Source organism: Podarcis raffonei, chromosome 10 (genome assembly GCF_027172205.1).
Source record: "Podarcis raffonei isolate rPodRaf1 chromosome 10, rPodRaf1.pri, whole genome shotgun sequence".
NCBI lineage: Eukaryota > Metazoa > Chordata > Lepidosauria > Squamata > Lacertidae > Podarcis > Podarcis raffonei.
Window position 1 is genome coordinate 48,066,087 of NC_070611.1, and position 143,194 is coordinate 48,209,280.

Here is a 143,194-nt window from a genome sequence, read left to right on the forward strand (position 1 = left end):
ACCATATTGGAAGATTAACCTCGTTACCAGCCCATTGTTACCAGCTAGGTGGATGTTAAACACAACCAGGGTAAGGTTGGGAAACCCAATAGTAACAGCCCCACCCAATGAAAGATCAATTTCCTTGCCCATTCCAAGAATGTAGAAAATACTGGCATCAAAATATACACACACCCTGTAGTTAAGAAGACCTATGGAGGGCCAAAGATTCCTCACACCTTCATTAAAGACATTATATGACAGGGTTACTATATAAGTCTATAGTGACACTAAGCGCTTCAAACTGTGGCTGGCTTGTTCCCACGGAACATCTCAGTCTCCAGACTGCCAGCTTTTCCATTTGTAGTACACGACAGAATAAATGTACTACAGACAGGCAGCAACATATACCCCAACAGGTGCGATTAAGAACAAATTGAGTAGAAGCCAACAACCCGTACCACAACTTCCAATATCCGAAGGAAGGATATCATTGCACTTATTCCCTACTGCAAGAACAAAGGGTTATTGCTGAAAATTCCAACCTTTGCTTGGTTTGTGCTCACATTGTCCAGTGAGTATGTTCACACGCTGTTCTTGTGCTGGATATGTGCCGCCAAACAGAGGGACAGTCTTCTCAAATGTTACAGCAAGGAACATTGGCTTGTGCATGTGGGTTTCAAATCGAGGCATCTTCCTCACCTCTTCCACGCTAGCAGCCAGTCAGTGCTTGATAGCATTGAGTTGACTCTTGGTTTGGTGATTCCTTCTTTGCAGAGATACAGGAGAATGCATGTTGCATGCAAGGATCTCTGGTTCAGCTCCCCACCGAGAAGATAAGTCTTGCAACTTTTCAGCAGCTATGATAGGAGAGCCTGCTGGATGGATGTGGGGGGGGGGGCAAGTGTTGTTTGTAATCATTCTAATAAGTACAGTTGAAATGCATGTAACAAGAAACAAAGATTAGTCTTACTTTTCTGCTAAAGCACCCAGCACAGAATGGAATCCAGCGTGCTGGCTGGGACTGATGGGAGTTGTAGTCCAGAACATCTGAGGACATCAGGTTGGCAAAGCTTGGTGCATCTCGGCCAATCCCTGTTGTTAATCCGCACCCGCACTCAAGCACCTGAGAAAGCCACCAGGTGGGGATGACTCATGCATGGCTGCTAAAAGGGGAAGAGGGTGAAGCTTGCCGGCTTGGGGTCTCAGGGTTTGTTTGGCTGGTGACCAAACCTCCCATCCATCCTTGGCTGGGTGTGTCTTGAGGCAGCCCTAATGCTTCTTTCAAAAAGAAGCAAGCAAGCAAACGGCTTGGTGCAAAAGGCCCTTCCAGAAAATTCCGCATCTTTTGAAATCTACCCACATTTGGTAGACCAGACCAATTGTGACTCATTCTGAACGGAAAATGTTTTTTTTTTTTTTTTTTTGGAAGGGGGGACGAAATAACTTCTCTGCAAGAGCAGCATCTGTATAATTAAATCTGTAGAGCAGCGCAAAACCAGGCTGCAGGCCAAACGTCTGCTTTTGTGGTTTGTGTGGCTTTGCTCGCCTTGTATTCTTCCACCCCCTCCCCTCATCACAAGATAGGCTGAAGCTCTTCCAAGAGAGTCAGAACAAATCTTTCTTTCTTCCTCTACTAGGTTCGTTTCTCTATGCTTATGGCAACAGCATTAATGGTTCACATATCGTTTTAGCCCTCTAGCATAAATTCCAGAGTTTAATAACAGTTTGATGGTGTGTAGTACAAAAGACAGGAGGCACTGCAGAACTTTGGTGGGTGGTGGTAGCACAGGACAGGAAAAAAGGAAATATTGTGGGGAGGGATAATTCTCAACTCTTGTTCAGCAGCAGAGCGACTTCCCTACTACCTTTGCACTAGCCCCAACGTAGCATTTGCAGATTGATAACTGTATGCCAGTAACAAGGCCTCTGAATTATAGCCATCTTTGTCAACAATTCCATCCAAGTCAACAGAATCATGAAATTGACTATGGCAGCCGACAAGCTGTTTCTGGCCTGGTGTCAATTTCGTGCCCACCCAAAAATGTTTTGGAGATGGGGAAGAGGGGTGGGGAAAGAAAAAAAGTGCTTTTGAATGACAGATCACTGCTGAGAGTGAGAAACGGCTTTGCACTGCTGCTTCTCCCTTTTGAAAATGCCTGTGTGGAAAATCAGGCACACAGAGTTCAAGTGGGGTGGGGTGGGTGGGAGGTGTATGGGTGTGTGTATCCCGTTTTCCCAACCAGAAACGTTGGAAGGCTTGCAATGAACATCACTGGGATAATCAGGGAAGTAACTACAGAGAGGACAGTCAAGGAAGCCTCTTTACAGACGAGCAAGTCTAATGCTATTCTCTCACCTGGACCAAAGCTTCTGGTTCTCACCTGCTGGTCTCAGCTACTAGCTCTGTTCTTGCTGGCTATAAACTGTCTCCACCCTCAGCTTCACAGAAGCTGAGTTAGACATGCGGGAAGTCTGCAGACCAGAAGAGAGATATTATCTATAAATTTGGGGAAGAGGAAGGAAACAGATAGAATTAAATAGATCAAAAGTCACTCCTTGCAACTCTCCCCCCCAACAGAAGCAATTCTATTATATTCCTCTTTTAGCATTGAGTTCCCCATCAGTCTCCAACCTTCCCTTGCCAACAGCAGATCTTGCATCAGAAACATGTACTGAAACCCAGTGCTTGCTAGCTAGGCTGCCACACCTTTGTGTGAGTCATTCCTAAGACATTGGCCCCCAAAGCACCTGGCAACATCTGCCCGGCACCTGAGAGAGATTTTAATTATGATGAACGGTGGCAAGACCAGAAAGAGTGTTAACAAGTATATTAAGTCAATGGAATGCTTTCTATGCAACAAGGACTGAGAAGGCCCATTCACACATCAAAACATCCCTGGATGTTGCAGTAATCGAAGAATGGATATACAGGCGTGAACTAGGCTTGGTACAGGCACCCTGTGGTGACTGGTGGTCTTTGGTGCTGACAGGAGGAGCCATTGTAAAGACTATCACACACTGCCCTGGCTTCCTCAAGCCAATCCAAGATGGAAGCTCCTGCTCTGGAGCAGGTTGGCAGGAATAAGGAACATTATTTCAAGCTGAGGGGTTCCATGGCAGTGGTGGGAAGGGCTGGAGCCAAATGTGGGTGGGGCCAGAGCCACATTCCCTTTTCCTTATACGCATACAGATTCTAAGCATTAGAAATAATAGTAAAATACAATAGTGGCCTATGTACTGGGGAGCTGCCCTGATACTGGGGTTGATTCTACACAGTGGTTGCTCCCCATCTCCATGACACTGAGATCAGTAATAAGGTCAAGTCTACACCATACATGGCCCCACCCCCCGCCAAAGAATCCTCAGAACTGTCACTTGTTAAGAGTGATGGGAATCATAGCTCTGTAAGGATTAACTACAGTACCCAGAATTCTTTTGGGGAAGCCATGCATTTTAAATATATAGTGTGGGTGTGAAGTAGAACTGCCTTAGGGGAGTAACCACATAATCTAATTCTCCCTTGTCATGACCAGAAAGAAGTGGCAGCAGAACATCACAGGGTTTTTAAAAAAGCAGCCCAAATTTCAAAGTTACAATCATGAATACTCCCTTTTTTATGCAGATTGATTGTTAACAGTCCAGGCTAATCCACTGAAATTTCATCAGTGGGAACTCACCATTAAGACTTCTTTTTGGGGGGTGGAATCCCTAATATGGAATGGGAATCTTTCTTATGGGCCAACATGGGCTTTTCCTGTGACTTGGAAAATGCCAAATTTAGCCATTCAACAAGGGAGGATAATAAACTGGAGGAAGAGGGTTGTATGCCACCAGAAAATGGGACTCCATTCTCTGAGGGAACAGTTCCCTCTGACAGCTGGGTGAAGCTACCCAATTTGTCATCTATTGACTTATTGTCTAGCACGCCACCAAAAATTAATCTCCACCTTTGCTGGTAGAAACACTGCCTGGTTTCTTTGGATTCCTGTTCTCTGCTTATCAAGGAGCTTATGCATTTTGCCTACGGATGGAGACAGACCTGGACAGAAGCCAGTTCTTGTGTCTGATGGGGAAATAAAACTATTGTTCTGCTTCTTCTTCCCAGCAGGCCTTGCTGCAACTACCTGAAACCTGTCTAGCACCTTAAAGAGCTTCATCTGAATGTCTGCCACCTTCTTGCCCCATTCTGCCTTAAGGCCAAGACCAGATGCAGACTCCATGGCTTCTGTGTTAGCCCAATCCATTTCCCCCCCTCCCTTCCCCAATTTATTTCCTTACCATCTTGTCTGGTGAAGCGATCCACACCATGCATTTGAAAATTCTAAAGCACATCAAGTGCACATTTAAACCCCATGGCTTCCTGAAAAGAACCATGAGAACAGTAGTTTCTTAAAGAGTGCTGGGAATTGATGTTTGTGGGGATGGGAAGACAACAGTTGGAAGTCTTGTGGTTAAACGTGCATTGAATGTGCTTTAAATGTATAGTGTGGAAGGTAAAGGTAAAGGATGCGGGTGGTGCTGTGGTCTAAACCACTGAGCCTCTTGGGCTTGCCAATCAGAAGGTCAGCGGTTCAAATCCCCGCGACGGGGTGAGCTCCTGTTGCTCTGTCCCAGCTCCTGCCAACCTAGCAGTTCGAAAGCACGCCAGTGCAAGTAGATAAATAGGTACTGCTGTGGTGGAAAGGTAAACAGCATTTCTGTGTGCTCTAGTTTCCGTCACGGTGTTCCGTTGCGCCAGAAGCGGTTTAGTCATGCTGGCCACATGACTCAGAAAGTTATCTGTGGACAAACGCCAGCTCCCTTGGCCTGAAAGCGAGATGAGCGCCATACCCCATAGTCACCTTTGACTGGACGTAACTGTCCAAGGGTCCTTCACCTTTTTTATATAGTGTGGACCTAGCTCGAAAGCAGGCACAATATTTTGTGCTGTTTTGATTGGCCTGATAAATGGATTTTTGAACTATTCTTAGGAACCAACATGGCCACTTTTACTTTAATATAGCAAATATCTATTAATATATGCTGTAAGTCACCTCCAAACATCCAAATACAACTAAGCCTGGTAGTTCTGCACTTAGGGTTTCTGACCACTCTGGGAAGTCAGGTTCAATGTTAGTGCAATGTAGTGGATCACAGTGCAACTATCTGTTTGTGTCATATTTTATGACGCTTTAATTCATTGCAGTTCAAGGATACATTGCAGTGTATTGTTCACAATTTTAAGGTGCAATTGAGGTGCCTTGAGGAGGCTTTTGAGTCAAGTTGGTGGAATACAAGATCGTGCATTGCTTATAAAACACCTACAATTTACTAAGCACTGTACAGAGTCTCAAAGATAAGACAGTCGCTGCTCGCAGGCTTACAACTTAATAGACCCAATACAGAATATAAATCCAATGAATGAAAGAATGACAGTCACTAGGCAAGAAGACCAAAGCTTCAGGCCTGAAGGTGTGGCCTTCTCAAATGAAAATCCCCAATCTATGGGCCACACAAAAAAAGAACAATAGAGCAGACATCCCCTATAGCAGGGCTGTCCAACTTCCAAGAGACTGCGATCTACTCCCACTATAAAAAACTAGCAGTGATCCACCCATTGGATTGACCAAAGTTATTGAGCTTTTTTAGGGAGCCAGAGTTGCTGAGCTTCCACCTCTTTAGAACTGGATGGTTCTCTGTGTGTATTTGTGGCCAAGATAAACTTCCATTGCTGTGTAATTACCGGGGAGATGGTGCTCTCACTGCAAAGCTACGTGGGTAGTCCACACCTTCTCCCTGATTTTCGTGGCCACAGTGATGTTGCCTGCAGCTTTGCAAGCCCACACAAACGCTTAATTCTCAGGCTTCCAGGCTGAGCTCAGAGCTTGCAAAATGGGACTAACCTGTTGGGTCTGATATCTTGCCGCCTGTTTTGTGTATGGGACAAGTCGTAACTATGTAAACGTCCCACACATGCTGTCTTGGACTTTTCTTGGGAAAAAGAAATGAATGATTCTGAAACAGCTTAAAATAAATATTGTTTAACACAAAGTGGAAAAGTTCCTCTTTAGCATTTATTTATTTATTTATTGCTAATGTGTCTTTTGCTTTATCTTTCTCTGTGTTTCCTCTCTTTATTTCTATTGCCCTTTTCTTGTCTTCTGTTTTCCTCCTTTGTTCTGTATTTTCTGCACCTGCAATTTTACTGTATTGTGTGAAAATCTCAATAAAAAAAATCAATAACTGAGGACCATCCATTCTGATGGGCAGCAACTATCCAAGATCTCAGATAGAGGTATTTCCCACCTGCTGGTCAATAACCATTTCACGTGGAGACGCCAATGATCTTCGGCATACAAGCTGTTATGAACTGAAGTTCTCAACCTGGGCCAACAAGGGGATACTGTAGATAGTTATGCAAATGAAGAATCAAAAGTGACGTTCAGTGATTGGATAGTTTTAGAAAATGGCAACAGTTACATTGTTCTGGAGCTCTATATAAGCAGGCTGACTGAGCTCCTCAGCTCAGTTCTGTTCCAGCTTACAAATAAAGAGCTGCTTTGGAAGAATCGCTGTGTCGTCTGATATGTTCGCCCACAACTTAACACAAGCCACCTGCTCATTATTTGAACATCACCTGCTTATCTCTAGCTAAGAACATAAGAGCAATTTTGCTGGATCCACCTAAAGGCCTATCTAGCTCAACATCCTTCTTCCCATTATGGTCAACGAGATTCCTGTTTGACACCCACAAGCAGGTCACGAGGGCCAAGAGCACTCACTCCCTGATCATGTTTTCCAGAGATTGGTATTCAGATGTTGATGCCTCTAATTCTGAAGTTAGCACATCAATAGGGACCACTGGTAGGAGTCAGTGTAGCTGGGATCCTGAGCATGCCGCTTATCTCCTGGGCTTACTGCAATGCAAGCCTCATGCAGAACACAGACTACTTGTCCTAATGATACATTAGATTTTAAAAGCAGGAGTCAAATAAACCAAGCAGCAGGCAATCTAATTCAAAACCAAAAGCCCACCAGAATAGAAAAATCTTTGCTTTTATTTTCAGAGCTGTAGGAATGTTTGCTGCAGGAAAGGCTATATGCTGCCTTCATACACACCTAAATATTGCACCCAACATTCTGCTGTGGTTCTCTGTTGATGGTCAATCTCCATATAACATAGTGCTATGCGTTTGTGGGTGCTAGACCACTGTAATCTCTGAATCAAGCAAATGTTAGAATTTAATCAATGCTTGGAGTGTTAAGACATGGGTGCCAGACTCATATGCATTAATCCAGACCCATGTGTATTAAGCTGTGTGGAAGACAATGCCAATCCCCCAGAATCAACAAGTCTTAAATACAGTCATACCTCATGTTATGTTTCCTTCAGGTTGAGCGTTTTCAGGTCGCATCCCGTGGTGACCTGGCAGTACCGGAAAGGGTTACTTCCGGGTTTCGCTGCTTGCGCATGCTCAGACGTGCAAAATGACGTCACACGCATGCGCAGAAGTGGCAAATCGTGACCCGCGCAAGCACAGATGCGGATTGCATTCTGCTCATGTTGCGAACGGGCCTCCAGAACGGATCCCATTCGCAACCAGAGGTACCACTGTACTAATTAAGCAAGGGTAACTTCCTCTTCAGGTGATAGCCTGGGGGATGAGCCATTAGGACTACGAAGGACCAAAGGAACTCAAGTGTGAGATGGAAAATGGTTGGGGCCTCTCCCTCAACTCAGAGTTAGTAGAAGATCAAGCTTAGAGAGGTTGGAGGGAGGAGTGATGTCACCGGGAAGAAAGGCGGCAAGGTGAGGAGGCAGAAGCAGAGCACTATGCTTGATACCTGTGCCCATGGAGGAAGAAGGGCCCTCTTGGGGTGCTGATGCTGTGAGCTCCTCCATCATAGGCTCAGGTGGTATATATGTGTAAATAAACCATACACCATAAAGTCACCCCAGTCTCTGCTGTGCCACATGATATTTCAGCTTTCCATATCATGTGGAAGGATTTCTGTGGTAACCCCATGAGTCATTATGAGTCATTCAGCAACTGAGGCTCAACAGTTTTGATAAAGCTAGGGTGGGATCCATAGAGCTGTGCAACAGACAGATGCTTTATAGGCCGCACAGCAGCCACTTCTGAAATGGAGGGGGACTTCCCATACTAGCGTGTGATATGGCCTGGGAGTCTGCTGACCAAAGAAGTGGAGAAGAAAAAGAAGGAGGCAGCAAAAGTTCAGCCTGCTAACCACATCTGGGTCCTTGAGTTTGCCTAATGCAGCTCTTTGGCTCTTTGCCTATATTGCTTAATTTCGGAGCATGTGAAATCCTTCCAGAAAAATGAGCTCGAGGGTTAAACCCTGGCAAACTCTGGTTTACATTATGCTAATGCACAGAACACTTTGGCCCATGCATGTTGCCAATGTGGTTCTTAATAGGTGCTTCCTAATGTCGCTCTAGGGACGCGGGTGGGTAAAAGCCTCAGCGCCTAGGGCTTGCCGAGCGAAAGGTCGGCGGTTCGAATCCCCGTGGCGGGGTGCGCTCCCGTTGCTCGGTCCCAGCGCCTGCCAACCTAGCAGTTCGAAAGCACTCCCGGGTGCAAGTAGATAAATAGGGACTGCTTACTGGCGGGAAGGTAAACGGCGTTTCCGTGTGCTGCGCTGGCTCGCCAGATGCAGCTTTGTCACGCTGGCCACGGGACCCGGAAGTGTCTCCGGACAGCGCTGGCCCCTGGCCTCTTAAGTGAGATGGGCGCACAACCCCAGAGTCTGTCAAGACTGGCCCGTATGGGCAGGGGTACCTTTACCTTTTAATGTCGCTCTACTCAGCCATTGCCATGGAATCAGGGCACGCAATTCCTGGAAGTAAGATGGGTCATTCTCCCCCGTCACTGCATTTAATCAAGAAGCACGACTGGTGTCTGTTGGGTCTTATCAGCCATAATCTATTACTTCTCCCTAAATATGTCTTTTTTTATAGAAAAGGGCTCTGGCAAGATGTTGGCTGTGGAGCGTGGGAAACTTTTACTGTCACACCCTTTTTATTGTCACACACCAGCATCTTAATTTGGGTGGAGAGAGCAATAAATTAAAAAAAGGATCCATATGGGTCTAGATAAGATTGCTTGCCAGCAATCTAGCGGAGCGGAGGGGAGAAACTCTTTGTGGTTTGAATGAATGGAGCAAGACTAGTATAAATCGACGCCCACGTTTTCTTGAGAAAAATTGCATCGCTGCACCTGCACCTCTTCAGAAATTAGTATACCTTGTGTGTCCAACTATGGTTTCTGGAACCTTTTTGAATCCAATACGCAGGAGCACATGCTGTCCTTCTCTTGCAGGGCAGCCTTGGGATCAGGTCTGCCTGGCCACCTTCTTCACACGGGTAACGCTTTCCCCAAAAGCTTGTGGCATTGCCACCAAGTGCAAACAGGAATCACAAGTGGCACAGCCAATAGAAGTTTCTTGTGCACCTGAGCTGGAGGGCCCCAATGCCCCCAGTGCCTGTCTATGGTACAGTTTGGCTTGTGGTGCCCACTCCCTGCCAGGGTGGACTAGAAACAAAACTAGCTCAATGCTTTATGAGTGCTGCACACAATACATCAGCGCACCAGATGCTCATATTTAGGACTTGGCCTGTGGCATTTTCCTTTCTCCCCCTCCCCCAATCAATTTGCCTTAAAGGACATCTTTGGGGGAAGAAAAGGCCAAGGGGTAAACTCTACACAAATCCAGAGCGGAGTCCCTAAGATGGTTGGATGGCACCTTGTGCAGCTCCTTCCAGCAATTCCTGCAGCCAAGCTGGAGCCCGACATATTGCTTTCCTTTGGACCAGCTACACCTAGTCAATGGAAAAGATAAGGCCGAGCAAGGCAGACCAATGACATCACTGCTTACTCCTAATTCCAACTCCATGACAAGCTGCTTACCATTGTTCCCAATACAGATCCTTGGAGGACCCCACTGCTTACTTCCCTCCCCTGGAAAAGCTGTCTGTTTATTTATATACTCTGCTTCTGCTTTTTAAACTGGTTACCAGTTCATATGACAACACTCACGTTTTTCTGCTGACTGCTGATGTTACACGGCTGCTATGGGGAGGTGGAGATTGGAATTAGGAAATCCATCTATGGATCATCAGTTCTTTCTAGATTATTGTGGATTCTCTCACATGATTCTACTTTGAAATCTTTAAGATAATATTTTAGTTTCCGGTAAATTAAGATGTTTTTAATGTATACTTTGACTTTCTTTTGTAATGTTTTATTCTGGCTTATTTTGTGGTTTAATGTGTTGTAAGATGCTTTGAGATTCCCCCCCCCCATTTAAAAATATAAAGCAGTATAGAAATGAAATTAATAACAATACAGTTGAGATATTTTTGTGTGAGAGAATGAGCAAAAAAGTTCTCACATCCTGGACTTCCGGGTTGGTGCATCCGGCAATGGCGGAGTTCCTCTGATCGGGAGGAACTTGCCCTGTGGGAATTTGGGTCTGTACCGCCACGGCGAAGGCGGAGACCCGCAAAAATCACAGGCGGGAGAAGCCTGTGAACGTGGGATTCGGCGGGCACCTTCTGCGCCTCCCCTACTCGCGGGGGAACCCGATTTCGGGGATCTGGAGCGACGTGGGGTGAGTGGCGCGGTGCTTCGAATCGTCTGCTTCTTCCACGGAGCGAAGCCGCATAGCTATTGCCGGAGAGCACTGACTTTTTCCTGTGGACAATTTGACTCCAAAGTAATTACCCGTGGGTAGAGCTGATACGGGAGAATCGGACTTTAAACATTTAATTTGGCATCGAAACGGGGAGGTTCAAAACAGGAAGTCCGCCTTCCCTATTTGTAAATAGACTGAGGCAAGGAGTTGGTAAGCTGAAGTCTTGGAAAGCCTTTTGTAAAAGATTAAAGTTTCATCGGTAAAGAGTATAAAATCCCCCTTGGAGGCAGGAGAAGAGGGGGGGGGGGAGAGCTGTGGACTGAGTATGCCTGCAGGAGAGAGTAAAGAGAGTTGATACTGCTGCTCTGACCCTGGAAATGGGCTGCTAGTGGATGGACGTTTTGGAATGTCCATTGACAGCACTTGGAACGTTCCTTGACAGCAAATAGAATAAGAGAGATATATTGTTTCTACTGTTTTCGGCTGCCTCTAAAAAGGAGTAATAAAGTAACTGAAAACTGAAACTAACTTTGGATAGTACGAGTTGCGCTTAAAGGTGACATTTTTGACTATTATAGATAGAAACTGTTTCCCCCTAGTGGAAGTTTCTGAAATTGGTTACTTTATAAGAGCTGGGCTAGGGGAGTTTCCAGCTGCAAGATAAAAACTGTGTGACTCTGGGATTGACCTTGAATACCTTAAGTGTTATGGCGAATGGAAAGGAAAGAAGAGATGAAATGTCAACAGAAGAGGCCTTAGTGGCCGCATTATTGAAAATAAATGACTCGCTGGAACAGCTTCACAAGAAAATAGAAGTGATGAATGTGAAAACAGAAGTGATGAATGTGAAAGCGGACGCTGCAAATAATAAAATTGATTTAATTGTAGAAAGGTTAAATAATCTGGGACAAAAGGTGAACACCAACACAGAAACCTTCCAGAAATTGACACAGGAATCTACTTTAATACGGCAAATTGCGGATGAGGTCAGGGAGAAAACCTTTGCTGCTGAATGTAAAACAACACAATTGGAGTGTGAGAGAGCCCCATACATTCAAAAGCAACTTGACGAATATAAGCTGACATTTGCTATGATGGAGCTTAAAGAAAAACAGATGAATTTGAGGATCAGAACCCCACCAGAACTGGAAAGTTTGACAGAGCTTCAGGAGGAGACAGGATCAACATCGGATGAGAAAGAGAGATTTTTGGGGGTCAGCAGGACCGCCAAAAATGTGAATTTACCTAAGGGTAACTATGAAGGACGTTGGATTGAAGAGAAGGGGGATTGGGAAATATGGACAAATCTTAAGTTGTTATGGTTGGGCCGAGATCTTGTGGTGGGGATGAGGGTTGCTGTGTTGCCGGGGATGTTGCTTTTGTGTCAAAAAGTGCAAGTTTTGGATGGGAGGGATTGTTTCAGGAGGTGGCAGAGGGATGTTCCTGGATTGGTTTGGCAGGGCAGGAAGCCTCGAGTAAAACTTAAGATATTGACGGATGCTAAAGAAGGAGGTGGACCTGCCCTGCCAGACATTTAAACTTTGTGGTGAATCATCTGCTCTTTGCTGGCTGAGAGAATAGCTGTCTTTTAAAAGCACTGAAGTGTTGGATAATGGCAGATGAAGTTGATGGATTAGACGGAATTGACGGAAAAGACTGGCAAGATCCGAGACCAGGGAGAAGAGTTGGTGGAAGAAGACTGGGAAAAGTTTAAAGACTATTTATAGAAATATTGTAAAATTAATGAATGTTAGAAGAATGTTGGAATGAAATTATATGGCTTCAGTAGAAATGTTATAAGGAATTAAGTATAAATAGATTAATAGAGTATTAAAGGAAAATAAGGTTAAAAGGTGTTAAGATAATTATAGGATAGAAAACAGGGGAAGATGGTAAGGAATTGCTGAAATTATTAATAGAAGTGGAATACAAAAAGGGAGGTGTGAGGAGGCCGTGGAAATATGGAAAAGAAAGATAAGATATTGGAAGTTTTTTCTTTTTTCTTTTTTTTCTTCTTCTTTTTTTGATGTGTTTTTAAAGTGTTTTTGTTTTGTTTTGTTAATTTTTATGTAGTGTTTTTGTATTACAATGTATTGTTTTTTCCTCTGTTTTTTCTTTTGTAAGTGTTTAAATTGTGGTAAAAGTAATAAATATTATTTTTTTTTAAAAAAAAGTTCTCACATCCTAGGCACGGAGACCATACAAATCAACAGTGAGGTACAGCAGAGAAGACCTCAAGACTGCTGGATTACAGTGAAAAATACTACCAATGTCTCCATGCTTCACAAAGAAACAGGATCAAGCCCTCCTTTTAAAAGGTTGCAAAGTTGGGAAGTATAGACTTCTTGAGGTTTTGCATCAAAGACTCCAGGTGTTCTAGGCACCCTGGTGTCTTTAGGATGGAGGTGGTCACAGTATTAACACCCCAAAAGAACTTGCTTCTCCATTCATTGCAGTTTTCAATCCAGAACAGAGTAAGCCGGTCTCTGTGTCTCCAGATTCCAGCCTGCTTCCAGCTCTCACACACAACTCTGGCTACTCTTCTCATACCTAGCAGCTAGGTGTGGGAAAGTCCACCAATTTGTTCAATGGCACAGAGCAACTTCTTTGGTTATGCTAATGGTGGTACTTAGCTAGCCACCCAAAGCAATTTACCTAGTCCTAGACGAAGGGACTGGTTGGGCAAGCTTGCTCTCATACATTCTACCCCTACAGATACAGGATCCCAAGAATGGGAAAGGACTCAGGGCACCAACCAGAAACTCATAACAATACTCTTTCTAAACTAGCAAGGGCAGAAATAGAATCCCAGTTTGATCAAACATATAATAATTTGTGCTTGAAGGCCATACACCGATCCTGGAGAAGACAGCTGAATCACTCCATGGAAAGAATGAATGGGAGTAAGTTATGCTAACTAGCAGCCAAAGAGTTAGTAAAAGCTATGTTATTTGAGTATGTGAATCAGAACTTAGGACTCTCACTTCTTCCTTCTGCTTTCTTGTGGTTCAAGCTGAGCCCCAAGCTTTCCTATGGTTAGCTTTTCTGTTTCTCCCTTTAATTGGTACCTTAGGAGTTCTTTGTAAATGTTTAAATAGGCTTAGACCTGCTCATCCGTTTGCATTTTGGTGGCCAGTACATGTTTTGATTATTTTAGGACTCTCACTTGGCAAGTAGACCACTTAGTGGGGAACAGGAGGAGGGGCAGCCCAGCGCTTGCTGCCTTGGGTGTATGTGTGTCCAGGGCAGGGTGGGGCAGATTATGGGATGAGAGAAGAGGCCATGTCATTGTCCTCTAATCCTGTGAAATTCAGAAGGCTGAGAAAGGGAAGAGTTTAATTCATGCCCCACGGAAGGCAACTGGTTGTTAACTTTTATTGTAGGAATATAGAATCTATTGAATAAATATACTTGCTTCATATGCAAGGAATCAGCACATCTTACAACAAACTATTCTGGCACCTTAAGCCGAATGCTCCTTGCATCAGCTGCTGCACTCGGGAGCCCTCTGCTGGATGAAACGTTGATTTGAAAGGTTTGGTACTTGCGGCGACTGTCAGGACTGGGCAAGCTTGACAGTTTTAAAGTGTAACAAATGTTGTGGGGAATCAAACTGTCTCCCTTCAAGTGCTTCCATTTCAAGAAAATGGAGATATCCCAAAACCTAACAGGGGAAATGCATTTTCCCTATAGCTAGCAGGATTCTCCCCTGCCCATGTATAAGCTAGAATGCACCACCATTCATCAGGTATTAAGAAAGGGACTGGTTTTCAGCAGTAACCCTCTCAGAACAAAACTACCCTCCAATCCATTACAGTACTTTACTTTCACATTTACCAGGCTTTCATTTCTGAAGCGGATCAGCTCCCGCAATGCAACATGCAGGGATGGATGCTTTAAACTGATTGTGTGAATAAGCCTGCAATGCCTTATTATCCATAGTTGAGTTTAATTTCTCTCTTATTACCTCATTGTTACTTGGGCTTCTTTATTTCACAACCTTGGATAGTAAGTCAAATATTCCACTGAAGATCACTCTACATCCACCCACAGAAGCCAGATAATGACAGCTTCTCGCTTATTCATCACCCTATGTTTATAACTACAATTAGAGAAGCATTTAAAAAAATGCAGCACATTACAGCACAACTATAGTTTTGCACAGCAAACACACAGGATAATGCATACCATTTTGTTACCAAGGGAATTTCTTTTGGACCAGGAACGTCCATCCACTTGACTCTTGTAGGGCCTGGGATGAAGAACCCATGAAAGACTACAGTTCCCATCATCCTAGTCCGGTTATGCTGGCTTGAGGGGCAAGGGAGCCACAGCTGTGTTGCCAGGCTCATCATGTTATATGTACAGTGAAGTCCAAGGAAAATGAATAATCACCTGTAACATACCATGCCCTCTTTGTTTTCTGTACACCACTTCTCACTTTTCAAGGCTGTTTTGGTGAAACAATGTGTGCTATATCTCTAAAGCATGACCAGAATAGCCAGGCAAGAGCAGCAGCAGCTAACTTACTCATTGCCCTTGGGACTGGCTTAAATGCAGCATCTCCCAGCTCTGACAAAATTAGCTGCAGGCTCTGTAGTACCTCAAAAGAGCTGAACTAAAAGGTCAAGTCTGCATCCTGTTTCCCCATCGTGAAAGGACATATGAAAGATGAATTTAATAAGAGCAAACAAGCTTGCTCTGGTGATATTTAGACTCGAGTTGAAAAAGGTATCCCATAGGTGGGTTTTGTTTTGCAAATAAAAGCAAAGCAGGAATGGGGCACCTGTGACCCTCCAGATGTTGCTGGACTCCAAGTCCCATCAGCCCCAGCAAGCCTGGCCAATGGGCAGGGATCGTGGGAGTCAGAATCCAGCAACATCGGGGTAAAAGGATGGTAGAGAAGGGATGCAAAAAGAGGCTGTAAACACCCACAACAGCAGTGTACAGAAAGATGTATTGAATCACCTGTTCTCTGAACCTGCCCAAGCCCTAAGATCAGACGGGGAGACCTCTCTTTCTCCCCATCAGTAAAGGGCTTTTTCAGAACTGAAGCATCTAACACAGTGGAACAGCACACCTCAATGATCTCAGTGATTGGGATAATAGATCTATAACTGTTGTGACGCAAGCCTGAATTTCAGAGCTTAGGCTTGAACTGAATGGCTTTCAGATGAACTGAAAGATTGCCAAGCGATCTTTCAGTTCATCTGACACAACTTCTCTGCTCACCTTCCTCTTTGGCACTTTCTTCTACGTATGAACTCAGTGGCTGCTCAAGAGTTATATAGTTCTTGGATCAGACTCAAAACAGAGTATTTTTATGACCTAGTTTGGTCTGGCTTTTAATGAGTCTCAGAAGTATCAAGTAATGGATTTTTGTGTATTACAAGGTACCCTTTGGCTTCATGATTAAGCTTTTAAAAAATGTGTATCCTCTCGTGAAATATATCAGCTTTGCTCCATTGATTAGGGATAAACCTCTGTAGAATTACTGTCTCTCCTAAAGCTTTCAAAGCTGAAGAGTTCAATTCTTCTTCCATTTTTTTTCTGGTAAACACCCAAGCAGGACACTTTCAAGCAACTGAACAGGACTGAATTCACTCGCCTGAGTTGCACTATGTCACCAAGTTCACTTGGCCCAGACTTAATTTCTTAACATTTGGATATTGTCTGGAAGGAATTTTAATTAGAAATCAGGAAGAGCGGTAAGTTAACACACAAGAATCTTAGCAAAGTCACAGCAAGTCTTGGAAGGGCTCCAGTACCAAAAAACAAACAAACCATCTTCCAGTTCACACTGACTCTAAAACTTGCATGATGTTTTGTATTTGCCTCAATTCAGCTTCTCAGCTATTATGTCAGGCAGATTATTTGCATTTCTAAAATGAAACAGAGCTCATCAGCAAGTATACCCTTGCTTGGTAAAAAGTTGTGTCCAATTTCAGCACCTTCCATTTAGGCTTCTTTTGCCGCCCCCCCATTTGAAAAGATAATGTGTGTTAAGATAATCAACTAATTTATTCAGTCATTATACACAGCTATCTCTGATTTGATATATTTCCAGCATGCCACTGAGTAGATTAATGGGGAAAAAAGCCAGATTCCATCTTGTGCCTGCATTTTATTATGTGCAGAATGACAGCGAATGTCAGAGAACCACAACAACATGGAGGTACAGGTAAGTGAGTGGGCCCAGAGGCTACATACCCACTTTGGCACAACTCATCAGCATAATTTATACAAACACTTTAATAAATACATAATAAACCATAAAAAGACAAGCAAGGACTTATTTTGGGATGCTGTGGCACATTGACAGCACTGGAAATGCCAACGTTATCCCACAAATCAAAGAACACCACAGCAGGTCAGAGGGCGGATCAAGGTTCACCCCCCCACCTAGGAAAGTGGTGAATCCTATCAGGCACAGACAGGAGTCAATTAATTTACTGACATGTTTCATTGGTCCACCCAGTCAGAGAGAAGGGGGTGGAGGAAAACACATTGTGTTCCTACCTCAATACAGGCAGGAATATCTGGAGGCTGTTATTACTGAAGGATTACCAAGACGAAGTGACAGCCAATTCAGAACTTCATGGGCACAAAAAATTGTTCTATGCATTTCATTCCTTACAGCAGCAATCCCAAAATTAAACTGGAGTGATAAAAATTCTGTCACCTGAGAAAACTCTCAAGACAGAAAAAAACCACTTTCATATTTAATTCACAGTTAAAAGAGTTTTACATATTCCAGATTTACCACACTTATATGCTTCCTGATTGAGCTATTTGGCAATTTCTCCCCACCTGCACAACACAGCACTTTGGGAGTAATTCCTGTGGATGAAAATGCCAGACAAAGTTTGAATGCATCAAATATGTAATGTGCATCAGAAACCTACCCTCAGCCCTTATCACTTCAGAGCAAGTTGTAGTGTTATGATAAGCTTGTATATACACCCACAGGAATTATTTTCCCCGAAGAGCCGTTCTGTAGAAGAACTGTGTTACTTCTGAACTGGATTTTGAATGCTCCCCATTTCACAGCAAGAGTTCTGGGATAAACCCCGCTACCCCAACACTGGCATGGAATGACAGTGGCTATAGAAGAGAGATAAATAGTACCGGTACAAACGTTGCTTCATTCAAGCTTGGGAACAGCAAACATCACAGCAAGCACATTGCTGTGCTTCAAAGGAAAAAAAAAGCCGAGGACAACAGTAAGAAGGCCACTAGTGGCAACAGTAAAACCAAGATAATTTAAATAAATAACTACTTCATGCCAAGAGGAGGGGGAAATAAATAAATAAATAATGGTTCGGCCTATAAATAACCCACTTTCACATAAGATTCTCTGTTCCCTTATAGCTGGCTAGAGTAAAACAAAAGGACCTCAAATAATGAACTAACACCCCTCTCTTCATTCTTGAAGAAACACTGGAATGTGATGAGCCCAGAATCAAGGAGAGAGGGAGCAGAAGTAGGAAAGGGCGGCAATCAGGAATGGGACTAGGAACTCTGCCCACCCACATCTCCCCTTACTCATCCAGGCCGGGTATTAAGTCTGCAATACTGTCCACATAATAATGAGGCACCAGGTCCTTTGCAGCAGGGCTGTCGCTGGCCATGTATGCCTGTGCCTCCTCTAGGTTTGAGACTCCCGTCAGGGTCAAGACCGTTTCAAGGCCACAGTTCTTGCCAAACAGGATATCTGTCTCCAGCCGGTCACCCACCATGAGCATGCGGGACGGATCCACACCAAAGCGCTCCACAATGCACTCAAACATATACGTGTTGGGCTTCCCAATTACCATTGCCTTGCGCCCAGATGCTGTTTCAACTGCAGCAGTGAGACTCCCTGTTCCTGAGAGAGAAAAGACAACAAGACACCCTCATGTGAAAAGATTGGTCTCCAATTCATTAAGCAACTTAAGCATAGCCTACATATTTATGCAATCAAGCTAGATTGGGTTGACAAAGGATGTGCAAAAGAGCAACTTTTTAAGCCTCCAAATGGTGAAACTGAACAGGCCTAGTTGTCTCAATGAGGTGGTAACTCTGCAACACAGGGACATGCAGCACTGAATGCTCCTCCAATTGCATGGAGGCGAATTCAACCATGCAGTCCCCACCTGCAGCCAACCTGTGCAGCCCAACACACTATGACCTCAGCCTCAGTGTTGGAGATAAGCACTTGCTTGGTAGCCAAATGCAACAAGGAATTGAATGCATGTGATCTAGCAGAAAGGCGAAGAAGAGGCATAGCACTCCATCCCTCCTATGTGCCAGGCATAGAAACCAAGCAGACTGCAAGACAAGGGAAGGTCCCACCTCCATCCCCAGGACAGAAATGCAGTGAGCTGGTGGAGGAAGGACAGAGCTCTTTATCTCTCCTTTGAGTCTCCAGCAGGCTAGTAACTTTTGTGGGCTTATTACAAGGCTGCTACACATCTTAAACCCTAGTCCGAGAACTTAAATCCTAATCCAAGGATAAAAGCACAAACTCTATCCAGGATGAGAGAGCTGGCTCCAAGGCCTTGATGAAAAGAAATTCTACTCCACCCCCTGCTGGTGTGTTAGTTCATGGAAACTAACACACCAGCATTAGGTTAGATATTTGAATTTCCTTTCACTGTGTCATGTAACTTACACATTGTCCTGTATGACTACCAGTAAGCTTCTCCTTTGATTGATTAGCACTGGCATAAAGTGGGATGTAAACTGGTCACATTTGGGATACTGTTGAGGTTAACAGTGAATATTTCCAAATAAAGAATGAACAGACATGTCAGCTGCCTCACAAGTGTGGCACTAGGAAGTCTGGGAAATAAAATCAGGAACCTGAAGCCAGCTAATGGAATTGTAGCACTTTTTTTTAGTTCTCTTACAATACTTAATAGATTCTAGGTTTGGGATTCCCCAAGGTACAAAAAAGACCTGAGAAAAGACGGCCTGCACTGTCACACAGAGCCTGATGCACAGATGAAGGAAAGTGGATGGCTACTCATGATGGTTTGAGGAACTGTATGGCTAACTCACAATACTGATCAATGTAAGGCACCATAATACTGCAGATCTAGCTAACAACCCAAACAGCCTACCAAGAATATTGGGTACCTGGGATGTACCATGTATCACATAGCTTTACAGGACCCCATACTTGGCAGACATAGTATTTTAGCATCCGATGAGCAGGATACAGGAATGGGCTCCCAAACTAATAGTGCTTGACCACTGACGACGTAATACATGGCCAGGAGTTCCTCCCAGACCCAGAGGGGAATACCATCCTTAGTCCAGGATGCTCCTAAGAGGCTCCACAGATGCCAGCAATGGGACACAAGGGTAGTGTTCCTTTAACTGGTATTTTAGGAAAAAGGACACCTGATCCTTTTGGAGAACCATCCTTAACCCTTGACCCAAGAAGGGTGGTCTATGGACTTAGATTCAAACCCTAGCTCAACTCATGAGGTGTCTAAGTAAGCCATAAGAGTTCGGCCTCAGCTTGCGCATCTATGGTAAAAATACTACAAGCGAGACGGAGTACTGTTCCGTTTGAAACACAGCAACATGGGAACAAGCCCCATAAGGCTTAAGAAACACTACCTCAATTCTAAGATTTTCGAGGTATCTGTTACCAGTCACGAGTGCTTACCATCTGAACCCAGGGCACACCCTAAAGTTCGCCAGCTGAGGTTCCAGACCTTACTTTAAAAACCCTGGGCTCCTTGTCCTGTCGGTTTGGAAATCCCTCTCCAAAGCTAAGGAAAGCGAGGGCGGAGGGGAGGGAACAGGGCAAAGTACAGTCCCTCGGCCATGACGGGAAAGGGAGCTCTGCTCATGCTCAGGAACCCATCCCTCCTGCTACCACCAGGCGCCGCAGAGGCTCCGTGTTGGAGCCCCGCTCCCCGTCACTCACCCGGGGTGCGCTGCCCGCTGCTCAGCGGGTGCCAAGGGTCCGGGTCGGTGGCCACCAGCAGGCACTGCGGGTCTCGCAGGTAGGCGCAGGCCTCGGTCAGCTTGGCGAACGTGAACTGGTCGTCGTAGCCGACGACGACGGCGCGCACCGGGAGCCTCTCGTGGCCGGCCGGGTCCTCCTCGTCGTCGTCCCCGCCGCCTCCTTCGCCGGCCAGGCGCAGCCCGGCGTCCCGCAGCTCCCCGCGCAACCCTTCCCCGCCCAGCACGAAGACGCAGCCGGCCGGGGGTGAGTCTCCGGAGCCGCTCTCGCCGCCCAGCAGGCGCTGCCGGAGGTAGAGCGCGGAGCAGAGCGCGGAGCTGAAGACCTGCTCGGCGCGGACGCCGCGGAAGCCCAGGCGGGAGAAGCGGCGCTCCAGCTCGGGCACCGAGCGGCGGCTGTTGTTGGAGACGAAGAGGGCGGCCTTGCCGTTGCGGCTGAGGCGCTCCAGCAGCTCCGGGGCGCCGGGCACCGCCCGCTCGCCCGTCCACAGGACACCGTCGCAGTCGAAGAGGATGCCCTGCGCCTCGCCCAGCACCTCGCGCAGGCACGAGCCGCTCAGCCGCTTGCAGTCCGCCATGCTGCGACCGGCCGCTCTCACCGCCGCCGCCACCCCCGCACCGCCTCTTCCTCCTCCTCCTCCGCTCCCGCCCGGGCCAATCAGGAGCGCGGCGCCGCCATGACGGACGGAGGGGAGGCGGCGGCGCAGGAGCACCAATCGAGGGGCTCGGCGACAAGGCGCGTCGGGCGAAACAGAAGAGGACCCCGGCTCAGCGGCCAACCGCGTTGCAGGAAGACCCGTGACTGGCAGGTTCGAGGGACGAGGCGGATGTTACCAGCCATGGTGATAGGGGCGGGGCGGGGAGGACGGGGACTGTGTTGCCATGGCAACCCGTTACAGTGATTGGGAAGGGAAGAGGATCCAGATGTGAGCGCGCTGGATGGGCTTTTGGAGCGGGCGGGGGGGGAAAGGATGGAACCGAGGCCTTGAAAAGCCCGCCCCCTCCCGCCGTAGCCTATGGGAAGAAAGCGGTATGGAGGCCCGGAGCAAAGTGACAGCCGCTGTAAGCCTATCAGGTAGAAGAATAGAGGTTAGTAGCCTATAAAATACGGCGAACGAAAACAACAGCGTTAGCGAAAAGTGGGCGTCACAGCCTTATCTACCTATCGTAATTAAAGAGTGGAGGCGGGACTAAAAAATAATAATAAGGAAGTAGACTATTAAAAAATATATATATCAGATGGTAAACAAAACAGAGCGGGCGGGGAAAGAATGAGAGGCGGTTGTTGAGGCCAATTGGCGGTATCAGAATGAAAAAAGAAGGCGGAGCAAAAAAAAAGGCCAGCCAATGACTGTATTGGAAAGGCCTTGTGGACCCTTTTTTACACACGGTTCTTTTACAGCAACTGTCACCAAATAACCCCGGGAACTGTAGTTTACCCTTCACAGAGTGCCAATTCCCAGTAGATTTAATGAACTACAGTTCTCAGGATTATAGGGAAATGGAACTGTTATGTATTCTGTGGTCTGTGTTTGCCTGAACTTGAGTCTGGACTAAGGAATCTGAGCTCCTGTGTTCTGATTCGATACATGATGTCCAATCACAGAACACTTAAGGATTTGGGCTTCTGCCATTGGTCCTTGAATTCTGAGTCGTGATTCGCAGCTTGGAAGTTTAGACAGCCAATCATGTTGGGAGTGGGAGTGGCCCAGACTTTCAGGAATGTATATAAGCAGCTGTCCCCAAGTTATGTAGTTCAATAAAGGTTCTTGCTGTCATCACTGCGTCTTGCCTTGTGGGAGCCCACCTACACTTCAGGAATGTGCCTGAGATGTGTGGCATGGGCTCAAGTTGAAGGGTGGCTGCAAGGTCCTTCAGAACTTACCCTTCGTCCTCCTCCTGGCAGAACTGAAGTCCTGTGGATGCCTACCTGGCTTTCACCCTCTATAAGCAAAGGACAAATAAATGGCTTTTCACTAGCAGCTGGGTGGAAGAAAAGGAATTGACCCATCTACTCACCCTGCCTATGGCTGACTTGTGGTCCCACCACAAATTGAGATATCGGGAAATGCAGCCTCCACCATAAAACAGATTCACCGCTCCTATTAAGAGGGCATCTGAATTTTATCCAGCTGCAATTGAATAAGCATGACTATATCTAAAGTAGCAACATTAAGGATAAATCAAACATGATCCTGGCCAACCACTCGTGGGTCTGTAATTCATGGAGATTTAATGAAAACCGAGCACAATAGATCTTGTCTGTTCGGAGCACTAAAGAGAAGTTAGCAACACTGAGAATACAGTCATATTCATGTCTGAAGTACTTAACTTCTTGAATTAAATGAGACTTACTACTAGGTAAGAGAGTATAGCTGGGGTGGTGAACTTTTTTTCAGCCAGAGGGCTGCAGTCCCTCAGGAGAACCATATGCCATGGGTTCTAGCCACACAAAAGCCAACAGTTCCTATCTACACACACACACACACACACACACACACACACACACACACCTTTCATACAGACAGAAAAGATGCATTATTCACATTTCAACTATACATTCCAGCTAGGCAAAAGCACTAAAGAGGGTTGGTGGGGGTGTCTTTTGGGGAGTGTCCCCAAGGATCACAGTCAGCCTTGGCCCTGGAGGTTTCCTATCCTTGCTGTATAAGATTGCAGCTTGATTTACAAATTCTATTATTAACCACTGGTTTCATCTGGACTCTCAAAAAATCCAAATCTTATCTGATCTTCCCTGCATATCTAAACAACATAGCACCAAGTTAAATCTTGAATGCATGCAGTGTGGGAACTGCTTCCTTGTCCCTGTCCCTCCCCCTGCACCCCTGAGATCCATTCAGATTGATCATGTGGACAATTATTTTGTGTAGAATGCCCTTCAGCCTGTTTGCCTTTATCGTGTGACAGAATGCAAAGCGATTTTCTGGAAAAGCGTGCACATGACTGCAGCTTGGTGAGTGAGCTGACTGGATTATTTATACACAGAAACAGCTGTGTGCTTGCTCGTGGTTTGCTGGGTTCTGCAACTAGCAACACCTGCAGTGGTGTGCGTCCTTTTTGTCCTATCAATTTATAAATAAATTGATTTTAACGGAGTCATCATTGTAAGACTCTGGTGCTCTCTTCTCTGCAGAAAGGTGACACATCTCTGCTCAGTGATGTGGGGGGAATACCTCTCCCACAAGTGCCAATATGATTTGCATTGTATAAGAGTCAATGTTTTTAAATTTCAGAGAAATAATGGGGAATTACACCATCAAAGAAGGCAAATACTCCTGGTTTTTTGCACAACAGAAGTAATGCTATCGTGGGAATTTGCAGAGGGTTAGTACCTCTGTCAGCTTGCTGTAGGAAAAGCTATGAAGAGACTTGTGGTCACCTTGAAGGCTAAAAAGTATGGCAATCATCCCCAATGCTGAAGTCTACTCCATGAGAAGCATCTTATGAAGTTGACTTTATCCCACAAAAGCTTATGCCGTATACATTTAAAGCAACACAAGACAATAGTAAGAGACTCTACAGTATTTGATGATACAGACAAAACTCTTATGTGTGAAGGTAAGAGAAAGAGCTGCAAATCTCTAAAGACAAAAAGCAATAAAAATACTATATTTAATAAATTGCATCTGGTGAATAGGATTCTGGACGATGAAAATGCATGCTGCAATATATTTATTAAAACCTTAAGATGCCACAGAGCACTCTTGTCATTTTACAGGATTTTCTCAAGAACTATCCAGGAGTTCAGTTTGTCTCTGACACAAGCAAAGCAGACACATTCTTTAAAAAATAAAGGAACGTGCTCCTTCTCTCAGCCATAAATATGACCGTACAGTTAAAAAATAATTTACCAGCTATGTATAAAAATAAGTGGTCACCTTTCCAATCCTAAGGAAACCCATGTGAAGAGTTTATTAGGTCATGTCTGCATTGCAAATGTAAATGAGCTTAATTGTCCTCTCCCCAAAGACCCTGAGAATTGTAGTTCCTTAAATGGGGTACCACACATCTCTTTCAAAGTCTTATTACAAAACTACTACTATACACTTTCTTGGAGAAGCCAAGGTTAAAGGTTGCAGGGCAGATGTGCCTGCAGCAAAAAGCTCATCTAGAATATAAGGTGGGAAGTCCACTATCCTTCACTCATCCATCTTCAAACTTAGGAGTGGTTCAAATGCACATTTGCACCTGAGCACTTGCATGTGCGATTGTGGTGTTGTGTGGCAAAGTCCAGACAAATTTTCAGATCAGCTCAAACAAAATGGGCATTAGTTAAGGTGCTCACACATTTATCTGCCAATAATTGCATAGAGAAACAAAGCGATGTGTGTGCATATGTGAACAAGCCCTGTATCTAGGCTCTCCACAGTGAGAATACATACACTGACTGTAACTAGGATCAAGCCTCTACCTTTAAAGAGTGGCCAAAAGGGGGAGTCTATTGGTGACAGCTTCTAGCGTTACTACAGTTCTATGATGGGAAAAGCTGCACGTAAAATTAGTTCCATTAGTTCTTCAAGGTCCAAGATCCTTTTTGGGGTCCACAGCTGACAATTGTGTTTTGGCCTGCACTTTTGATTTTTATTGTGCTGCACCTGCTGCCCTTATAAAAAATAACTAGAAATACCGCACATAACCCGGATATACATAGGGTTGATTTTCAAATGGCCCACCCTCTCTACCAATCACATCCCTACCAATCACTGTAAAAGGACAGAATAATCCCTGAGACTGAGCTAAGGTGGGTTGTAGGGCAACTGGAATCAAGTGGACACACCCTGTTAGGATTTGTTGAGGTTCTGAATTCTCTTCAAGGGGGGGGGGGAAGCAAAGACATTAGAAGCACAAAAAAGCAGATCTGCACATTATACAGAATGGAGCATTAAACGGAAAGGAAGAATTCTGGACGGTACCACATCACACAGCAGTGGGGGGAAGTGAATCCTATGTTTGAATGCTCTCAGCTTGGAATTAACTATTGCATCAAGAACAAGGTTATACAGTGCAACTTAACTACATGCTGGAAGGATTTTTTTTTTTAAACGTCTCTGGCTCTGCATCTGAATGCTGCTTGGGAAAGGTCAGAGGAGTACCAGGAGGAGAGTTCAAAATAATACAAAGTAGGAAAAGAGCCATTCATGAATAGTGGAAAAGGCAGCAAGAAGCACAGGCACATGGAAGAAGAGAGATTGCTTTTGAGGTTGCAGACGCGAGTGCTGCTTTCCAAGCCACAATAATGACAGATGTCAATATGGCACCTCTATGTCCCCACAAGAGCTGCTAGCCTTGTGTGATGTGCCCAGGGTCACACCTGATCGTGCACCTTTTCCTTCCTTATGCTGCAGCTCCTTCTTCCTTATTCTCCAGAGCATCAGCCTGCAGATCCGGTGCAGATGGAGAGCTGCTTCTTTCTACAGGTGGGGGTTCACTGGGTTCTGTTGTCACAGGGAGGGATTCCTTGGATGTTTCTATGCTGCTGTCTCCAGGAAGAGAAAGAGGTGTTTCATCTGCCTCATTGGTCCTGCTTTCTGAAGGAGGCTTCGGGGATGGGGACGCATTGCGACTCTGACGCCTGACTGGCTGGGGTGGAAGTGGTGGAGGGACAGAGGGAGCTCGCATGCTTCCTCCGACGGTTCTTCGAGGCATTGCTTTAGGGATAGAAGGAGAGTCTGGGGCAGGAGGCTGGGTCTGAAGCTGCACAGGAGGTGGGGTTCGAGGCTGGGCTATGGGTGGAGGCACCGTGGGTCGGGGTGGAGCAACTCGCTTTGCTGCAAAGCAAAACAATGAAACAAAATCCAGGTTCTGAGACTTTTCGCCTTGCGGATGTCACCTGTTATCTGTATGGTCTCTCTGCACAGCAGCTCTGCACCTCACACCCCTCCAAATTTCTACTCTTACCAGTGCTTGTCCTCAAGTGTATTTTTGCAAGTTTGGAATTAAGATTCCCTTCTAAGGATTCTCTCCCATTCCTCTGAAAAGCTATGATTTCCTTACAAGCAGGCTGTAGATCAAGTCCCAAGCCCCCAAAAGCACTTGTGCAGGCAACAAAAATCCAGAGGCATAGCCTGCTTCCACACTACGGCCTTGCAACATTGCACAAATAATGCTTTTCTCTGGTCACCTGAAAGTGGAAACTGTGGATCCACACGGTGAGTTATTTCCTCCACTAACAGCACCCCCATACACACTACAAATGCATAATTTGGCAATGGGAGAAGCTGTGGCTCTCCATCGCCCATTGTCCCTGGCCATTGGTGAGGCTGCCTGTGGCTGATGGGAGTCCAATACCTTCCCCATCCCTGGCATAAACAAAAACACAACACAGGTGGCTGGATCTCAACTCTGGTACATTGCTGCAGGAACAAGCCAGGCACAAGAGTTCCACTGCACAATGTAGCTCTTCACAATTAATGGTGATGATTATGAAAAAGAAGTAGATTAAAATGGTGCAAAGCATAACTAAAACCTGAGAAGTTTATTGAAACCTGGATTATGTCCAGCTGTCCCCAACTGCACTACAAATTTGTGATGTATGCAGCCATTGTTTCCAGCCATGTTGATAAAAAGAGCTACAACAATTAATCACTGTTGCAAAACTTTGTCATTTAGAATCACAAGTTTCCTGACAGTAGGGAAAAGGCTTTGTAAGCTGTGCCGATTTTCAATCATTCTTTAACACATTCATAATAAAACATTATGATTTATATGTTTTGAAGAGCTATTGCTCTTCTGTGCCAAAGGAAAAAAAGTGGGAAAATGTTAAAAGGGACCGTGTTGCAGGAAAGCAAATGACAGATATGCTAACAAGCAATGCAATGTGTTACGGTGTGGAAAAAGAGTGTGGAAAAAGTAAGGTGTGGAAAAAGAGACTGGGTGCTTCCAGTGGGGGTGGTCAGTATTGCAAATGGGTCATTCAGAGATCACAAATCACAGATTTTTCCTGGGAAAGGGCAATTTGGATTTAATGGGGGAAAATATGGATTGGCATTTTTGATTCCTACAACTGTTGTGTGGACTATGTTAAAAAAAATCAGATTGCTGCCAGATGTGGGTTTATTAGGGGATGGAGTCTCTTCATGCATGCAAGTTTTTTTTGCAGTGGGTCCACATGACACCATTAGCACCACTGGGAATCAAATTTACCCTTTCCAGGGAAAACCCAATAAGTAAAAAAGCTTGTTGCCAATGGTGTGCTTGCAAATTAAGCCCCTGTCTGGAAGCACCCTAGAATGCATGAGCAGTGCCCATCCCTAAACCACCACCCACCTGGAAGCACCCAGTCCCCAGGCAATGATACTACTTGTTTCACAGAATATTCTCCTTCAAAAAGGAGCTCAACTCGTGTAAGGATAGTGCTGCAATCACATTTGATGCCAAGTGTGTGTGTGGGCCTGGCAGGGGGAGAGCACACAAATACAGTTTGAGAGCAATGTCATCTGGATTCCCCAGAAGAGCTGCACAAGCTGACAGAGCCTATTCTGGAGCAAACAGTTCCTACAGAAGCACCCATAAGAACAAGACTTACACTTCCTCGAAGCATCCTCAGCAGGAACAGGAGTAGGCAAAGAGACTGCAGCTTCAGTAGAAGGTTGGGTCACCTTTGAGAGAACTGTTCCAGGGGTCACCTCAAAATTTTTCCTGCCAGTTGGTAAAAAGCTTGTAAGCTGTTTGTAGTCTGATCTCTTGGCTCAAAAAGATGTGTGTGTGTGTGTGTGTGTGTGTGTGTGTGTAGGCTGGATTTCTCAAATGGATTTGAGCAGCTGAGCAAACTCTTCCACTAAAGGCTTCTCTTTATGTTGAGTCCTCTAGTTTGGTGGTGCTCTTACTGGGTGCCATGTCAGTCCATTAATAAGACGATCCTCATCCACAGCTTGATCATGGATGAAGGAGTTGGCCTGTATTATCAAGACTTGGTTGGGTGAGCTGAATGGCCCCAACCGAACTCAGCTGTGTCCATCTGGGTACTCAGTCTAGCACCAGGCTAGATGGGCTGTGTGTTTCAAGAGCTATATGCCCAACCGCATGCCTTCTTGACCCCTGTCCCTCCCGGCTTACTAAATCTAGCAGAGGGTAGGGCATTGACAGGTTGGAGCCAGAGCATGATTAATGCTTCGTTGTGTTACTAAAGCTGCTTCTATATCCTAGAATTGTAGGCTCCTTGAAGTAGAGACCTGCCAGATCTTTGTAAAGCACTTTGTGCCTGGGTGGCTCTGTATAAACAAACATCTCACAGTTCCTGGAAAAACTGTGACAAAACATATGCTTATACTACTTGCCTTTCTCCGGGTCGTGGTGAAGCTGGTTCAGCAGAGAGAAGCGAAGATGCAGGTTCTTCTGCTGCAGAGACATCTCTATCTTTAATGTCTGATGGGGGAGTGAACAGGCCAGATACATCAAAGTCAATATCTTTAAAAAAGGGGAGAAAGACAAAGTTATTGAGATGATCTGAAGTACTGAATCATACCCATTATGAAATGTTGTAGTCTTCCCTTGCAGGAGGAAGTTCAAATTTTGGTATCTTCCATCTCTTATGGCTCATGATCTTTATGATCCAGGAGATGCAGCTCGATCATAGACAATAGGAGATGCCCTGGCCAAGAGTTCCTTATAACTAGGTGGTTATTTATGTATTTTTGGTGGGGTTGCAGTCAAACATAACCACCAAGCTGAGGGCGAGTTAATGCATGAAGGGGTTAAGATCATATAATTGTATTCCTAGACTTGGCCAGTTCTATGAGGGCAGGGACAAGGAACCCGTGACCCTCTGGGTGTTGCTGGACTCCAGCTCCCACCATCATGGTCAGCCAGTGGTCAGGGATGATGGAAGCTGTAATGCAGCTCCTCACCAGGGTAAAGAAAAATCCAGGCCAACAGATGATGGACTACCTCCTGGGAAGAGGATGTCAGCATTTTGTATCAGGGGTTCCACAACTCCCACAACTTGGATGGAGGATACAGAAGCCATATCTAGTTGCACCTGGCACCTGGGGGAGAGAGATTGGGAGACAGCAACAATAACTGTGTTAAGCAAAGGCTGTTCATCCTAACTTTTCCTCTACAGTTTCTAATGAGAGAGAGTGAAGTCAGTGAAATTCTTCTTTCCATGCAGCTCATAAAAGTTATACAAGCCTTTTTAAAAGCTAGAGGTGACAAATCTAGGACTGTTTTAATTAAGATATTAGCTCTTTAAAGTTCACGGAGGAACCAGACAGAGTGTTTTCCCTTCTGTTAGGGCATCACAACCTGTTTTTTTCTCCATTTGAGGAGAAGGAAAGGACATGTGTTTTAATAATGTAACTGAAAGGGACTTCCAGGGTGGTGCCATCGGCAATGGCGGACTCCCTCTGAACTGGAGGGACAAGCTCCTCGCGAAACGGGTCCTTTCTGCTACGGCGAAGCGGGGACCCCTTAAAAATCACAGGCGGATGAAGCCTGTGACCATGGGACTCGGCAGGCACCCTTAGCGCCCCCCCAACCCGCAAAGGAACCCACTAACGGGCTCCGAAGCGAAGAGGGGAAAGTGGCGTGGTGCCGAGAGTAAACCGCTCTTTCCGTGGAGCGAAGCCACATAGCCGTTGCCGGAGAGCGCTGCCTACTTTTTGGGACAATTTGGATTCTAAAAATAACCACCGTGAGTACCTAAACTTGGGAAAATTGGACTATAATTTAAGGAACTGGGAAAAGAAAGGAATTGGACTTAAAAATTTACTACAATTTGGTACTGAAACGGGAAGGTCTAAACAGGAAGTCAGCCTTCCGTTTCCTCGTAGACTGAACAAAGCAAAGACAAAGTAAACTAGAGCCTTGAAAATCACTATTAAAGGAGTGGATTTCATCATCTAAAATAGTTGAACCCCCCCTTTGGCAGCAGGAGGAGAAGGGGGAGCTTTCTTTGGACTGTTTTAACCTGCAGAAGTAAGTTTAAAAGAAAGTAATTTTCCACCGTCCCGACCCAGGGAGCGGGGTGTCAGGACTGATGCTTGAAGCTCATTGACCAGGACAGAAGCTGTTTGACAGATAGTTAAAAGAAGAGAAACATTGTGATTCCACTGCTTCCTTTTGCAGTTTAAAAATAACAATGATTGACAAAGTATCTAAAAGGAAAAGAAACTTTGGGGTTGGATCTGCAACAGAAGTTTTCCCCCTAGGTGGAGATGGTGAAACTGTAACTAATTCTAGGGAATTTCCAGCCGCTACAGTATAACCCGTGGGAATTGACTGGTGACCTTGGAGGACAATGCATTCAGAAATGTTGTTGTGCGCTTTTTACAAAACAAATGCTCTATTTGAAGAATTACATGAGGGAATGAATTTGATGACTGACTTGGTTGGAAATCTTAAGCAGACAGTGGGAAATTTTGGACAGGCAGTAGAAAAAAGTATGGAGCTTACCCAGGAATCAAACCAGGAGTGTGCCTTGACAGAACAGATGAAAGAAGAGGATTCTGCTGAACTTTGGGAGTCAGAAATGGAGCCAGAGATGGAGGTTGCGGCCCTGCAGGAATATGAATCTTTGGATTTGGCAACTGATTTTCGAAAAAATCAGACTCGGAAAGATGAAGTTTGGACTGGATTGGAAATGGGGGGTTGGATTGACTCCCCTGAGCAGGGATATATGGATTTTCCGAGTCTGGTAATGGGCCGTGAGAGGCTTGGAGATATGGGGGTTCCAAAGTTTGGAGGGATTTTGAAATATGCTTTTAAGTACTACATGGAGCTCAGTCTGGACTGTGGAAAAGGGACTGATTGGTTGAAAAGGGGCAAAAGCATTATTAAATTGGAGATCACACGAGTGAAAAGAAAATATGAAGAAAAATTGTGGAAGGGACATGGAAGAGATTTAAGAGCCTCGGATATAAGATTACCAGGTTAATGTGCCAGTTTAATGGGATAAATGGACTGACAAACCCGGGACCAGGAGGAAGGGACGCTGGATGAAGATTTTTTCTTTTTCATTTTGTTACTAGGACTGTCTTACATAACTGATGAATATTAGAAGGATGTTTGAAATGAAATTGCTTGGCTTTGGTATAAAAGTTTAAGGGATTAGGAAAGAATATAACGGTTAAGAGAAGTTATTAAAAATAAGATCTAGGTTAAGGTTTTTTATAAGATAATGAGGAAAATAGAGTAAGGCAATGTAATGAAAGATTAGAATAAATAAAGTGGGGAAGGATTTGCTGAATTAACAAATTGAATTGGTATACAGGAAAGGGAGGGGTGAGGAAGTCTGGGAAATAAGCAAATGAAAGTTAAGTAAAGGAAGATGGAATTGTTTTTAACTATTTTTAATTTGTATTTTTCTCTTTTTTCTTTTTTTGCATTTTGTAATATTTTGAAAATTTCAATAAATATCTATGAAAAAATAATAATGTAACTGAAAGTTACTTCCAGACTTGCCACATCCTATCTGGGACAAGTTTTTCCCAGAGCCTCAGAGGAAAGCAGACATTCCACAGGTTGGACTTCTCCCATCAGTCTGTTGTAGTGACAAGGAAAATGGCACCTTTGATATCACAGGGGAGGAACTGGATCTGGCTGATGGAAGGGATCCTTACCTCCCCCATCTCCCACAAGTCCATCTACTGGTTAATCACCTGAAGTCTATACATAATAATGCCAGGGGACAGCTTAAAAGGAGCTCACTCTCAGAGCCAACCTAGTGATTGACACTGACAGCTCACCACCAAAGGACCAGTTTGCATTCAAACCACTCTTGCAAACAGGGAGGGAAAATTTCTCTTTGCATATGTGACTTGGATCCAAACAAAGTCTGCAAACAGACTCTGAAGGTGTGCTATCAGGCAAGGGTTTGTAGGCACTGCTGGTCAGCTGATTGGCAGTGTCTGCAAACCCCACTTTGCCACATCTTTTTACTGTCCCATAACTGGGGACAGGTGTGACTTCTGGCATGGGGCAGGTAGGCTGGGCTTAGTAAAAACAGCACCATGGACCAAATGGGAAAGCTTATGGGGCCTAATTAGACCTGAGGGTCAGCAGTTCTCCACATGTATTCTAGACATTTTCAAGTTCTGGATAAACTGCCTTGGGTGCTGGAAGGAGGTGTACAAGGCGCCATCCAACTGCCTTGGGGACTCCAGTGTGGATTTGTGTTAGGTTTACTCCTTAGCCTTTTCTTCTCCCGAAGATGTCCCGCAAGGCAGCGGAGGTTTAGGATCAGAGTTTTCCTTCTCCTAGATGGACAACCTTCCCAGATTGACGAACCCCATCTGCCCCTCCCTTCCCCTCCCCTATACCCCAGAGGAGAATGTATTCTGGCAGTTTTATACAGTTACCCTTCAGTCTGCTGGGGCCACAACAGGTTGGGCCCTAGGACAATGGCAATGTTGCTGGGGGTCATCTTATTCACTTCCTGCTGTTCAGCCAGCTTGGCTAAAAAACGAATCAGATACCTGTTGGGAAAAGGCAAGTACTGTAGTGAAAACCAGGAAAACCACTGCCTTGACATTTCAAGCAGAGCTCTTTTGCCTGTCTGTTGAGTAACAACAGAAATGCAGCAGGCTTTTCCAGCACTGAGAGACAGTGATGGTATAAGCGCCACCTACCAAGCTTCACCTTAAAGCCCCTAAATACTAACAGGTGTGCCATACCTCATGTTGTTATAGTTGTCCTTGGGGAGACGGCTGCAAGTGTCCCGAAGATGCTCCAGTCGATTCTCTGGCTCTTTGATACTGAAAGGGAGAGGTGAGGAGGGCTACAACAAGCTTCAAAAGCAAAGGGATCCATCTACTATGATAATTGCTGATATGGAGTCTTATCTTTATTTTCTCATGGGTATTTCAATCACTGTCTGGCTGCAAGTCTGCTGCTGCAGCTCCACATGTGTAAATCCTATCCTTCCTCCTATCAGCTCAGAGTGGCAACCCTGGATGGGACTACTCTGTTTAAATTCACAACAGCCCTGTATTGTAGGTTAGGGTGTGAGTGATAGCAACATGTTGAAGGTCCTGCAGCTAGCCTTATGGCTTGATCAGGGATCAGAGCCAAGGTTTCCCAGATCAAGGGCAGATCTACACCATCCATTTCAAGCACTTTTAAAGCACACGACTGCCTCCAAAGAATCGTAGGAGTTGCAGTTTGTTAAAGCTGCTGGAACTGCAGCTCTTTCATTGGGGAAACTACAGTTCCCAGAATTCTCTGGGGGAAGTAATGTGCTTTGGGTGTGAATGGCCATCATTCTAACTATTGTGCCACCTGATATTTCAAGTGGCAGTCCAATATCACATGTTGGGGGAAATAACTCATTTCCCCTAGTTCATGAGAAACATAATACCCAATGAATATTTACTTGGGACCAAACTACTTAAGATGCAGAAGATCAGCACAAGCATTTCCTGACATTCATATTTTTATTTTAAAGCAGAGTGGCTGAGAACTCCAAATTTGATGGGAGCTGTGGGGCTGGAGGACAGTGTTAAACCCACTTTCGTTTCATATTGTTTTCTTCAACTAAATTAAATCCCCCATCCCCAACCTCAAGCTGCTGTTTTCTTCTCTGGGGAAAAAGCACATGTAGTTTACTCCACTGAGGCAGAAAACAGCTTTAGGTGGGGATTGAGATGGGAAAAATAGCTTTTAGAGAATTCACCCCAGTGTCAATGCTCTGAACTTGATTTTCTGTGACAGCCAGTGGCAGATCTTCTACATTTCATCTACTTTGGCCCTAGAAGTAAGTCTCACTTTTTCCAAAGGGATTTATGCTGAGGTGATTGTGCACTCGAGCTAGGAGTAGAAAACCCAATAGTCAGGGATTGTGGGAAATCTGGACCAGAAACATCCACAGGGTTCCATGTTGGCTACCCTACCTTGCTAGATTTGTAATGAGGCCCACTGCTCCTCTTCAACTCTGTGTGCACCATGACACATGCAATTTTAATTTCTAGTAGCATTTGCAACAGGTTTCAGTCATTTCCAGAGTAGGCAATAATACAATAATACATTGTTAGTCAAGTTAACCTAATCTTAGCATTGAGGTGAAATCACAAACTGTGTGAGCTGTAAGAAGGCAGCCCACCTTCCTAGTCCCAATGTACCTTGCAGTTTTAAGCCAATCATCATAGAGTTCAAAGGTCATCAAGGGCTGGGGCAGCTCTCGCAGGTAACATTTCAGTGCACCTGAGATGGAAGCAAAGAGATGCTGTTTTAGAGGTAGAACATGCCTCTCCCTCTCTCCCGGATCACAATACTCTCTGCTGCTTAATTATCTGACACCTCTAATCAGGGCTGGGGAAATCTGTGAACCTCTAGATGTTGTTGCACTCCTAATGAAACCCCTGACCTCTGGGTGGTACTAGCTAGGACTAACAGAAGATGGAGTTCAACAAGATCTGGAGGGCCACAGGTTCTCCAGCCCTGCATTATTTTAATATCCTACCTGCCACAGCATGAGGATCTGCATAGAATTCACCCAGGGCACCTGAGCCACAGGCAAGGCTGTACTTTAACTTCTTCAGCACAGATGCTCCAGCTGCCAACCGGAAGAGCCCCTGCAGAGTGGAAGAAAGGTGAGGCAAGGAAATTGGTGGCAAAAGAAGGGCTGGGCAAGTGAATGCCACCTACCTCTTCCTTCATCCCCGATGCCAGCAACATCATGACACAAGCTTCAATGGGGACGGCAATCTCCCGGCCAGAAGCCTTCAGGTGAGTCTCTAGCGGCATCCCATACACCCCTACCACAGCTGCATCTCTTGGGAATGGGGAGTCTGAGAAACAGCAGGAAGGAAGGGAGAGGGAGAGAATAAAGCCCACTGTGCATATAGGACGGGAAGTTTCCAAAATTCATCACCATCCAACTGCTGAGCCTGGTTTTCAGGAGCCAACTCAGCCCAGCAGTGGTCCATACCAAAAGCTCCTGAGGACCCCAGGCAGAGCAAAGGCATTTTGCTGCCTGAGGCAAGCAGCAAATGATGCTCTGTCTCCACACACCCAAGCCAAGTTACATATTAGAACTCACAGGCAACCAAGTTCTTTGGGTGTCTAAAGCAGAAAATCTCCCTGGCAGTAAAAATGCAATAAATGAAACAATTAACACTTTGCTCTGCTTTCACGACACCCACAACTGCCTGACACCGTCACCTCACTCTGTCTAATGGTCGGGCCGGCCCTGCTTCTCAGCTCTGGTCTACGCAAGCAGCAGAATTTTTTGCCTAACCCTCTTCTTGGTGTGTCATTTTTCCTCACAGGAAGTGGGGTTTTAAAAAATCTATTTCAGGGACAAATATAGACACACCGCTCTGCAGAATCAACTCTCTTTTGGTCCCAGTGGGTCTCAGAGACTCTTTGTTTGTTGTCTATCTTTTTAGGCCAGCTTCCAACTGACGTTTTCAGAGTGGTGTATAAGAAATACAGTAACATGCAATACAAAATAAATTTGAAAAAGTACCAATCTCACCGTGCAGCTACAAAAATAGCAGCACTGTAGCGTCAGAGGCGCTTCAGAATTTGTGCTTTGCATGTTACCTGTTGTCTTTCCCATGTTCCTGGCTAACATCACTAAAGCTGCCCTGAAAATGACTAATGAATGTATCTCTCAGTAAGCAATAGCAGAGGCCCCACTTGCAATGAGCTGTGTACGCAGTGCCACACTGGGAAGCTACACTACTTGTAGACATTCTGGAACACAATAAAATACAGTGACATACATACAGGGAGAGCCACCAACAAAACAGCAACAATAAACTGCATCCCCCGAACTCTAGGTGACCCATCATGAACAAACCTATCTCCAGTGTGGCAAATAAAAAGATGCAGCTCAACTAATACCTGGCTGGTTGTGAGTCTCTTTCACCTCTGCCAAAGTAGTATCCAGAGATTCCAGGGACTTCCGGTGATACTCTGCTTGAATTTCCATCAACTGCCAGACAGAAAAATAAATGCACATGTATTTTCCCCCTGATTGGTGTTTTTCTTCTGCTTAGTCCTATTAAACCTGTAAGATTGGCAAAGGGAATTCTGTAGCCCTCCAGATGTTGCTGGACTTCACCTCCCATCACCTCTGACCAATGGCCATGTTGGCTGGGGCTGATGGAAGCTCAGCAACATCTGGAGGGTTACAGAATTCCCATCCCTGCCCTAGAAAGAGTAAAGAGGAATTAGGGAGGTGATGATAATGATGGTGGGTTTCTTTACAGAGATGCAGAGATGACTGTGGGGGATAGGTCTTAAGGGAAGACCAAGCTAGACATTGGGGGGGGGGAGGTCTCAGAGCATAATTTTTCTCTTCTGATAGTTGCAGAAGTCCCTGATTTGGAGGCCCATAGAAAACAGAGCAAAGGGAAGTAGCTGGGGAAGGAAAATATACATTCACAAAACAGGAAGAAAAAAATTGAGAGGCGCAATTATAGAACTCCAACAAAATGCCTCTTTAGACTTTGAGAATTATCCAAAGGTATGCAAAACCATCTTACAATGAAGGATGGCGCAAAGGAAAGGAGAGAGATAAGGGAACTGACTTACTTTGATAAAGTACTTAGCATAGCTGTCTTCCTTGGTTGAAAAGTGATACAGGTCTGCCATGTACTCATCCTAGAAAACGAGATGGGGGAAGCATTGTACTTTGTTCCCTTCACAAAGAGCAAACCACAGAAATATATCAGCCTCCTTTCCTGTTAACTGCACCATCCCAGCTCCCTGCAATATCCTTACCGTGACACAGTTAGATGGTGACTAGAGATCTATGAATCTGTCAGTTTCAGTGACTGTCAGTTTCTCATTTTTCCATTCTTGGTTCTCTACATTTCTGCCTCATTTTACAGAAAATCTTCATGTATTTTTTAATCTTTGTTGGAAGCTGCCCAGAGTGGCTGGGCAAACCCAGCCAGATGGACAGGGTACAAATAATAAATTATTAATATTATTATTATTACTCATCAGCATTTTACATATGCATTTTTGTCTTATATACACAATTTAGCAGGCAAATCTATGTAATATAAGACATTATTGTAAGTTCCTTTCACCAGCATATGCATTTTAATGCACACTTCCCTCTAATATATGCCTAGTTGTAAATGTTATCTGATTAGAGAACTGCATTGCAAAAATTTGAGAAGTGCGGTTTTCAAAGGATAGCTGTGTTTTGGTTCACAAATAGTTTCAGGAAGTGTGCATTAGGTGGATTCATATTAACATGTGAACTAAAATGGTTTTCTCCCTCTTCCTTAGTGGTGGCCTGTTTCCAGGATACACAGCATAAATACATCTCAGGACACACACAAAATCTACAAATGGGATCTAAGAGATCATTAGGCTGTGTGTCTATACCTCCTACTCCAACCTGGTAAATATTGCAAGGTCCTTAATACCTTACGAAGTAGGAAGAATATGATGCAATGTGACTTGGCACACACTGACTCCACTCTAAATCTCATGCAGCTTCTGGGATAATAATCACATCAGTAACTAGGGATGGGTGAATCTGTCAGTTTCGGTTTCTATTGGCTTCTCATTTTTCCATGCTTAACTTCGGTCCTCTGCATTTTCCACATCAGTTTGTGATTTTTAAAAGAAACATCCTCTTCAACATTTTAGTGCAAATGTCTCCAAATATACACATTTTCATATGCTATTTCACTGAACAGACACATTTTTGCAGAACAAATTTCCTTACTATAATGCATTTTTGTATGCCATTTTCATGAACATGCACATTTTTATGAACACTTTACTTGAGTATATGCATTTTTATACACATTGCTTGACTGGAGAATGGCACTGCAAAATTCAGAGAAAGGCGAAATTTGAAAAAATGGCAGTGTTTCAGTTTGTGCATTGTTTCAGAAAGTGTAAATTGGGCAGGTTTGCTTTTCAATGTGAACCAAATTAAATTTCTCCTCCACCAATATCAACAACTGCTCTAGTTTGCCGTTTGGATCTCCTTTGTGGGATCTAAACGATGACCCACAGCACAGCGTAGCACAATCAATGGGAGTTCTGCATGGTCATGTCTGCACCAACACTCTTGTCATGTTTCTCTCTCCACCCCTCATCTTTGGGCATTTCCTATACAAACATGCTTCCTTCTAACTGAGAAGGAGAATGTCAATCCCCAGCACCCCAGTCACATTTCACACCTACCTTACTCTGTTCAACCCTCCTCTTCATCTCTTCTTCCTCTTCCTTCAGATTTTCTAGTTTGATGGCAGCAGATGATGGGCCTGGGCCAGTGGCACCACTGGTATTATTGCTGGAGTTCTTGGCAGCTTGGTTCAGACTTCAGATTCCCAAAGAAGAGCCAGAGGCAAGAGTTGAGTTGATGGCATTCAAAAATTATACATGCATCCAGCTAACCTCAAGTTGTAGGCGTCTGCTCAAGGTTGATGAGAAGAAGGCTTAACCATGAGCCCAGTTTCAGACAGCATGCTAATCAAGAAACTGCTGTGTTAGCTTCCTGGCAGGTGGGTCACTGTTGTTTACTGGGAAGGAAAGGGGTGAAGCAGCGGGGAGGTCAGTGTGATGTAAACGCACCAGCCGGAATGCTGGGTGGTCTCTGCTGGTGCGTTCACTCTGACCTGACCTGCTCAACACTACAACACCCCTTCCCCTTGCTCTCACATGGTAAGCAGTGAGTCAACAGCCAGAGAACTAGCACAGTGACTCTCCATCTGGCTTAATCCTTGGTGAAGTGACAATGAAGTACTTTGCTGCTGAATGTGGGAATAAAAACATTAACAACTAAAAAGGTAGGTATCACTGCATGTGATCAGAGTCTTTGCGTATGTGTGTTTTTATACAGACCAGCAAGGAAAACAGAGTGTGTGCTGTGGTGCAGGCTCCCATCACAGGGGAGACCAACTTGTTGACACACAGCTAAATGGGCAAAGAGGGGGAGATAGCCATTAGAGACATGGCTAGGGTAGGAAAAGGTAAAAGGTAAAGAAGAAGAGGAGTTTGGATTTGATATCCCGCTTTATCACTACCCGAAGGAGTCTCAAAGAAGCTAACATTCTCCTTTCCCTTCCTCCCCCACAACAAACACACTGTGAGGTGAGTGGAGCTGATAGACTTCAAAGAAGTGTGACTGGCCCAAGGTCACCCAGCACCTGCATGTGGAGGAGCGGAGATGCGAACCCGGTTCACCAGATTACGAGTCTACCGCTCTTAACCACTACACCACACTGGCTCTCAGGACACCTGGACGGTTAAGTCCAGTCAAAGAAGAAGAAAAAGAAGAGTTTGGATTTGATATCCCACTTTATCACTACCCTAAGGAGTCTCAAAGCAGCTAACAATCTCCTTTCCTTCCTCCCCCACAGCAAACACACTGTGAGATGAGTGGGGCTGAGAGACTTCAAAGAAGTGTGACTAGTCCAAGGTCACCCAGCAGCTGCATGTGGAGGAGCAGAGATGCGAACCCGGTTCACCAGATTACGAGTCTACAGCTCTTAACCACTACACCACACTGGCTCTACAAAGGCGACTATGGGGTGCAGCACTCATCTCGTTTCAGGCTGAGGGAGCTGGCGCTTGTCCACAGACAGCTTTCCAGGTCATGTGGCAAAGATGATTAAATCACTACTGGTGCACAGAGGATTGTGACAGAAGCCAGAATGCACGGAAACACCGTTTACCTTCCTGCCACAGCGGTACCTATTTATCTACTTGCGCTGGTATGCTTTCAAACTGCTAGGTTGGCAGGAGCTGGGACCGAGCAACGAGAGCTCACCTCATCGTGAGGATTCGAACTGCCGACCTTCCGATCGGCAATCCCAAGAGGCTCAGTGGATAGGGTGTATATCAGTTCAGGGTCCATGTTGATCTAACACTGAAAGATTGATGCTTCTGCCACCACCATGTCCCCATCTTCCCCAGCCTTTTCCTTTTTTGGTTTGTTTGTTTTAGAAAAAGGATGATGACTAAAGTAGAGTCAGAAGCTTCATCAGCTGGCCCTGTGCAGAACCATCTGTGTCAGCCTACAATCCCCTTTACAAATAAGTTACTCAGTTATTTCACTGCCCTTGAAGAGCACAGAGAATGTTTAAAGCAGAGCTGATGTAACAGAAAATGACTTCCCAAACATGATGATGGACCCGTGGCTGAGGAAGGGCCACATTTCAAGGACTTAGTCCTGTTTCTGCTCTTGGGCTAAAGCAGCCAGATCCCAATGGATCTCTTTTGCCAAATTCGTCAAGCTTTCCTGCACCATCTCTCCCCTCCCCCTCTCAGTACCGGCTCTTGATGGCATTCCAGTCTGAAATATGTTTCTGAAGGTTCTTTTTGTGCTTCAGGATGGTGGGCAGCTCTTCCTGGAAGAGATGGGGATGGGGAAGGATGAGTCACACACCAGTAGCACTTGCCCATTGGTTAAGAATTACCACCAGTACTTCCACACTAGGCTTTTACTGTGAACAAAGGAAGCTGCATTATACGAAGTCAGATCGTTCATCTATCTAGCTCAGTATTGTCCACAGCTCTCCAGGGTTTCAAGCAGGCATCCTTCCTGGTCCTACCTAAAGATGGCAGGGATTGAAGCTTGCACCTCCTATATGAAAAGCAGATGCCCTTTCCCTAAGGTGAAGCCCTTCCATACATGTGGAATCCCTGTACTTCATTCACTTCCATTTTCCCCACCAGCCACACTCCACCTTAGAACCTTTAGTGCTAAGTGCATCTACATCGCCAATCATAGCCATCCTGTGTTTTTCCTGTTGTTCCTCCAACTTTTCCCAGATTGCAAAAAAAGCCTGACTTTTTTACAGAACGGAAGAGCAGTGCAATCTCCACAGGTGTAGATGCAAAGCAGGGCTTTGATGTGGGTAGTGACATATAGTGCAGGTGAGCCGACCACAACACGGCACACTTGCACAATATGTCACTTTTGTAAATGTGTGTCGGCTTGTGCTAGGCTCACCTGCGCAATATGTCACTATCACAAGTCAGCATGCATTTACAATAAAATGGCACCCCTTGCCGCACAGGTTATCACTAAACACCAGAAGTCACCAGAAAAATGCCGTGGTTTTTTTTGTTTTGTTTTAAGTGGATTTGTTGTGCTTGGGCAACACAGTGCTTTAATCCACTTTTTAAATGCACAAACCTAAAGCATAAACTTGAAAAATACTGACATTCTCTGGAGCCACCCTAAGTTTCTATGCAAGCTTTTTTTGGCTGAAGAGGATGATAACAATTCCTTAAATAGATAAAAGAGTATTCCATAGAGCTCATACTCTACCATGCTCATCTTTAACAGATGAAGAAATAAATATGACAGAAACTTTTAAACATCTTGCTAAAACTGCAGGGTCTGAAAAGGATTCCTCCCCTTCATGACTTTTAAAAAATAGCATTATTACATATAAAAGGGTATCAAAATGCAAATAATTTAGAAAATAATGTACATAAATGCAGTATTACAGGGAAATTGGTCTGCAAAAATGTGTATATTAGGGGAAATGGCATAGAAAATGTGTACAATAAGAGAAAGTCACAGTAAAATGCTCAGGGATGTTCATGAGGGCTTTTTAAAAAAAACAAACCACAAAGTGGTGTGGAAATGTGAAAAACTGAACTTAAAAATGGAAAATCGAGAAAACGTGAAAAACCAAAACTGGCAGGTTTGTTCATCCCTACATTTCACTATGCAAATTTCTTTTTAAAGCATTTTAGTACTTATTCAAAATTGATGGGTAATAAAAATGTCAGTCACCACTGTAAAGGTTGTAGCGAATATGGTGTTTAGCTTCAAGTGGGCAATTAAGGGGAACTGGATCTTTGCTTTCCTCCCTCCCAGCAGCTATATCACTCCCCTTGGTTTGGACAGAACAACACGGTAGAATGTACACATAGAAAAAGCTTGAGCTTCCCAAGAATGTGGAAAGTCGATTGCAGTTCTTCTTGTGGCTTACAGTGTAAGAGCAATGATTGGTCAGTGCCAGGAGACACCCATCTGGAGGCAGCTTTTTACATGCAGCAGTAAGGGTGGAGGGAGGAGAGAGGGAACAACCAGAAGACCAGGCAGAAAAGAGGGAAAACGGAAGATGAGAAGAGAGGGAGATGAAGGATACCTCGCTCAGTTTATTGAGGGGTTGTAGAACGTCTCGCTCGAGGGCCATTTCAAACTCAGCAAGGATCCTGGCTAGCATAGTCTGAATGAAGCAACTCATTTCTAGGGCTTTCCTGTAAGCCAAGAAGGAAGAAGAGTTACAGTAGTGTATATAACCAGAGCCAATACCTCTCCAACGGCCTGAAAAATGAGGAGTATGAGTCCTCAGTGAGCGCTCTCTCTCTCTCTCTCTCTCTCTCTCTCTCTCTCTCTCTCTGGGGCTCCATCTGGCAGAACTAAACCATCACTGTAAAGGAGTTTGCAGGGTGTGGGAGGGAAATGTTATGGTGTATGTGAAAACATCAATATACTATCAGTAAAAAAAAAAAGGTGGGTTAAAATCTCTCTTCCCCCTCCTCCGTGGTGCCATTTTATATAAAGGTAAAGGTACCCCTGCCCGTACGGGCCAGTCTTGACAGACTCTAGGGTTGTGCGCCCATCTCACTTAAGAGGCCGGGGGCCAGCACTGTCCGCAGGACACTTCCGGGTCACGTGGCCAGCATGACAAGCTGCATCTGGCAAGCCAGCGCAGCACACGGAACGCCGTTTACCTTCCCGCTGGTAAGCGGTCCCTATTTATCTACTTGCACCCGGAAGTGCTTTCGAACTGCTAGGTGGGCAGGAGCAGGGACTGAGCAACGGGAGCTCACCCCGTCGTGGGGATTCGAACTGCCGACCATGCGATCGGCAAGCCCTAGGCGCTGAGGTTTTACCCACAGCGCCACCTGCGTCCCACCATTTTATATACCCAGCAGCTATTTACTAAACAAAAAAGCAACCAGTTACCATTCCATCTAGTTTGGCCCCAGTTCTGAATCGCTGCACTTGGGGGTTATAGAGCTTATGCAGGCTTTAATCTGAGCACCAGGGCCTGATCCATGGCTCTTCCCAAAAACACACATCCCAGATTGTCATGGTTTGTGTTCAGTGCTGACGCTGCACCTATCCGATGAAAGGTAGATCAAATGGATCTAGCAGGAGATCAGCCTGTGTGGCACAATATCAGTCAGTAGTTGCCTCCAGACTGTCAATATTTTGTGGGGGGAACTGAGGCGCAGACCAGGTTAAAGTGCAAACAATTTCAATTAGGGGAAAAGTGGACTTCTTGCGGTTAGGAAAGTAACGGAAATGCACTGAAAGGTGTAGGAGGAATGGTTATCACTGAGAAGACGTATAACCACCATGCAAACTAATTGGGATGAATGCACATTGTCATATAACCTCCCTGCAAACAGATCAGAACGGATGCTCAGCAAAAACCGTACATCGCCTAACCTTCACAGAAGCTTTCGGCAAGCAAATCAGGATGAATGCTCCATAAGCAGGTCATCTAGAATAACCTAAAGGTAAAGGTAAAGGGACCCCTAACCATTAGGTCCAGTCGTGGCCGACTCTGGGGTTGCGGCGCTCACCTCGCTTTATTGGCCGAGGGAGCCAGTGTACAGCTTCTGGGTCATGTGGCCAGCATGACTAAGCCGCTTCTGGCGAACCAGAGCAGCGCACGGAAACACCGTTTACCTTCCCGCCAGAGCGGTACCTATTTATCTACTTGCACTTTGATGTGCTTTCGAACTGCTAGGTTGGCAGGAGCTGGGACCGAGCAACGGGAGCTCGCCCCATTGCGGGGATTCGAACCGCTGACCTTCTGATCGGCAAGTCCTAGGCTCTGTGGTTTAACTCACAGCGCCACCCGCGTCCCGTACCCTCATTCTTCCTGGTGCCTTTTCTATGAGGTACCCTCCTGCCCTCTACTTGGGTTTAACACCACAGTTCCCAAAGACAGCTGCCATCCATTCTGTCTATAGTGTTGCACAGCTGAAGAAGGAAGGGATAACAGCATGACATATATTGCCTGTTAAACAGGGAGAAAAATGTGGCATAGGACAGGGTTCCCTACTGAAGCTGACCCCTATTTTCTGTGCAGAGGTATTGCCCAGCAGCTGAATGGTGTGTAATGCAGATTTTATACCTGAGATGCACCTTAAAGCACACAGCCATAACCCAAAGCAAGGCATGGTAAACAGACAGTGCAAACACAGTCCGTGATATAACACTAATGCAGGAGCCCCTCAGTTTGCTGTTCTACTTCTGCAGAAAGGTTTCTAGATCAATGTCAGCCATATTTTAAGTAGAAAGGGTATTGCCTTTTAAGAAATACACTGCATTTTTTAAAAAAACACAGTTCTATCTTGCAAAGAAGATCCTTGATTTAGATTTGGTGGTGATTTTTCATACCATTATGACAAAATAATGGCATCCAATAATGGTGAAGGAAATAAGCAGCTATCTTCTCTTTAAAAGACATCTGAAGGCAGCCCTGTTTAGGGAAGTTTTTAATATTTAATGCTGTATTGTTTTTAACACTTGATTGGAAGCCACCCAGAGTGTCTGGGGAAGCTCAGCCAGATGGGCGGGGTATAAATAATAAATCATCATCATCATCATCATCATCATCATCATCATCATCTTTCCTGTGAGCAACTTGGGATATATGTTGCTTGCTTATGTTCTACAGATCAACAGTTTGTGTGCACCTTAATCTATAAAACACACTGATTCTTACCCAAGGTTGGAATCAGTGTCTAGCTCCTTGAAGCTTTCTGCCATGGTCATTGATAGCGCCATCAAAGGCAATTTTTTCTGCAGAAAGAATTGGAAAGAAGATGCAATGAGCAAACAAGATAAATCCACAGCCTTTTCCTGAAACAGAGTGAAGCTCTCCAACACCTGCCAATGTATAATTCATAATTGCAGCAGCTACCCCATGTCCCATACAAGTAAATGGGGTGGTGAAATTAGCTAGACCAGATCAAGTAGTTTGTAGCCTGGTCCGTTTTGTTGTCAAGAAAAATATACTTGGAAGCGATGGAAATTTAAAGACCAATTTAAAGGAAAACAGAGTTTAAACAAAATATGGAAATATTCTTGAAATGCTGGTATGGGAGCAGGTAGAACTCATTATTTACCTAACTAAAAACCAATTAATAAAAAAATACAAACTGCTTTAGTGGAACATTCAGATATTGGGTGCACTATATTGTTTTTAAGGTGGAGAAAACTTGGGGTGCTAGGTAGCTTGCTTTAATGCCAATTGAAAGCAATTAGGAGGGGGGAAATAGCAAGTTGCCTATTATCAACATGGGCACAGTGGTACTATGATGCCAATTTGGAACAAAATTTTAAAAGCTCCAGTAACTGGGGAGCAGCAGCAGAACCAATACTGGACATCAGAAACAGTGTCCAGACGCAAATTGCGAATTTTGGCAAATTTCAATAAAAATAGCTGGAAAAACTCAGAAAGTTTTGTGTCCAGATTTTCACTTCTTGAAATAGGGTAATCCTATGTATGTCTACTACTTTGATGAGATACAGACAGGATTAGTGTCAGTTGCTGGCAGTGCCAGGCACTTGCCAAGGCCTAAAACTCAGCAAGGAAGTCCTGAAGGAACAGCAGCTGTCACTGCCTGCTCATACATCTGCATGTTCCTTTTCGGAGGGTTGTACAGTGGTACCTTGGTTCCCGAATGGCTTAGATGCTGAATGAATCAGCTCCCAAATGCTGCAAACCCGAAAGTAAGTGTTCTGGTTTGCGAACGTTTTCCGGAAGCCGAGTGTCTGAGTGCAGGAAGCTCCTGCAGCCAACTGAAAACTGCACCTTGGTTTTCAAATGGTTTAGGGAGTCAAACAGATTCCCAGAATGGATTAAATTCGAGAAAAAGGTACCACTGTACTAGGGATTTAGTCCAGAGGCAAAAGCAAGCAAGCAGATGATTGTGGAAAGGAAGAACAGGGTTGTCTTGCCTGAGCTGCTACCCCTCTGCCCCCACCCGCCACCCCCACAAAAATATCTGAGCACAAGCACACATGTTACGAAACCCACAAAGGGAACGCTAGCCAAAGATGACAGATCATAGGATGTGTTGTTACTTAGTGCCAGTTATCAACAGAAAGTTACACAAAGTCCAAGAATCTGGATATACCTGTAGAGATTAAATTTTATGCCCAGCCCTGGAACAGATCAAAGAAGCCTGTTTACATCCCCTCCTATGAAAGACAAAATCTTACAGAGCTGGCTGAATTAGATCTGCAGGGGGTTTTAAAATCAACCCACGTGCGCATTCAGACCCTAGTGTGTGGACACAGCCTATATAAATGTATATGTTGGAAAGTTGCCCGTCCATTCACTATGCATTCAAACACCTCTTAAGACATCGGCAACCCGTTTCCGTTAGATAGTTCCTGAGATCAAGGGCAGGTTTTCGTCTCTGTTTGGGTACAACTGGATACCATTTTGAATCAAGATAGCAGAATGGACCTTTCAAAGCAGTCCTGATTTTTACCACTGATTTCAAAACATTTTGGGGGGATTCCCAAGAGAGACTGCTAGGTCTAAATAAACTTGGAGATCTGTGATTAGAAATCTCAATGTCTGTCTTTCTTTTTCACATAAAACAGCCATAGAAGGTAAGGTAGAAATTAGGGTCAGGACAGGGGCAGTAGTACTGTGGACAGGAGGATCTTACTCTTTGCCCCTGTGCTGCAGTCACAATCCAAAATCCCCACCATTCAAAGCAGCTACGAGCTGCAGAAAGAGGAATTTGTATTGGGGAACTGGCCCAGGGCAAAGATTAAGGGCTGTGTTCACACACTCTCTTTACTGTGCATTCACTGGGCTTCCAGTGCTGGTTTTTAAATCTGTGTTCACACAACGTTATCCAAAACGACCCCTGGTGTGTACACAAACAGAAATGAATCTGACACTAATGAAGTTGTGCTGATGTGAAGAGCTGTGAAATGCACCAGGGGCTGGGGGGGGGCGGACTTCACTGCTTGAAGACAGTAATGTGAACACAACTCAGAGACCAAGGGAAGACAACCTGATGCCTTCCAAATGTTGCTGGACTGCAGCTTCCATCATCCCTGACCCTTGTGGCCAAACTGGGGTTGATGGGAGTTGTAGTCCAGGACACCTGAAGGGCACCAGGTTGCCTATTCCTGGGTTAGACCCTCTTCCTCTGTGCTATGACCCTAAGTCACTTTTAAGGAAGAAGAAAAGTATGCCAACCACTGAACTCCCATATAACCCGTTGGTTTACTTGACGCTGAAAGAAGAGAGGCAAACGCTCTTACCACCCGTTTGTCCATATCTGCCCCATATTGGCCTTGGAGACAAGCCAGGAGCCTCTTCTGGACATTGTGAGCAGCACGCTTGGCTGGTTCAATCCTCTGTTCAATCTGGAAAAAAGGAGAGTGAAAGAAAATGAGGGGAAAGACTCCCCTATTGCATCCGTTCCTCTTTGAGAGTGTTTCTCTCTTTCCAAGATCTCCTGCAACATCGCAGAGGCAAGTGTCTTCTTCTGTTCATCTTCCACAAGATTCCATGCAGATTTTGGCATTAGGGATAACATTTGGGTTTCTGATTTCTCAGTTTTTCACGCCACATTCTGTCTCTCACAAATGTAAAGATATTTGAAAACAGAAAGGGTGGTATTCAACCGACTTTTAAGCAGGGCAGACGCACTGAAATAAATGGAACTAACGTTAACAGTCTGCTCTGAATAAAAATTGGTTGGCTACTACCCACTGACCTGTCAACGGTATGCACCCCACCCTGAGGTTGCTTACAGGTGAACTGTCAGAGTCACAGAGGTTTTGCAGCCCATAAAGACTACACAATTAATTTAAGTAAACAGAGACAATCTATACACACATTTATAGGAACATGTGAGCGGATCAAGAATGAAAGAGGAAGCTTGAGTGACCAAGTAAATGATGTGTTTAGATTTTCAGATTAAGGGTGAATGTTTGCCAATGGACTCAAAGAGCTGAGTTGTTCTGCACCACACCATTCTTTCATCCATTCCTGTCTATTCAGCTCTTCTGCCTCTCAGTTGTCCATCTCTAGTCTTCTAGTCAATTATGCCTGGAGAAGGACAGTGGCACATTCATAGAGTATCTGCCTTGCATGTAGAAGGTCCAAGGTTCAATCCTGGGTGTCTCCCAGCAGAGCTGGGAAAAGATTCTGCCTGGATCCCTGGAGAGCCACCGGCAGTCCGGGTAGACAGTACTCATCTAGGCAGCTCCTGGGAACTCTGAATTATGCGACTCCTCAAATATTAGATTAACTGGTGGTGGGCTCTCATTTACTTGAGATCTTTAAGGAGAGGATGGATGGGTCGGCACCTGTCAAGGCCACATGATTCTGCCATGAGTTGGACTTGAAGGCTCTTTGCAACTCTTAACATTCTATGGAGAGAGATGCGATCAGATTCCATGACCTGGTTTCACTCTACTACTTTACTCTCCTGCTGCTGGCCAGGGATACTAATAACTCCTGCAACCCTGGGCTAGTTATGACATCATGCTGCAGAATGCACCCCCCATGAATAAATTGAAGCACAAATAGGCAAGGATATGTTTGCTGTGGAATACTTTCTTCTACATAACTTACTGTCTATTAGCAGCCTGCTTTTATCTCATAGGCTTAGTACTACAGACATTAGAAATATCACAGAAGTGCAGATTTTGTGGTACAGAATAGGGGTGTGTGTGTGCCTGTGTGTACATGAAACCATTCTTTTGCAAATTAGTTGCCCCAGCGGCTTTCAAATCTGCCCCTTGCTCTGAGTTGTTGAGATCTCCTGGGACCCACTCAAACAGTAATGTTTGTTGCTCTTTGAAGCTTAAAACTCATCTCTCCCACTGGAACATCTGGATCATTCTTCAGGGAGTGGGTAAAAACCGAGAGCAAAACTGTCCTGTGACTCAGGCATAAGCAGAGAGCAAATAAATTACACATGAAGACAAGGGACTCTTTCTCTCCTTGCCTGTAGGTACAGGTAAGCACATGCCCACTGATCAGACCCACGCCTCACCTGTAGCAAGTCTTCTGTCAAGTATTCTGCTGTTTCTTGGGCTCTAGGAAGAGGCAGCAAAAAACAAGAGTCAAAGAGACAAACTATACATTAATGCTATATGTTTTAGCACCTTCTTCATTTGTGGCTGTAGAGGAGGAAATCAGAAGAAAGTTCTTTCCAAGTAATAGATACTGGCAAACTTGTCTTCGATATCAGGACTCACTTATTTTATATGCCGCCTGTTTTGTGCAATAAAGCAGAACACTCTGGCTAAAAGAAGTACTGTGTTTATTAGGCTTTTACAGTGCTTTTTTCTGGAGGGACACTGGGGTAAGCTTACCCCTAAACATTTTGTGAATCTAAGTTTGGCCTCATTGAGGGGCAGGATTTCAATATGAGTAGGAAAATGAGAATACCCCTAAACAATTTTTTTAAGAAAAAAAAGCACTGGGCTTTTATATTTTTACATTTTCAAATACATCAGTGTTGGACAGTAGGAAGAGCTTGTCTGCATCTCTGTTGCATTATTTATCACATTTGTACCAGGTCATTTTACTGAGGAGTTGTGAGTAGCATATATATTGGAGATCCCATTTAATCCTTCCCTGGGAAAGAGAGAACGGCTGGCCTAAGGTCCTCTGGTGAACTTCATGACTGAGTAGGACTTCCATTTCCAAATCCATCAACTCTATCAACTACAGTGGTACCTCGGGTTACATATGCTTCAGGTTACAAACGCTTCAGGTTACAGACTCCGGTAACCCATAAATATCACCTCGGGTTAAGAAATTTGCTTCAGGATGAGAACAGAAATCGTGCTCTGGCGGCACGGCGGCAGCAGGAGGCCCCATTAGCTAAAGTGGTGCTTCAGGTTAAGAACAGTTTCAGGTTAAGAACGGACCTCCGGAATGAATTAAGTACTTAACCCGAGGTACCACTGTACCTGCTTTGAATGTCCAGAATTATTTTTACATGACTGAACATAGGACAGTGCTCCATGAAGTGATTCCGTTGGCACAAAGATTTCTGCTTGCACAATGAAACTTTTCCTTCCTCTTTTCTCCCCATGCAACCACCCAAATCTGCTCTGGAGAATTGGGGTAACCTTGAGAATGGGCTTTAGGGGACACACGTGAAGAAAAGAGAGGAGGAATGTTTCACTGGCCGTGCAGTGCTAACAACTACTTTACGGACTACAGCCCTTAGCCTTATTATTCTGTCTCTTACATTTAATCTTCTTGTCTTTTTCATGCCATATACTTCATGAAAAGGAGTCTGATTTCTGCTAGAATGTTGCTGCCTTTGCCTGCCCAGGAGTTTCAGAAAGATAGAAGGGCAAAACAAAATGGAAGATTATAATGCTACAGAATGTTAGACTGGATGACCCTAATGCACCAGGGGTCCTGAACCAGGTACTGGATGGCTGCCAGACCCAGGCATTTGACTCCCTATGCCAGTGCCATACCAGTTTGCCAAAAGAGGGAGCTACTGGCTGCACACTGCTTCCTTTGTGGCCAAGGAGAAATACTGCAGGTGACAAAAGACACCAAGGAGTTCCACCTGGACCCTCAGCCTATGCAACTCTCCTACTGTATGTACCTACCCAATTGTTAATAGGTTATTCATAGGCCCTGCTCTCAATTCCCCTGCTGTCTGAAGCATGATGGGGTATCACCCAGGACAGGGCCTTTCCTACAGTGGCACCAAAGCTTTGGCACACCCTCCCGGGGGAATTTCATTCCGTTCATTTGCTGCTGATATTCTGGTGACAGGTGAAGGCCCATGTTGATTTTGGAAAGCAGCCAGAAGCCCCGAAGAAGGGATTTCTCTCCCTTAGTTGTTGGGCGGAGCTTCTTCTCCCTCTTGCTAGTTTTAATTTATTTCATTGTTTACATGAGCTGCTCTTAATGCGTTCAGATTGTAATCATTGTTGATAGGCCATTGGCATAAAATATGGGATGGATGGATAGAAAGACTGACAGACAGATACAAAAAAACCCTCTGCGTACAAATCAAGATCAAGGTGTAATCAGTTCAGACTGTCTTCCCTGGCTCTCCACTCCCTGGCTTGAAAGGACATTGAAGGTTTCTGGGTAGAGGGGAAAGCGCATATGCTGAACTTTTATGTGGATGATGTCGAGTTGTGTTGTGTAATCTGAAACAGCAATACCTGTAAGTACTGGAAAGGAAACTCAGTGCATTCGAATGCCTGGGTGGCCTTAAAATTAACTTTGAAAAGTCTAGTATACTGTTCCCCAATATCAAACCATGAGACCAATTGGATATACAATGGTTAATGAAATTCCTATCTGTCCCAGAGTCTTTAAGTACTTGGGGGTATTTATACTCCAAAAATTAAGGAAATTGTTCACTCTAAATTGTTGTCAATTGGTAAAAAAAGCAAAGAAAATAATTAGGAGATGGTGGGTGGAGGGGATTGTCCTAATTAAGGAGGATTGCAGTGATCCAGATGAAAGTACCGTATGTTTCTGTCTATAAGACGCACCCATGTATAAGACACCCCCTATTTTTGGGGACTCGATTTAAGAAAATGGGGGAAGATCTATCCGTGTATAAGATGCCCCCAAATTTTGGACATTATTTTTTAGGGGGAAAACTTAGTCTTATACATGAAAAAAAATACAGTAATTCCAATGTTTCTGTGTGTGTTTCAGGTTTTCTCCATCCCCCTCAGCTTGAATGTATGAAAACACTGGCACACACTTTTGAATACGTTTTTCAAGGCAAGAAATCTAGACTGCTGCTGAGACATATGTATGACAGACTGAATGGAGATGGATGGGGATTATCCCATCTTTCTCATTATGATAAAATATACTGTATTTCTATTTAAATTGTAGTAATTAGTTCTAAATTTATCTCTATATGTATACGTTAGCACATGCAAAATTGCAAGCAAATCTATGTCCTCTCTTTTGGCAATGCATATGTTGCCACTCTAGTCTGGCTTGCTTTCCTGCCTTCCTTCAGACTGTCAGCTGAATCCTTCATGCTAAAGGTTGCGTATTCCCAGTGGCTAGTATACCTTTGAACTTGCCTTGAGATGAGAACCACATCCATACACTTAAACGCTATTGTACCATGTTAACAATCATGGCTTCCCCCAAAGAATCCTGGGAATCATGTAGTTTGTCAACTGTGCTGACCTCACAGAGCTACAATTCCCAGCACCCTCAATGAGCTACAGTCCATGACTGTTTAAGCAGTATGTTTTAAATGTATGGTGTGGTTGTCACCCATTCTTAGACCCTAGAAAGCACTGCAGCCTAGAAACAGAGGAACTATAAATCAGTTGTCTCCAAGGGCAGATTATTCAGCATCACTTTTCAACAGAGGAAATCTCAGACATGTAGCTCTGCCTCTACCTCCTACTACTTAGTCTGTCATGGGGTTATACTCACACAGGGGGGAAAATGCAATTCAGGTTCTTCTCCTTTCAGGAACAAGGCTGCACCCAGAATGAAAGGTAGGGGAAGAGGAACTCTCAGCAATACTGAGGTGTGTGACACAGTTCAAAGAGGGTTTGCATAGAGACTCCAGGATAAAGTTAAAGAGAATGGCTGGGGCAAGCCAGTCAGATGGGTGGGGTACAAAAAACAAATTATTATTATTATTATTATTATTATTATTATTATTATTATGAAATTGCTGAAGAAGCTGCTGAGGCAGCGGAAAGGTTGATAAGGAGACAAAAGCTCCCAGGATTTAAATGTTTACAAAGCCCTTCCTTCCCACCATGGGAATCCTGCATTCGCAGCAGAGGAAATAATTCCTGCGGTTTGTAACTTAACATTAAACCTGCTCTCTTAACCACCTCACTTTCCACTTCTGAGACAATTACAGATCTAAAACACTTCATTTGCATCCTATTCCACATATGAAATGAAGGCTTGTTGAAAACCTGTTGCTTCAAACATGGAGACAGGGAGATAAATAAGGGTGTTTATAGAAAGGGGATTAATATTGTAATCAGGCCATTGGCAACAGCGCTGGTTTGGTTTGTTTGATAATGATGATGATGATGATTTCTTATTGGATTACTCCCAGGCAGGGTAAATTTGGATGAAATGGACAAAAAATATGCTAGAATTTCATGTGGAAACTTCAGAAGCTTGCATATGTAAGGAACACCAATTGCACCATAAACTTCTCTCTAGAAGCACTTACATGATGTACATAGGAGCAAAAATTCCTAACATCACGCACGTGCTAATGAAGACTCAGCTGGTGGTAAGAGAAATTGGGGTTTTGATAGAGGGCTAAGAACAGAAATGAAAATGTCAACCCTGTGTGCGGCAGCTGCTGAAAAGGTGAATTCCACGCTAGTGATTATTAGAAAAGGGACTCAACACTGGCGTGCCTTTAGAAATATGGTTTAATGACAGATATTTACACCCTTAATTTATGGAGAGGGAGTACAGATCTTACAGCATGGTCATCTCAAGAGGGGCTTGCATCTCTCCCCACCTGCCTTCAGCCAGCCAGCCAATATTGTTTTGCTATTTTCTTAGTTGTGCCAAAGGCCCCCAAGTCTTCCTGTGACATCACAGTTACCTTGGCAACCTTCCAAATCTCCTGTCTCTGTTCACACCTCAGGACAGGGGGGAAGGACCATTCTTCAAAATGGCCTTGTGTTGTTTCTTAATGGCTCTAGCATGGCCAGATCGTTTTGCATAGGCTAACCGAGGAATTCCTCTGCAGTTTGAATTTCTCCCTTCACATCCCATTCTACTATTCACTAACAGAAAAAAAATATTTTTTTTGTTGAGAATTTGCCAAAGAAGCTCAACAACTTTGGCCAAAACTAAAAAAACAAACAAACCCTAAAAAAAACTATTGTGTCACATTTTGAAATATGGCAACCCTATTATACAGATACTTTATATGTTTGGTGTGTTCACATTCTGGTTGCCACAAATCAAAAAGGGTGTTGTAGAGATGGGAAGGGGCAGAACTGGGCATCCAACTGATCAGTGGGCTGGAGCAACTCGTCTATGAGGAGAATTTAATCCATCTGGGGCTTTTAAATTTGGGGAGGGGGCAGTAAGGAAAGAGGGACATGATCAAGGTTGATAAAATCCTGCATAGTGTTGGGGAAAAAATAAGACCCAGCTAGAAATCTAGAAATTTAGAAGTCTCTCACTGAATCTGCTACCCAGGTTTCCTGAGGAGAAGGAGTGACTGTTAAACCAGTGTTGTCTGTGGTGTGTAGATAAACCCTTAATGTTAAGCAACTGCAGAGCAGATCCAGCTTTAGCTGAAGGACCCAAGCACACCAGAGGATGTGCAGCGTGGAGCAGGCCTTGAAATGCTTTCTGCTGTGAAAGAACAGGAAACCATCAATTGAGGCGGGGGGGGAGGGAGACAGAAGCTGTGCATACAGGCACCATGCATATATTTCAAGTACATTCCCTCTCTCCGAAGTATACTGGGAAACATAGTTTGTTAAGAAAGTTGTGAATTGTAGCTCTGTCAGGGAGGGTAAACTACAGTTCCCATTATTCTTTTTTGGGGTGGGGGTGCTTTAAATGTATGGTATGCATGCAGCCAGGGAACAGAAGGAACTGTTGTAGCAATGAATTTAGCAAGGACTATATCACTTGTTTGGGGGTTAATGTATATTTATTTGGATTATATGTAAAATGCACACATCGACAGGATACAAGTGTATCAAAATCTATTCAAATACAGCACTTGTGAGTGAATGTTTTTAAAGTGGGCTAGAAAGTAGGAGGGAGTAATTAAAAACAGTTAAATTGATGTACACTCTATCAAAAAACACATTATGTTTTTGTTTTTTAACGGTGAGGTGTGTAGTTGGTAATTATTCTAATTTAATGTTGCCAATCTAGACTGACTTTTTCTTACAAGTATACAGAGATATCGCCGTGGATCTCAGATGGCCCCAACGTTTTAAAGCATAGATATAAGGAACTATAGTTGTACATTGAAAAACAAACTAAAAAACTCTGGAGATATTAATTTAGGCTGCAAAGTTTAAGGGGGAGTGGAGTTTTACATGCTAGGTTGCACTTAGGCTCCACTGAAATTGAATGTGGAAAGTTATGCCTTAAATCCTGTTGATTTAATCCAAGTCTGCACCTACCCTATTGTCCTCACTCTGAGGGTTCTTCTTACTCTTTCACTGATACATGGGAGGGTTAAAACAGAAAGCACAATGTAGTAAGTGTAGGTTTTCCCCCTATGCAGCAATGTATTTAAATCTCTCTTGCGAAATTGGCTGATGTGAGCAACTACTTGCTCTGCAAAAGATTCTCCTCCTCACCCAGCCGGGAGTGAGATGAGTAACAACTAAATTCAACCTTCACATCACAACAGCTAGACTGGGAAGACGGGAAAATCAGCTCTGGAACACCCAAGTGCCCAGCCCTGCTGCTTATGTCATTCCTTGTGCTTTCAAAAGTAGAGCAGGAGATGGTAGAGGCTGGGCAAGACCAGGTGGAAAAATAAAACAGAGAAAGGATCTTCTACTCGTTGAGAAACTTCCTGCCTCCATCAAACCATTTTTTGGTCTGTTTAGTTAAGGTGGGCAACTCTTTCAATTTCGGTTTCTCCAGTCGTAAGCTCAGTTCTCCAAATTTTCATATCAGTTTGGATTTAAAACAAAACAACAACAAAACTCCCCACAAAGTCCTCGTGAAAATTCATCAGTATTTTAGTGTGAATTTCTCCAAATATACATATATATATATATATATATATATATATATATATATATATATATAATTTGGTATGTAGTTCTTCCTAACAAACACATTTTGGCAAAGCAATTTTAATGTTAGTTTCACTAACAGATGCATTTTTGTGCATACTGTAAGCTAGTATGTGCATTTTTATATGCATTTCTTGGCTGGAGAATGGCACTGCAAAATTCAGAGAAGTGTGAATTTTGAAGGACAGCTGTGTTTAGGTTCTCAGATTGTTTCAGAAAGCTCCGATTAGGAAGGTTTGCCTTTAAATGAGAAGTGAACCAAATTTCTCCCCCATCCCTACTGACTAGCGGAGTACATACTTTTCTCAGCACTGGGATTTCAGAGTACTAATCCCATCCAGCTGTGGGTTGTGCACACACTGCCAATGACTCACCACCCAGTGGTTTGGGAAGTGGTGTACACACAACCTTGGCCACAATCCATATCTATCCTTTCGTTTCTTGTGAAATCCTGCATTTGATGTGTTTCCCGCCAAACTAGCTTCAGTCAGAATTGAGAAAAGAATGTCCTTGCTGCATTTTAAGCCAGCGATGGACTCACTGAGCGGGGTCAGTCAGGCAACTCAAAAACACAATAAAAGAGTCAAGCCTCAGGTTCCAGGATGGGGAACCTGTGGCCCTCTAGATTAACATCATCTAGAAACTACAATTTCCATAATCCCTGATTACTGTGGTCATGCTGGATAGGGCTGATGGGAGTTCAGCAACATCTGGAGGGAGACATGTTAGCCATACCTGATCAAACCAATACTATTTTTTTTAATGTTATTTACAGATCATGAAAAGCTCAACATGTTTGATTAAGGTATCTGCAATAGCTATGTATGTATGTATGTATGTATGTATGTATGTAAGTATGTACTGAATTTATATTCCACTTTTCATCCAAGGAGCTCAAAGTGTAATACATAGTTCTCCTGCTCCCTGTTTTATCCTCACAGCAACCCTGTGAGGGAGAGAGGAATGAAGGTTGGGCTTTGGCTAATTCAACAATCCATGGCCTTTTAAACTAAGGGGGAGGGTTGTTGCTTCGCTTGCATTATGTCATGTATTTTTGTGGGGGGTTTTGTGATCCACGGATGAAAGGCGGAATATAAATTTAATAAGTAAATAAATGAGTGACTGGCCCAATGTCACCCAGTGATCTTTGTGGTTGAGTGGGGATTTGAACCCTGGTCTTCCAGATCCATGTCCAACACTCTAACCAGTACTCTATACAGATTAATGATACTGGTAATGATACCAGCCCAACTTTCAGGGCCTTTGAACGCTCTGCTCCACAAAGTGTTTAGCTGAAACAGCAACAACTATTGATCCCTTCTTATCAACCTACAGTTAGAGACCCTCCAAGTGTCCCTATTTTCCAGGGACATCCCTAATTTAGAGAAGCCGTCCTGGTTTCTGATTTGGTCCTGCAATGTCTCACTTTTCCTTAAGATGTGCATATTTTCATTGGAGAAATTTTGGAAGGTATGGAGTTATCCATCCTCCAAGCTGTCATAAGGCAATCCTGTATAGGGAAGTTTTTGAATGTTTAATGTTTTATTGTGTTTTTATATATGCTGGAAGCTGGCTAGAGTGGCTGGGGCAACCCAGTAAGATGTGTGGGGTATAAATAGTAAAATTATCATTATGGGATGTTGGAGGGTTGGAGCAGTTACTACCTGGTGCAGCCTGGTCTAAAGGCTTCATATCTACAGATCTCCACCCTGAGATATACTTGATATCCAGCACCACAAAGCAAAATGGAAGACACGGGCCTTCCATTGACACCAGGTACTTAAAGGCCTGAGGGAGCTGCTAAAAAGCAAATCCCTACAGTTCTCTGCTTCTTTCTCATAGACAGGGGCATATGAATTGCTGAAATTCCACACAAGAGCAGAACCCATCTGAGAACCTCAGCTTTCATTTAAAAGAAAGAGCATGTTTGTATATTAAATTTATATCCCACCCTTCTTCCTAAAAGAGCGTAGAGCTGCATGTAATGTAAAAATAGGGTTAGAAGTATCTGGATAATCTAAAAAAACACTAAAAAAATTCCAAGAAACAAGAAAACAAAACCCAGTGGGCTTGCTGAGTTGCACCAGTGAACATGGCTGTTACTATTTTTCTTCACATTTGTACTCCACCCTTCCTCTGGTGAGCTGAGCATGGCATTCATGGATGTGGATTACCTCACTTTATTCTCCGTGCAGCAGGTTAGGCGTGAGTATGTATGAGTGGCCCAAGGTCACCCAAGGGGCAAATGTGGCTGAGAACTCAGATCTCACCCCCCAGCTGAAGTCCAGTGCTCTAGTGCCTTACATAGCTTCCTTGCGCCCATTTGCCTCAGAAATAAGCACACCGTGCGGAGTACACACAGTACCCTCTGATCTCAGGGACATAGCACTTGTTCCACATGCTGGCTGGGGCGGATGGGAGTGGCAGTTCAGAACATCTGGAGGACACCAGGGTGGGGAAGACTAGTCTAGGGCCATAAATTTCCCTGATAATCCTGTTGCATGGTCAAGTTCTCTTTACCACTTGGCAAGAAGATACAGACAAATATGCCTGCCAGAGGGGTGCATGGGGATGGCAGGGTGATGCAGCAGAGAATAAAAACAGGAGAGGCTGGATTGTTGACTGACCCTGAACACGTACCTGGGGCCTCAGTTCCATAGCATTTGATGCTTTGGGTGAGGGGTTGGAGTCTCACCTGGACATCACCACCTGGGCTCTCATGTTCTGGTTCCTTAGTCCCATTAGTGATTTTTAAGTGGTTACAGGCACAGTTTGTTGAGTGGCCTGGTCACTAGTTATATACTGGTCACTAGTTATATACTGCCAGGAAATCAGCCCTGAGTGCTCACTGGAAGGACAGATCATGAAGCTGAGGCTCCAATACTTTGGCCACCTCATGAGAAGAGAAGACTCCCTGGAAAAGACCCTGATGTTGGGAAAGATGGAGGGCACAAGAAGAAGGGGACGACAGAGGACGAGATGCTTGGACAGTGTTCTCGAAGCTACAAACACGAGTCTGACCAAATTGCGGGAGGCAGTGGAAGACAGGAGTGCCTGGCGTGCTCTGGTCCATGGGGTCATGAAGAGTCGGACACGACTAAACGACTGAACAACAGCAACATCTTGCCGCTGGTGGCCCACTGGTTGTGAAAGTGGTGGCCCTTTACTTTGGCTGTGTACTCACTTTAAAGCACGTTCAAAACACATGTCCCTGCCTCAAAGAATTCTGAGCACTGCAGTTTGTTGAGGGTTGCTGGGAATTCCAGCTTCCCAAAAATGCAGCGCCCAGAATTTTTCTGAGGCAATAAATGTGCTTTGAATGACTTCTAAAGGTAGAGTCTGTATGCAGCCTTATAGGGAACCTGTGCCCCCCTCCAGATGCTGGACTACAGTTCCCATAGTTCCCTGACCTTTGGGCCATGCTGGCTGGGGTTGGTAGGAGCTGGAGCCCAACAGTATTAAGAGAAGACCACTGGTTCTCCATCCCTGACAAAGGAAGATTCAGGCAAGGGTAGGGTTGAGCTTTTTTAAGGAAAACCCAAAAGTTATTGAACACACTCTCTCTCTCTCTCTCTCTCTCTCTCTCTCTCTCTCTCTCTCTCCACACACACACACACACACACACACACACACACACACCAACAATGGATCCAGATAGTAGCCTCTACTCTGCTAAATAAACTCCCTGATAAACTGAATTCAGGAAAGGAGGGGGTAAGAGTTAGAATTAGCACCTGGTTACTGCTGGGACTAGAGACAAGCAAGCATGTCTCCACGCGCTCAAAGCTCTCCAGCAGTCAAGTTTTCAGAAGCAGCTACTGCCCAGTTAGGCACCATCTGAGCCCTACTTACAAGTTTTCATCTGGCCCACTCAGGTCCTTGTGCAAAGTCCAGAGGGCCTAACCTGTACGCTGCCTAAAGGGTGGGTCCTGTCAATGATCAAGCCAAGGATCCTCCTTACCTTCCGCCAATGCTGGGGTGACTGAGCTGCTGCCGCATCCGATTGAACTGTCTCTTCATCATCTTGAGGGAAAGATAACGCAGTTCCACCACAACGACCAAAAACCAGCTGGGTATTCTTTCCCTCCTCCTCTTCAGCACAAGCCACTCGCACTTGTTGCCATCGATGATTCTCTCCTCCTCCTCCTCCTCCTCCTTCTGTCAGCAGGCTTATTCCTGTCACTTCCTTGTCATTCTCTGGTCTTATTTTACTCTCTCTCTCTCTCTCTCTCTCTCTCTCTCTCTCTCTCACTTCACCCTTCTCTTCCCATTTCTACTTCCTCCTCCTCCTCAACCCTCACTGATTTCCTCTTATTTCCCTTTCTTCCGATATCCTTCACTCACAATCTTCAGTGTGTTTCTCCACCTCCTTTTCCTCCCTAAGTTTCAAGTCCTTCCCGTTTCTCTCACACTTTCTCTGCAGCAACTTGCCTCTTTCTCTCTTGCCTCCGCCGCCACCACCTCTCGCAGATGCTGAGATCAGGTAAGATCTGCTGCTGCCTCTCTCAGTTCCTGTCACCACCCCGCCAAAAGAGAAAAAAATAAAAATAACTTCAGCCAAGCCTTAAAGGGGAAATATTATTACAGCAAACATGCAACAAGGCAGAACAAGCCTTTATGCTGCGAGGGCTCGCGCTGTAGCACTTCCTACTTTCTTTCTCTCTCTCTCTCTGGCTCAGCTAACGCTTGACAACGTGGGGGTGACGCTGAAACGAAGCTTGAGGTTTGGGGTGAGGAAGACGGTTGGCTGATAAAGTTGCATGAACTCAGGAGGATGGGGGTGTAGCTTTTGCAGCAGAGGCCCAGAGAGGGTCTTTCTCAGGTTGGCCCAACCAGCATTACTGGCAAGGTGAAGTAAACAATGGATTTTGGGATAGCAAAGCTGGCAAAGTGCAACAGCTCCTGCTAGTTCAGCCCTGGGCACCATACATTACTATATGCAATTATAAATACTAATACTCTGTCCTGCCTGTCTTTTAAGTATCTAATTGCATCCTGCACACACAATACTGCAAACCAACTTCTTAAGACTGTGTGCTCTTCCATAAAACACGCACAACGTTCAACACCAATTTCCAGAGAAGCAATTTCCTTTCCTGGAGCAAAGGAAAACTGCAATGTGAAATTGCTGAATTATAACACATGTAGCCTTTGGAATGCACAGGGGTCATTTTTCCACAGTACTACACAGTGGTTTGGAACTGTACACACCTTCACATGATTTCATTTACCATCTGTGTTGTCTGTGCACATAAGTGGGAATGTTTTCACGTGCAACAGTGTTCTCTATTTCCTTTCCCTCAAATAGCATTTCCATAGCTTCCTTGCCTTAAAAAACAAAACGTTTTGCACATTTTGTTTTCGAAAGGGGGGGGCCTGAAAACTGGTGTGTTTCTGCATATGTATTGCAGAATGCAGAAGATCTACAGTCGTACCTTTGTTCTCAAACAGAATGTGCTTCGGGAGTCTGCCTGACTTCCGAAACCATTCGAAAACCAAGGTGTGGCTTCTGATTGGCTGCAGGAGCGTCCTGCAGCCAATCAGAAGCCGCATCAGATGTTTGGCTTCCGAAAATCGTTCAAAAACCAGAACACTCACTTCTGAGTTTCGAACGTTTTCGAACGGAGCTGATTTTTTTGGGAGCCAAGGCATTTGAGATCCAAGGTACGACCATATTGTTACACAGAGGTGACTTAAGTCACTGTGCAGCTTCCTGTTTTGCCTGTTCCATTCATACCCAAGTTATGCATGGTGAGGAGGAATGGCCCAGCCCTGGGAAACTGCTGCGCATGTATGTAGGCAGGAAGCTCTTGAGAAGAACATTCTCAGTACTAAATGGATTATAATTGTTCCAGCAGAAGGCGCTTTATTTCTTTTTATTTCTTACATGTATATACAGTGGTACTTTGGTTTACGAACAGCTTAGTTTATGAACAACTTGGATTAAGAACGCTGCAAACCCAGAAGTAGGTGTTTTGGTTTGTGAACTTTGCCTTGGAAGCAGAACATGTTGAGTGTGTTCCATTTGTAAATTGAGTCCCCCGCTGCTATGGGAAAGCATGCCTTGGTTTAAGAACACTTTGGTTTAAGAACGGACTTCCAGAACAGATTAAGTTCATAAACCAAGGCACCACTGTACCACCTTTCCCTCCAAGGAACTTAAGGCGGGATTAATGGTCCGCCCGTCATGATTTTATCCTCACAACCACCCTGTGAGGTAGGTTAGGCTGAGAGACAGTGGCTAGCCCAGCGCCACCCAGCGTGCTTCATGTCTGGGTTGGGATCCATACCCTGGTTTCCCAACACTCCAACCAATACTCCACAGTGACTCTATTGACAATATGGGGATTGTGTCATGTTTCCAGAACCCCGAAGAGGTGCCTGGCATCCAGCGCTGAATGCCTATTATCACCTAGCGTGAAAAGGCAAAGGTACCTCTGACCATCAGGTCCAGTCGTGACCGACTCTGGGGTTGCGGCGCTCATCCCGCTTTATTGGTGGAGGGAGCTGGCATACAGCTTCTGGGTCATGTGGCCAGCATGACTAAGCTGCTTCTGGCGAACCAGAGCAGCGCACAGAAACGCCGTTTACCTTCCCACCTTCTTATCTACTTGCACTTCATGCATTCGAACTGCTAGGTTGGCAGGAGCAGGGACAGAGCAATGGGAGCTCACCCCATTGCGGGGATTCGAACCGCCGACCTTCTGATCGGCAAGTCCTAGGCTCTGTGGTTTAACCCACAGCGCCACCCGTGTCCCCTCACGTAGCGTGTACACACCTTTAAATGGTAATGTGCATTAGTTCAAAATGTGGGAAGCCAGCCCTGATGCATTCAGGGACCATAGAATCATAGAATCATAGAATCATAGAATCATAGAGTTGGAAGAGACCACAAGGGCCATCGAGTCCAACCCCCTGCCAAGCAGGAAACACCATCAGAGCACTCCTGACATATGGTTGTCAAGCCTCTGCTTAAAGACCTCCAAAGAAGGAGACTCCACCACACTCCTTGGCAGCAAATTCCACTGTCGAACAGCTCTTACTGTCAGGAAGTTCTTCCTAATGTTTAGGTGGAATCTTCTTTCTTGTAGTTTGGATCCATTGCTCCGTGTCCGCTTCTCTGGAGCAGCAGAAAACAACCTTTCTCCCTCCTCTATGTGACATCCTTTTATATATTTGAACATGGCTATCATATCACCCCTTAACCTCCTCTTCTCCAGGCTAAACATGCCCAGCTCCCTTAGCCGTTCCTCATAAGGCATCGTTTCCAGGCCTTTGACCATTTTGGTTGCCCTCCTCTGGACACGTTCCAGTTTGTCAATGTCCTTCTTGAACTGTGGTGCCCAGAACTGGACACAGTACTCCAGGTGAGGTCTGACCAGAGCAGAATACAGTGGCACTATTACTTCCCTTGATCTAGATGCTATACTCCTATTGATGCAGCCCAGAATTGCATTGGCTTTTTTAGCTGCCGCGTCACACTGTTGGCTCATGTCAAGTTTGTGGTCAACCAAGACTCCTAGATCCTTTTCACATGTAGTGCTCTCAAGCCAGGTGTCACCCATCTTGTATTTGTGCCTCTCATTTTTTTTGCCCAAGTGCAATACTTTACATTTCTCCCTGTTAAAATTCATCTTGTTTGTTTTGGCCCAGTTCTCTAATCTGTCAAGGTCGTTTTGAAGTGTGTTCCTGTCCTCTGGGGTGTTAGCCACCCCTCCCAGTTTGGTGTCATCTGCAAATTTGATCAGGATGCCCTTGAGTCCATCATCCAAGTCGTTGATAAAGATGTTGAATAAGACCGGGCCCAAGACAGAACCCTGTGGCACCCCACTAGTCACTCTTCTCCAGGATGAAGAGGAACCATTGATGAGCACCCTTTGGGTTCGGTCAGTCAGCCAGTTACAAATCCACTGAGTGGTAGCATAGTCAAGACCGCATTTTACCAGCTTCTTTACAAGAATATCATGGGACACCTTGTCAAATGCCTTGCTGAAATCAAGGTAGGCTACATCCACTGCGTTCCCTTCATCTACCAGGCTTGTAATTCTGTCAAAAAACGAGATCAGGTTAGTCTGACATGACTTATTTTTCAGAAATCCATGCTGACTATTGGTGATCACAGCATTCCTTTCCAGGTGCTCACAGACTGTTTGCTTAATGATCTGCTCCAGAATCTTCCCTGGTATTGATGTCAGACTGACTGGGCGGTAATTATTTGGGTCCTCTCTTTTCCCCTTTTTGAAAATAGGGACAACATTTGCCCTCCTCCAGTCTGCCGGGACTTCGCCTGTTCTCCAGGAATTCTCAAAGATGACTGCCAGTGGTTCTGAAATCACATCTGCCAGTTCTTTTAATACTCTTGGATGCAGTTCATCTGGCCCTGGAGACTTGAATACATCTAGACTAGCCAAGTATTCTTGTACTATCTCCTTAGTTATTCTGGGCTGTGTTTCCTCTGCTGAATCATTTGCTCCAAATTCTTCAGGTCGGGCATTGTTTTCTTTATCGGAGAAGACTGAGGCAAAGAAGGCATTGAGGAGTTCAGCCCTTTCTGTGTCCCCTGTTTGCATTTCACCATCTTCTCCTCTGAGTGACCCCACTGTTTCTTTGTTCTTCCTTTTGCTACGAACATACCCATAAAAGCCTTTTTTGTTGCTTTTAACCTCTCTAGCAAGCCTGAGTTCATTCTGTGCTTTAGCTTTTCTGACTTTGTGTCTACACGTGCTGGCTATTTGTTTGAATTCCTCTTTGGTGGTTTCCCCCCTTTTCCATTTTTTGTACACATCCTTTTTTAATCTTAACTCAGTTAAAAGTTCTTTAGATAGCCACCCTGGCTTCTTTAGGCACCTTCCATGTTTCCGTCTCATTGGTATTGCCTGAAGTTGTGCTTTTACTATCTCCCTCTTAACAAACTCCCAGCCATCATGAACTCCCTTTCCTTTTAGTATTACTGTCCATGGGATCTCACCCAGCACTTCCCTAAGTTTTATGAAGTCGGCTTTCTTAAAGTCGGACATTTGGATGATCATCTTGCTCCTTTTGCCGAGTGGAGTCCTGGGCATCTGCCCCAAAGTCCTGACATCACTGCCTCAAACAACCCTCCCCCCAATTATTGGGCACCTATTGCTTTGTCCATCGAGGCAGTTCACATGATCATTTGGGAGCTGGACCACAGCCACGTGGTGTGATGAGATCTGGAGCGATGATGCTGGGAGCAGTGCTCAACGAGGCGACATTAAGCCTTCTGAAATGTGCAGTAACCTTCCTAGGCGCACCCTGGATGGAAATGACTGTTGTGTTCTAAACCCCCAACACCCCCCCCCAAACTCTGTCAGCAATCTCTCAATTTGCAGCTGTTTGCAAGTCACTCATTGCAAAGAAAGCCCAGGCAGGAAAAGAATTTTAGGGGGCAAAGTGCGTGAAGTTACTGAGAAGTGGGAAAATTAAGGTGAGGAAGTGGTCAGGGTGAGTACATCGAGAGATAAAGTTCTATAATTGTAAATGAGAAAGGAAAGGAGGAAAGAACTGCCTCAGGCCGGCTACTAAAAAGGTTGCATTCTCACGCCTGCTAAATTTATCTATTAGCTGGGCTAGGTTAGAACTGCTATCAGTGTTTTGTTTTACTGGTACCCTTCTGTTGAACTAGGGGCTATGCAGGCTTTGAGGTTACCTTTATCAAGCACACATGAATGTGATGGCCTAAATTATTATTCAGTCATTATGATTATTATTAAGCTTTAAGGGCAAGGCTCGACAGCCTGTAGCCCTCCAGCACTCAGTTTCTGGAGCTTAGTCTTGATTCTCTCCAGTCACATATATTTCCTGTAGCAATTCTACCACAAAGTATAAACAACTACTACTACTACTATGACCACTTCATTGCACATACTTTGGCAAAAGCCCCTATTCTGCAGCTGAGCGCTCAAATTTTAGATTCATTGCAGGCGTGCATATAGAATGCAGCCTGCATCAGCTGATATGTTTGACACAGAGACAAGATGGAAAGTAGTGTCGCCTGTGATGTAAAGGGGCTGCTGAAGTTAAATTTATTATTCAACAGGCTGTAATGGACAGAGCCTGGAGCCAATTTTCCTCCTGCTCCCCATGAATTGCAGCTGGGCTGTTCCAAAGTGGTTTGCCCCTCTTGTTGGGCCTGGTGAGCATTAAATGTCCCCAAACCCTATAGTTATAATTTGTGGGTTACCATTGGATTTTATTTTGATTTTAATCTGCATTTTAATTGTTTGATTTTATGTTTTTAACGTATTGTATATCTTGATGTTAGCCGCCCTGAGCCCAGTCCTGGCCAGGGAGGGCGGGGTATAAATAAAATTTATTATCATCATCGGGACGCGGGTGGCACTGTGGGTAAAACCTCAGTGCCTAGGACTTGCTGATCGTATGGTCGGTGGTTCAAATCCCCACGGCGGGGTGCGCTCCCGTTGTTCGGTCCCAGCTCCTGCCCACCTAGCAGTTCGAAAGCACTCTTAAGTGCAAGTAGATAAATAGGTACCGCTTTATAGCGGGAAAGTAAACGGCGTTTCCGTGTGCTGTGCTGGTGCTGGCTCGCCAGAGCAGCTTCATCACGCTGGCCACGTGACCCGGAAGTGTCTTCGGACGGCGCTGGCTCCCAGCCTCTAGAGCGAGATGAGCACGCAACCCTAGAGTCGGACATGACTGGCCCGTACGGGCAGGGGTACCTTTACCTATTATCATCATCATCAATCATCATCATCATCTCAGGTCCCCTCCCTACCCCTTTTAGTTAGGACTTCTCAGGGGCATGAATATCAAACATCATTTTAAAAAGGATCTGCTTTTCCTAGTGTGCTTCTCTTCAGGTGCTACTGCAGACCAGAGAGATCATAGAATCATCGAGTTGGAAGGCACCTCGAGTGTCATCTAGTCCAAGCCCCCCCCCCCCCGGTCATGCAGGAATCTCAATTAAAGCATTCATGACAGATGGGCATCCAGTGGGATGAGGAGGGAAGATGCCATTTAGATGCCACTTTTGGGTTCCATGGGGAGGATCAAGCTTGGCCTACTCAGGAGAGAGCAGGCCACTAGGACAGAAACGGGATCGAAGCCCCAACAAAATAAACAAGCGCAGAATTTATTGTTGCGGGACTGTGCCTACCATCTCAGAAGCTGCAATGCAGATAGAAGAACTGCCTACATGTTACGTCTATTACAGAGGAAGCTGGAAACAACCTTCCTGATTCTTATCTGGACATATCAATGCTCAGTGACTTATCCTTAATGCCACTGCTGTAGTCCATCACACCACGATTCCTCATCACTTGGAGAAGCCACACAAGTCATTTCTTTAGGCTCATTTGGGAGGAAGGTTGAAATAATAATAAACACTGCAAAAAAAATGAATGACCATAATAAATTACTACTACTACTACTTCTACTACTACAAATGATGATTAATTTCCAGCTTCCTTTTTTTGTAACCCAACCTGTTTCTACTAAGATATGTGTGGGAAGTCTACCTACTGCAGAGGATTCAAGCTGTCAATAGTAGTGCCATTTTGCTTAGAGGGTTGTTGCAAGGAATGAAACGCGAGATTTGTGCTCTCTAGAGACTGCAGCAGATTTTGGACTCTTTTTAAAAGAGAGTTTGCAAGACAAGATCTTCAAGACAGCTCCTAAGCTGGAGATGGGAGCAATATTATGTCCCCAAACAAGACATCCAGCTGCACGCTGTTAAGTAGCTACCTTCCGGCCTCCACAACCACTGCTGAATCCAGCTCTGCGACACACAGCAGCAATTATTGCTGCAGAGGCCTCTGCAAAAGGAGTGGGAAGTGGGGAAGAAGAGGAAGTGTGAGCTCTTTGCATGCACACAGCAGACCCAGCCACAAACGACAAGCCCACGAGTTTGAGCTGAGACCAAGCTTGCCGGCAGGAGGAGGAGGAGGAGGAAGAGGTGACATTTTCCAGAGTTAATGCCTTGGTTAGCTTTGGTAGCAATTCCACGCCTCCACAAATGCAGAAATAGTCTGACTCTTGAGGAGATCATCGCACCATCGCAACCCTAACAAAAACAAGGAGCCAACAGTGGTTGCCATATTCATATCTTAATGTCACATGGATGTTCCTGGCACTGAAACAGGAATTGAGATAGAGGAACAGAAGCCGGGATGACTGGAAATGGTTGCTGGTGCTCAGAGTCCTCTAATAAGATAAATGGCCCCTCTAATCCAGCCTCACAGTGGCCAACCAGATGCTTGTAGAAAGCCAGCAGCAGCACTCCATCCACCCGTGATTGTCAGCAACTGGTATTCAGAATCATAGAACTTTAGCGTTGGAAGGGACCACAAGGGTCATCTAGTCCAACCCCCTGCAATGCAGGTATGTGGGACTCAAACGCACAACCCTGAGATTAAGAGTCCCATGCTCTACCAATAGCACCTCCAATATGGTAAGTGGACTCCAGCCATCATGGCTGGTGGCCATCAATAACCTGATCCTCCATGGATTTATCTAATCCTCTTTTAAAGACATCCCAATTGGTGACCATCACTACCTTTTGTGGGAGTGAATGCCGTAGTTTAACCATGTGTTGCGTTTCCCCCTGTCTTCAATCTTCCAGCAACATTCAGCTTCATTGGATGTCCCTGAGTTCGAGCATTACGAGAGGGAGAAAAACTTCTTATCCACTTCCCCATACTTTGCATAGTCTTATACACCTCTATCATGTCCCCTTGCCTTTTTTTCTAACCTAAGAAGGCCCAAATATCATCTCCTTTCCTATAGGAGAGTTGCTTCAGAATTTTGAACCTTCCCAGCTCTACAAGGATCCTTTCTAAGGTGAGGCAACCAGAATGTAGATTTGTACAACTACATTATATTAGCAGGGTTTTTGTTTTGCAAATGGTTCAACGTTTACATCCTGCACCAGGTCTTGGGTGCCCCTTAAGTTAAGGGTTGCATCCCCTCTAGTCAGTTTCATGACCAAATGTTCCAGGGCACAGTCATTGCAGGCATCTAAAACTTTTATCTCTTTGTCCTGACCGGAACATAGGCAATTATCCAGTCTAAACAATTAAAGCACCTGAATTCACTGATTACTGCAGCACTTCCTCGATTGCAAAACGTAACAGAAAAACGTATTCAGATTGCAAAACGTATTCAGAATTCTATATATAGAATACAGAATTCAGCTTTTCTCAAAATAGTATTTTGATGGGGTTTTTTAAAAGCACAGAGTACACACAGTAGTGACCGTGCCTAAGGTAGTGAGGGTCAAGACAGGGTAAGTGGATAAAAGACAGAGGCCTGCAAGTGAGAGATAGGCTACTTGAGATTGCCCTTCCAATCAAGTCCTGACTGATGCGCTTCAGGAAAGAAATTGTTTTATTTCCCATTAATACAGCAGATTTCACACAGAGTCTATTTTAAAGTCCTTTTCCATAGGCAGAATTTTCACCAAAAATATATACACAAGCCTGTTTCAAGAACCAAACCAAACCGAATCTAGAAAGGGGTCAAAGAGAACCCTGAAAGAGAGACCAGAAAGTAAAAGTATCCAGTCACAGCAGAACCCCACTTCAGAAAGGCTTTCCTACCAAAAGGAGACAATTGTTGTCGGAAACAGGGGCGTAAGCCCCCTGGGCAAAACATCGTTCTTCACAATCCCACCCACTGCTCTCAACCGTAAAGCTCAAGTCCACCTCCCGGGGAGCAGCCTGTTCAGTAACTTGCTGAGGCCTCACTCCCACTCAGGCCTGAGGAGAACTCAAGTCAGTCAGAGTGGGCGCTTCCTAGCCCAAATCCTGTGAGCACACCGGTTGGTGGGCGGGAGAAGAGGGGCAGCTTCAGCTGGCAAAGGTCTGTGGGGAACCAGACATTGTTATGGCAACTCTTTCCTCCTCAGCGCCCTCCTCCCGAGTACCAGGCCTGTGCCATATTTAGCTGTGAAATGCAGGAGTTCCACAGTGCTACACAGGCAATATAGTGGGCCCCTCTTCACCCTGTAGGCAGCCTCTTGGTATTGTCGGCTTCCTCTCCCAGAAAGGAGAGGAGAGTGTGGACTACGACCCCTCCCTTGCAGCTGCACAACAGGCCACAACTACCAACCCTTTGAACGTAAGGCATAATAGACGAGGCACACTACCTGCTTTCGTCCTCGCCCATCCCATTCGATGAGTCACTCGGCTCACTGGTGGCTCATTCAGCATGGTGAGCATTAGCCCACAGCCATGATCCAGCCCAGGGTGAAGGAAAGGCCTCGTGAGCAAAACAGACTCAAACACCCTCCTGTTGTGTCAAGGCTGTTTTGCCCGCAGAGTCGTGAACAGGCGCCAACTAGGCCTCCGGTGGCAAAACGGTGGTGCCTTTTGCCCCATCTGAGATCCCAGCCCAGCTTCGTGTTGCGACACAGGGAAGCAGAGCGAGGGGCATCACTCCCAAGTATCAAGCTTGTGTGTGGACAGGGTGGAGTGTGAAATTAGCTGAAGGTTGGGAAGGGGGGTCAGGTCCAACGTAACCTTAAGCAGGAAAGAGGAGGGGAAACGGTCCCAGGAGTCTTTCCCCGGACTTCTTGGAGCTGATCGTGACCGCCCTCTTCTGTGGGGGGGAAAGCAAGAGCCGGGAGAGCAAGGTGAGAGGGGGGGGCTCAGAAACCAAGTTAGAAGAACGGAGAACAACTCACTCAACCAGCCCTGCCCCCACCAACCCCAGCAGGCCTCCCCTCGGCCCACTGTCCTCCACACACAGCCTACGGCCAGCTGCCAGCCATTCCAGTCTGAGAGCTTGGTCTGAGGGCCAGCCAGCTCTGGGAAAGCTCTTGTCCTAGAGGCGGCAGGATCCTTTGAAGCCAGACCCAGTGCAGCGGCGGCAGCAACTAAAGGTCGCCCCATGACTCTGGAGGGGGGAACTGGTCCACGTCGCCCATTTCATTGTAGGTTCGGTCGGCCATGGTGAAGGTCAGCTTGTATCGTAGTCTTACTTTCTCCTGGACAGAGGGAAAGATGAGCAACAGGTGAGGTTTCCCTTCTTAAGGGGTGGCTCTTGCGCTCAGGGAGTTCTGCTTGAGGGTTTCCTACAGGCATCTGGGAAAAAGATGGCGGACTCGAAGCACAACTGGCCTGATCCCACAGGGCTCTTCTGATGTCCTTAATACAGGAGGGAGGGGGGAGAAAAAATGCTGGCAGGGCACTAGCAGTTTGATGCTGATAGGACAAGAAATGCCGCCCACCCTACTCCTCTGCCGAGGTGCCATTACCTTCTGTGGGTTAGCAAGCAGGAGGACCTGGGTGATTGCAGTGGGGGGCACAATAGGGTTGAATGCCGGGAGCTCTGTCCCCGAGGGTGGCTGCAGCTTCACTTTCATCACCTACAGAAACAAAAGTGCATTAGGAGGATTCAGTGACTGACCTGAAGCTGTTAAAGAGCACAAACTGGAGAATCTCATAAACCTGCTTCTAAGCAGCCAAGATGGAAAGATCACCTGGTTAGTCTTCCACGCTCCATCTCCATCTACGCTGCTGTGAAAACAGCTCCCCCTAGTGCCAGAACCTTGATTTAATGCAATAATCTGGGTGCTTTGGGCTCATGATTTAAGAAACCTGGCTCTTTCTTTTTCACAGTGGACGGCAGGAAATGTAAACTGGACCAATACTTTTCCCGATCTTTGACTGCTTTAGGGGGCAGGGCCCTCACATTTGGTGTTCCAAATACAGCTAATCTTTACAATACAAGTGCCAATATACAACTGAGTACATAGAATCGTAGAACTGTACAGTTGAATGGGACACAACCCCCTGCAATGCAAAGAATCTTTTTGCCCAGCGTGGGTCTCAGACCCACAACCCTTGAGATGATGCTGGACTACAAATTCCTGTCATCCGCATTCCTGACCACTGGCCATGCTGGCTGAGGATGATGGGAATTGAAGTCCAACACTGGTCCCACACCGCTGGCATGGGGATTGGCAGCAAATGACCGCTGGGCCAACATTTGAAATGGTCTTGTATAAAACCAGATCACTGGTAGACAAAGCCCATGGACATCTTTTTTCAACTGGCAGCAGGACTCCAAGGTCTCAGGCAGGATCTTCCCCGTTTTAGCTCTGATATTTCAAGATCCTTTTAACAGGAGATGCCAGGGGAATGAACCTGAGACCTTCTGAAAATAAAGCATGGTTATTACCACAGAGCTACACCGCCTCCCACTCCTAAGTTATCAAAAACGGAGGCAAGAGGAATGTATGAAGATTGCACAGGTAGTGTTCATGGGGCCCTGGGAAGGGTTGCAGGCCTGATGTCTTCCTCTACCTTCTCAAAGCAGTGTGGAGTAGTGGTTAGTGTGTTGCACTAGAACCTGCTTATAATAAGTTACTTTTTAAAATTGCTTTTAGTTATATTTGTGGTTTTGGTTGCATCTGTTTTAATTCATGCTGTGAGTTGCTTTGGATCCTGCACCGAAAGGAAGTCAGGATATGAATGAAGTAAGTCAATAAAATACCTTGGGGACGGCAGACTGAAAGATGATGTTCCTAATGGGCAAGGGGGCTGTGCTGAGCATGGAGATGACCACTACTAGCACATCAGGCCGGTCAGGCAGAGAGTCCTTGGCAAAGTGGAAAAGGACACGGAATCCGTGCTGGTCATACACTGTCACCGGCAGGATGTTGCCTGGAGCAAAGAAATACCAGGAGAAACACAAAACAGAAGAGAGAGGATTGGTTCATTCCGCAGAGGCAAACAATTCACTCGCTGGCTAAATGCAATTACACGCTGGGCATTATAACATTTGAATCATAGAATTGTAGAGTTGGAAGGGACCCTGAGGGTCTTCTAATCCATCCCCCTGCAATGCAGGAATTCTGCCCCCAGTTGTCCCTGGGCAGGCTCAAGCCACCAACCTTCTGGTTAGCTGCCAGATGCACTGACCCATTGTGCTGCCACAGGCGCCCTCTGGAGCCCAAACAAGGCTAAGAACAGCTTGTAACTCAATCTCCTTGTTTAATGCTGTTTAAGTTAATAGCGCATCCTTTCTCAGATGCAGCAAAGGCTGGCAACAACAGGTTTATAAAGAGGCAAAGACACGTCAATTTCAATACTGAAAGCAGATCATAAGTCCTTCCCCACAATCTCCTCCCAGCCAGGGCCATCTTTACCCCGGGGTGCAAGGGGTGCAGGGCGCCCAGGTGCCGAATTCTGGGGGGCACCAGGCGCCCGCCACTGGAGCCGCCTAAGCCCTTAACTATTTACCTGTTATGAAATAATAAATAATTTTGAGCAAGCTAGAAAAACGAAATACATATATACCTAGGTATTACCGAAATGTATACCTACCATGTCACTAAAGGACTTTCGGCTTTGTGCGCTCATTTACTAAAGACACGTTGCACTAGCATTCACAACAGTGGTGCTTGTCAGACTCAATGATGGCGCTTGTCATTCACAACAGTGCCGTGCATGCGAAATGAACTCTTACATCAAAATATTATGTTCCGTATTGTATTGAGCTGCTGTGCAGCGGCACCTTTGACACGATTGATGTTTCGCTAAACTAAATTTGGGGGTGCTGGGCGGATCTTTGCACCCCGGCGGCACATGTGCTAAAGACGGCCCTGCTCCCAGCTAACACTTAGCCTCTAAAAGTCGGGGCAAGTGAACATGCTTCGCAACAGGTGCAGAAGACCTTATTTGGGCTGAGACTTATTTACAAGAAGGGTTTCAACACATGGCGGTCTCCTGTATATGTGCTCTTTCCTACCAGTCCATCAGAGAGCTGAAAAGAACTAGGAGAGCCACCACCCTGAATCCTGGAGTCCAACACCTTGCTGGGAGGTAAGATTCATCAATCCACCCTGGCGAAGATCAAGCCCCTTCCACCCATCTGAGAGAAAAGGTGCTTGCAGAATAGCCCCAAGTATCTCAAGCAGCTGAGCCAAGCCACATGTCCCAAGGTAAGGCCACCCTCCACCTCTGCCCAGACTCACTTGGTTTGATGGATTCCAGAGGCACCGTGACGTTTGTCAGTGAGATTTCCAGGGGGGATGTGGAAGCAGGGAGACCCGCTGTGGGGAGCGTGGCTCCAGAAGGTGTTGGGGGCCCCCGAGGGACTGCGGCAGGTGCTGGCTGCTCGGAGGACAGGGGCAAGGGGGCAGGAGGGTTTGAAGAGAGGCTCGGGAAGAGAGGCAGGGCGCTGCTGGTGTTCACAGCTGGGCTGGAAGTGCTCTTGTTTTGGAGGTCGCGCAGTGTCAACCGTGGCGGGGGCTGCTTCTCCCTGCAAAGTGGACAAGAGAGACACAAGCTGTTGAGAGGAGGAGCAGAAAGGCGGGCTTCCACTTCAGCCAGAAGCTGCTCTCCCTCCTCGCAGCTGGCCCTTCCCCACCTTGCTTCCTACCATCTGACTTGCAGAGACTCCGGGGGAAGAGACTGTTGCATCAAAGTCTTGCCCAGCAGATCCAGGTCATCCATGCCGCTGGCGGCAGCAGGAGGTGTCGTAGCAGGTGGTCCAGCATCAGCTTTCCCCACTGGGGTGGGTGGGACTGGGGGTGCGCCAAGTTCAGGGCTGTCGGAAGACTGCAGTGGAAAGAGAAGAACTAACAGCAATGCAACCAAGAGCAAGCAAACTGAAGCAAAACCCCTTGGCAGGGAGATCAGAGATATTACCACCCAGTACACTGAACACAGTTCAACACACGGCCTTTGACACACGATGACAGCTCTGGCAAACTACTATGATCCTGCTTCAGAACACAGCTGGAAGGACTGCAGTGGTTTGCAAGTTTGTACATTTCCACAGAGTAAACTTGCACAAGCCCCACACTGACAGCACCACTCAAGGAATGATGGGGGTGATGGGAATGTTATTACTACAAGGTTTGGCGCTGAGGCATGAAGCTAAAAAGGGGGTCCCATACATACCAACAATGCAGCAGTCAGAGATTAATGTGCACTCTCAAGCAATAGAGGGAAATGCCTGTTCACCTACAAAAATAGGAGGCAACTCTCCATTTGCTGGAGACTTAGCCTTCATATGGTGAAGGGAAGCTGCAGCCTCAAGCTACTTCAATCCTTTTCTCTCCACTCCAAGAAAGCAGGACTTCCCCTTCCTCTCACAAAGACCACTAGGAGCAGGGAGATTGGTTTTCATGTGCGATGGAGCTTTGTTCTAGTCCAACTGAAAGTTCCCCCCATTCCCAGTTGAAGAGCAAACATCCTGAAGTGGTAGTAGATGATGAGAACTACCTCAGAATTTACAGCATTTCCTTCATACATTACTTCTACATAGAAACCACATGCACACACAGATTGCCATATTCAATGATTGCATGTTTCCCCACCACCAGCCCTTGTACACATGCTGTGGGAATATAGTCAATTTCAGTTCTTCAGAATATGCACTCCGAGCAAAAATACAAGCATACAATCTTCAGTTGTGATCATCCACGTGCAGGTTTCATAGGACACATTCAACGGAGAAAATGAATAGTTTGGCCTTACAGCTGACCTTCTTTCCTCTTGAAAAACCTGCAGCATCAGCTGCAGTTCTTCTCCCATCCCAAAAGGGTTCTGAATTCTCTCAAAAAGAAATTAATATTTTCTAAAAACCAAGCCCTTACCTGAAAATTGTTCCAGCCACTGTTATCTGTACCCTGGGCTGAGGGAGTTGCTGGATCATTAAGCCCTAGAGAGAAGAAAAAGATAAAGGAGATCCCATGATGCCAGAATGGAGAATCCAAAGAGTGTAGGACCAGGCAGAGGTTTGTAAACTGTATCTTGCCTTTGGAACACCCTTCCAGGGAAGGCCACCTCTCATCTTCCTTAATGGCCTTCTGCAAACAGGTAGAGCCTTCCTTGGGCTCTGAGTTGCTCTCTTACAGAATGGTGGTGGTGGGTGGGTGTGTTTTTAAAGATTACTGTTGTATTCTGTTATTTCCTGCTCCTGTTTCACTGTTCCCTTGCAATAGTTGTTTTAGATTGTTAATATGTGGTTTTTGTCCATGTCTTTAAAGGTGTTGAGCTCTATGGAGGGCAGAAGGGGTAGTGTTTTAAATAAATATGTACAGCAGAGAAACTGGAGAGGGAAGTCCTCCCCTACTCCCACCAGGTTTGGTGGGGAAACTGGTTAGTTTCATTATCACAAACATCTTCCCGTTTTGCCCAGCCCCATTCTGCGTATTCCTTGAATACCAGACACTTTCCATTTCCCAGTGGCTTCAGAGTTTCCCTGGACTCACCTAATGACATGAGCTCGTCATCCAGCAGAGAGACGGAGCTGGTCTGCTCTGGCACAGAAGTTGCTGAGCCACCACTTGAGAAGCTTGGTAAGGCTGGGTAGGAGGGGCTCGTGGTTGGCATGTCGAGTCCGGATAGATCCAGAAGTGCTGAAGTGCTGCCTGTGAGAAGAGGCAAGCAAGTCAATTATGCTAGTTAGATGCTTGTTCCACAATCCCCCGTTTCCTATATTTTCTGCTCAACTGACCCAGCCCTATTGCCAAGACATTCCTCCTTCCACTTCCTTAATTGCAAGTTTGGATGCCCAACCAATTTCACTCGGCAATATTTCGTGGTCGGGGTCTTGCTTTGGAAAGGACAAAGCAAAACCTTCCCTTTAGGGCAGTCCGTTCCTCGGGCTTCCTTACCTGGGAGACAACCAGCCGCAGTCTCACCATTGATCTCCTCTCCTTTCACAAGCTGCTTGTACAGGTTGATCACTTGTGTCAGGTTGTCATTGGCTTGCAAAATTTCCGCTGCAACAGGAGGACAAAGATGATGATCGCAGGGTGCCCCAGCACCCCATTATTCAACAAGAACGTGTGTGAATGTTGAATCCTAAAACTTGATTTTCTGCAACAAGAATGTACTACACCGCTAAAAGCATGTAGATGGCTATTGAGAGTTAGATTGCTATCCTGGTGGGTCTACTGATGCAATTAAAGTACAGTCTTAGCTGAAACAGTCCCAGTTATCCAGTTCTGAAATTTGGAATATTTTCTCAAGGACCTCCAGCCACCCATCCAAGTAGCCTGTCCTGAACAGCTCAGCATGAGGTGGAAGTAGGGAAGCCGGGAGGTGGGAATGGGTAAGAATAGGGAGGCCCTTGTCACCATCTAAGGCGGCTGCCTGCATTTACCTAGTGCCTCATCGTTGTCCTCTGTATCACTAGCAAGCCGAAAAAGCATGGGCCTCATGCGCTCACAACGCTGGTACAGCTCCTGCAATGGGGAAAGAGTCGGTTTCATAATATGCTCTCTTGGGGTTATATACAGCAGGGATCGCAATTTGGCTCACAAGTTCGTCCCCCCCCCCCGCCCCCAAGTCTCACACACCTGCCCACACCTGATATCACAGGTGATGTCACGTGTGGGTCTGGTAGAGAAACGGCACAAGGAACACCTGGGAACCTTAAAAAATGCTTCTGGCTGCTCCTTGATAAAGGAGACATGCTATCAGTGGCAATCACAGGACTGGCCCCGGACAGCAAGCCCGGCTGAGATCAACAGTTAGAGCAAGATCCAAAGCAGGGCTTGCTTTCAGTGCAAATATTCCTTTGCACTGCCAACCTGAATTCAAGCAAGCAATGCAAAGGATCTTCCCCAGCAAGTGGAACTCAATTCATGCCCACAAAGGAAATCTGTTACATTGGATCACCTGATGTCATTGTGACGCCAGGATTGACAGGTCCTGCCCACTTGTCAAAATGGCCTGCGAGGGTGGGGGATGGTCAGGATCTAGACCTCCAGCTGGAACCTGCTCCCCACTCCTGATATACAGTCTAAAAACACAATTGTTTTGTATTTGGGGAGGTTTCTGAAATTCCTGTAATGATATTTATGGTTTGTGTCAATTTGAAATCATCATTAATTTCACCAAGTCCAGCTGAAGGAACTACAGTTGTACCTTGGATCCTGAACACCTTGCGAGTCAAATGTTTTGGCTCCCGAACACTGCAAACCCAGGTGGTGTTCCGGTTTGTGAACGTTCTTTGGAACTCAAATGTCCAACACAACTTCCATGGCTTCCGATTGGCTGCAGGAGCTTCCTGCAGCCAACCAGAAGCCGCACCTTGGTTTCCGAACGTTTTGGAAGTTGAACGGACTTCCAGAACAGATTCCGTTTGACTTCCGAGGTACCACTGTAAAAAGCTCCCACAACTAGGACAGCTCTTTTCTTACTTTCATGAGGTCCTCGCTGCTCTCGGTCGTCTCCCCTTTGCTGTAGTTATTCACCATCTCGGTCAGGAGCTTCACATTGTTGTTCACCTCCTCGATGGCGTTCACCCTCTTGGAGATCTTCTCCATTCGCTTTTGGTCCTGGAAGAAGTGGAAGGGTGAGAGCAGCCTGGGTTTCTTCCTTACCCCTCTGGAAAACTCAAAATAAGTGGCCCACTTTCTGGAATGCCACCTGGAAGGGACTCTGGTTTGGACAGTGCATTTGAGACCCTCCCATTTTACACCACCGACACCGCTGCATGCTGGGAGAATGCCACAACACCCTGGACACTGGGGGACATTACCCAGCTGCATTATAGAGAACTGTTACAGCTCCTTTTACAACAGCAAACTGTACTTCTGAAGCTCAAGAATCTCTTTCCCCCTCCACCCCTCAGCACAACAGCAAAGGACAACCTAGGAACAGGTAAAAACACACCACCCGTTTTCTTGCTCTGCTCCAGCCAGGTATTTTACTGTTCCTCCCCTCAACCCAATGTTGACGGAGGGACAAGAGTAGAGCTATGAAGGGCCCTCCCATTTCCCCACCAGACACCTACACATGTCCAGGCAAGAGGGCTTGACACAGAATGGAATCCGGGTTCAAATCCCTGCACAGACATGCCACTCACTACCTGAACTACGTCACAGGGTTGCCGTGGGGTTACAACTCTGCTCTAAGATCCCTTGGAAAAGAGCAGAATGGCACACAAATGGCACAAACCTGGTTGACAGCTAGAGGCGGAAAGAGTTCTCAGTGGGGAAAGCTTACCTCCTGAACCATCTCTTTGATAAGTTTGTTGGCAGCCCGGAGATCCTCAGGGTGGGAGCTTTTGAGCAGGCGAGCCAGCATCTGCAAAGGCACATAGATCAGAGGAAAGCAGGCCTGAGGGGCAAACAGGCTGCTCTGGGAGCATTTCTGTACCCCTGCCTTACAGCTTGTAACCACTTAGCCCAACAACTATATACTGGGACCTGCCAGGACCCTAAGGATCCCCTAGCTTGGCAGTTCCAGGCAGGAAGCAAAAACAAGAGGTCTCTTGAACCCACCACACATGGTTGGTAGCTTACATTTAGCTTGGTAGCCTGCTATAACATTCCAGTCTCTTAGCAACAAAATAGGAAATTAAGATGTTTAAAGGGAATACAGGGGGAAATTCCACCATTTTTGTGGGAGGCTTTTGCCTGTTACTGCAGGGGAAAGAAACTGCAGCAGGTAAGAAATTCAGAAAATTTAAAGGGGCTGATAGAGGCTCCTTCTGCACCTGGAAGTATTTCCCCCAGTAAACCTTGAGAAAGCGGAAAACTCTATCTTGGATGAACAAGAAAAATGAGAAAAGTTTAAAGTCATCTATTTAGTGCTTACCTTGGACTTCTCTTCATCATCAAAGATGACATTCTTTGGCCTGGGAGGAGGCAGCGTGAAGGGGGCATCGTCCGGCAGCTTGGGGTCACATTTTACAATCCCTGCAAGCAAACAGCAGTTTTTACCAACTTAAAGGTATTTCTCATGGTTTTTGTTATGGAATAACGACGACAGAGGGATGCTCAGTTCTTAAAACTATCCTTCCAGTGCTGCTGATGTGCAGTTCATGATTTTTGTAAAAATGCCAAAACGTTAACCAATATGGTATAGTAGTTAGAGAGGGTTGGACTAGCCCCTGAGAGACCAGGGTTCAAACTACTAATCAGTCATAAAGCTCACTAGGTGACATTGGGCAAGTCACAATTTTTCAACCTAACCTACTTCACAGGGCTGCTGTGAAGGTGACATTAGGGGGGGGGAGAGAACCAGGTATACCACCTTGAGTTCCCTGTAGGCAAAGTTGGGAAATAAAATGTAAAAAACAAATAAATAAAGCTTGACAAGCTACATTCTTCTGCATCAGAACACATAGCGGGGGGGGGGGGGCAGGAAAGCCATGGATTCTCTGGGCTCAGAAAGGGTCTCTCACCTTGTTTTTTCAGCATCTGATAGGCCTCTGTAATCTTCACTTCATGAGGCAGGCCCAACGTCCAACTATACAACAGCTCCAAGATCTTGGATTTCACTTTCTCTGGGGTCCGGCTTCCTAGATACTGAGGGAAACAAGCACACACCCACATCAAACATGATGGGACTTAGAGGAGGAATTTATATTGGGAGAAAGGCTTGCACCATGGTCCCAGGGAGCTTTGTAACAAGCTCAAGGTGACATTTCGTGTGCTTGGTTGGAGTGGAAAGTGAGGATTTACCCCTTTGCTGTATTTTGAAAGTTAAGGAGTCCAGACCAAACCATCTGTAGCTGCTGGCAGAATGGAATCTGATCTCTACTTCAGCATTTCCACAAAAGGAGAAGGGGAATTCAAAAGCCAACCTGAGGCTTTTTGTAAGCATGAGTGAGGACACAAATCAAAGGAACAAATAAAAGACATATTCTGTCAAGCAGCTCTGGATTTCCCACGCTGTTGCCATAAAGCCAACATATATCCCTAAATTGCCTTCTACTGCTCTGGAATCGAAGTCTGCTGAAAAGTCTGCATGGCGTAAAACAGCTCCTTCTTTGCTGTTTCAATGAAGCCTATGTCGCCACCCCTCTTGTTCCTGTCACACCACTAACGAGACTCACCTTGGGCGACACCACCTTGATGAGCTCGTTAAGGAAGCGGAACTTGCCTACTTCATCATGGAAACGTTTGCCACAGCTTTTCATACAGGCCTCCAGAACCTGTGCATGGGCAAGACAGCAGGGAGTGAACACGGATATCCAACCCCCAGGAGGCCCTAATCCCATTCCCTGCTTCAGGATGCAATAGAACAGAGGGCTGGGAAGCTATTTAGAACAGGGTACAAACAGCACCCTATAAAGTATATGTACCAGAAGATATCACACGTTTCTTCCCCATTTTTTAAAAAATGTACCACTGTGTTTATCATTTTGTTCTCCAGATGCCCATACTCACAGCAGTGAACCTCATCATTGTGCTTTACATTGATGTTTGGCTGAATCCAGCCAGTAAATCTACTCCAGCTATTAATAGGGTCCCTTGGAGACCTATTTTAAGCTCCCACGTGGCTCCCTGCACAAGTTACCTTCCCTATCTCACAGGGCTGGAAATAATCAAAGGGAATCCCATCTGAACTCAATGCAGAATTGGCCACCACTTCCTGACACCTCTGGGGTACACCTCTGAGTAGGGGCTGAATCTCCTTATCCCAGGCATAGGGAACCCATGGCCCTCCAGGTGTTTGTTCCCATCATCCTTGACCACTGTTCACGCATAATGACATAACCAGTCAATGACATGTGTTGATCAATGTTTGCTGTTCCCATAGACTCAAAAGATTCTGCCCTCCTCCGCTGCTGTGTGCACAGGTGAGTAGAATTCATTAGACACACTGAATGCTGCAAGACTATCCTTATTAGGCACCTGATCCCATATTTCACATGTCAATAGTCAGATGAGAGTTTACTCTTTCCCAAGCTCCTATGCGCCAACTGCATTTACTCTTGCTAGAATCTGAAAGCTTCTATCACATCAGCAGAAGGCTGGTCAGAGTCCCCTCAATTCATGATGCAAGATGAATGTAAGGAGTGGGGCTGGAAGAAATAACAGGGATTTTCCATTTGTGACTATAAATTTCATTTTAAATAGAACACCATTTGAGGCATTTTTATTCAGATGTTTTTAAATTGATAGTTTATGAATTTCCTTTTTAATATGATATTGCTAAGTAGCCTAATTCTTGTTTGGCGATTCATTTAGCATTTCCGTTCATTTAATTATAAGCACTTTTATTGTTCCTAACCATCTAAAGCAACTGTTTTGTGTGGATGGGGAAGAAATCCCTTATGCCATAACCGTAATGCACAATTGCCACAGGCAAGGCAAGTTCCTAGTCGTCATGGCTGTAAAGAAGCATTCAACAAGAGAAATGCAGTTTCTCAAAGGAGCTCAGATATTTTGAAAGAAAATAATCCCATGACTTCAAGGAGCTGGCTCATGACTCTGAAGAGGTGGTATGAAGAGGAGCAGGACTAGAATAATCGGGCTTGTGAAAAAGTACTTGTCTCACTCGCCATCATGCCAAAATTACTCACTGAAGATAAAATTCAAAAGATGGGATGGTTTGTGAGACATCACAGAAGTGGAGAAAAAATATATATTGGCTATGATTCACTTTTTCATCATGCAACTATTTACATAAGACAACTGTTTACATCTCAATAACTACGACTTAAAACAACTCTTCTACAATGCTTCAATGTGTGTCCAAGAAAAGTACCATTACTAGCCCATTGTATGCACTGTTTTCAATTTATTTACTTCTTAAATAGTCCAAGAGCCACTGTCAAGAAAATATCAGTTCAAAAAATTGAGATTGAAGTCAGGTTTCATGGTGTAAAATAATGGAAAAGAATACTTAAGTCACGGATGAAAAGACCTTCATTAGGGTGGAAAACATAACTGGCTAGAAAATTTCCTAAATAATATGTAAGGGTGGGGGGGATCCTCTTCCACTTTATATAGGACAGTGGGAAGTGCTGTGTATGAAAGACTGTGATAGAAGAGCCAAGACAAAAAATGATTTTTTATTCACGATCTACGTTTGTCCATCTGAGGATCAGAAATTAGCCTAGGAAATCTATTTGTTCTTAATCTCTTTGGAGGCAGTAGTGGGAGGACTGGGAAAACTCTCACTGCAATGTGAGAGTTGGTTCACTTGTTTCACTTATCTGATTTTTCATTGCCATGTACATAATCATCAGGTCCATTCAAGCCCCAATTCTATACTGATCCTGTGTCTAGAATTACACAAATCAGTTGTAACTTGCCAAAGTGTTTCAATGGAGGCTGTTGGCTTGAGCAAGTTTTTCACCACTCCTCAGGGCCAACACTCCCCACATCATCCCTGAACATAGCTGTCAACTTTTCCCTTTTCTTGTGAGGAATCCTATTCGGAATAAGGGAATTTCCCTTAAAAAAGGGAAAAGTTGACAGCTATGTCCCTGAAGTGCTGAAAACAATGGGACTAGAGTGCCTTTTCCGAAATACTGAGAATCCCATGAGAAAACAAAGGCATCTGGCAAAACTATCTGACCTGCTGCTATACAGTGGGGGGACTCATCAACCCTCCTGAGCCAACTGCCTCAGCCTTCGAATAGATTCGTGTTAAGCTTTGGTCAACTCCTGCCCAAGGCTGCATCCAAAACGTAAAGTTATGACACCCCAGACTGAGATATTCACACGGAAAATTCACCTCCCTCCCTCCAGCCTTTAGTCCAGGTGTGGGGAACTAAAACTGAACTAAAACTCCACAACATCCCTGACCGTTGGCCATTCTTGCTGGGGCTGACTGGAGTTGTGGTTCATCAACATCGGAAGGGCCAACCATTCCACACACCTGCTTTAGTTAAAACTGGCAGGAAATGGTTCAAAACCTCTTACCGTAAGAGCCTGAATGGCTTCCCATTCTTGGGGTGACTGGATCTTGTGAGCTAGAAGTCGAGTGGCAAGCGGTGGGCTGAATGATAAGACACAGGAATGGTTACTGAAGGACTTGCTGCTGTGATAAAGATATTGCTGTGAAAACACTTGGGGTAAATGGTCTGGCCTTAACTCCTGTGTGTGCTGCAGTTTGTAGAACCTGTTGAATGCCTTCTTTTACTCCCGTGTTCATTTTATTTCACAGTCCAATTAGCTCCAGCAACCTCAGCACACTTTTGATGCAGTTTGGTTTACAGCACTCTCCAGCTACAGCAGAATTGGGCTTGCAGCCAAGACACCCAGCCACTGTCTCTGCCTGTCCCTCCTAGCTCAGCTGATCCCATTAGCAGTTGTTGTTAGGCAGCCCCCAGAGGCCAGGCAGCAGCAGCATCTGAAGCAACTGAGGTTGCCTAGGTTTCTGAAATGGAATTGCCCCTGACAGATCAGCGGTTCTGGCATTTTATTGAAAGGCTTTATGTAATTTACTGTGGTTTCCCAGACCATAATTTCAAGGTCTCAGGTTTGGAAGATATGTAGCAGCAGTAATTTGAAATACATTAGAAGTAATTTGAAATAGTAGTAATTTGAGCAGATTATAGGTCAAATTTGTTTTCTGTTGCTCCAGAGTAGGTGTAGCCAACATGGTGCCCTCTAAGTGATGCTGGACTACAAATATCATCATCCCTTTACATGCTGGCTGGGGTCTGAATAGTCTGTCCCATGATGAATTCATAATCCTAATTCAAGACCTTAGTCGAGGACTCCAGTAACCCAGAATGGCCACACTGTGAAACCTGACTCACTACTGACAAAGAGAGGTGTGCCATGTTCCCATTTCCTTATGCACTATCTGTTTATCATAGCCCACCCACACAGCACAGCAATTCTTTCTTGCAATCTGCTAAATCCCCATAGCATTTAAACAGGTTTACCCCACACAACGTATTTATCTAACTCAGCATTCACACTGTGCCATCAAACCTTTTTAGATCTGATTTTGTGCATACCCACCCAATAAACCATGTCTTCTGTAACTAATTCCCTTTTCTGTTTGTCATTCCATCATTCCCCAACTCCTGACTACATCACAAAGAAGTAGGTTCCCATTTTTAATATCTAACACCCCTGCACAAATGTTATCCCAATGAGAGGAAAACAGTTTCATGTAAAATAAGAAAATGAACCAACGTCTTAGGAGATGAAGGGGGACACACACAAAACCAGAAGAGCAGAAACAACAGGGTGCTGGTGCAGCCATATGCTTCCTCTGAATGCTTTTCTAGAAGACCCACATTTAACCAGTTATTTGGAATGACTCAGGCTACTTCTTGAGTGACATCCACAGACAAAACAGTTAATCTATCTATAATTCGTAGGGCAACAGATTAGGTATACTAACCCCTCTAGTTCCTTATTGAGCTGGTCACAGAAAGCATTAATGCTGTCCCATTCCAGGTCCTTGTTCAGAGGGTTGGTAGCTCTATCTGAATTGATAAAGAAAAGAAAAACTTCTGTCAAGAGCAGATCTTACCTGCAAGGGGAACAACAGTTTCCCAGAGTGGTTTTCCAACGGTATCCCACATAAAGGGAAGTTTAAAAAAAGACAGTTTCCTGCAAGGGTGCCACGACATACAGTGGGAATTAGGCAACTGAAAGAGGTCATAACTCAGGAAAGGAGCACATGTCTTGCATGCAAAAGGTCCCATGTTCAATCCCTAGCACCACTGCTTGAAAAGCTCTTTCAAAGCAGGATTAGAAAAGATCTGTGAGTGCACAGTATGACTCAATAGAGATAGCTTCATGTGATCATGAATGAGATCTGGGACTGGAGCATAGAGTGGTTCAGTCTAGCGCCTCAACTCTTGGAAAGATGACATACCTACATTTTCACCAGCTTACATTATTAAGTATCATGTAAAAAAAAAATGACGTGAAATGAAGCTGCATTAAGGACCAGATGCTCACCATAGCCAAAATAACTACACTGGGTTTTGTTTGTTTGTTATTTTGCTTTCATCTTGGTTTACCTAATTAACTATCTTCTGGCACAAGAAGAACAACATGCCTTTTCATAATGATCTACCAACTGCAGACTGGGTTAATCCTGAAGCATTAATCAAGCCGCTTTGGAGAACAGAATGACACAAATAAATCTCTGTATGGATAGATAATAAAAGGGGCAGAAAGAAGCTCTAGAAAAGAAATACAGCTTAAAGACCAACAACCATATTGTGACAGAAGTTTTCACAGACCAGAACTCACTCGTGTGAAATGGATGTAGACCTTCAAAGTGGATAGCCCCCAAATGAAACCTGTCCACTTCATTTTGGGGTCGATGTCTCTTTCCCTGTCTATTCAAGTGCAAATTATGGGTGATATCCAATGTTACACTCAAGTGCAGAACCAGGGAAATCTACGGACTTAACTTTCAAGTATGACTTCACTGGGTATTGCCCATTGCCTATGTCTCTGAATGTATTTTAAGCACCCCTTGCTACTTTACGACCAGACCTGACAAGAGTGTGGTAGGAGAGGCATCTCTTCCCCTCTCTTTCAGTGGCTGCGCATATTTTAAAGTTAAGTTTTTATTATGACCTTTTTTTTGCACTGGATCAGATCGTTATAAGGTGTGCGATCTTTGTTGTGTGTGTGTGTAAACCGCCTTGGGTATGGTAATGTAAAAAGGCGGTTTACCAAATAGAAATGAAATGGGGAAAATAATCCTTCTAGGTGTGCTTGACTGCAGAGCAAGCCTACTGAATCCAACAGCACTTTACTTGGGGGTGCGTATTCCTGGGACACGCCTGCACATTCGCACGTTACGAACTGCGTGGGTCGGGGCAGGGGAGCAAAGCATCCCGGCGATTCGCGAGGAAACAAAAGCGAGAAGGGGGGCGTCTGAGCTACCTGGCCCAGAGCTCCCGAGCTCCGTTCCCCGGTGAGCGTTAGGCCCAGGGCAACGATTCCCCTCAGGACCAGCACCTGCGGCTCCGGGTGGGGCCAGAAATCGCCAGGGGGCCCCTCCCCCCCCCCGCACTCACTGATCCTCGACTCCAACGTCTCCGCCTCCATGCCAGGCTCCATCTGCTCCCGGCCTTTCTCGCCGCCGCCGCCGCGGCCTCCCGGCTAAAGACGCGACGTCCCTGCCGCCCTCCCGCTCCGGCGGCGCGGAGCCATAGAGAAGGAACTGCTCCAGAGAACAGTCTAGAGAGTGGGCCGTTCTTGGAACTATAGACAACCGCGGAAGTGAGTGCTAGAGCGCCCCCGGGGAGCGGGGTTTTTTAAAAAAAGAACCAAAGGAAAAAACAACCCCGTCTGCCGCTTCCTCCTCCGAGTCACTGAGGTTGACAGGCTGGGCCTAGAACGTCCCCGAGGGCGGAAGTGAAATGAGCACCGAGCGCGGTTGATATCCGTCTGACGATTTTACGAGTAGCGTAACTTCCTGGGCCGCGGCGGAAACGACGGAAACCGGAAGCCTGGCATAAGGACTGGGATAGTCCTAGACTAGGGAAAGGCAAACACAATGGTTTTCAAGTCCTACATGGGTGGTTGCTTTTTCATCTCTATGGTACAACGCGGAAGCCGCTGACGGGATATCATAGAAGAATAACGTCTGGGCCTAGAACGCCTCAAGCTGAGCGTCTGTGATTTGTCACCGCTTGTGTCAAGGTGGTTGGCGGCCTTTGATTGGAGCGCGAAGGCTTCCGCGAGAGAGACGGGAAGGGCGGGGCGGGGGAGACGTAGGGAGTAACTTCCGCTCTGAGTCCCGTGTCCTTGTTTGAAAATTTACGGAGAGGAAAGGGCGCATAGCTGCCATAGGGCGTTGCTATCGCGGAGGCGGGGCTATGAGTGGCGCGGTTTGATTGGTCGACGGTGGGAAAGGGCGTGGCCAAGGGAGAGAGCCGGTGGGAGCCGTTCTGTAACGTCTGAAGGCGCTCTCCGTGTTGGGCTGTCACCTTTGCGGGGCGCATTCCTGGCAAAAATGCGCCTGGCCAGTAAAGCAAAACAAAAGCCTCTTTTAAGGGACCTGCCAGTATTCGCAAAGTTGCACTGGAGCCTAAGCGTCCAGGGTGATTTGAATAGGTTCATTCGGCGCCAGGAAAACACATTGTTTCTATATTTTTATTTATTTTTATAAAAGCAAGCAAGTTAAATTTAGAGGCGGTCTCACAATTCGCCCGGAGTGATGAGTAGGGCTGCCATACATTTTTGAGGACACGACCCGGAATTCGCGTCCGAAAAAGCCTCAACAAAGCTAAACAACTGTCGGGTGTCCTTGTTTTTACTTTTTAAAATATGGCAACCCTAGTGATGAGGCCCATTGAATACAATGGGCACGCTTTTTTTTTAAAAAAAATGTATTTTCAGTTGGCTGTTCAACTAATAGAGAGCTTCCAATATGATTTTTCTAGCTATATAAAAAAAATTAAAATTAAACAGTGAAATGCCACTTAAAGGAGCATTGTAGCACTATGATGCCTTTTGATTTATTTACAAGAGGGGACTTTCCAGTCACTGACATTTTTTGCAAGGTAATTAAAGGTGTTGAGCAGAAAGGCGTTTTCCTCTTTAGCTGGTCCCATGTCCCTCTCCCACAGTTTGATGAAATGACTCCTGTAGATGAGAAATCAAGGCCTGGCAGCCCCATTTCTCTCCTTTAGAGCCTAATAGAATGACTATTGAGCTGTCAGCTTAGGGAGGAACCCAGGGGAACTGGTACTCTGTTCATAACTGATGGAGATACCCTGCTGGCCCATATCTGACTAGATATGTTTAGGATTACACATGGGGTTGTTAAGCAGTATCTTAAGGTCCTTGGAAGATTAGCTTGAAAAGATAATATTCTTTAAAATTATTGCATGTGAGCTTTTTGAGTTACAAACCATTCTTATTCTCCATTTCATACATTTTTATCTTTAATGAAAAGTTCAGGACAATATTTAGTCTATTCCCCATATTTAAAGTTCAGTAGTGGGCAAAACACAACCCCTCCACCCTGTGGAAACTGCTGTTCTTCATTTAAGTGTCACTGTTAGTAAAAAATGCAATTTGGACTCCAGTCAGTGTAAATATGAGAAATATTAAGGTTGAGGTGCTTTCAGTTCTTGTATCCCTCCCTTTAAAAAGTATACAGAATATATTTTCAAATGATCACAGAACTGTCCATAGTTTCCAGGTTTTTGTGTTTAAATGTTTTTGGGGTTTTTTATTGCTTAATTCTAGGAAAGAAGGAAAGGGTCACCTTGTCCACTGCTGGACATGAATAGGGTAGCAAAATGACTGCAGTGGAGTCAATTATTGGGTTTTTAAGACTGGGAAAACCTCAGCAAGAGAACAGCTCCTCTGGGGGCTCATGTAATCTTTTTAGACTCAGGGATGGAGATCTTGTAGCGCTTCAAATGTTGCTGGACTCTCATTCTTCTCTGGCCATCAGACATGCAGCTAGGGTGATGGGAATTGGAGTTGAATCACAGGTTCCCCACTGCCGTCCTTGACTACAGAAGGCAACTGCACTGCCGTCAGATGCAGCCCATGAAACAAATCTGTCCCTATTTAAACCAGCACATAAATCACCATAGATGGAATTATATCTGCCTCCACATTTTAGGAATCTTGCTTCCCGTTTATTTCCATGTTACCTCTCCTTGTCAGTAACACCCCATCACCGCACTGGATAAATGTAATAGAAAAGCAGGTATAAATAATGGATGATACTCAGCTAAGTTAAACTTGAAGTAGATTCATTGAAATCCATAGGCTTATGATTAACATTGGATATCGCCCAGTAATGTACTCAGTCACAGTATCACTTTGTCATGTCGCCACTTTGTTTCTGACAGACCACTTCCAGTTATCAATTAAGTAACTATTCTATCTTGCTGTTCAGTATTCAACCCCTTTCTCTGAAATACAAGATACTCATTTGTTGGAGGCAGGCAGGTGCGCTAGAGGTCTGCTGGTCTGATAGTACAATGATTTCTTGGCTTCTCTGCTGTTTCCGAGAGCTCAAGCAGCTAGGATCATATCTAATGCATCTCTTTGCTTCCTTCTGAGCATAATAATAATGCTGCTAGTGTTATTTACTGCAGTAATTGAAAATGATGTGCCCGAGACCTTAAATGAACCAGAAGCTGGAAATTGGAAAGTTAAGGCTTTGGCAGCAGTGCCAAGTTGGCTACTCTGAGCTTGTGTATTACGGTATTAAAACATTCACACCATCTGCAAGGCTATAACAATGACGCCTTCTAATGGAAGTGCAGGGGGCTTAGTCACAGATGCTAGTGCAACCTTAAAGGGACTCTGACCCTATCATTTGAGCCAAATGAGTCTGTAACAAGTTCAGATGGCGAGCTTGCCTCAGCTTCTCAACAGATTACATTGAGGAGGTTTGATGTAGTTCAAAATAGGTGTTTTCTTGCCTGTTGTTGGAGAGGCCAATGTAAGGTTAAAATGATAGAAAGAAATAATGGAATACGATAACCCGTCGACAGTCAGCAAATGTGCATAAGAACCAAGGTAGGAAGAGAGGATGACATGAAGCTGAGTATTGTGGAGGACTGAGGGTACTAAGATCTTGGATATCCAAAAGTCATTTACAGATAATGCAGCTATATCCCAAGGGTCCTTTGTTGAAAGCTGCAGCAGATAGGAATGTAGGAAGTTTCCCAATGTGAAGAAGTTCGTTTTGTCATCAACACTGCTTTGTGAATAGTCACAGTAAGAAAACTGATGAATCAAACACATCGTGAAATGTGCCATTTCCCCATTTCTGGCTCAAAAAAGTGGTTGAGTTTTCTTCCAGTTTGTAGGGCACTTTTGTTCCTCCTCCTTCGAAGCAGAGGGAGTTAAACAATCCCGTGGGGGGAAAACAAGCCATTTTATAAGCTATTTGTCCTTCTTCTCCTTCAGCCTCAGTAATCTAGTCTGGCTGTAATTATGACACTTAATAAAAATTGCTTTCCTTTTCTCTGCTCTAGCAGTCCTGGAGGAACATTGTATGTTAACTCTGGGAAGTGCTTTTAATTTAATGCTCGGAAGAGGTGCCAGCTCCACTCCCGAAGAGTCCTCCATTTGCAGACGGACACAGCCTAATGGAGAGGACCGCTCCAAGTATCTCACCTATTTAGATGTGATGGCGCAGAATGTAGATCCAGTACATTTAGCATTGACATCTCTAAGGCCTGTTCAGTCACAAAAGAAGCATCCCTTCACAGTCATCTGAGATAGTGAGCTTGGTCCAGAAAGCAACCTGAGAAAGTTAAGCAGATCTAGGTCTGGTCAGCACCTGCATAAGAGACTCACAACTGCACCAGCTACAGCAGGGGTCAGCAAACTTTTTCAGCAGGGGGCCGGTCCACTGTCCCTCAGACCTTGTAGGGGGCCAGACTCTTTTTTTTGGGGGGGGGAATGAACGAATTCCTATGCCCCACAAATAACCCAGAGATGCATTTTAAATAAAAGGACACATTCTACTCATGTAAAAACATGCTGATTCCCAGACTGTCCGCAGGCCAGATTTCGAAGGCGATTGGGTCGGATCTGGCCCCCAGGCCTTAGGTTGCCTACCCACGAGCTACAGGTCTCTGCAGGAAATATGAGACAGAAATGCCATGGAGAATAAGGCTATGCTCTGTTTCCTCTCTTGGAGGCAGTATTCCTCTGACTGCCAGTTGCTGGGAATCACAAGTGGGCAGGCAGAGGACAGTACCTTGTGTTCAAGTTCTCTAGTGTTAAGATCTGGGTGGCAGGGGCAGGATTCAAACTCGAAGTTGGGTGTGGTGCTGAATCTGATTGGCTGCTGCTTTCCACCTCCATTCCAGTGCCACCCAGAAATCTCCCTCTGCAATCCCTGGAACAGTTTTGTACTTGTAAAACTTTCATTCCCTAGCTGACAAGGCAATGAATGAATGGATGAACACACAGAAGATTTATGCGACACTTTTTGAAAATAAAAAGCAGCCAGCCAGCCTGTCTGTAGAATGATAGGGGGCAGCACCAAGAAGGGTTCCTAAACCAGGGTTCAATTTGCCAATGTGCATATCTATCATATCAGTTGTAAAGCTAAGAGGATGGGGGTCTTACGGCCGAGGGGCATGCACTGAGCTCTCTGTATTAAATCTGTATTCTGTCTTTGTTCTTGCTCTCTTCAAAATGATGGGCTCAGGGGGTGCTACTACATTTTGAGACAAATGCTAAAGCTCACCATTTGAGACAATGGCAGCACTGGTCCCTAGCCCTGCTGCTTTTGAGTGCCATTTCTCTATACCTGTTTGCGCAGTCGTTCACTTCCCATGCGATGAGGAGACAACATTGTTTCCCCCCTGCTTGCAGGGAAGACGTTCTGAGAAATTCTCACATGCGTCCTCGTTGCAGTGAGACATTATTGCATTCACAGCCCATGCTGCTAATAATCAGTCACTGCTGCTCCAGATCAGCTTAGGGTGGGCAGCTTGTGTGGCGTCAGGCAAAAGGAAAAAGTAAGCAATTCTTCAAAAGAAGATGACATAGAAATGCCTGCAATAAGCAGGGATGTGATAACCTGACCTCGGAGGGAGATCCCTCTCGATATGTACTAAATGCAGGCTGGCTTAAACCCAGAGTGTTGGCAGCTCCTACCAAAAAGTGCCTATGTGCTTTAATTCATCTCTTACAATAGCTTGGGGTGTTTGGATAAAATAAATAGAAACTGTTTGAATCCTGCCAAATTTTTGATCCCATCGATAATCACCATGGAAATTCTTGCCAAAGCTGTTTGCTCATTGCACAGAACATTGTTGGCTCCTATTAAGGCAGAATTACCTGTTCTTTTTCCATAACATGCTTCCTTCTTTAGGAGGGAACACCCACACCTTGGCTTGGAGCATTCTCCTTTTGCATCCGGTCCCACCAGCTTTATACCCGCAAATGTGGGAAATGCTATTTTAACCTGCTCTTCCTCATAGGGCAGAACCCCGAAACGATTACAAAGCAATTACATGGGCGGACTGGAGGCAAAAGTGGACAGTAGTAAATATAGGGTGGTAGTCCACTAAGCTTTACTCCGAGAAGACCTATGGAAATTAAGGGACCTAACTTAGTGATGCTTATTGATTTCAGTAGGTCTATACTGAGTAAAGCTTAGTTTGAATACCACTCATAGAGTGGGTGGCAAGTCTTGCAAATTTCTTCAGTCTTAAAAATATGCTTGTGGGTGTGTGGAATTCAAATATGCAAATCTTCTTTGTGATTGGACAACATTTGGCTTGGTAAGTCTACGTTTGATGGAGAAGCACATAAACTGCTTTCGGGAAACCAAAGAATTTTAATTTTACGTTCACAAAATGTCAGGCAATGCTAAATAATAAAAATAAATACCATGTAATGTAACCCGGCAATCGTTTTAATGATTCCTATGCAATTTTATGCACATTTTACTTACCAAGCAAAACTAAATTATACAAATTTAACCAAAATATATTTTGAATTCCCAAGTCATGCAACAACTTTTTAGCACCCCTCATTTTGGGAACTGGAAAATTGGAAAATTCAGCATTCCCTATGACCCATACATTTTTTTATCTTCAGTAAACCCTATGAAAAGGCTAAGTTGTGAGACAGAGAACTTTATTCAGTGCTACACTACTACACTTCCTTATCTGCAAAGGGCTTTTCCATTATTATTTTTTTGTTCACAGCAGTCCTGTGCATTAGCTGAATGTTTTTTCCCATTTCAAAGTTGGGGAAAACTGAGGCATACCGTATTTTTCGCTCGATAACACGCACCTGACCATAACACGCACATAGTTTTTAGAGGAGGAAAACAAACAAACAAACAAAAAATCTGAATGAAACAGTGGATGTATCATTTTTGTGCTTCATGCTGCGGCCACAGACATGTGATTTGACGGTGAGTTTGGGGTAGCCCAATGCAAAGATCCTGAGGATCCATGTGGATCCATGCTTTGTAACCACGTTTTTGCACCATTGCAGCCCCAGGCAACAGTGGGTGCGTGATTTTTTTGGTGCAGGCTGTAGCCATGGACATGCTATGTGATCTGATGGTGAATTTGGGGTGACCCAATGCAAAGATCCTGAGGATCCATGTGGATCCATGCTTTGTAACCACGTTTTTGTACCATTGCAGCCCCAGGCAACAGTGGGTGTGTGATTTTTTTGGTGCAGGCTGTAGCCATGGACATGCTATGTGATCTGATGGTGAATTTGGGGTGACCCAATGCAAAGATCCTGAGGATCCATGTGGATCCGTGCTTTGTAACCACGTTTTTGCACCATTGCAGCCCCAGGCAACAGTGGGTGCGTGATTTTTTTGGTGCAGGCTGTAGCCATGGACATGCTATGTGATCTGATGGTGAATTTGGGGTGACCCAATGCAAAGATCCTGAGGATCCATGTGGATCCGTGCTTTGTAACCATGTTTTTGCACCATTGCAGCCCTGTTTTTGCATCAGATCATTGCTATGTGATCTGATGGTGAATTTGGGGTGACTCAATGCAAAGATCCTGAGGATCCATGATTGGAACCACGTTTTAAGTAGGGAGGGAAGGAAAAACATAGAAGCGACAAGGAGAGGGGTGTGCAGAGAAGCAGCTGGCTAAGAATGCAGGAGAGGGGTTTTACCGGAGGGAGGAAAGGAAGGCAAAAGTCCCCCCCCCCAAGCCAGCCAGCTCTCTCGCTCTCTCTCTCCCCCCCCCCAACCTGCATGTTGCCTTCGAGTCCCAGATGCACGGAGAGGAATTAGAAGGAAGGACGCTCTGCTTTCCACTCTGCTTGCCTGGAGGGGAGGGGTTTTCTCTGCTCTTTGTTCCGTTTGAGCAAACACAGTAAGGAAACAGAAGCGGGTGGGCAGTAAGACCCTGAGGCAGAATGCAGGAAAGCAGCAGCTTCCTCCTTTCCTCCCTTCTCCGGACGATTTGATATTTGCCTGATTTTTGCCTTCACTCGCGCTTGTTAGCTCCAGGGACCACACATTCGCTCAATAACACGCACAGACATTTACCCTTACTTTTTAGGAGAAAAAATCTGCGTGTAATAGAGGGAAAAATACGGTATATTGGTTTGCTCAAAGCCACCCCTAGAGTCCATGACCAAAAGAGGGACTTGAATTCAATGTCAAATGCTGTTTATTCGACCACACCAGCAAAAAAAGCATCCGAAATATTGACTCAAGCTTCAGATACAGCTGCATTGGTGCTGAAACCAGGCTACAACTTGCCCATTTGCATGACATATTCTCTAAATACGCCAATGGCTCTTTATTTAGGAGATCTGCCTGGATAGCTCAGCTGGTTAGAGTGTGGTGCTTATAATGCCAAGGTTGCAGGTTTGATCCCCATCTTCCAGCATTGCAGAGAGTTGGACCAGATGATTCCCAGGGTCCCTTCCAGCTCCTCGATTCTAGGATTCTTTGTTGGAATTATTCAAGGGTCACTTCTTGGCCTGTTCTGTTATGCAGGAATAAACAATGGGAACCATCTAATGTCTTCTATTCCATACTAAAAGTCACTGATACTGATCAGCCACCTGGCAACCACCCACCTGGTGGTGGTAGTTTCTGACCTGCTATTTGAAAATATGGATTGGGCCACAATAGGCATGAGACAAAGGAAGCGTGAACTCACTGTAGGATAGCCTTCAGTGCTGCACTTTTGTTGCACTTGCCTACAACAGCCATCCCCAACCACGATGCTCTCCAGATGTTTTGGTCTATAGCTTCCATCAGCTCTGGTGTAGTCTGGTGTAGTGGCTAGTGTGTTGGACTGTGAGACCAGGGGTCGGATCCCCACTCAGCCACAAAGCTCACTGGCCAGTTACTTTCTCCCAGCTTAATGTACTCCATATGGTGGATGTGAGTAGAAAATAGAGAGGGGTTGGACTGCGTACTCATGAGGCAATCAAACAATAACATCTGGAGGGCAGCAGGTTGAAGAACTGGCAGCACAGAAGTTTGCTTAGACCTTGTGATTGCATAGAAGTCCACTTCAAAGCAACATCTCAAGGTAATTCATTGGTAAAGTCGAAAGAGGAGCCACAGGTTATGTTTAAATGACATTGCAAGCAGATGAACCTGAGATCAAAGCAGCCTAGTTGTGGTTGAAATCCACAGGATTTTCATGTTTGCATAAAGCCTCACAGCAATTCACAAATAAGTAACCTTCCTGGGTGTGGAACTCAGGTTTAACTTGCCCTTTTCCCCTGCCTGAATGTGACCCACATAGCTGTGTAGTCCTAATGCTTTCATACTTGGCTGAAGTTGTTCCATCTGAAGGTTTTGGGCACAATCAAACTATCTGGTAATATCAACAGGATTCCCTATGCTCAGTTAGCTCTGTCCCTCGGTGCTGTAATGTTTTATGGGCCCACTGAATTGCAGTCGATGTGAATAAGCAGCAGCAAAAAACGTTGCATTTTAGATGTTTGCATCAGGTGCTATGCTTTGGGCATCTGGAACTTGGGTGTGTGTTGTCATCTTCCCCTGAGCCTGTCTGCCTCTACAGCCTGATTATCTAAACCCAGCTTCTGCACAGTTCATTCAGTAATGCTGGCTTCCATGCTCTTGAGTCTCTTTAGTTCCCTGCCCCCCCCTTGCCTGAGATTTTCATACACCAGGAGGAGAGTGTTTTCTCTCTCTCCCCCCCCCCCCCCGGTTTCCTCCCTTCTCTGCATTATGCTGTAGGGCAGCAGCAACTGATCTACCGCAGTGCTTTTGTTCTCTCTGCTAATTTCCCTGTGTTAGCTGTCTGCAGTAGAAGGTACCTGGGATTTTGGCTGAGTCGCCTTTTCTGCCTCCCCTTGAAGTAGGGCCAAACAGCTCCCCTCTGGATGACATCGTCCCCACCCATATTTCTATCTAATCTAATGCATCCTTTCTCTTCCCTCCTTCTTGAAGTTGGAAGGGACTGCGAGGGCCATCTTGTCCAACCCCCTGCGAGGAATCTTTTGCCCATTGTGGGGCTCAAACCCCTGACCCAGAGATTAATAGTCTCATGCTCTACTGACTGAGCTATCCCAGCAGTTAGGCCTATGATCAGATTGACACTAGATGCAGAGCATCACCATCATGTCTGGTGGCCGCTGAATTCTTTACCCTCCAAGAGGGTTTATCATCGCACACACAATATAATACCATCTGAAGCTGCTGTTTGGATCTGGAGGAAACAGGCTTCCCTCCTGGTGCAAGTAGCTTTTGAGAGGAAATTTTCCTTGGAATCAAGGATGGTGGTGATGGGAAGGACTAAACTCTCCTTCGCCAAGTTGGTCTGTGTTATGTACTGAAGTTCTCACCCTGGGCTAGCAGGGGGGATACTGTAGATCACGGGTGTCAAACACAAGGCCCGCGGGCCGAATCCGGCCCACCAGACCTCGTCATGTGGCCCGTGTAGCCACCGCCGGCCGCCAGCCTTCACCTTTTATTCTCGCTTTTTTCTCTCTCGCTTTTTTCCACTTGTTTTTATATTGAGCGCATGCCATCCTGTGATGTGACAGATCCAACGGCTGCCTGAACCCTTCTATCCTGTACTGTAAGTCTGTACATATGGCAATATTTGTATGTTAAAAAAAAATTACTGTCTGTTACCAAAAATCATTTTTCAATAAATTGTACAATAATTGTACATTTGAATATCTACTTGCCATTATTCTGACTATGTTTCTGCTTTCAGAGCTAGTTATTACTTTATGATAATAAAGAGTGGACACATAGTCCTACAGATACAACCGGCCCTTTGAGGGTGACCAAACTGCTGATGCGGCCCCCGATGAATTTGAGTTTGACACCCCTGCTGTAGATAGTTTTCACTCAGCTCCACATATGCAAATAAGGAATTGAAAGTGACGTTCAGTGATTGGATAGTTACAGAAAGTTGTTACTGTTGCGTTGTAGTTGAGCTCTATATAAGCAGGTTGGCTGAACCCTTCATTTCAGTTCTGTTCCGGCCAGTGAATAAACAAGAGCTGTCTGAAGAATCGCTGTGTCGTCTGATATGTTCACCCACAACTTAACAGTCTGAGCCCCGTATGAATGAATGGGGGAACTTTTCATCACTTCTGCAGGTCTATAAGGCCCAGTAGAAGAACCGACTCTCTCTGGTCCCTTGAAACTGATCCGTATTTCTCACTCCCCTTCTGAGCCATGCATCTGCACTGCTCCACATGCTGCCTTTGAAGAATCTTCTGCAAGTGTAGTCTTCCCCTTCCCACTTCAACGAAGGCTCTGCGCTGTCCAACTAAGAATAGGGTTGATTAGAGGTTCTTGTAGAAAGCTGGACTCCAGTAACAGACAGTCCTTGTGAAATTAGAAAGGCCAGACATCAGAATGAAAAAGGTGCTCTGGAGGAGTAGGCTGAAGATTTTTCCCTCCTCCTTTTCCCTTCAAGCTTTTAATAATCTCCAGGCTGGGGTGGAGTTTTTCCCTCCTTACCAACCACAAAAGGAAGAGAGTTCCTGTATCTTTGAGCCAAAAATGAAAAGGGAGAGTCAGATTCTGCCCGGTGGAGTGGAGCAGCATTTGAATTTAACAGAGCTAAGCAGGCAGCTCCTTTAAAAAGCTATATTTCTCTGCCAACGCAGGCTGTGCTCCTGTATTGATTTGATGGATTCACGTATTTATATACTGCTTTTCAATTACCTAATTTGCAAAGCTGTTCCTAACCTTAAAAAACAAAGTGCAATCCATTAGAAACAAAAAGCCAAAGTAATCAAAAGCTATTTGGCTATCAGCAGCAATATCCGTTTTCAATACCTCTTTGTAAACAGGGCTTCTGCTTCAAGCAGAACGGGAAAAGCTTTTTAACTGTCTCTGAAAAGAGGCAAATGGAAGAGCCAAATAAGCTTTTGATGTAGGGGAGCCACTTATGCAGCACTAAAAAGGAGGAAACCCCTGACCCCAAACGCAGATGGGGAAGTGCCTAGAAGTTACAGGTGCAAATTTATAGGCATAGATGAAAATGAATAAATAATTGCTGAAGTTTAAATAGAAGCACAATATATCTCAAGATAGTGGGGAAGACTGTGAGCAGGTTGCCTGTGTGCCTGTTGGCAACACAAGTCTCTGTAGCTGTGTTGATGGACAAGTTCAAGGCCCATTTCCTCCCTTCTTACGGTGCTATATATTTTTAACCATACGGACTGGGCAACCAGCCCTTCAAACAGAACTCTTTAAAAGAAGAGGATTGTAAATTAAGACATTCCCATACCCTCCAACATTTCTCCAATGAAAATAGGGACATCCTAAGGAAAAGCAGGACATTCCGGGATCAAATCAGAAACTGGGACAGCTTCTCTAAATCAGAGATAACCCTGGAAAATGGGGACACTTGGAGGGTCTGCATTCCTGGAGGAGAGCATTCCACAATATGGGGGCAACAGCTGAAAAGGCCCTGTTCCTAGGGAGAAACTATATATCAGGCATAGGCAAACTCGGCCCTCCAGATGTTTTGGGACAACAACTCCCATCATCCCTAGCTAACAGGACCAGTGGTCAGAGATGATGGGAGTTGTAGTCCCAAAACATCTGGAGGGCTGAGTTTGACTATGCCTACGATGTATTAAAAGTGTGACTGCATTTAGTGCATCTGTTGGTTTGGTCTCTTTCCTGTGGCTTTTTTTTTAAATAAAAAAATAACAATAAGACTGGATGAGCTTAGCTCTTTCCCCCTAGTCCAGCCTTTCTCAACCTGTGGGTCCCCAGATGTTGTTGAACTACAACTCCCATCACCCCTAGCTAGCAAGGCCAGAGCTCAGGGATGATGGGAGTTGTAGTCCAACAACATCTGGGGACCCACAGGTTGAGAACTGCTGCATGCACCCCACAGCTCCCATATGCTGCTGGAGAAGCATAGCTATTGGCTCTTCTGCTCCCTATTCCACCCCTACACAACGGCAATGGGTAATTGGATCCCTAGTGGGTGTTACTCTTGCATCCCCAAAACTGGTACAGGGTCCCAGATCTCAAACCATTGGACTGGGGTGGGCATGTGGGAGAAAATGCACCATGAGAAACTCCAGACCCAGACCGCCCAGGGACTTGAATTGTGTCTGGAAACCTACTAGCAGCCCATGAACTTGCCATAAGATTAGTGTAATATATTCCCACTGACTTGTGCCAGGCAGCAGCATTTTTGTACTAATTGAAGTTTCTGGACAGTCATTAAAGGCAGCCCCACGGAGAGCGTGTTACAATAGTCTAATCTGGAAGCCACCAAGGCATGAATGACAGTGATTAAGTCTCTCTCTTTCGGTACTTGGCGCAGGCAGCAAGTCCGCAGAAGCTGGGAGGGAAGTTTCCCGAAGCTACAGCTGCTAGGTGAGGCAAGCAGGGCCCAAGAGTTTCCTGGCTCCAAGCTGCAATCCCACTCATAATCCTATGCCTTTTGGAGACCTGCTAGGGGACCCTGCCCCCTATCTCCACTATAATGGCTGGTATCACAACCAAGTGCTGTCTGTGTGCATAGACTGGAGCAGAAAAAGATCCGTCACTGACTGTGCCCAACAGTAGTGCCTTTAATCCCTGTGCATGTCTCATGTTGGCAGTGCAGGAGATAAAGCCATATTTATATATATTTTTAAAGAGAGAACTTATCTTTTGCTAGTTTCCCAGTGGCGTTTATCAGATCTCCTAGCTGGATGAGATTGTGTGTTCTTTGTCATGTAATGGCACATTTTTGCACTGCTTTGAGTATGATAAAAACATGCCTTGCCTGATTTATAGTAACTTTCGCTGCCTTACAGCATGGGGAATGCCCTGGCACTGAGCAAAATGTTCCCTTCGCATCCCAAGTTGGTTGCAGATGAGCTCGCTCCCATTTGGGTATTGGTTCAAAGATGTGGGGTTTTAAGAAGAGTAGATCACTGCTGCTGGCCACACCTTTTTGGGATGTCTCTGGGGCAAATGGGTTATCCCTGGCTGTGGTCTCTGGTTTTGTCCCACCTTATTTATTTATTCATTTATAACCACATCTGGAATTGCAGAAGTTTTGCATGTGCTCTTGCTTTTCTCTGCATGACAGTATCCCCCCCCCATTTTCTTTTTCAGGTGTGAACATAAGATCAAATGATATATTATGCTATCCTCATCTTTAGACCCCAAGTAGCTGCTTTTTAAAAATAAATAAATAGTGGGTACAATCCTGACATGGAGGGATCGGGGCTTTACCCATGCCATTGCCATGGAACCAGTCCACAGGACATATTGTAACGTTCTGGTGATGAATAGTATGGAGTTGTCATGGATGCAGAGGAACAGTGGGAGGAATCAGCTGAGGAACCCCTGAGAGATCACTAGATGGGCAGCAACCAACAGATGCAGAACTGATTACAGTGGTACCTCGGGTTAAGTACTTAATTCGTTCCGGAGGTCCGTTCTTAACCTGAAACTGTTCTTAACCTGAAGCACCACTTTAGCTAATGGGGCCTCTTGATGCCGCCACACCGCTGGAGCACGATTTCTGTTTTCATCCTGAAGCAAAGTTCTTAACCCGAGGTACTATTTCTGGGTTAGCAGAGTCTGTAACCTGAAGCGTATGTAACCTGAAGTGTATGTAACCCGAGGTACCACTGTATTGAGAAATCAGGTCAGCAATGGCTCCATCTATTTTTAAAATAACTCCTCCACTGCACTAAGTTTCCTTACAATCAAGCGGCATATAAATTTTAAAATAATAAAGGAATAAAAGCTGAACCGGCTCTAAACTTTATGGGTGAACAATCTGTATAAGTCAGCTCCATATGTTCATATCCTGCACACTGTGCTTTTTTCTAGCAAGGGAAGAAGGAGGGAGAATTTGGACTTTCAACTTGTGAAGGCCTTGGGTGGATGGGAAATAAGTTGTTTCACTTCTGGAGCTGCGTTTATTGCCTGAGAACTAATCCCTAAAATACCCATAATGTGTGTACTGTAATTTATTCTGATAGAGGAATTTAAGTAAAACAGATGGGAGTCCTTTTTTGTTGTCGATTCAGAATATGCAACTGCCCCATCCGAAACTGTGTGTGCTTCTCTTCTGCTTTTAGCTCTCCCACACCCCTTGCGTACCCTAGATTCCGTTCTCTCCCCTGTGTGCTGCTGCCAGAGTCCATCCGTTTGTTTTATTTTTAGTGTTTCTCCCCGGGCAGATTTCCTTCTGTTCTCCCAGGCTGTTCTTAGCTCCTTCTTCTGCCGTATGAAGTCCCCTTTTTCAGAAGCCTGTTTCCCTGCAGCAAGTCATTCCTTTGGGAATGTCAATTTCCCCCTTTTTGTGTGGCGCTCCCCCCTTCCTCCCGCCCCCTTCAGCAGCTTTTTCATTTCACTCTCTTACCATCCAACCCCGACTCTTGCCATTTAATTTCAAAGACAATCAAAGAGAACGTGTTCCATTTAATTTCATAGCAACATATGGTTTTCGGCTTGACGTTTCATCCTGCAGATGCAGCGATTATTTTAAGCCTCTGATCTCGCGAGGTGCTGAGTGCTGCAGACTCCCATTGAAGTTGCGCTTTCCAGGGACCCTCACGCAGAGCCTCACAAGAGCCGGACCTTGAAGTTGGAGATATGATGACTAGGAAACAATCGTATTTCCTTTCTCTCCTCCCTCTGTACCCCTGCCGCTTCTCACCAGGCAAACTCTTGCGGCTTTTCTAAATGTATTCTTTTCTAGCCGGAAACATTTCTGTGCTCTCATTTGAAAAGTTACCCACGGAGTTTTGGTGGCACGTGATTAAAATAACAGAATTTCTGCTTAGCCTGATGTTCTCTCAGTCAGTAATCAGATGTGGGTATTTATTTGCCATCTCTTTAGTGGCGCAACTTTTCAGTTTTTCCCACGTTCTTTCACCTGAATTTAAGCTGCCTGCCGTTTCACCAAACAAGGACGAAATCCACATAACCAAGCTACAGTTCCCTCCTACATTATCCAAGACACAGCTGGGATCAAATTGGCTGATTTTGCAGAAAGGCACATCATCTTGCAGGGCCGTCTTAAGCATATGTGGCACTGGGGTGCAAAGATCCGCCTGATGCGCCCCCCCCAGTTGCCCATAGTTGTCAACCCTAGTTTAGGGTGAGAACCCCAAAGTTGTTGACCTTTCATTAGGGCGGGCCGGCGAGGCTGGTTCTGGACACCACAATATATGTGCGTTTTCAGAGCAATTACAGCAGTTTCAACTCAGTTTTGGCACACTTAAAATATTACATTTGTTTTCACCCTTCGTACGGTCCCTTCCTATTATTTCTTTCCAGGATGCTCTGCGTGCCACTAATTGCCCTACGGGAGCTAGAAATACTGTTCTATATATGGATATTCTTTGCAAAACATCCTACGATTACCATTCATTTATTTCTAGGAGTTTGTGGCTTGGCACACACATTTAAACATTACTTTCCCTCTGTGTAGCACACCATAAGCAAAAACCTTCCTGCGTCTTGCACATCTAAACGAACTCTTTAAACAAGAGCATTAAGGAACTTGGGAGACCTGGCCTATATAATGAGGAAAGTTTGTACCCAGTGTTGTCCCATGTGCTGCTCTATAATTGTATTCCTATTTAGCCTTTTCACTAGGGGCCGATGCACATAGTATTTAGGTAGTGAAGTGAAGGCCCACAGAGGACATCCATCCATATACATGTCACCATCCCACAATCTTTCAATACCCTTTTAAGGCTGTCTTGTGCCTCACATCTAGGGCACTTCCAGACTGTCACAGTTTTGCAGGTGGGATTCAATGACATACAGTCAAACCTCAGCTCCCAAACAGCTCCGTTTTCGAACAATTCAGCTCCCGAATGCCAAAAACCTGGAAGTAAATGCTCCAGTTTTTCGAATGTTTTTTGGAAGCCGAACGTCCACTATGGCTTCCTGCTTGAATGCAGGAAGCTCTTGCAACCAATTGGAAGCTGCGCCTCGGATGTCGAACATTTCGGAAGCCGAGGTTTGACTGTACCAGCAAATTTAGATGGCGCAATTGAAGATGATTGGAATTCTTGTGCAACAAAGTCCCTTCCTCCCCCAATGGACTTTTTTTCATTAAGGAAACCGATAGGAAATGCACAGGAAAGTGCGCAGTAATGCTTGATGCCACTTCACTGCAAACAAATGGGAAGAAATGCTCAATAAATAGCTAATGTTTAACTTTTTTTTGGTTAAAAATAATAATCTGATTTTGCTTTCTAGAGGGTTTACATATGCAGTTTAATTGACTGAATTTTTGACAGTGCTAGACCCTTGGGGATAAGATAGCTTGGCCAGTGGCGATGCCATTCTGTGTGTATCTCAAGATGGAACATGGGAGGAGGAAGCAAACATTCAAGGGAGGCTCTGTTATGTGCAAAGTAAGTTGCATACACTTATGCTTTTAAAGCACATTCAGAGCACATTCCCCTCCCTCAAAGAATTCTGGGCAATGTAGTTTAAAGGTTGCCAGGAATTGTGAGGAGTAAACTATGGTGCCCAAAATTCTTTGAGTGGGGAAATGTGCTTCGGGTGTGCTTTAAGTCATTCTCAAAATCAAAGTTTATTTTTTTCAGCAGTGATTTCTGTTGGTGGAAAAACTGCTAATATGTAAGAGCCAAATAAATAAACCAATAAAATTATTGGGTTGGGTTTTTTTGTGTGAGAAGCAGGTAATTAAAATACAGGTAAGCAAGCACTCCTTAGCCAGGGTTTGTTTCAGGATGGTTGAAGGCGTCTATAATAATTGCTTTCTCCTTATCTAGCAAATGGGATCTTTACAATCCCATTCCTTTCCTGTCTTCTTCTTTCTGCTTATAGTCCTTCTTTCAAGGCAGCCCAGTCTGAAATGCAACCCAGTAAAACCAAAGGATCTGCACTTTTACAGCAGATTTGGCCTCATTGCTGTAGCATTTAATTTTAAGGCTTAAATCCAAGTGTTTCAATTTAATTTCACTGTCGGCAAGGTTGCCTCTGAATAGCTTTCTGCTTCTTCTGGTTTCTTCTAATCTGCTGAAAGCAAAAGCAGGCCAACCATTTCAGCCTGAATTTTGTCTTTCTCTGACTAAAAACCGCTATGAACAGTCTTTCACTCGCCTCTTGATTTCTGTTCAGAATGCTGCTGCTGCATATCTGATTTTCCCCAACCTGCTGAGACGCCTCTCTGCTCTCTTCACTAACCCCCAACCTTTTATCAATTTTTTCCTCTCCTTGTCAAACCCACATTTCTTTTACCTAGCACATGCACCCTCTTTCCTCTGCATCTTTTTTCACCATGAAACTTTCTCTTCTCTCACTCCCATTAGTCTTCCTCCCAGTCTAATCTAATTCCAGACTAGCATCTTTAATAAGGGGGGGGGGGGGAATAGCATCCCGTCTTCTCTTTACTTGTTATGCAAAAAGAGTGTACCTGAATCCTACAACTTCTTCCTCTGCCTAACAGCATGACCTTGGGTCAGTCACGATCACACAGCTTAATCTGCCTCGCAGTGCTGCTGTTGCGGCAATAAAACAGGGGTGGGAAGGTGTATGCTCACCTGAGCTGCTTGGGGTGGAAGGTGGGCTAAAAATGCAATAAATAAATGGTTGCAATGTCTACTGCTTTCAGTGGGATCTGGTTACAGACAACCTCTGCAACTCTGCTGCATAGGTTTAAGGTAGCACCAGATTTAGGGTGGGGTGGGCGGTTTTCCAGCATAGGACACTGATCTGAGGGGTTGCATTATCATCATCATCATCAAACCTACCATATATTTATGTGGGCACCTACTGAGAAGATCCACAGAAAAAGCAACTGTACCAAAATGAATTATTGTAAAAAGAATACATGGCTGCATGGGCGTAGCCAGGATTTTTGTTGGGGGGGCAGAAGCTCAGTTTGCTATGTATTTTTAATGATTTAGGTGGGGCGCAGCTGCCCCGCCTTGCTCCCCTCCTTGCCTATGTTCATGCATGGGTGTATGGAAACATGAAGCATTAAATGTAGCTCATGAATGAGGCTTATTTATTATTATTTTATTATTTCAAATCAGGTTTCTAATTCTCTTACTGTAAAGAGGCTGAGTATGTGTTTCTGGAGGGTAAATGCTTAGAAATGAGAAGGATTCCAGCAGGCAAAGAGTGTTGGCACTTTACTCATCGCTGGTCTCGTTCCTTTCCTGTTCCTCTGTCATTCATCACAACAACCTATCTTCCTCTGCAAAGTTAATTGTTCCAAACCTCCTTCCTCTGTCTGTTACAAAAATAAATATGAAAAATTGCACCGGTTCCCGAATTCTGATTCAGTCAGTCGTATGACTTCACACTTGGGTATCCAAAGTGTGAGATGATCTACTTAAAGATAAACGAACAAGCCCAAGCTCATTAAAAAAATAAAAAAATAGAAACGATTTAATTAATGTTATATTATTACAATTTGTAGTCAGGGCCCAAGCTTCTTTCTAACATCCTGTGATATAAATCCAGATCTGGTATATATATTGAATGTCGAGAAGGCATAAATTGAGCCCAATCCAAAGTGCCTCCTTGCTTTGGCCTGGGGATCAGTGTAAGAATTCATGACCTTTTCTTTTTTGCAAAAGTTTTGAATAGGGTTTCTTTCAGACATCGTGTATTCTGTGGAAGCTGATCACAAGGGTGGGATATGGTACCAAGCACAGTTTAACAAGCAAATTTTTAAAATTCCTTAAGGCCATAAAGAAATATTGGAATGAGTGAAAAATATAGGATGACATCTCAAGAGGTCAGGGTGGGACTGATGCAGCGAGCAGGTTTTCATGGCACAGAATTAGGATTGCCTTGATGCAGAAATAGGGTGTCTTATTGTGACACAAGCTGCACTCAGCTGAAGTTATCGGCTCCCCTTTTGCCATCGATCTTTCTGGTGTGTTGAATGGAACAAAGCAAAGTTCAAAACTCTGCTCAGCATGAAGCTCAGTGGGTGACCTTGGGTCAGCTACGCTCCCTCAGATGACCTACCTCACAGGGTTGTTGTGAGAATAAAACAGGGAAAGGGTAGAACTGCATATACCATGAACTCCTTGAAGGAAACGTGCGGTATAAATGTAATAATAAATCAATAAACAAAGTAAGTTGCCCTGGGAATGTCCTCTTCAGTTTGTCTTATTTTATTCCTTCTCATATCTACTTTCCTGTGTGTTTGTTTAACACGGGAGACCCACTGGGACAAGGGAAGCCTAAAACAAGAGGCAAATGGATATATCTATCACACTGTGGGGGGTATAAATAAATTATTATTATTATTATTATTATTATTATTATTATTATTATTATTGCAGTCATAATTTGGCTTGCTGCTCTCTTTTATCAAGCATTGTGCTTATGCGATAAGAGAGAGGTTAAAAAGATAAAACAACTACTGACCACTTTCCCTTTCTTTTGCAGCTTTGAGCAAAAACACTGTGGAGGTTTCAGTAAAAACACTTCAGGGGTGAAGGTGGGAAGACAACTTACGAAACAATGTAGTTGGTTTGAAAACGTTAGAAAGAGTTAATAAAAACTATGTGTAGAAAGAAAAGGAAAGGAAATGTGTTCCTTTTTCTAGTGAGCTATGGCTGGGGAAAAACAATTCCACCATCTGGAGCTCAGTACTGCAAACGAGAGGGAGAAAAAGCTAAGGAGGAATCTAAGCGAGAGGGTTCTTCCTGAAATACCTTTGTGCACAGAAATCAATTGAAGAACAAGAGTATGACGATACCCTTGTTGAAACAAGCACCGAGGGAGCTGGATGTGGTGCTCCTATTGCAAGTGATATAAACTCTAAGGCAGAAGTTTCACAAATGGGAGATATTTATAGAAAACACTCTGAGGGAAAAGAGGATGTCAAGAAAAGCGAGAGTGCTGCGAAGTCTGCATAAGAAGATGGTATTGTGCCTGACTTGAATTATAGTGTCAGGGAACTGCCATCGGAGCCAAGAGTGGAGGTAAGGCTCCCCAACGATGCAGGAGAAGGGACCAGCAGGGAGAGAGAGAACACTTCCTTTGGGGAAGGAAATCGGCGTGACACCAGGAAGAAAGGGGAGCAGGGAAGGACTTCGGAGAGATGGCTCCAAGACTCTTCCACAGAGACCAGCGGGGAGAGCCCAGGACCTCCGCTGGCCACGCCCACTCTGCGCAGAAGACTTCCGCGCAGGGAGGCTAGGCGGAGACTTGGCGTCAAAGAGCTTTTATGTTGGAAGAAGTTCAGGAAATGCCCACTGACGGATTCTGCCAGTGACTGACACAGCCACGGAGAAAGGGCTGTCCAGCCAGGGAAAGGTTTAGCCAGACAACGTTGCCTAGAGCAGCAGCCCCCTTACGCACAAGCAACCCCCAATTCCCGTAACATATAGTGAACCTGCTAAGTTTTGAGAGATGCTACTGAGATTGTAAAGGAGCTAAAAATACTACCAAACTTTGAGACAGAACAAGTTAGAAAAAGGAGAAAGAAATGGAAGTTTGAGGGTGAGGCCTAAGAAGATGCACCACAAGATCCAAAACAGAAATTCAAAGTAGGTTTCTGCTATACTGTCTTAGACATGGCCATAACAATCTGTTGCAGAGAGAGTCCAATGTTATTCCCTATTTGGTTTCATATATGTTATATAAAGTATCAACAAAAAAATCTATTGAAAATGTACTTAAGGTCTGCAAGAATTTGGAAAAGTCACTGATGCACAATGGAAACAATGATATTGATGCGGAAGATCTGTGCTGTGAACTTCTAGCTACAACTCGAAGATTTTCACAGTCCATGTGGCCACAATGAGTACTTCTCTTCATACTACAACAAAAACACCTGTATAATGTCCCTAATGTTTCTGTTGCTCTAAGAATCCTGCTTATACTTCCAGTGGCAGTGGCAAGTAGTGAACAGTTTCTTAAAGCCCAAGCTTATTAAAAAGTTACATAACTCAACAATATTGCAAAAGAGGCTACTTGGCTTAGCAATTATATTAACTGAATATGCCCAAGCAATAGCACTTGACCTGAAGGCATTGGTGACAAAATCTGCAAAGGAGAAGGCACACAAAGGGAGGTTTCGATGTGCCTGAAACTGAAACTTTTAAGAGACTTAAATGTTGTGAACTCATAGGTCACAAAATCATTCATAATGATTTGCCTGCTAAAACATTTTCTTTTGCATTTGAGAAAGATAATCAAAGACTGCTGTATTTTTTATTCTTGAAATTTAAAATAAATGTGGCAGTTTTGATGGGATGGGGGCTGATGTAAGTAGTTAGCCTTGCCTATGGCACAGAAAGCATGGTACTGGTAACCCTTCAACTGGTGCCAAGCAGCAAATCCAACCATTCCATGGTTCCCGCTGCCTTAGCTCTTCTGTTTAAAACCTAGCAACAGAAATAACTGTGTGCAGGTCTAACATCTGCATCAGTCAGGATGAAGTGGTAAGAATGGACAGTACCATTTCAGACTAGTATGGTAGGGTGAAAAACAGGACAGGTTTTAATAGCTGTGTAGAAGAGGGAATTTCAAGAAGTGTAGCGTGTCCTGCAAGCTTCAGCACTATGGCCTTTCTCTGCCAGTCAGCCTAAACCAGGGGTCAGCAAAGTTTTTCAGCAGGGGGCCAGTCCACTGTCCCTCAGACCTTGTGGGGGGCCAGTCTATATTTTGAATTTTTTTAAAAATGAATGAATTCCTATGCCCCACAAATAACCCAGAGATGCATTTTAAATAAAAGGACACATTCTACTCATGTAAAAACACGCTGATTTCCAGACCGTCTGTGGGCTGGATTTAGAAGGTGACTGCGCCAGATCTGGCCCCCGGGCCTTAGTTTACCGTACCTACCCATGGCCTAAACTTAGTGGTTTGATGCAGAAGCAGCTTCATCTTGGTACCAGACACCTTCAGTTTGGGGAAAGAGGCACCCAGGTGTTGTGCTTTGAATCACATCAAGGGAGAGAGTCCTCTTTGCTTCTCTTTTATCTCCAGGGAAATTCCAGCCAGGTTAGCCATTAACTAGGCCTTGCCATATCTTATCTTCCTCAAGCTGGGAGAGGGGGAGTGGAATTGCTACAGAATGAAAACCCTTGACAGGTTGTGTCCTTCATGCAATCATCTGCCACAGGCAGCATCTAGCAAACATCTGATGAAGCTCAGAAATTGCTGTGACCTGGAGCATTACAGGCACTCAAGTGTGTCTCGCACTTTCACATCAATTCATTTCAGTTTGGCCTTCTGCATCTAGAAGCGAATCTTTGCACATTACCAGCCCACATAATACTTGTTCCTCTGAGGACTGCAAACTTAATTCTCCCCACCCCCCAAATAATATGTTTTAAAAAATCAGCACTGAATACATGCCGTTGAACCGTCCTCAAATACACATATTGGGCCAAGCTGGTGGTGGGCCTGAAATGGGATTGTGAATTATCTGTGTTTGAGAATCTTTTTAAATGCATCTTTTTAAATGCATCTCCTCCCTTTTAAACTCACGGATTCAGGAAGTCAGGGTAACAAACACAAAGGCTGAGGCCTGCGAAAGATGCTTTTCAAGGGGGCTGCTAACATTTGTGAACTAGGTTGGCTATAAGGCAAAAAGAGGTTGAGAATTCTGGGGCCTGTGTTGCTGCAAGAAAGAAGAATGCTTCTTCTGTGGCTCTGAGTATTTGGGCAGCTAACCTCTGACGCATCATGTAGACTCACAACCAAAGAACGCTGTCCAATCAGACTCTTCCTAGGAGTCTGGTAAAATGATTAGTCATTCATTCATCCCCAGTCTCATCACCATTTTAATAGCCTAAGGAAGGAGACTTCAGTTGTTAGGAAACTGCAGGAGGAACTCTGAATGGGTGTGATATGTTCGTGTAGGGTGCATGGGTGGGTCTTGCAACCAAGGACCCTTATTCTAGATCCCTAAAGTTGTCCCAGGCTCAAGGGGGGGGAAAAGACTACCACATCACCAGTCAGTATATAATATATGTGTATAAAAATTGTAATATTGAGAACAGTAATAAGTGCAAGGAATACATAGAAGGGGGGAATCTTTGGTTTGAAGCTTATCAGATAAACCAGAAAGATCTTGGAGAGATGTTTGTCAAGAGCAAGCAACACAAGGTCTCCTCTCTGCTTCCCTATAACATATAGAAACATGGCCAGGAAGCTATGGGAGCTCCAATGGATGACTGACTTTTCACACACCGTCAATCCCTTGGGGCATGGGTTGCCAACATGACACTCATGGACCCACACCCACCCACAGACACATTCACTGACATGCACAAGGTTCTGTTTCCCTGCCTGCTGAAATTAAGCCAATGGAAATCATAGCCAGTGGAAAGCTTTTTTCCAAGGCTAATTGTGGAGCCAAGGTAATGAGGAGAGAGTGGTTTGTGACACCACCACTACCACCAAAAATCCACACACACACCTGTACCACAATTAGGCTCCGAAGATTCGTATTTTCCCCCTTTTACTATTATATTATGGGTTTTTATGTTGTAAACCCCCCTGTCATGTTCTGAGGAAGGGAGGTATAAAAATTTAATAAATGATTAATAATAATACAGTAGCCTAACCGTTGTGGTGGGGAAGCGATCATCCTGATTGTTGGAGCTTGGGGAGGGAAGCTTAACTCTTGCCTCCCCATCCTCACTCTCCAGGAAGATTACCTCCACTGGGGTCACAAAAGGAAGCACCAACACTTCCCCCCACCAAGCCTAATTGCTGGCAGAGGGGGGAGTTCGCATGTGTGTGTAGTTGCCATGTATTTATGCGTGCTTGGTTTTGGTGTGAGCATGGTGCCTTGCAGCAACACTTTTTTCTGGTTTACCCACAGGCCGGGGGGGAAAGTTGGTGATCCCTGCTTTAGGCCTAAACCAGACATGTTCTTAAATGTGCCGTTGCATTTAACATGCTCATTGTTTATATATATATATATATATATATATATATATATATATATATATATATATATATATAATGCAATTAGCAGCTGTGGTGTGTATGTCTGATAACTACTGGGACAATAGCAGGCAGAGTGGAGGAGAGTAACTATTTCTTTCCCTAATGTTGTCCTGACAAAAAAAATCCTTTGAAACTGCTGTTCGCCTTGGGAGCAAAACTTCCTTTGACAACCAGGGCTGTAGCTCAGTGGGAAAGTTCATATGCAGGGGGTCTAGGTTCAAGCCCTGGCATTCCCAGGTAGTGCTGAGAAACACCAAATGAAACTCTGGAGAGCCACTACCCATCAGTCGAGATAATATTGAGCTTGGTGGGCCAATTATCTGACAGTATAAGGCAGCTTCCTTTTTAAAAAAGTGCACGTTAAATGCAAAGGTACATCTAGTCTGGCTGTTAGATTTAAGCCAGTGCTTCCTAGAACCCGGCAGTAACGACCAGGATGACCAGCCCTGGAATACCAGTGTGAGCTGAGTACTGAATCTCCCCACAAATGCCATTTACGTATAACTGCAACTGCAACTCTTCAAGTTCCTCAGGCCACCAGTGGGTTGAGGTCAGCAAGTCAAAACCCACGGGAGTGAGGAACAGCCGTTGGCGAAGCCTTCCTCCACAGTGCTTGTCTATTATATTCCTGCAGTTACTTCCTGCTTTCCTCTCCCTGCTCCTGCCACATAGATCTCGTTGGCAGTTTTTGCAGGAATGGGCTTCCTCCAGCCACTGCCAGCTCGTTGAACAATCAGAGTGCTGTGAGGGACAAGTTGTGTGACCTCATCCCCCAGAAATCTCTGCCTTGGCACAAAAACCTCTCTGTGTGAGTGTCGGGGAAAACGGGCTCATTCCAGAGAAGCTGTAATGCCAAGAGGCATCTAAACCAGAGGACACGTGGAGCGCTGTGATCCAACACCCCTTGCTGAGCAGAGGCACCAGGAAGGAGAGGAAAGGACAGACAAGGGTTCCCCAAGCCCTTGGAGAAACTGTGTGCTCTAATCATTAACGCTCTTAGACAGAACTAGCTGTATACAAACAGTATACAATACTGGACCTTGCTGGACAGAATTGTGGAGAAAAGACTCCCTGAAGGGTGTATATATTATGGGAAAGAAAAGACTCCTTTGCCTTATCTGTCCCTTCCAAACACTGGGGAGAAGGGCAGTGAGGCCCTACTCTGGACTGGTCTTTGCTTGAGTCAACCGAGCTAGACACCAAGAGAACAAACTTTATGGAATCTTTTTGCAGTAACAGGGTCAGGGAGGGAGAGGAACAAAAATGCATCTTCCTGGGTCTTTCTAAACATGATTTCTATGGGAAATCATGTTGTGTGATGCATTCTGATTCTTACTGGCAGCCATATCAGATGCTGCACAATGACTCCTTCCTCATGGCTGGTATGTCCTCTGAATACCAAGCGTTTGCTCTTTGGCATCCGCCTCATCCCTTTTGTTTATCATCTAAATAGTTTCTTGAGAGCAGAGTGATTTGACCACAGAAAAATGCAGACAGGGCTGGAAAAAGGCTGTGTATGAGTATCTCCTAAAATATGCAGAGTGGGGGGCAAGGGGAGAGTTGGACTTAGGAGCCTGATTCTTATGTTGTTACTATGCTAGGAGAAGATGACAACAACCCCCAGCCTTTTTTGTGACGACCTCTTCAAACTGTGCCTCATGAGAGGATTCAGAGTGACCCACCTCATGTTTCACATGAGGTGTTTCCCCGCCAAAAGCATCCCTATGTGTAATTTACCAGCTCAAAGGCTTGACCATATTCACTCTTTCTAGGGTGGGAAATTGTTGCTGTGGGAGAATATTTCCCATAAGGTACATTTCAAATGTACTTCTCCCCACTTTGTTAGTGAAACTTGAGGTGGGGTACAGTCTTTGAGGACTTGATAATGCCATTATGTTTGTCTGAATGGTCCCCCGAGGCCACATCTTTGAGGACAGGGATGGGGAAAACCAGATGTTTTTAGATTCCATCTTCCATCATCCTGCTCATTGGCCATGTTGGCTACTGCTGGTGGGAATTTGGTTCCAACATCTGAAGCGCCACATGTTCCCCATGTGGGACAAGTTAGGCATGTTAAGGCAGACTGAGGGGCTCCACCCAGCTATACCCTGAGAAGTGCTTTTCTTCCAGAACAAGCAGCCCGTGGGTGAGCTACCACAATGGCAGTGAGGCTGTGAGTGCTGGGGACACAGTTAAAAAACAACAGGTATGGCTTATGGGCCTTACATGCCCTATTCCTGCTCTAGGAGACCCAGGGAGCAGGGTGAAAAGAGGCCCCCCTCTGTCTCCCATTTTGTGAATTGGATTCCTACACTTACACAAAATGGAGGATCCTGAACTCAATTCCTGTGCAATCCCTGGAAGCAGGGTGAACAACAACTTCATAGATAGGCTTCCCTGGAATGAGCTCAGAGTGATACTTCATAGAAGACCAAAATGTACATTTCCTCACTAGAATGCAAAAGGAAGGATAAACAGACCAGGTCCATCCAGGTTTCAGTAAATGCATGGAGCACCAAAGAGCCAGTTAGAGGTCAAATCCAATCCAAGTCTGGTGTTCCTTATAAGCAGAGGAGAGAGGACATCTTGGATAGTTTGATGTTCGAATATCGGACTGGAAGATTAGTGACTGTGATCTTTACCTCAAGCAGAAGACACAAGTATTTCCTGAAAGGTGAATAATGTTGCATTGGGACTGAAGGAAGCCTAGCATCTTGTGGCTTTTCCTGTTCCACCTAGACCTCAGGTTTGCTCCTTTTTCAAAAAACTTCCCTTCTTATAATTGTTTGACAGTGGTGTACAGGGTCTCCTTGGTTTCCCCCCTCTTTCCTTAAGGATAAATTCTTTTTACCGGGCCATGGAGGGGTTGTGCCACAGTTTTCAGTGACAGAATCAGTCAGCCAATGGGGTTAAAGGGAAATGTGAACTCATTAACACCTGTAAATGCTGGCTGCATCGCAGAGCCATGACCTCAATGAAAGAGCCAACAAAGGCTGGCTGTCTCCTTTGTGTGGTTCTGCTTTACTTCTGCCCCTTTCTTTAGACCACCAAAGCCAGAAGGAGGAGCAGGAGAGCAAAGCAGGTAATTGAGCTCCCTCCTTCACCGGCCTATCACCATCTAGAACATCTCCAAAGAAGGCTAACCCTGTGAGTTCACACACCAGTCGGCCTGCAAGGTGCATAGTTCCCTTTAACCCTGGTCTCTCCTGGGAGTGTGATGGGAGGTCACAAGAGAGCATCTACAGCTGTTCAAACCTTAACTTCATCGTCCTCCTCATCAACATAGTCAAAGGAATCACTGTGCCTCTCCCTAGCAATGCTTGCTCCATCTCTGTAGAACTCTTCCTCCTCCTCCTCCTCGTCTTCCTCCTCCTCTACTCTGTGGTGCCATCTGGCCTTGCGTTCCTGCTGTTCAGCCTTCAGACGCCACATGTTGGCTTCTGGGCTTTCCCATGAGGCTTGGTTTCTTGGCTCTTCTCGCTGCTGCAGGCTGCGGTAGGAAGCTAAAACCTGGGCTGCCCGGTTGAATTCTCTTGCTTCCATGTCGCAGCCATTCTGGTGCTCTTGCCAGTGGGTTTCTTTCGGCACTGCTCCCAGCTCGGAGGGCTTTCCCCTAGAGCAGGGCGACCCTTCCTGCGATGACTCTCTGGAATGAAAATCCCCATTGGCACAAACGGATTGCACCAGTGGTGAACTGGCCTCGGAGCGAACCCAAAAGCTTGATGCAGTTTTGCTCTCTTCACTTTTAGCATGAAGAGACCCTGGTCTCCAGGGCAATGAGTCCTCCCCACTGGTGTCCTCTGGGCAAAGTGGTGAGGCAGTGTCACTGCAGGCTGAAATTTTGCCCTCCCCTCTTTCCTCCTCTTCTGTGTTGCTGTGGCCGTGATCTCCCGGGAAGCTGATGACATGGAGGAGTTCACTCATCAGGGAGGGGCCAAGGTCAAGGTCAAGGCGAAAAGACAGCAAGGAGTCTGAGCGATTCAGCGCTGATTCGGCACGGTGGGAGCTTTCCTGGGTCTTCTCTGAGCGAGGAACACGAGGGATGGTGCAGAATCCAGATTCCACTCCTGAAAAGGCAGTGAAAGCAATGGTCAGAACAAAGCATGGGAGAACCTGTCCTTTGCAGTACACACGAGAGCACAGGGCAGCCTTCTCCAATGTGGTGCCCTTCAGATGTTTTCGAACGTAACACCCATCACCCCCACATCCATTAGGATGGGAATTGTAATCTAACAACTTCTAGGGAGAATCACGTTGGAGAAGGCTGGTGTAGGATGGCAATCCTCTTATCCATATATGATGCAAAACATATGGATGGGTCAGCATTAGTCTCCAGGTATCCCCGGGAAAGGGAAAGCTGTTTTGTGTGGCCCAATCCTTCTTTTTAAAACCCTGCGAGTCTCTGTCCCTCACAATTGGAGAGATGTTAACAGATGTGATAGCAAAAGAAGGGTGAAAACTAAGCAAGCGTGTCAGAATGAAGACCACATTTATTACATTTGACAACTGATATGGCTTCTAAGACCCAGTTTTGCTGCTTTTCAAGTGCTTAGTCAAGGTTTCTTTGCATCAGAGGATGGCAATTTCAGGATGAGGTTATCGCAGAAGGAGCGCACTGTGTCAAGCTAATGTTGATTCACATTTGCTATGCTCATGCACGTTGTGTTAATAGCATGCAACTAAAATATGCAAATTAGCCACAGCTCAGTGGCTTATGAGCTATTTCCAATGAGCAGCTCTCGGTGCTAAGAGCAAATGGTTCATCCCTGAGCTCACCCGGTATCCTCCCTCCCTCCAACAGAGTCTCTATCAGATGTAGAGAGGAGAGGAAATATGTGACATCTCAGTATGATAATGGCACACTACTTTTCTTGCTTGTCTTTTCCATCCTCTGGCAAATAAAACTCAGTGGCCTGAGCTTCCCAAACTTTTGAAAACCAGGGCAGAGGTTGTTTTCCCACCTTGGAGGCACAATGTACTTTCACAAAAACACATCATTTATTCAGTTAGCTCCCAGAACAGTAGGAGGAAGGTGGTTTACCTTGGAGTTAGGGGGCAGGCTAGTTAATAGCCCAATCAGTTATGGCTCAGGGGTGAAATACCAAGATTTGGGGGGTAAGAAGGATGCTTCTTACATCACCCCAAACCAAGGGTATCCAAGGTGGTTCCCTCCAGCTGTTGCTGGACTCCATCTCCCATAAACTCCAGCTGTTGGCCATGCTGGCTGGGGCTGATGGGAGCTGCGAGTCCAACCACAGCATTGGCTACCCCTGCCTCTATGCCTGTCAGCTGTAGGGTGGGCTGTGTCCTCTATCAGGATACTATCACTTTCCATACAGAGGCAGAAAGAGGGGGATCGATGCTGCCTTGCTAGATCCATTGGGCATAAACTGATGGGCGATCCAATAACTGCCTAATAACTCAAGGCACTCTCCAGTCCCTCTCAAGTGCTACAACAAGTAGTGTGGGGCTCATTGGTTTAAAGATACTTTGATGTAGATGCTGATCACTTTTAAGTTAATAGCCTTTGTGAATAACCTTCAGTCTTTTGTGTACACCGTTATGATAAGAGCAGAGTGAATTCTGCACCAGGGACATTTGGCCTGAGTGATGAAATCGTAGGGTTGGCTGCGCCGCAAATAAATAGCAAGCAATGGGATTGCAGGCTTGATTGCACTGCAATATTAGCTGGATGAATTGGAGAGAATGGGGAACCAGGTCTATATTTGAATGACTGACCCAGGCTTCTCCTTTACTCATAAAGCTGGAATTAATCTGGGTGAAAAGAAAAGGCGATATAAAGAAATCTGGGGGCGGAAGGATGTGTGCGCGGCAACTGCTGCATGGCTTGCAATGTTCGACAGAGGGCAGCGTTGCCCCGCTCTCTGCCTTGATGAAAGCCAGGCAGGCGCCAGCAATGCTAGAGGGGGCCAGGCAGCTGGGGAAAAGCCATTCTGCAGCAACAGGAGCTCAGAACAGAGACCGTTATTCACCTCCCTGCTAGTCCCACCTCAGTGCAAATGCTGCAGTGTGGACATTTCGTATTGGGCATGCAGAGTCTAGACAGAGCAAGCAGCGTCTCTGTTTAAGCAGTGAAAGTCAGGCTAGCTGCTATGCAAAGCTTTGAGCTCAGATCACCACAGGGCAAGAAGCTTTAGTTATGCTGGCTAGTGGAGGGTCTAGGTTCCCCCTTTTAGGTGAACCAGGCAATGCGTTTTGCCAATGGAGCAGGGTTGCCCTATTGCACCCTGTCTGTCTGCTTCTCCCTCCATTCAATACTCTCTGTTCCAGGGCCCATGTTACTGTCACCTTTCCCCCATATCCCGCTCTCTTCCTTTCTCCTCTGCCAAACATGCTGTAAATTCCTTACCCAAAACACACACACAGTCCTATTTCCTAACAGCTGCATGTTCGGCATTTGTTGCCTGAGACAAACATCCAGACTCGAGACAAAAAAGACAGGCTTTTCCAGAGCTTCTGACAAGGCTGCTCCCAAATTATTTAACTATCACCTTACATGCCCATGACTATCCGACAATACTGGACAAACCAGGAAACCGATGTACAGCCCAATCCTAGGTTATGTGACAGTGAAATTACAGTATCTCCACTGCATTTGCACATTTAAGACTTCTAAAACAATTGGGCACAGGATTGAAGCCTTAGATTTCTTTCTCCATCTTTTATTTCCTTTTCTTCCACACTTACTAACCCCTAAAGTAATGCCAGTACTGTAAAATACCAGCCAGTTTTTGTCTCACATATATATATATATATATATTTAAAAATTCTAAGTTGAAAAGGCTGCCAGCATGGCTTACAAGGGAACAATGACAAGCAAGACTCGTTACATATCTTGATTCCAATCACAAATCAAATATATTTTAAAAGCAAAAGTGTTAATGCTATCTTCACTCACATGCACCGTGCACATTCAGCATAAGTTGTGAAAAGCTTTTCGATGCTATGCAAATGATACACACATATGTCCTGTATGCCAGTTGGGGTTAACCTGTCTTTTCCAGAGGTACAATTTGTACAATTTGTAAATGTGCAGGGTTTTTCACAAATAACACTGAGCATGCAGATGAGGCAGAAGTGAGGACTAGAGTTTCCAGACTTGAAGGGTTTGCCTGGCCCTTTCCAGGTCGTGGGTGAAAGGCTTGAATCTCCAAGTGGACAAGGTTTCAGTCTGGCATGAGCTGGCTGCAAATTATAGCATAGACACGCTCTGTGTGCGCATCTGCCCTACTCTCCTCTCCCAATTAACCTCTGTCTCCAGGACCCATCTCCATGACATCACCAAGGGCCACCCCAAGGACTCTGGTTTGGGCCCTGAAATCTCAGGGTCTGGGATGCTCCTGACCTGACCTGGCAACTCTAGCAAGGACAGCAATAGCACTATCCTCCCCTTAGGATGCTCCATACTGTCGTCATTTGCAGTCAGCAGCAGATGGTGGCGTGGGGTGTTGCTGCTCACCTTACTTCCAGTTGCTTGCACTGCTGCTGCTTACCATAGAGAGGTGAGGCAGTGGCAAGGCCAACATGGTGCAAACACACTGGCAGGGACAATCCAGCACTCCTGCTGGTGTGTTTGCACTGCACCCACTTCTCCCCTCTTCCGTTACTTCCTGGTAAGCAGCAGCAATGTGACCAATCAGAGGTCAGGTGAGCCATGGTGCCACGTGCAACTCTATCTGCTACTGTTCACAGTTCAGCAGACATCAATTATTTTTCTCTCCTGGTCTGCTTGTACATTTTAATCTAATTTGACTTGCTCATGATGTCTGCAAAGCTGATCTTGTTGCTCTTGATTATTTTGCTCTAATTTCTACCAGTTTAGCTCTTGCAAAGTTAAGCTTGCTTATTTGCTAGTAACATGGTAAGGAAAGAAAGAAAGAAAGAAAGAAAGAAAGAAAGAAAGAAAGAAAGAAATCAGCAAGGGACTTCAGAGAGTAGCACTTTGATCTAAAGTAAACAATGAAGAAACAGATGAGAGAGAAAAGTAATAAGCAAGTCAATAAGCCAGGGTAGTAGAGGTATGCAAGCAAACAAGAAAGAATCAGTAGCTGTCTTATAGAAGACCCTATGCGCTGCACTGACCTAATGTTTACTCTGAGGAAAATAAGACGTCTCTGAAACATTAGTCATTCCTGAAAATATCCAGGGCCTTTGCTTTGCTTTCCTGTAATATTCACTAACAGCATGTATAGTTGCAATGAGAGATTTACCCTGCCCCTTCTTTTCCTTTTCCCTTGTTTTTCCCCCAAACCATGTTTCCCATCATCAGTCTTTCAGACTTCTGTGGAGAACTGGGTAGACCAGAAAACATACGTAGCTATTTCTAGCCTCTTCTTAATGGTGCCAGGAGTATGTGCAGTGCATTCTGGGATTGCATGACTTGGCAGAAATATCACTGCTTGTACACTGGTAGAAGTATGTTGGAAAAGCCATCACAAGGAAATGGATGAGATCTATGGCGCATACTTAAATGCTTTGCTACCATTTGCTTATGTGTGTGTGTGTGGGGGGGAGATTTATGAAAACACTCAGAGTCCTGGAGAGCTACGTCCCAACCAAAAACCTTCTATCTCCTTAGCTTTTATTTTATATTTTGTTACTCACTTAAAAGTCCTCTAGACCTAAACATATGTACAGTCATGTTTGCCGGTGATGCCCGTGGAACAACTTAATGCAAGCCTGTCATTTAATGTTGTTTATTGGACACGTTGCAATGACTCAGGAGAAAGTACTGATTTGTTAGTACAGCAAGCTGCAGACTTGTGTTGTAACAAGTAAAACAACTGAAGAAAAGAGATTTAATGGAGCAGATAGAGAAAGAGCAATGAGAAATAGTTGTACTATTATGGAAGAGGCCAAGTTCAGCATGCTGCCCTTAAACATGCACAGCACTCCTAAATAAACAGAAATCTCAAAAGTATTCAGTAAAGAAGTATTTGCATATGTGTAGGATTGTTTTGATTGCCCACCTAAGAGTGAAGCAAGGCAAACCAATCCACCACCAGATGCCACCTACCATAGCCAGAGAAGCTGTTGGGAGTGCTCTTGAAGGCAAAGGGTACTCCAAAGCCATCGCTCCCGTAGCTTCCTTCATTGAGCTGCGGCAGTGATACGGCGTTCTTGATGATGGGTGAGATGGCAGGGGGCGTAGGAGAGGCCTCGTCCTTGTTCCTGCTTCCTCGGCTCCTTAGCGGGCTCCTCCTCACGTGCCACAGTGTCCGAGCAAAGAAGTTGTTGGGCTTGGCTTCCTCGCCGCCATGGTTCCTGAGGAAGGAAGTGTCCCCAAAGGCATCGCCGCCACGACCCACATGCATGGTATGGCGGAAGTCCCCCAGTGGTGGGCTGATCATGTCCGGGGTCAGCTCCACTTTGAGACGGCGCTTGCTGTGGGAGCCAGACACCCAGCCAATCACTGGCAGCTTCCCAAGACTCATCTCCTAGCCCGTTTATCGAAACACTGTCTCAGAAATACAGGGAGGTGCCGTTCAAGAGAGGTGGGCACAACTCTGGAGGTGTTTGTGTCTCAGTGACTGGTCACAGTCCAGGATCCCTCCATCACTTGTCCCTCTGCTTTCTTTCTTGCTTCAGAGGTCTTTCTTCCGACCTATTCAGGACCAACCTGTCGTGGAACTTCTAGGTTTCCAGCTGGGTGTGGGCACCTGATTTCCACCCACCTCTGTAGATCCCTTAGACAGCGCCTCTTCACAGCTTTAAGGAAGCCACCAGGCTAATTTGTTTCTTCCAGGTCTGGGCCTTCAGGAATACAGAGAGATGTGTGTAGACCAGAACCCCTGTCTCTCTCTCTCCTTGGACAGAGGGAGGAGAAGCAGTGATCAAGGAGGCTGTTGTTACACCGGTCGTTGTTCCTGTCTGGCTGGAAGTGTGCAAAGCTGGAGGATTAATGCTAATCCGCTAACTCTTCTTCCGCCTGCTCTTTCTCTCTCCCGGCTTCTCTTATTCCACCTCCCACCGGTATGGGAACTGGCTAACAGATGGGATAGCAGGTCGCCAGAGCCAGAGTCAAATGCCTTGATCCTGGATTCCTGCTGTAAGAGGTTCTGAAAAAAGACAGAAAGGAAGGTGAGGCTCCTGAGCTGAGATGGTCTGAAACTGAAAACCTCAGAAGTGAGACTTTGCTCAACTGCTTCTTGTCGCCAACTTGTGTAGCAAAAACTCACTTTTTGCATTGTGTCCATGGGGCCCATTAAATAGGACTTCATCTAAACGACTGAACAACAACATCTCAGATGCCCCACCAGGTGGGTGAGGTTTTCTGCCTGTTATGCTTTAGTGCTGTCATAGTTTATATTTAGTGCAACATTGTTGGTCAAGCAGTTGTGGAGAAGGCACAAGGTCTTCCAATAAGCAGGCAAGAATAACTTCCCCCCTTACCTCCCCACTCTGCTAGCATGGCTCAGGATGGCCAACAAGATAGTCTGAAACAAAATTTGATGGTGAGTGGAAGTTGTCCTAATTTATTATATCTGCATAAGTTTCATTGGTTACCAGTGATTACCTTTAAAACCTGGCATGGCTTAAGTCCAGGATACCTTAGGGACCATCTCCTTCCATATCACCCTGCCTGCTTCTTAAGATCCAGAGAGGCCCATCTGTATCTCATGGAGGGTGGGAAGCCTGCTTCAGTGGGGTGGGAGGGCCTTCCAAAGGAGCAGCACCCAGATGAAGGCACACCTGACCTTGCCCTGCGAAGTGTGGTGGGTTGGCTTCTCCACTCACTTGTTTTTCACTGCTTGTTGTGCACTCTTATTCTGGTGGGTTCTCACTGCATGTAGCAGATAACGCTTTTTTGTTTTGACTTCAACTGTTCACCTTATCTCATTGCCCTGACTTTTTTTTAAAAAAAAACAACAACAACAGAAAACCATGATTTTTAAAATGTTTTGGAAGCAGCTCTGAATGGTATTTTGCTCAGGGTTTGAAATTTCAACAAAGACGAAAAGTTCACAGGTTTGACATGTTGCCAGATTTCAGTACAAAATTTCCTTTCATTCAGCTGGCTCCCAAGAAATGCTCTTATGCCCATTTCTCAGCTGAATACCCCCCTTTTTTTTAGCCTGTTGCCTTGTGCCGGCCCTGCCCTTAGCCTTTCCAGGAGCTCCATCCCACCCCCCTCTCCATTTGTTCCCTCTCTTGCGGATCACCTTGGAAAGCACAGGTGCCAAGGCAGGCTAGAATGCCATGCTCTGTGCCAGGGCCACGTCTCCTTCCCAGCCCTGGCTCTTGTTTGCTCGCTCAGGGGCCCTCTTATCTACGCAGCTGGCAAATGAAAGATTAAAAACCTCAAACTGGGATTTATGATAGATGTTGACGGCCCTCCCCCCACCCCAGGAGGGGGAGAAAACAGTGACCCTCTGCCCTTCATTCCTTGGGCAGCCAGTGTCACTTGTCTGTTGACAAAAGGACACAGAAGTGGTGGTCACCCATGGGGGTGAAGGCAGCATGAAAAAATTATAAGATGGATCGCAACAACACCCTCTCTCCAGTGGATTTGCTATTTGCTACTTGCATTCAGTGCCAGCAGTGCTATAGCCTTCTTCTTAAATAATGGAAGGAGTTAGTCTTAAGCACATGGTGCTCCCTTCTGCCTGGGACCTTCTTCTACCATGTGCACTCTCCAATAAACTATGGCTTCCATCACTACGGAAGAAAGAGCTTGCTGCCTTTACTGATAACGTTGTACACAGGTGGGCCACCCACACCCCACCTGAGCTCCATGCCGCCCTTCACCGTCTTTGGCGCAGCGCCCAAACTCGGAATGGGGCAGGGAGAGAGAAAGAAAGAAAGAAAGAAAGAAAGAAAGAAAGAAAGAAAGAAAGAAAGAAAGAATGATGGATGGATGGATGGATGGATGAAGAAGAAAGAGGAATGAATGAAGTGAGAGAGATAATGGGTGTTGTGTGTGTGGAGAGAGACTGAATGGATGATACATGACTTATGAGGAGACAGGTAGAGAGAGAGAAGTGATGTCCATTTCTTTTTCTTTTTAATCCACCTGTCACCACCTCCCAACCACCTTCCCCCAAGGGAATATGGCTCTTAACCCTGAAAAGGTTGTTCACCCTGCATTTTGGGAGACATATTCTCCAGCATCAGGGAATGGAGCAGAACCCTCCATGTCAAAAGCCAAAGTGTTGTAACGCTTCAGGGGCAGGAGAAGATGGCTGGCTCTCCCCCCCCCCCCCGCCCAATCTGGGAGGTAATACATGTGCTTTATTCAAACATACTCTCTCACACACATGACAGGAGCTAGTGAGGAATGCAAGATGCAGTGTTTATTTATTTTTTAATATGTGTAGTCCACCTTCCTTTTTCCAAAAAAGAAATCCAGGACAAATAGATAATATGTATCAATAATAATCAAATATAAAAATAATATATTTTTTTTTAAATCATCAGAAGTACTAGCAGTTTTGCCACCTTCTTTATGGCAAGGGTCTCCTATCTTTAACAGCTGCAGGGGCCAAAATTCAATAGGTATAGTTTTATCCAAGAACAGAGATGCAGTAGTTGAATTCTTCCCATCATGCAGCTGTTAAAGGCCCCAAAGCCCTGCCAGTAACAAATAGTGGCAACCTAAAATACAGTTATTGTAAATAACAGTTGCCAACTTTTTCCTGGCAGTGTTTCTGTACATTTCACAGCTGCACAACAAGCACAAATTCAAGAGTCCCAGGCTTTTCTTATCAATGTATCTCCACGCTGAGAATATTTCCAGCTGGATTTTCTGTGTGTCATGCAGCTATGAAAGGCACAGGAGCCCTTTCAGGAAAAAAAGAAGGGACTGTTGATGAAAATTTATCTTGCTTTTAATTCTCCCATTCCTTATATACCACAGAGATACAATCCACTGCCTAGAGCAGCCTTCATAAATCTGGTGCTGGTGTTTTAGACTACAACTGCCATTATCCCAGACCTTTGGCCACGTTAGCTGGGACTGATGGGAGCTGGTGTACAAAACATCTGGAAGGCACCAGGTTCAGGAATGATGGAGTCTAGAGCCATCAGTGGACCACATTGCCTGAAAAGCTCCAGAAGAAGGGGATGCATTCCTGAGCCTTGCTTCCTCTGGAGCCTTCTCTCTTTGCAGGCTATGAGCAAAAACTGGGAATGTACAGAATTGTAATATACACCATTTTAAGAAAAATATGTGCTGGTTAAGGTAGACACATGGAGTGACCAGAACCAAGGGAGAACAGGATCTCCTGTAACTTTGACAACGTTGAAGAAAATGTAATTTTTGCAGCTGGTCTTGTCACAGTGTGGCATGTTTGAGAAAAGATGCACCTGCTGCAATTCCCTGTTCCACAAACTATTATCAAGTACAAAGCACCAGGCATCTCTTGCATCCAGTCAGTCTAGAGCTGCTCATTCAGGCTTTTCGTTACGCCATATTCAAGTGCAACCAGTGAGCAAGCCTGAATGTACTGTAGTTGGCAGATACTATATTTCCATTACCTTCTACATCATGCTGACCAACATGGCAGCTTTTGCAGGAAGCTGGGTGTGTATGTTCTCATTTCTTGCACAGTAGCCTAAACATGTTCATGGGATATTTCTACAACTGTACAGTCAGGGATAAGCACTGACTCTTCTGTCCTCTCCCTTTCCCTCCAAGTCCCTCATACTCCAGTCCATTTGTGAGTTTGAGTGTAGGAACCTATTCCTTTTATTTGTGTACAATGTACAATGGCCTGGTTGACACATCACATTAAACCATGGTTTAACACTGAGGGTGAGCATCTAGCAGGCCACAGCTTCCCTATCCCTGGTCTAGAGTGTTGGGCTAGGAGGCCTGCATTCCTAGTGAAGCTCAGTGGGTGACCTTAGTCCAGTCAGTTTCTCTCAACCAAACCTACCTCACAGGGTTGTTGTGAGGGGAAGTACCCTGTATGCCACTCTGAGCTCCTTGTAAGAAAGGCAGGACAAAAATATAATGAAATAAACAATAAATAATTCCTGACACATACAACAAGCTCAAAGTCTAACTCTTTGAGTCCTTGCTGCCCCAGGTGGCAAATGCCAAGCAGTGCCCTTCCCCTGCAGCCAGAAGGCCTTGGTCTAATGCCCAAACCACAATGTGCCACTGGCTCCACAGAGCTCCTTATCTTCCATCTTTGGCTCTGCTCCCTCTTTCGTTCTTTCTCCTTCCAGCCAACCTAGGCTGCTGCTGCTGAGACTACCAAATTAGTCTGGAACGAAAACAACAAAAATCTTTCCCACTCACTAGAATTCACAGGCCAAACATCCAGTTATGCCTTTGTTTGAGGAAAGCTCTCGTGGTCAACCGATGAACAATGGCTTTTGTTCTGCTCCTCAGTCTATGTATTTCATCTGTCACATGTGCAGTGGACTCCTAAGCGTATTTACTTGGCTCGTCCAAATGAGTTCAACAGTTGCATACTCCCAAACATGGGTGGATAGGATTGCAGCCATTCCTTTACAGCATTTGCCACACTGGCCATCTGTTTAGAACAGGCTTTCCCAGCCTGGGGCCCTCCAGATGTTTTGGGCCACTACTCCTTGCATGCCCCTGCTGATGGGAGTTGTAGTCCAACGTATCAGGAGGACACCAGGTTGGCACAGGTGCTTGCCCCCTACTTTTCTAGCATCTCTCAGGTTGGATACCCAGCTTTCCTTCACCCCAGTCCTGCCTATTATAAGAACCCCAAAGAAAGAAGAGAGTGAACAACATGAAATGGCCACCATCTTCATGACGCCTCTTATTTTAGGGGATTCTTCTGGCTTGCTGTTGTCCAGCCCACCACAGTCACATTAAACTTAATCAATGTATCATGTTAGTTGCCCATTAGGCTTTCAGTTTTGAGTTGGTAAAGTTCAAAGAGGTCACCAGAGATAGTTCTCTTTCAAATAAGAGTGAAAGGGAACTGATCCAGATGTCTCCTTGCTTGGAACAGCTAGAACCCAAATTGGCTTCCCTAAAGGTAGGCACACCAAAAGCAGAAAGAGATGGTTCAAGGTGGTCTGAGAACAGAACTAGAACTGTTTGGAGTCACACTTTTGAGTGCAACGAATCCTTGCCCATTTCCCCTTGCTAGGCAACACTTAAAGCTATATCAGCTGAGCCATGTGGAACTGGAACCAGCAAAAGTCTAGAAGATCCTTCCGCTGGAGACAGTTTTCCTGCCCAGATCGGGAGAATAGTCTGGAAGGTCAGCCTCATAAGCCTTGAAAGCAAAGTGACGTGTGTGTGTGTGTGTGTGTGTGTATGTGTTTATCTGATCTTGAATGTCAAAGTACTTCAGATGCACCTGATGAAGTGAACAGTAGTCACGAAAACTTACGCCATAATACATTTTTTAGTTTTTAAGGAGCCACAAGACTTTGATCAAAGTACTTCCTAGTCCCTTCACATATACACCCCCCCCCCCGGAATTCCCTTTCCTGTCTGAAAAAGCAAAGTGGCCTGCTTAACCCTTCAAAGAAAAGATGATCGAAACTACTTTCACCTGGCGCACGCACACATCACAACTTCTGCTTCAGTGCCCATTTTCCTCTGTGACATGGCTCCCTCTTGACTCCTTAGACCTTTCTCCACCCTGCTATCTCTTCTTCCCTCTCTGCCCATTCCTCCCCATCTACAAATCCCCTTTCAACTTACTTACATTTCTCTTTTCTCTTACATTGTCTCTCCCCTTCTCCTTCCAGTGCCCATCCCGCAAACAACTTGCTTTCCATTTCTCCTCCTGGCCTCTTTAAATTCACATTTTCCTATTACAGCTTCCCTCCGTTATTCCTTGCTTCTCATATGATGATGAGGAGGAGTTTATTAGCAGTTGCCATAGAGCTCAATTTCCTTTAAGGCCCCCGATGTCACTCCCCACCCCACAGCTCCCCTTTCCCCTTGCCAGCCCAGTCTGCCTCACACCCCTCATGTGTGACACGCATACAAATACCAAAAACTTTTGGACTTTACCTTATCTTGAGGGGACAAAAAAAGAGAAGAATTTCTGAGGAGCTTGGATTTTTTTTCCCACACAGCAAACTTGCCGGCACGCCCACAACACGGGGAGAGCGGTCCCCCCTCGCCCCACACAGCCTGGCGAGGGATGCCAGTGACGTGAGAGACCCCCAAATCCTTCGCCCTCCGTTCCCTCACGGCGGGCATCCAGCACTGGAGTCGCTGGAGGAGGCACGAGAGGGATGTGGAGAGCGCGGGGCGGAGTTTCAGCCCGCCCTGACCAATCCGGAGCCGTCAGGGAACGAAGTCCGGAGGAATGGATTTCAAAAGTCCGGCCAGGGGGGAAATTCAGGAACTCCTGAGCCCCATCCTCCCCCCCCCCCGTCTTTCCACACGAGACTTCCGCCTCACGAAGCGTCTGGCATTCTGGCTGCTCCCCCCTCGCGAAGTGGAATGGAGGGCAGCCTCTTCTCGCGCGCTCCCAACAATACCCTCTTCTTTTCGCCCAAAACTCGAGTGGGGAAACTAGACGGTGCGCCACGCGCGCAAAGAGCAGCAGCGCGCATGGGACTTGCGAGCGTGGATCGCAGGCAGTGGCGCAGCGGGGTCCTTTTCGACACCCTCCGTCCTTATTTTATGGGAGGGAGGGATTCAAGAGCATACTGGGGAGTTTTAAGTCCGCGCGCCATCGAAGTGTCTTCAAGCGCTCTCTTGCCCTAGCGTGACAAATCCATTTTGACTTCTTGTGGTTAGGAAAGGAAAGCGGTTGCACTGAAAAATGTGGGATCAGGGTGCCAACTTGAATGAAATATGGGTGGGGAGGCAAATAGGCCCCGCCTAGCATAATTAATCGCATGAAGTGGTGTGTGCGCACCATTTGAATGGCAATGCCCATCAACTTGGGGAGGGGGCCGCTGGACCCACCTCAAATATTTTTGGGGGCCCCCAAAGAGACCTCGACCGCTAGAAGTTGGCTCCTATGCATGGGATGCGCCAGCAAGTAAGGGGAAGGCATAGATGAACAACAGCCCAGAAGCAAATCAGGATGATTGTGTAACCAGCCCACAATCAAATCAGAACAAATGCTCAAAGAAGGCCAGGCATCGCCTAACTTCTGTGTAAGCTTTGGGCAAGCAAATTAGAATGAATGCTCAATAAGCCTTACACCGCGGACCTTCAGCTGTGCAGCACACAGTAAACTCTTGTCTGTCACCTCTCCTCCCCACCTTTCCATCCTTTTACAGTTGTGTCTATATTGGCCATGCTGACTGGGGCTGATGGGAGCTGGCCTCCACCACCTCTGGAGGGCCACAAGTTCCCCATCCCTGCTGTAGTGAGTCTAGTTACTTCCAGAACAGATTGCCATAATGAGCTCCAGATGGGACTGCCCTTTGGTTCAGAATGCAGCTACCAGGTTTCAGTCTGGAGTCAGTAGATGAGATAATACTACAACTATTCTCTTCTAGCAAAACTGGTTAGCAAGTTGTTTCTGGACTCGGTTCAACCCAAACACAGATCTTTGCTATCTTGTCCTTGATTCTTTTCTAACACTGGCATCCTGTACAGGCATTTTAAGGTAGTTCAGAAAACATACTTTCCGCTGCAAGTCTTATCCTGGAAATATGCAAATCCTACCATGGTACGACCAGGTTCCATGTGCGAAAACAGTTTGCTAAGTCTTGAGATAAAGTTCCCCAGGCAAACACACCCATGCAGTGACTCCTGGTAAGTTCATGGGAGACTCTCAGCTGTAGCAGTTACTGAGTCCTTGATGCAGTAGGGACAGAAGCAGGGGACATTTGGCCAGATGTAGGAATGGCTTGGTGTTTGGGGCAGGTGCTGCAAACCAGTGTCAATAGTCAGAGCCAGCACTGGGCGGGACCATTCACAAAAGCCCTGTAATTTAGGTCAGGCTGCATCGGCAGAGGTGGGGAACCTTTTGCAACCTGAGGGCCACATTTACTTGTGGGCAACCAGAAGGGGGCGGCATATCAGTAGTGGGCGTGGCCAGAACACACTCCGTGGCTCATATGCCCATCCATCCAGGCAATCAAGCAAGAAGTCTTACCACAAGTCAAGGATATATTCCAGGCAGGTAAGATCACTAGAGGCAGGACGGTGCAGAGGCAGGTCAGTGAGGGGTGTAGCTTGTGGGGGGATGACTTGGGAAAGTCTCAAGGACTGCATAGAGAGGTCTAGAGGGCCACATTGGCCCCTCTGAACCTGAGGGTCCCTATCTTCAATGCTATTGTTTCTCAGATAAGTGGGGATTAAAGGGGGCGGGAAAGGGTTCATGTATGTGCTGCACTGACTTCCTCAAAGTTACACAGCCTAAATAATGAGCTGTGTAAATGCAGAATGCAGGCAGACTGGATGATAACACAGGCCTGAGGACTCAGGAAACATCCCTGATGCTACCCTCCACTGGGCTCATGGTTGACTGGGGAGATCTAGCAGCTGGGAGAACTCAGATGGTAGAGCATGAGACTCTTAATCTCAAGAGTCGTGGGTTTGAGTCCCAAGATGGGCAAAATATTCCTGTATTGCTGGGGGTTGGCCTAGAGAACCCTCATGGTGCGTTCCAACTCTACAGTTCTATAATTCTATGATTCTCAGCAGCAGCAGCAGCAGTGGTGGTGGTGCTGGGATCAGGAACCTGGGCTTTGCATTCATGTCCTTGAGGCTAGAAAGCATGATCCTGTGTGTCAGAAACTCAGAAAGCTGTGTTGATGACACAGCTTCCTCCTTCCCCACACCCATGAGGAGGAGGCGCACTGGGCATTAAGGAAGCTCATGTTTCTGCCTTTGGAATAACTTGGTATAGGCTGACTCTTGCTCCAATGTGCAGCAGCAGTAGAGCATGGGATACCGAGGGCTATCCATGGTCTCTAGCACCAAATCCCAAGGTACATTGCAGTTGGCTCCTACTAGCAAGAGAAGTGGAGCCTATCCAAAGGCAAAGTGGGGTGGAGGTGCCTTTAAACACAGGGAAAGCACAGGAGCGGATGGCTTCATGCAGGTGAAGGAACTGGAGTGGCTGTTCTGGACGAAACGCCAAATATGAAAGTATCATAATGTTCTGTGGAAGATAGTAGCTGTTAAGTCTCTTTCAGATCCTTCCTTGGTTCTGTTGCTTCACTTTGGCTTGCACGCCTCCTTTCTTCTCTCCCTGCTATCACTTTGGGAAAAGTTATTGATTGAGTGCCAGGATCAAATCAGCATTTTCTCAGCATGGAGATGCAGTGATTGAGGGAAGCTTCACCTCTTGAATTTCTGTGTCTCATGCAGAGGAGTCCTTCCTGAAATGGGTGACATTCCTATAAATCCACTTTTCTCTAAAAACGATCTGGAGTTCAGTTATCTTTTACTAAAATTGCATGCCGTTACCCCCTGACTTTCCCTATGACACATTCCTTGGTCCATCTTCTCTCTAGTTAACTCATATTTTGTATGTCATGTTTGTGTCCCACTCTTCTGCTAATAAGTTTAGGACAGTGTATATGGTATAGCAGACTGTCCGATATTTATCTTCACAACAGGGAGGTCAAGCTGAGACTGAGACAGTTACCCCAACCAAGTAGAGCAGGCTTCCTCAACCTCAGCCCTCCAGATGTTTTTGGCCTACAGCTCCCATGATCTTTAGCTAGCAGGACCAGTGGTCAGGGATGATGGGAAGTGTAGTCTCAAAGCATCTGGAGGGCCAAGGTTGAGAAAGCCTGAAGTACAGCAGAGGCAGCAGATCTGTGTGAGTGAAGAAATTTCTAAGACTGTTGCCATTATAGATTGACACTTGTCCAATCCCTCTTCAACTGGCTGGATGCATCTTTTGGTTGCAATGCTCATCAAATGTTTTGTGTGGTTATTGTCTAAAATGACGGCTGGATCTGGGCACTGCCACCCGCATCCTCAGAGCTACCCAGTGAGCATCATGACTATGCAGGGGTTTAGCCCTCCGTCTTTTACATTTTTACAGTTCTGGAAATGTAATTCTGCACCCTTACCTCTATCCCATATTGTCAGGCCGGTTGATACCATGAGCCCCAGGGGTATCGCTCGGCACTTAAAGGGTTTGGAACACATGCTCCTGGTACAAATTGACATAACATTTGCATCTTATAATGTACACGTATATGTCCCGCTGGGCAAACTGAGAAGATGGATAGCCGGGGGGTCTCACCCCCAGCACTCACTGTTCACTGCCCCTGCCCTTTAAGCAAAATTGTAAAGGTTTCTAAAAGCAAGGCAGGAGCGGAAATTCAGGGCTTTGCACAGAAGGCCAGAGGCTCAGCCACCCCCGCTTCACCATCCAGCAATGCCCCCAGTGAACTCACTTTCAGCCTTCGTTTCTTAAATTCAACATTTCTACAATAACTTACCAGATACATGGCTGGTGTTTCAGACTAACAGCAACAGCAGCATTTAAAAGGTGGTTTTCCATGCTCGATAAAGCATGCTGCTTTTCGCCCTTGCTTGATGTGGCATCTGTCAAACGTTGGAGGGTTCGGATGCCTGTGAAACAGGGTTAACAATTACTTACCCCACAGCGGGGTTTCTGAGGCCAGACTCGCTAGACCAATTTATTATTAACGTGCAAGAGTGCTGCATTCTTTCGGCCTTGGCGGATGGGGTGGGGCTTTCTGCCAAACCCACGGATCTGGGTGCACCAGGGCGTGATGTCTGAGCAAGTCCTGGCTAAAAGCAGCTGTCCATCCCCTCTGGCTTCTGAACCCAGCCAGCCACCCATTCATCCAGGGTAGTACCTTGAGGATGCCATACAACCCATCCCCTGTCACAGAACATTGTTTGTCTTTTTGCCCCAGCTGGCATTGCTCAGCAGAAGTTTTAACTTTGGCCACATGAGTATAGCCACCCCTTCACTGGAAGATCATGGGATATCCTCCACCCCCCTTCCCCAAACTCTCTCATTGTTGTGGGGTGGGGGGAGTTGATTCCAAAGAAGCTGTAATCATCCCTGCTTGGGAATGCAGAACAAATCTCTTCCAGATTGGGGTCTGGCTGGGGTGGAGTCACAAGACTCTCAGCTGAAAGGGGCTGCAAGCCCTTTTCATCCCTCCCACCCCCTTTTTCTCTCCCCACAACTCTCAGCATCTCTGTACTCCAGGGCAGCAAAGGCTTGCTAATTTTTCTAATAAAATGGATGGAACGCTCCCTTGCCGTCCTGCAGTCAGACCACCCGGGCTTGTGATTCCATCCTTATCTTCTTAAATATGAAGGTTTCCTATTTAGTCATGCTTAAATAGTGGACCACCATGGATCAGGCCACTGCGCTGCCAACACTGGTGCAGAGAAGTCACAAAGGGAGCAAGGTTACTCATTTCACTCCTTCTCTGTTAAGTCAGTCATCCCCATCCTTGACTCCGCTGGTTGCTCTGGCCTCTAGCTCCCATCAGACTTGTTGGGCAAAGTAGTTGTAAGCTACAGGTTTGGGGAAGATTGTGTAGAGACACTGCAAGACATTGTTGTTCTGTTCAGATGGATAGTGCGTGAAACTTTGCATCTTCCTTGAGCCCAGATTATGGAGGAGAGGAAAAGAGTATAACTGCACAGGCCAGAAAGATAGTTTGCCTTGCTTGCAATGTTTCTTCAGCGTCTGTACAAAAATGTGAATAAAACTGATTCGCGCAACATATAAATGCATTTTAAAAGTAATAAATAAACACAGCAGAAAACTAGATAAGAGGCAAATACCAAAACTCGGGGGGGGGGGGGACTAGTAACAGAATAGGACAAAATTCCAAGCATCCTCCAAAATAAAATATCATCATCATCATCATCATCAAACCTTTCTTGGCATCACATACAAACATTCAGAATAAATAGGCCAGTGCGATCTCGTAGCCATTTCAACAGTACAGTCATACCTCGGGTTGAAGTAGCTTCAAGTTAAGTATTTTTGGGTTGCGCTCCGCAGCAACCTGGAATTAACGGAGCTCGTTACTTCCGGGTTTCGCTGCTTGCGTATGCGCAGACGCTCAAAATGACGTCACACGCATGCGTGGAAGCAGTGAAACAAGACCCGTGCATGCGCAGACGCGCAGACGCGTCTTACGTTTACTTCAGGATGCGAACGGGGCTCCAGAACAGATCCTGTTCATATCCAGAGGTACCACTGTACAGTCATTTGCCAAAGGGAAGAAGAGGCGAGCAAAAATAAAAAATGCCTGGGCAAACAGGAAGCTATTTTAAATTGTTTTTAATATTGTTTTTAATGCTGTACCCTGCCCTGGGACTGTAGGGCAGGCATGTACCTAGGTTGGCCCCCACCAAGGACCCAGGCTTAGGGGTGTGTGTGTATAAGTATCACAAAGAAAGACAGAGAGCTGCCAATTGCCAAGGGCACAAGGGGTGGCAGGGGAGGGGTGCTGATGCACCTCTTTGCCAAGGGCACAAGAGACCTTGATGTCAGAAACTGGCAGGACATTAGAGAGGGGGGGGAGGAGGAAGAGGATTCCAGCAAGGGGTGTAGCTGGGACTGGGACACACTGGGGCAAGCTGGAGGTGGGGAAGGAGAGGTTGGTGTAAGAAGAACTCACTGGGTGACAGAGGGTGGCGAGGGGATGGGGGTCAATGCACAGGAACCAGAGCGGCAGGACCCATTATGAAAGCCAGAGGGGCTCCTGTCTCCATGAACACGGCGGGCTCTGGGGCATAGGGAGTAGCAGGGGGATGCTCTAGGAGGCTGAGTCAGGCAAAAGGCATGTGATTCCTCAGCTGGAGGAGGCTTGGAACAGGTGAGGGTCAGCTCAGATGCTGCAGTCAGCATGCAGAGTACAAAAGGAAGCAGAGCTGAGTTGCTGTGTCTGCTCAACTGCCCAGGTTGGTGGATCTTGGGTTGGCTGCTCCTGGAGCTCTCTGCAGGACTGTGCTTTGGTTTGGACTTTGGACATAAGGCTTGACCCTGAACTGGGGACTAGATATACTGACTTGCTGCCAGGTAGGCCAGGGGTTCAGGACACTCTGCTTTAGGGTGAAGGCTGGGTAGTCTATACATCAATAAATATACAGTGGTACCTTGGTTCTGGAATGGCTTAGTTGTTGAACAAATCGGCTCCTGAACACCGAAAACCCAGAAGTAAGTGTTCTGGTTGTTGAACGTTTTTTCGAAGCCTAATGTCTTCCACGGCTTCCAATTGGCTGCAGGAAGCTCCTGCAGCCAATCGGAAACCATGCCTTGGTTTTTGAATGGTTTCGGGAGTTGAACCGGAATGAATTAAGTTCGAGAACCAAGGTACCACTGGATAACGATAATAATTGTCAGGGGTGGGGGATCTTTTTCAGTCTCAGGGCCACATTCTTTTCTGGTTGGTCTTCCAGGGGCCAGAAATGGATGCAGTCACAGAGTGAAGGGGGCTGAGGAATACCATACCATACCCTCCAACATTTTTCTGATGAAAATAGGGACATCCCATCCCATAATGATAATTTTACTATTTATACCCCACACATCTTACTGGGTTGCCCTATCCTCTCTGGGCACCTTCCAACATATATAAAAACATAACAAAACATTAAACATTTTTTCAAAAACCCTTCCCTATACAAGGTTGCCTTCAGATGGCTCGGGGGTCGGATAACTCCACACTCTCCAACATTTCTCCAATAAAAATAGGGACGTCCTAAGGAAAAGTGAGACATTACAGGTTCAAATTAGAAACCGGGTTGGCTTTTCTAAATCAGGGGTGTCCCTGTAAATATTATTATTATTATTATTATTATTATTGTTATTGTTATTGTTATTGTTATTGTTATTATTAATAATTTATTATTTATACCCCGTCCATCTGGCTGGGTTTTCCCAGCTACTCTGGGCGGCTTCCAACAAAACACTAAAATACAATAACCTGCCTTTAGATGTCTTCTAAAAGTTTGGTAGTTATTTTTCTCTTTGACATCTGGTGGGAGGGTGTTCCACAGGGAGGGTGCCACTACCGAGAAGGCCCTCTGCCTGGTTCCCTGTAACTTGGCTTCTCGCAGCGAGGGAACCGCCAGAAGGCCCTCGGAGCTGGACCTCAGTGTCCGGGGCAGAATGATGGAGGTGGAGATGCTCCTTCAGTTATAGAGACACTTGGAGGCTCTGGAATACATGTACATTTTACCTTTCAACTGTAGGCTAATTTCAACACATACACACAGCCCTCTATCCTCTATACAGGAAAGCAGGAGTAACCCCATCCACAAAACCCTACATTTATAGCAATTGCTTCACTCAAAGAATCCTGGGAACTGCAGTCTACTTCTCACAGAGCTATAATTCCCAGGGCTGTTAAGAAAGTACAGGTTCAGTAATTCAGGAGGTTGGGGTGGTGGTGGAAAGGGAGCATTGCTTTTGGCAATATCAGTAATGTATTTTGGCAAAGGAGATGTTTAAGTGTTTGTACGGTAATTCTTATGTTACATTTGGAATAGAAGTGCTTGTTGTAAACTGCGTTGAGGGCCCCAGCTGAGCCATAAGGAGGGGTCATAAATCTGGGAAATAAATAGAGAGAAATAAATATAAATGCAAATCCAGCTTCCAGAAAGTCTCCGTAGTATGGGAGTTGTCACATTAAAATAGAAAAGAAATAGAAAAGAGGGACTGGCAAGGCAATCCTACACATGTCTACTCAAAAGTAAGATCCAGGCAAGTGTGTTTAAATTGCAATCCTAAACATACTTAATACTTATTTATTAATGTTTTCTGACATTTTCATCCCAGCTTTCTTCAGTCATGGCATGGCTTATGTGTGGCTCCCCTTTCAGAAGGACTCGCTTCTGAGTGAACAGGCATAGGATTGTGCTGTTTAGGCTTGTACAGGGGTGGGGGACCTGTGGCCCTCCTGATGCTGTTGGAGTCAGGCCCCCATCACACTGAGCTAGCACGGCTAATGGCCAGGGATGGTGGGAGCTGTGGTCCAAAAACATTGAGAAGGCTGCAGGTTCCCCATCTCTGCCCTACAGCATAATGAAATGGCTGGTTCCCCAAGGATGCCCCTTTTGGGCATTTGAAGTACAGTGGTACCTCAGGTTAAGAACATAATTCGTTCCAGAGGTTCATTCTTAACCTGAAACTGTTCTTAACCTGAGGTGCCACTTTAGCTAATAGGGCCTCCCGCTGCCGCCGCGCAACTGCCACACGATTTCTGTTCTCACCCTGAAGCAAAGTTCTTAACCTGAGGTACTATTTCTGGGTTAGCGGAGTCTGTAACCTGAAGCATCTGTAACCTGAAGTGTCTGTACCCCGAGGTACCACTGTATTCACATGCTGCATATAACAAAATTTGGCATTTAGGCACATAAAGGTAACCCCATGAACCCACTCAAGCCCTGTGGCCACCATCTGAGGCCCTTCTTCAAGTGCCCATTCTATGGGCGGTTTGGAGGGAGGCAACATGAGAACGGTCCTTTTCAATGATGGCCTGGTGCCATTTTCATGCCATTTTAAGCAACGGTGTTTCTCTTTTCTCGGTGTTTGGGTCCTAACATGAAGGGCGTCATTGTGGCCTCTTTTAGTTGGGCAGCAACTGTAGTCCTGCAGCTAAGCCACAGCTGTGTTTTCAGCCCTTCATTTGTGTCGCTGTGTTTTTAAGTTTTTATCGCTGGTTTTAATTGCTTTCAATGTACGTCGCTTTGAGTTACTTCGTTGGAAAAGCAACTACGCATGTTCGCAATAATAATAACTCCTGAGCAAATTGCTTCTGTTTGACGAAGCTCTATTTGCCATTGGAAAGGTTTTAAACGGCCTTGTTATTATGCATAAAAACTGCACTAAGAGGAGGAAGAGTTGATTGAGTGTGGCGGGGGGGAGATGAATGATGCTGAGGGTTGGGGTGGTGGGTGGGAGGGTGTCTAGTCTTGCACAGGTGAAACAAGTATCCTGTTTCTGCCCAGAGTCCACTCCTGGCTCATATTTCCTCATTAACTGGGAGCACTGCTCAGTTGCAGGCAGTGCTGGATTTATGTATAGACCAAGTAGGCTTAAGCCTAGGGCCTCTAAATCTAGGGGGCCTCGCCAGCCAGCCTGCTCCCCAGCGGGCAGTCTCCCCCCTCCCAAAATTGCAAACCCAAGACTTCATGCGAGGGCAGGGCAACTCGGGCCTCTAAGTCTAGGGGGCCTTACCAGCCAGCCCACTCCCCAGTACTGCAGTCTCCCCTCTCCCAAAATTGTAAGCCCAAGACTTCATGCAAAGGCAAGGCAACTCAGACCCAGCAACTATGAGACTCAGGGCTAGCCAGTGGGGCCCAATTTAAAGCAGTGGGGCGCAACTTGATTTTTTTTTTGTAGGGCCCCAGTTCACAGCCAAAGTCTGCAAAAACTTATGGATATAAATAAAATCCGTCTAGATTGCCCTGGTGTGGGGGGCCCCTTAGGAGCGGCACGCGGGGCCCAATTTGGCTAAATTGCTCCAATTGCCTTAAGGTCAGCCCTGATGAGACTGTGCAGGGGATGGACTGACAATCCCTGCACCTTTTAGGTCCCTGGTGTCACTATTCAGAGTAGCGGCTCAAGGACTTGTTATGGAAATAAAGGGGAGCACTTATTGGAAATCAGTTTTGTCACCTCCCCCCCAAACCCTGAGACAATGAACCCAGCCACCTTTTATTCACAGTCACATAAGCACTGCACTACAGCATGGCCATAAACTTGTACGTTCAACTGCTGAAATATACACCCAATATGTCGCAATGGAGATTTATGTTACTGCTTTATGAATGAACACTGTGTTTTATAAATGGACTCTGTATTTTGTGAATTACCTAAGAGTGACCAATAGGGAGCTCTAGAATCTGAAAGCTAACCAATTAGGTACTACCAAACAGCTACCCCTATTGCTGAAAGCAGGTAACCAGCAGGGAACGCTTCAGCACAGCCTTTGCACTGTTGACTGAACACCCCTGCTGTGCAGATAATGGAGAAAGCTCGTGGATTGTATCCCTTCTGGCATCCTGGCCAACTCTATTATGCTGGTGTAAACCCTGGTGAACCAGAAACACAGAATAGCAGCAAATAAAATCTGCTCATACGTCAGCATCTGATAAGACTTGTCAACCTGTTCTTCCAAAGTCTTCCTAAATTATAAAGCTCCAAAATACAGGTCAAAAGAGAGCAGGTCTGGGAAGAGCGAGGCATACAATGGGCACCACCAGTGAAAAGGCCCTGCTCCTTGTAACTCCTGCCCTGTCATTTGATAGGGTGCCTACTTACCCTCCTTCTTGACATGGAATGCTCTCTATTGGAGTCTCCAGGTCCAGTACAAAGACCATAAGAAGGGAGATCAGGGACCTTGAAGTTCCCAACAGCTGTTAAGCAAGCAAGCAAGCAAGCAAGCACACAGGTCACCTTTGTCACAGTCAGGACGCCTATGTCCTGGCCAGGCCTGCACCCAATCTTGTTTTTGTATAATCTTATTTGTCCTCAGTAACCAAAATTATATTATCAACATATACAAGCAGAAAAGTTGTTTTCCTTCATTTGTAAGGAATCGTACAAAACAAAGTGGCACTAATAAAGAAAAGTTCCAGGGTGGCAACAGAAAGCAAAATAAAAATGCTTTTGCAGTTCATCAGAACTATCCAGTAATATCAAGTTATAGGAAAACTGGTGCTATTAACAGTAATACTTCTAGATGGTTAATTGGTTCAGCAACTTCCATTCACATGACGTGTGATACTAATTATTTTCCCCAAGAGTTAAATGATAACTAATCAGAGGCAGCTATAGGAGAGCTATGAGATTCAGGTGAGGGTCAGATGCCTTGTCAATCCCAGCAGGTATATAAGAGAACGACACGGCCTGTCCAGGCCTCCGGCCTGCCCATTTCAGAGGAGAATTCTCTGTCTGATGCGCTGTCTGGTCCACGTCTAGTTTAAAGACCAAGAACCATTAAAAGGTGATCAGGGGCCTTGAAGTTGTCCATCAACAATGAGCATGCCCAAAGGTTGTCAGGTCAAAGTCTTCCCCACCATAGTGAGATGCATTGTATTTCCATTTGAGCCTGTTTGGCATGGTGATTAGAGTGTCAGACTAGGACCTGGGATGCCAGGGTTCAAATCCCCACTTGGCCATGAAGCTCACTGGTGACTTTAGCCCAGTCACTGCCTCTCAGCCTAATCTACCTCACAGGGTTGTTGTGAGTATAATATGGAGAGAGGAAAACCCATGTTTGCCACCCTGAGATTCTTGGAGTATATAAAAGGCCGAATATAAACGTAATACTACTATTAACAAAAATAAATAAATAAATCACAGTAGTTATTTCTGTACTTGCATTTATATGTATAAATTAGCTTGCAGCATATGCTAATTTTATGCAAATCTGTATCTTCTTTCGGGATGACGCATTTCCCCTATTTTGGTGATGCATAAGTAGTTGAAACCTTTCGCTGCTCAGAGAATGATCACAGGCCAGGACTTTGTGGGTTAGGAGATGGCAATCGCAAACATTCAGTTTCCCAGCGTTCTCTTGGTCATGAAACAAGGATCTAAAAGAAGGTTGCTTTTCACTTTAATTATCTGCTGCCTTCACCAGTTTGAGCTGAGTCTGGAGGCAAAAGTTCCCCCCGTCTTGGGCATCAGGCCCAAAGGGAAGAAGGCATCTGTATGGCTTTCAGGTCTGCGTGCTTCGTGCAGAAGTGAGTTGGTGTTGGCTACAGCTCTTTTGGTGCAGCCTTTGAAGGCAGCAATAGTAAAAAAAATATACAAGCATGGGAGAGAAAAGGAGGTTGGGAAGCTGTGTTTTGCAAAAGTGCTTTATCAGGGTGAAATACACAAAGCGCCTTTGCTCAGTCAGTAGCAGCAGATCCAGCTGCCTGCCCATGGTGCTCTGCTAGCTATGAAGTTTTCAAGGATGGACTCACCCACTCTCTCCCATGTGTAATGGTTTCTGCGGCAGTAAACATGGGATAGGAGAGTCCTCAGAGCAGCAGTCCAGGTCAAAGTGACTCACATTGCTGTTTTATATCCCGATGCATATGAATGCAGGATAGTTAAGTAGTAGAGCACATGTTATGCATAGAGAAGCAAGAACTTCAAAAGTTCTTCTTTTTTAAAGGGAACTAGATCTAGTTCAAGTTCAACATGTCCGAAAAAAGGAACTAATTCCAGTTCACTTTTGTCCCTTAAGGAACAAATCTTTTCATGTTCAGTTCACAGTTCAGTTCAAGTTTCTCCAAATAATCCTTGGCAACTCTCCCCCCCTGCCCCAAGCATTAAGAATGTTACAAGCTGCTAAACTGAACCACAGAAATATACTGGGGAAGACTAAGAAAACACCCAAACACACCCAAACACTGGAATGGGAATTGTTTTATTTCTTTCCCCCCAAAATTACGATCTTCAAGTTTAAAGGCCCAAAGAGTCAGAACAGTAAAAAGCACATGGAACCGAATGAACTTGAAGATGAACTAGAAATCATTCAGAGTTTTATCCCCAGATGAACTTAATTCACATTTGGTCCACTTGGTAATTATGAGAAATGCTTCCACGTGCAGTTCAGAGATTTTTGAACTACAAGTGGCGACCATTTAGCACGGGGCTCAATTGGCAGAGGTTGGGTGGCCATCTGCCATGTATTATCTAGTTGAGATTCCTGCATTGCAGGGGTTTGGACTAGATGACCCTTGGGGTCCCTTCCAACTTTACAATTCTATGATCAGCCTATGCCAGCTTGGCCAAAGGCCAGGGATAACTGGAGCTGCAGTACAGCAATATCTGTAATATAAATCATGGGTGTGGAGACACAGATGATGATGCTATAATGTTACGCAGAAACATCATGTTCTTAAAACATCTAGTCTGGGCTTTAATTTGTTAAGCTGCATCATGAGCCATGTCAAGTCACTGCAGCATGAGTCACACTGAGGTTCAGAAGCAAACCCACATGAATCTCACAGGGTGGCGTTGCTCAAGTCACTAGCTGTCAGCCTGTCCAGCTTTGCAAGGTTGTTGTGAAGCCAAACGCCTGCTCTGAACCATTACAAAAGTGATAAAGAAGGAACAGGAAGAGGTTTTACCCTAGGATTATCCCAGGAGGAAAGGAAGAGTAAAAGAGGAGGGGAGGGAGAGAATGAATTGCAGTCAGATCACTGTAAAACAGAGGCACTAAAAGTGAAGCTGAGCAGCTGGAAGGGCGATAGAAAATACCAGTGGAATTCCAGACACTTGGGATAGGATCCCACCTACTCTCCCCCCAAATCCCCTTTAATTCTCTGGATCATTTTCATAGGCCCTTGGAGGACTGGCATTTCAAATATTTGCTTCCTCTCTTGCGGGAGACTCGGTGGTAGCCGTAGAATATAAGCCAGTAGGCACTTTGGGGGTCCATTTGTTCTCACTTCTCCACGGTTTCTGTCCAAGAAGCTGAAGTGTGTTTGTGTTTGTGACTTCTGTAAAGCGTGAACTGCACAGCTGCATTGAAAATCAATGCTGGGAGCTGAAAAAATAGAGGCACAGGGAGGCAGAGAAAGGGAAAGAAGGAATGGATAAATATTAGAAAGCAGGGGCAGGACAGCAAACTTAACAAAGAAGAAGCTTTATTTAAAATAAAATAAATACAGCTCAGTGGGTTAAAGCTTGGTGCTGATAATGCCAGGGTTGCAGGTTCGATCCCCGTATGGGACAGGTGAATATCCCTGCATTGCAGGGGGTTGGACTAGATGGTCTTCAAGGTCCCTCTCAACACTACAATTCTATGACTCTATGAAATAAAAACCTCTCACAAATACGTAAAAACTGCCTCACGTTCAGTTTTTGTTCAAGAACACCCAAGATCCTTTTTACGCATGCTGCTACGCAGCCAGATATCCCTTATCCATATCTGTTCACGTAATTATGATGATGCCTAACTTTACATTTCTTTCTGTTGAGTTTAGTTTTGCCAGTTTTGGCCCCATTGTCCATTCTGCCAGGCAATTTTGAATGACAAGGATTCCTTCCACCCTCTTCACCACATTGTCCACATTTGAGCACTATTTAGCTGCTAATCCACTCACCCTTTCAAATTAGACCAGAGTAGTCCACTCCCGCATGTATTTGAAACTGTAAATGAGGAGCAGCTTTGGTCTCTTCCATTCATACCAGGAGGCGTTCCCTTTTGTGGCTGTCCTTGCCTTCTGATTGGTCAGTTCTATTTTGCCAATGACGCACCAACAGGACATGCATGCAGTTAGCTGTGTGTACACCTTGCTTTCTGAAACTATTTCCCTGCAAGAGAAGTGCACACAGTCCGGCAAGTGTAAATTTGCTTGTGCAGTTTTCTGGTTTTGTAAGGGATCAAAAGAATTTATATATATGTGGCTAAGATCCTGCCCTGCCCTTACTAGCATGCTGGAAAAGAAATAAATTCTCAGCACACACTTTTTTTACATCACTGCCCAATATATCTGATGTGGAATTTTTAAAAATGTGGTTTGCTTCTATAAAGAAAGCAGCCACTGCTACAAGAACAGTTACTCAGCCTGCCTACCAATTA

General features: G+C 45.4%; 3 protein-coding genes and 2 long non-coding RNA genes across 6 annotated transcripts; 1 reads left to right on the forward strand and 4 right to left on the reverse strand.

Moving 5' to 3' along the window:
* Window positions 1-16,721: 16,721 nt before the first annotated feature.
* Window positions 16,722-60,929, reverse strand: SH3BP1 (SH3 domain binding protein 1). The gene is made up of 18 exons (XM_053406582.1): window positions 60,231-60,929; window positions 49,534-49,576; window positions 47,789-47,893; window positions 45,222-45,298; window positions 42,621-42,732; window positions 40,786-40,862; window positions 38,695-38,830; window positions 37,075-37,143; window positions 36,382-36,472; window positions 35,179-35,321; window positions 34,994-35,105; window positions 34,653-34,734; window positions 33,210-33,290; window positions 32,895-33,011; window positions 29,485-29,582; window positions 28,875-29,004; window positions 20,540-21,405; window positions 16,722-18,484 (listed from the first exon to the last, which is right to left on the reverse strand). Exons 1-18 carry the CDS (start codon window positions 60,290-60,292, stop codon window positions 18,159-18,161), a joined length of 2,727 nt encoding a protein of 908 aa, XP_053262557.1. The 5' UTR covers window positions 60,293-60,929; the 3' UTR covers window positions 16,722-18,158.
* LOC128422718 (uncharacterized) lies at window positions 22,320-25,417 on the forward strand. Its single transcript, XR_008332573.1, has 2 exons — window positions 22,320-23,551; window positions 23,832-25,417. It is a non-coding gene; the product is annotated as an uncharacterized LOC128422718 (long non-coding RNA).
* Window positions 24,254-28,756, reverse strand: LOC128422717 (uncharacterized). Its single transcript, XR_008332572.1, has 2 exons — window positions 28,124-28,756; window positions 24,254-26,366 (listed from the first exon to the last, which is right to left on the reverse strand). It is a non-coding gene; the product is annotated as an uncharacterized LOC128422717 (long non-coding RNA).
* An 8,687-nt stretch (window positions 60,930-69,616) lies between the features above and the next one.
* Window positions 69,617-87,356, reverse strand: GGA1 (golgi associated, gamma adaptin ear containing, ARF binding protein 1). The gene is made up of 17 exons (XM_053407081.1): window positions 86,960-87,356; window positions 85,318-85,402; window positions 83,880-83,955; window positions 81,059-81,157; window positions 80,405-80,528; window positions 79,816-79,916; window positions 79,222-79,302; window positions 78,414-78,551; window positions 77,372-77,453; window positions 76,881-76,988; window positions 76,476-76,634; window positions 75,858-75,922; window positions 74,636-74,814; window positions 74,229-74,515; window positions 72,746-72,915; window positions 71,505-71,615; window positions 69,617-71,234 (listed from the first exon to the last, which is right to left on the reverse strand). The coding sequence occupies exons 1-17, from the start codon at window positions 87,000-87,002 to the stop codon at window positions 71,124-71,126; spliced, it is 2,019 nt and encodes a 672-aa protein (XP_053263056.1). The 5' UTR covers window positions 87,003-87,356; the 3' UTR covers window positions 69,617-71,123.
* Window positions 87,357-114,273: 26,917 nt separating this feature from the next.
* CDC42EP1 (CDC42 effector protein 1) lies at window positions 114,274-132,308 on the reverse strand. Of its 2 annotated transcripts, none has more exons than XM_053407088.1 (3): window positions 132,104-132,308; window positions 120,804-121,845; window positions 114,274-115,833 (listed from the first exon to the last, which is right to left on the reverse strand). In XM_053407088.1, exons 2-3 carry the CDS (start codon window positions 121,219-121,221, stop codon window positions 115,016-115,018), a joined length of 1,236 nt encoding a protein of 411 aa, XP_053263063.1. In that variant the 5' UTR covers window positions 121,222-121,845; window positions 132,104-132,308; the 3' UTR covers window positions 114,274-115,015. The 2 variants fall into 2 exon arrangements, with proteins under 2 accessions (XP_053263063.1, XP_053263062.1); XM_053407087.1 differs by lacking the exon at window positions 132,104-132,308 and adding an exon at window positions 127,743-128,033.
* Between the last annotated feature and the right edge of the window lie 10,886 nt (window positions 132,309-143,194).

What these genes read in the sequence shown, in the direction of transcription:
- SH3BP1 (XM_053406582.1), bottom strand. Translation starts at nt 60,292, where the DNA reads ATGATGAAGAGACAGTTCAATCGGATGCGGCAGCAGCTCAGTCACCCC. An exon ending in GGAGGGTTGAACAGAGTAAG is followed by an intron (nt 37,144 to 38,694) that starts GTAGGTGTGAAA and finishes CTCGTTTTCTAG; the next exon opens with GATGAGTACATGGCAGACCT. An exon ending in GACAACTATAACAACATGAG is followed by an intron (nt 33,012 to 33,209) that starts GTATGGCACACC and finishes TTTTCCCAACAG; the next exon opens with GTATCTGATTCGTTTTTTAG.
- GGA1 (XM_053407081.1), bottom strand. Translation starts at nt 87,002, where the DNA reads ATGGAGCCTGGCATGGAGGCGGAGACGTTGGAGTCGAGGATCA. An exon ending in CTCAATAAGGAACTAGAGGG is followed by an intron (nt 83,956 to 85,317) that starts GTTAGTATACCT and finishes CTTATCATTCAG; the next exon opens with CCCACCGCTTGCCACTCGAC. An exon ending in TCAAGGTGGTGTCGCCCAAG is followed by an intron (nt 80,529 to 81,058) that starts GTGAGTCTCGTT and finishes TGTTTCCCTCAG; the next exon opens with TATCTAGGAAGCCGGACCCC.
- CDC42EP1 (XM_053407088.1), bottom strand. Translation starts at nt 121,221, where the DNA reads ATGAGTCTTGGGAAGCTGCCAGTGATTGGCTGGGTGTCTGGCTCCCAC. An exon ending in CAACAGCTTCTCTGGCTATG is followed by an intron (nt 115,834 to 120,803) that starts GTAGGTGGCATC and finishes CTGCCTTTTCAG; the next exon opens with GAGTGGAATCTGGATTCTGC.